The 144,179-nt window shown below is 49.3% G+C and overlaps 1 protein-coding gene and 1 long non-coding RNA gene across 4 annotated transcripts; one reads left to right on the forward strand and one right to left on the reverse strand.

Annotated features, from left to right (window-relative positions):
• Window positions 1-7,103: 7,103 nt before the first annotated feature.
• Adgrd1 (adhesion G protein-coupled receptor D1) lies at window positions 7,104-120,041 on the reverse strand. 3 transcript variants are annotated; one of them, XM_021639838.2, is made up of 26 exons: window positions 119,499-120,041; window positions 119,378-119,414; window positions 108,545-108,628; window positions 105,894-105,989; window positions 103,967-104,089; window positions 96,767-96,946; window positions 91,631-91,885; window positions 89,018-89,073; window positions 87,767-87,922; window positions 81,902-81,961; window positions 79,107-79,224; window positions 78,145-78,255; window positions 76,649-76,724; window positions 75,024-75,165; window positions 46,853-46,926; window positions 38,367-38,490; window positions 32,200-32,303; window positions 31,071-31,182; window positions 30,621-30,774; window positions 22,633-22,699; window positions 21,900-21,966; window positions 13,388-13,479; window positions 10,995-11,121; window positions 10,645-10,686; window positions 10,060-10,152; window positions 7,104-9,148 (listed from the first exon to the last, which is right to left on the reverse strand). In XM_021639838.2, the coding sequence occupies exons 1-26, from the start codon at window positions 119,562-119,564 to the stop codon at window positions 9,053-9,055; spliced, it is 2,712 nt and encodes a 903-aa protein (XP_021495513.2). In that variant the 5' UTR covers window positions 119,565-120,041; the 3' UTR covers window positions 7,104-9,052. The 3 variants fall into 3 exon arrangements, with proteins under 3 accessions (XP_021495513.2, XP_021495515.2, XP_021495516.2); XM_021639840.2 differs by lacking the exon at window positions 105,894-105,989 and having other exon boundaries at window positions 119,499-120,040; XM_021639841.2 differs by lacking the exons at window positions 105,894-105,989; window positions 108,545-108,628 and having other exon boundaries at window positions 119,499-120,040.
• Window positions 30,696-38,373, forward strand: LOC132653675 (uncharacterized). The gene is made up of 3 exons (XR_009591461.1): window positions 30,696-30,797; window positions 31,034-31,202; window positions 37,699-38,373. It is a non-coding gene; the product is annotated as an uncharacterized LOC132653675 (long non-coding RNA).
• Window positions 120,042-144,179: the final 24,138 nt, after the last annotated feature.

Consider the following 144,179-nt stretch of genomic DNA (forward strand, 5'->3'; position numbering starts at 1 on the left):
GGATGCTGCCGGTGAGCCGTGGGAGTGATGCTGCTCCGGTTGTCCATCTTTGCATCTTTCCCAGTGAAGTGATGCAGCTGTGCTATCTCCCAGCACTCCCACGAGGAGGCCAGGGAGGCCGTGGACCATGGATAGTCAAGGTCCCTGAAGGGAGCACAGAAAGGCATGATGCAAGTGGATTTGGAGTCCTTGGCTTCCTGGGTGTGTAACTAACTAATTAAATTCCTTGTCTATAAAGTGGGGTGTAAAGGATAAATGAGCAAATGGGATCCTGCCATCGGAACTGCCCAGAGTCCCAGTCTGCTGCTTGGGACCCAGGAACCGGGATACAGTCCTAGCAGAAGTGGTGGCCTGTGGGGACAGCACAGCCTGGGTTTTGGATTCCCTGGATGCAAACGCTGCTGCCCAGGCTCTGGCACCCCACTCTGCACATGTGGATTTCAGGCACCCCATGGCCATGCTCTGTGGGAGAGGACTGGGAGTTAGACCATCCCTTATAGTGACTCTGACTGAGCTGTTCCTCGGTTCTCCTCCCAGTGTGTTGCCTGTCCCTGGTGCTCTCTCTTTGGAGAGCTAAGAAAGGGTGCGGGGTTACTGTGTGAGTTAAAAAGGCACTAAAGCTCTCAAAGGACATCAGAGTCAATTTCGGTTCTCTAGAACAAAGTGCATGCTTCAGAGATGAGTTGCAGTTCCCAGCACTAAGCATGTTCCCCTCCAGCGTCAGCTGTGTCGCTCACCTCCCGTGAGTGGTCTGTGCAGTGACGCTCATCATTGTTTTAATTATGAGCCCATAATGCACAAATGTAGTTAGGAGGAAAAGGGACGCAGGCCCCTTGGAGGGTAATTATGTGCTGGTTACAGCTCATTTGCTGGATCTTATGGAGTATGTAACTCACCCTAGGAGCCCAGCAAGGACCTGGGTGGAGCGGTGCCTTGTGTCATGTGACACATACTTCGAAGTTTCTACCGCTTCCAGGCTCCATCTGTGCTGCTGTAGATGTAAAGTCTGCAGGACAGAGCCACCCTGGCCTGGCCCCTGAGGAGCTTCCTGCCCACTGGAGATTGCTGAAGGAAGCCGGAGACTTCCCCATCAAGCCAAAAGTTAAGCCAGCAGGCCTTACAAAGGAAGAGCATGGCAGGCTCTGAAGATTTGACACGGAGGTCCAGGGAAGGTGTCTCCAGGAAGTGACATTTGAGCTGAAAACTTTGAGCCAGGTAGGTGAGAGACTGAAAAAAATAAATAAATAAATAAATAAATAAATAAATGCAGAGCCTCGGGTTTACCATGAGGTCGTGCAATCTCTGAGTATTCAAAGTTGTGTCCCTATCTACCCTCCTGGCGGAAGCTCCCAGCCTCCCCGCCTGTGGTATGTTTCATACCCCTGGGGGCCTTGTTAGGGTGCCATGAGGCCCAATTAGGAGCCTGCAGAGAACTGAGCCACAAACAGTTGGAAAAGGCAAAGAAAAGCCATGGCTCAGTGGAAAACCAGAAGTGTGTCTCAGGGGACACTGCCATGACGCCTTTGCCATTAAGCTTTGAGGGGAATGGATGCCTCCATACCGAGTCAGCACCCTGATAGGCAGGTGAGGAAGAGCGTAGACAGACTGCCAGTGGCCCTGCTGGCACATTCTGCCATCACCCACTGTTGTCCAGCTGCCTCTGTCAGGCAGTTGTACCCTGGGAGGAAGCTCATGGGGCACCAGATGACTGCAGGTGACTCTCTAGCTCTACCTTGAGGCTGAAGAGGGCTGGGGAAGCCCTTGTTCCCTAGAGACTCTCTGTATCTACAACCCAACTGCCAAGGGTTGTTTGGATGTCCTGGGTAGGCACACAACACACCCAAGTCGTTCTAGAGGCGGGAGCGCTCTGCGCACTGCTGCCCAAGAGTTGGGGCTCCGCGCCACGGTGTACCCCACTACCTTCAGAACTGCAGAGACCAGAGATGAGCATCTGCTCCTGGGACACAGTGGGGACCGCAGGGGACTATGGGATGTACTGCACAGTGAAGGAATGGACACATAGGACCCCAGGTACATCGCACGCTTAGGGGAGGGCCACAGGAGGCTTGCGTGTGAAGAGAGAGCCATAAGGGGACTGTGGGCATGGCGCACACTGAGGGGTGCGGCTGAGCATCAGCTGCAGGGAGCTGCTCTCTGCAGCCAGCCCACATATAGCCAGAAAGCCCTCCTCAAGTGACAGTTGAGTCAGAACAAAAATGAGCCAGCTGTGAGTGGCTGAGAACCCCAGGCCATAGGCGCTGAGACAGGACAAAGACTTGCTTCCCTAACACACTGAAGCAGAGAACACAATTCAGGACCAGCCTTCTGCTTACCGCTGAGCAGCCTTCTGCTCTGTCTTGCACCCCCTATGTTTCATGGCTATTGGTGCTCACCCTCTATGTTAACATTTCATCAGCCTAAGGCAGGAAAGCCGCCATGCCACACCTGACTCTAGTCTGACTGTCCCCTCCCAGCTTGGACACCAGCCTCACACTCAATCACAGTAGCCACAGCTTGTACCCTGGGGTGGGTGCACTCTAGGAGAGGCAAAGATGCTCTCCCAGCATGGCCAGAGGAGAGAAAGGACGTTGTGTGCACCAGCCCCAGCCCATGTGGAAGGAGCCTGCCCAATGTCCATCCATGGCACACAGCAAGAGCAGGGGACTGCTGTTCCCTTAGATTTAACACAAGGAAACTTGGAGAGCTGCAAATGCAGGCGAGCACAGAGCAGAAGGCCACACACAGCGTAGGTGAGCTTAGAGCGCAAGCCCAAAGGATGCGGAAGGGGCTGTGGAGCCAATTACAGAACAGCTGAGCTGGGGGCGGGAGGCGCCAGGATTCTCGTTTCCTGAACACACTCCATTAGGCCCATCTTTTCTTCCTGATTAAATCTCCTCTAAGTGCAGCCTTCCTGAGAGAGAGAGAGAGAAAGAGGAAGAAGAAGGGGAGAAGGAAGAGGAAGAGGAGGAGGATGGCTCCTAACTTGCAAAGGCCACAGGTGGTATCCTGGGAACACTGCCTCAGCTCCAAGCCAGAGATGGTGTATATGGCAGTCCTTCCTGTCATAGTGCTATTTTCAGGCCCCAGCAGTGACCCACCATGGGCCCTGTTCTCTCTCAGCAGTGCCCCCCACGGGGCTTCATGGTGCATCCAAGTAAGTGCAGCTGTGCCCCAGTCAGGGACCTGGACTTCTCCCAGCCATCCTCACTGGAAACTTCTCTGTACCACCCATGGCCTCTGGGACTGACAAGAAGGTGTCCCTGGGAAACAGGGACAGCCACCCCTGTACCTCAGAAGCTGAAGAGCTGCTATGCCAGTCCCTAGAAAGGATGAAACAACAGAGGGCACTTCAGGTTTTTATTACTTTCCCTGGAGTGTGTGAACAGGGGCACACGTGTGGTCGGAGGCCTTTTTTTAGAAGTCAGTTCTCTTTTTCACTATGGATTCTGGGGGTCAAACTCAGGTCATCAAGGTTGTGTAGCAAGCGTTTTAACCACTAACCCATCTCACTGACCAGAGCAAGGACATTTTAGACTAACAAGGGTATTCCTCCAAACTGGCCAGGTCTCCTGTCCTGAGTCACATGGCGAGGAGGAGGGGACAGGTGGCATTCAGGGAAGCTCAGTGTCAGCTATACAGGGCGCTGCACTGGGAATGGAGTTGGCAGTGGCCACAGCTAACTCTTGTTTATGAAGTAAACCTCGGCAGAAGTTCAGCCTGTGCTGGCGGGAACCCAGGAGCCGTTTCTGTTTCAAACACCATTCTGCCAGGCTGGCATCTGACCTCGGGTGGCTTGGGGATTCTAGACTCGTGCCCACCCATTGCTCTAGGGCTGAATCCTCGAGCGCTCTGAACACATGCAGCACTGAGTGTTGGGGACAGCCGGTCGCCAGGTTAGCTGGCGGGTCGCTCTTACGCCCCACCCCCACCCCACATCCCAGCGAACAGTAAGAAAACACCAAGAGTGGGAGGAGGAGTTCTCCCCTGGGTGGTTAAATTGCGCTGTGGCCGTGCAGTGCGAGGAACAGGCAGCGGGAGGACTGTGAACTACAGGTGATTGCTACCACAGGCAGGCGTGCTGCCAGGAGCAATGTGCTTACTGGGAAAGTGCTTCATATAGCCACACCCTGCCAGGGGACTCGCTTACACTTGAGGATTGACACACTAGGTCAGTGGTTCTCAACCTTCCTAAAGCCGAGACCCCTTAGTGCACTTCCCCATGTTGTGATGACCCCAACCATAAAATTAATTTGGTGCTACTCCATAACTGTAATTTTGCTACTGTTGTGAATTGTTATGTAAATATCTGTTATACAGGGTATCTGATATTCGAGCCCCCCCATGGGGTCACGACCCACAGGTTGAGAACCACTGCACTAAACAGAGACCCACAGAATGACTGGGTCACAGGTCATTTCCTCCACCCTCATGAGCTAAAGATTCAGATTGGGGGAGTGGGGTAGGAATTATGCAGGAAACATCTGAAGTATCAGGCAAAACCATAAACCTGGACTAGAGGAGTCTGCTACAGCTACAGCTACAAGAAGGTCAGGCTGCTCACCAGAATGATGTGCAACCTCACATTCTCTCTAAGCCTCACTCACCTTCCCCAAACCAGAACAAACGTGGCCAGATTCAACACTGAGAATGTGGAGGTGTCCTGAGGGCAAGAAAACAACAGGGCTGTCAGAAACAGATTTAGAGAAACAGTACAGTTGAAATCACCAGATGGAGCCCAAAAAGTGTTGGCATTCGCCTTTAATCCCAGCAATCAGGAGGGAGAGGCAAGAAGATCTCTGAGTTCCAGGCCAGCCTGGTCTATAGAGTTCCAGAACAGCCAGGGCTACACAGAGAAACCCTGCCTTTTAAAATCAAATAAATAAACAAGCTCCTGTGATTAGTATGTTTAGCGCCATCGAGGAAAAAAAAAAACAAAGTATGCAAGGCAGATGGAGAGGTCTATAGGCAAACATGAAAGTGACTATCAAGATGAAATGCCCCAAGTTAAAATTCCACAGCGGTGCAGAGGCCTCTGAGAGCCACTGAGACTCCAGGCAGCCAGGGAAGCAGTGGGTAGCTCCTGCTTGGAAGCTGACTGAAACAAAGAGAAGAGAAGATGCTACAAGAGCACCCAGGAGTGGGCGCTGTAAGGCAGTTATGAAAGAGGACGCAGTGTGAACTTGGGAAGAGGCTGCAAAATGCGTGCGTGCGTGCATGTGTGTGTTCCTGTGTGTGTGTGCCTGTGTCTGTCTGTTTGTGTGTGTGTCTGTGTGTGTCTATGTGTGTGTGCGTGCACCTATGTCTGTCTGTCTACGTGCCTGTTGTGTCTGTGTGTCTGTATGTCTGTATGTGTGTGTATGTGTGTGTCTGTGTGTGCGCCTGTGTGTGTGTGTTTCTGTGTGTGTCTGTGTGTCTGTCTGTGTGTCTGTCTGTGTGTCTGTCTGTCCGTCTATGTGTCTCTGTGTGTGTGTGTGTGTGTGTGTATGTAAAAACAATAAGGGATGAGTGGGCCAGTGAGCAGCTCAACTGGTAGACCCTTGAAGCCTGAGGACCTGAACTGATCTCCAGAACGGGCACTGTGGAAGAGAAAAACGATTCCTGCGAGTTGTCCTCTGATTCTACAATAAGCTCCAGCATGGGCTCTGCGTCTTTGTCTCTCTCAACGTAATTTTTAAAATAAACATAGGAGCTAGAGAGATGGCTCAGTGCTTAAAGGCACTTTCTGCCTTTGCAGAGGACTGGTGTTGGATTCCTAGCACCCACATGGTGTCCTACAACCATTTATAACTCCAGTTCCAGGAGAGCAATGCCCTCTTCTGGCCTTCTTGGGTACTGAACATACATGGTGCACAGACATACATGCAAACCAAAAACCTATATACATAAAAAAATTAAATAATATCTTTTAAATTAAAATGGGTGAAATAAATGGAAATGATCAAGAACTTCCCAACATATCAACCACAGATACAGGAAACCTGAATAGAACAATACACACACACACTCAGAAAGTCAAACAAGACATGTCATTCGAATTGTACAAATCCCAAGTAAACTCCTTAAGCCAGAAGGCAGGGGAGCCCAGCTTACCCACAAGGCATCAGGAATAGCATCACAGAGAGACTCTTCCAACTCTGCCCAGAAAGATGGGGGTGGGTGATATTTGAGCAATTGAAAGATGAAAACACACAGGTGTTTGTTTATAAGATTCTAGCAAAAGCATCCTAGGAAGAAAAAGAGAATAAAGTCTGTCACAGACAAGCTGACTGGGGAACCCACACTCAGCATGCCTTCCTCGCAGGAAATGGTGAGTTTCTTCAGAAATAAGAAAGTACACAGATCAGATAGACCCATTAGTGCCCAGCATCTGTGCTTATGTGTTTCCTGCCCACAGGAAGTCTTGCATCCACATTGTATATGTCCCCTACTTTTTGGTCTGTCACACCCATTGCATAAATGTTTCCCCCTGCCAGTCACTCAGCAGCCTTGATCATGAGCATTCAGAGAATGCTCGTCTAGGAGGCTAATGCCATGTTAGGATGCCCAGGTCATCAACAGGCTTCATTTGGTCTCACAGCCATTTTGTCACCTCACACCCTCCCAGGAAAAAAACACAGACATAGTGCATTAAGAGACAGATCAGAGTCACACCTCTTCTGACGTTGTTATGGTTGTTTGATCATTGCTGCTGCCATTAATCTCTTACCGTGACTGTAACTCACAACCCATTGGCCGATGAGTGACTACAGTTCAGCAGGCTGGACCTACAGTAGAGAGAGGCTGGTGGAATCAAACATCCGCTAGGTTGCACATCAGCCAAACCCTCAGGTATTAACTCAACACGAGTCTGCCACCGAGAGCTAATTTTAGCAGAATAAAGCAGCCCTGTGCTGCAGCCAATGAGGAAATGCATTTGGAAGGACTGTTTGACTGCAGCAAACAGCCTAGGAGGACCCAAGCCAGAGATTCCCCTCTGTCGTCCCCTTCCTTCCCAAGCTGGCTGTTTGCCCCGGAATGCTCACACCCACCCCTGTGCTGAAACTTTAGTGACACCACCCTGCTCAGGTGCCACCAACCACAGATTGTGAAGCGCGACACTCTAGTTAAGGACATTAAGAGTTTATTTCATCAAAATCACAACATGTCTTCACTATAGCAGCAACTCATCATGTTCCCTCTGCTGTAAACTACTCACACACACCATTATTTCTAATTTATGTGGGGCCAAATTACACAGAGATAATAAACGATTGTGGGAGCAAAGTAGGTAGCCTATAAATAAACCACACACTTTCACTCACTGGAAATGGGAAGCCGAGATAGGTTTTGCTCTTGACTTTTCTTAGTATGTCAGCTACATAAGAGTGAGTATTACAAAAAGCCAGCAACTGAATCCCATCTGGAACGAAGACACTCCTGGCATGCCTTGCCTTAGTGGGAGCCCAGCATACATGGGAGGGATACAGTGTTCTCACTACTGGGAGCTCAGCAGAGCAGGTCTGACCCTGGGTCACTGGTGTCTGGCTTGAGGAATGGTGAGATGCTGAGCAGTGACCACGCACATTCTATAGACAGGACTTGTCACCAAACAGAGTCTCAGCATGGCCTCACCCTGCATTGGCCAAAGCGGCTGCAGGAGGGTGAGTCACAGGGGCCCATTTGGCTGATAAGATTTAAGTCCTGGCTTGGACAGAACAAAGTCTGTTCCTATGCCCTGGAAGAGATGCATGCAAGGGCCTGTCACTTAGGGGCTGGGATGTGGCTCAGTGTGGAGTGCTTGCCTACCTGTGCCAGGCCCTGGCTCTATTTCATTACAGTGGAGAAAAGAAAAGACAGAAAAATAAAGCCAAAAAGATCCATAGAACTGAATGGAAACATATCCTAAAGCCAAGTAAGTGTGGCTAAGAAGGGGCTCAAGAATGTCATGGGGAGTGAGGGGTTTCCAGTATCTGGGCTACACATGTCACAGGCACAGGTTCCTGCACACTGGTTGGCTCTTCACAGCCTGCTCCATAACTCTCTTGATCCCTACTCACATGAGGACCTTGTTCACAAGCGGTTGTCACGGTGCCTGCACTTCCCAGGGCTGAGTCTGATTCTGTCCATTCACACCAACCCAAGAGCCTCCAGTGGCCACCCTGCCCAGCACCGGGGACTTGCCTCCACAGTGTGGTTGGTCTGGTGTGACACGGGACGAGGGACATCAGATGTCTAAGCTGTCTGGTGCCTCATTGGCTCTTACACTGAGGTGGCACATCTAAGCAATGCGAGAGCAGATCCTAGGGGTAGCTACACCCCCAGAAAACCAGGAGATGCAGGAGAAGGGGGTACCCATCAGGGGAGTGCAGCCCCGGAGGAGGCAGCAATGGACAGTAGAGACGCTCATGTTTGAAAAGGGCATTCTAAGGCTGACTTCAGGTCCAGTGAGGCTCAGCTTACAAGGAACAGACTGAGTCAGTTCCCATGCAGTGGCTCCTTTAGGCTGTCTTCACAAAGCTCCATCTACGAGTTAGTGGGTGACTCCAGACAGGCAAAGGCAGAGACCCCAGAACTGGTTGTACAGCTAGGGGATGTGGTGTCTCAATCAGTGTCCCCTTACAGAGACGACGTGCATTCCAGCTGATGCTGGCCTCATTCTCCCCACATAACTCAGCTTCTTCCATTGACCTTGAGCATCTCTCAAGACTCCAAGTTTCCATCAAGGCTGAGGCTACGCCCTCTTGTATCTGCATCCTTACATCTCATTTACCACAGCCTAGCTGGTACGGTGCTCTGTGCACTGGAAACAAGGGAGGTTCACACTTAGTGTTACCATAAGCTACATTGTGCCCTGGTGCCCACCATGCCAGGGAAGGAGAGCCACGCCATCGCTGGCCACACAACCCTGAGTCAACTTGCAGTGCGAGGCAGGACATTCTACGCAGTCATTGGTAGGGGCTGTTATCCCATGTTGAGGCAGCAGGGAGGAGAGGAACCCATGATGGAGGCAGGGTGTACATTTTTCTTTCTCTGCTTCAGGGAAGGCACTTGTTTTGAATGGCAGCCTCCCTGGTCACACGGCGGATAGGTCCACACGGTGGGCAGAATGGCTGCTCTTATCCCATGGGCTTAACTTGGTAGATACGGTGCCTGGCCGGGTCCCATTGACCTACAAAACATAAAGTGAGGTGTGAAGACAGTTTCGAGGGGTAGAACTCATTTCATGTGAGTGCTTTGGGCCTGGGCCATGTGAGGATCCAGGACCCCACATCTGAGACAGAAGGCTCTGGACACCCAGAGTCCACACCAGAGAGCCCTGTGCAGGTTCCTACTCAACCAAGCCCAGGCTCTTAGCTCATCACCAGTCAGGTGAGCACTCTTCATGGAACATGCCACGTACCAGGGACTTACGGGGCTGTTAGACAAAGCCAGGCTTCATTTTTGTTCTCATGAGCTGTTTATCCCCACAAAGGGGACAGGCAATAGCCATTAGGCAAACAGCTGAGGTGGCAGTTTGACCATGAATCAGTGACATTGGGAAAAAAACAAAAAACAAAAACAAAACAAAACAAAAAAAACCCCACTGGAGCAGTGGTTCTCAACCTGTGGGTCACGACCCCTTTGAGGATCACACATCAGATAGGCTGGATATCAGATATTTACACCATGATTCATAACAGTAGCAAAATTACAGTTATGGAGTAACAATAAGAATAACTTTATGGTTGGGTCACCACAACATGAGAAACTGTATTAAAGGGTCACAGCATTGGGAAGGTTGGGGACCACTGCTCTAGAGCAAGGGGTTAGCAGATACGTAGCCTACGTCACATGCTAGGCCCTTCCAGCAGCCTGGAGAAGAGGGAGCTGTGGGGGCTCTGTGTTTAAACAATGGCTTGCAGTAGCATGCATCCTCTATCAATCAGAAGCTATGTCTACCTGAGAAGCAGGCTTGTAGCCAGGTTGATGGCCATAGTAACCAGATCCTCGAGGATGGTGAGGGGAAGGAGGAAGGCATTTGGAACTGGTTTAGTGAAGCAAAGGCAAGGGCCTCAGGAAGACATGTCATACTGTACTCACGGTGTCTGAACTGAAGGGCTTTGTGTTTGCAGTACGGGCAGAGCTGCTCGTGAGGGACCAGACCTTGGTCTTGTGCTTGAAGGCAGCTCTCACCTTCAAAGGCAAAAGAAAGAGCCTTAGAGGGAACTCCAGAAGTTGACAGAGCAAACTCTCAGGGGTCACTGCCAATACCCTCTAGACCAGTGGTTCTCAACCTTTCCAGCGCTGCCACCCTTTAATACAGTTCTTCATGTTGTGGTGATCCCAACCATAAAATTATCATTGCTACTTCATACCTATAATTTTGCTACCATTATGAATAATAACATAAATATCTAGTTTCCTGATGGTCTCAGGGACCCCTTTGAAAGGCTCATTTTACTCCCAAAGGGGTCATGATCCACAGGTTGAGAACCGCTGTTCTAGAGGCTTGCTATGATGTGAGCCTCAAGCACACAAAGTAAGGGCAGGGCATGAAAGCTGGTACCAATATCCACATCAGAGTGGCTCTTAAACAAAGCCTGACAAGGGATGTATGACCCTGGACAATGCCACCCTTCTCTCTGTGCCCTTATGGAAGTAAAAAGCTACTTGGAATGGACATACCTCTGAGTTCAGGAGACAGTGAAAGAGGAAGATGAAGAGGCCCTGGGAAGGAAGAGAGAGAGCATATCAAAGCCGCACATTGATACAGAGTCCCTCCATCACACATGCACAGTGTGGGCACAGCTCACTGTGGGGAGTTTGCTGTGATCTGGAGCCTGAGGTCCACAGCCCCACTGAAGGGGGATTTTGAGAAGGCTCAATTCAAGGAAGGGCAAAGACCATAACCATCACCACAACTTCTAAGCAGAGGACACCAGGCTCCATCTTAACTGGGCTTTGGTGTTCTTACCCAGCAGGGATGGCGGGAGCCGACAGTGTTGCCTACCTATTGGCCTGCAGGTTCTTCTTACCTGCAAGGAGTTGAGTACAGCAAACATGTACTGAAAGACCAAGGCCCGGTCACTGACAGCAAGCACCCCAAACACCCATGAGGTTCCCAGGATGGGTAGCAACACAGCAACAGCCTTGGCTGTCAACCTGGAACAGAGACAGTGATACTCATGTTGGCAGTGGGCAGGAAAACCAGACCAGGGTGGACACTTGAGGGCATAGAGGACAGTGCCTCCCATGGTGGATCTGCTGGCATCAACCTGCTATTCTAGGGTACACTTATCTCTGAGGCCCCACAGAGGCCAGACAGGGCCAGCACTTGGTAGCATTTCTGCAGGAAGAGGTGGGGGATGAAGGCTCCTCCTGGCTGGGCTCTGGGAGAGGTGGTGGGTAGAAGGTGGTGGTAGGAGTATAGATATGGTGGGCACAGTGGCAGCCTTGGTTCTGCAGATGCCAAGAGATAGGATAGTGAGATAGGAGCGAAAGCCTTGGCTGGGTATGAGAGCTGGAGATGGACCAGTGACCATGACCACTGAAGACTGTAAGTCTGAGGGTAGAGTGAAGAAGAAAAGGCCCCTCGTGGTCTGAGCAGGGGACAGACTTAGGCTCCCCCACCCCTCAGATGGAAGATGAATGGAAATGCCCCTGACCCCCATGAGCCTACTTCCTCACCCAGGTACAGCCTAGAAGGTTCCAGGGGCAGAAAAAGCTCAAGTGAGCTGCCTCTGCTTGTCAAGTTAATTTACAGGGTTTAGAATAATTATCTCATCGATTTGCTGTTGCTTGTTCATAGTTTTTGCTTGACACTCTATTTTTAAAGTCACTTTCAGGTTGCCAGCAGCCCTGACATCCTAACTGTTTCTACAAGGGCCCCCAAGTCACCTGTGTGGGAGTCCTCAGCCTTGATCCTTAGGGTGCAGCCTGCTTACCATTCTCTATGGTCAAGGAGGGCTATGAGTCTTGGGTGCACGAGTCTCAAGAGCAAATCCCACTCTGTTAGGCATAAGGCCTACCCCATAGTCCTACCCCGACCCTCCTGTACAGGAAGAAAAAAGTTCTCTCAGCAAGGACTTTGGCCACTGCTGTTCTGCCTCCAGGAGGGCAGTGTGGATTTGGGCATGAAGCCTATGCAGAGGAGGGGACTACAATATGGGAACTGAGTCCAGGAGACTGTATCTTCATGTATGGGGTATCTTCCAGGCTCAGGACTTCATGGTCACTGTTGCCTCCTTCTGCCATATCCATTTGCCATTGGCAGGCCCCAAAAGATAAACACCAGGAACCCAGGAAGCCTCAAGTGGCATGCCAGCCCCATAGAGTGTGGAGTTCTTCCAAAGACCCCTTCTCCCAAGTGGCAGCCCAGCATGGAACACTCTACTTGCTAGGAAGTTCCCTCACACGACATCCTGTAAGGATCCTGTTACCCCCTTTGCACTGGGGAGGAAGTAAAGGGCAGAGGAGCCCATTGCTGCAGGAACTAGAAGTCATATCTTCCTGTATGGAGACTTCATCACCTTTCCCTCCACCTGTCTCTGTTACTTTGAGAGAAGGGAAAGGGGAGAGGAGTCAGGGCCTGGAGAGGGGACAGAGGATGATTAAACATGTAGACAAGCAGGCAGAAGGATGGGGACAGCGTCATGAGGGCAGAGAAGGACAGAGAGAGGCAGAGAGAAAGAGAGCTCTAGAGAGAGAGGAGTAAGAGAAAGAGTGGGATGGTGGGCAGGTTCTCTTTATCTGGCACACACCTGGTGAGCACCTACTGATGGCAAACTTGAAGCAAGCTATTGGAATTACATTCTTCCCTTTTTCTTTGATTAAAAAATGAGGAGCTAGGAAGGGGTCTCGAGGTGGGGATGAGGGCGTTGGACTGCTTCTCGTGTAAGACAAGTTAAAGTATATAAATGCAGGTTCATTGGAAGCAGCTCTTGGCCACATGCAAGGGGAGATAGATAGATAGATAGATAGATAGATAGATAGATAGATAGATAGATAGATAGATAGATAGAGTGAGTGAGTGAGTGAGTGAGTGAGTGAGTGAGTGAGTGAGTGGGGAATCCCCCACCCTGAAAAGTTCAGGGTAGAGGGCGGAGTATGCCAGCCATGCCCTGCAGCAGGTAGGGACCGAGAGCAAGGAGCTGTTGTTCTAGGTCTGAAGCACAACAGCTGATTCTGGCTACAGAAGTCCCAGGCAGCATCTTCATATGGCCTCCAAGGTTGCATTGAGACCTCAGATTGGATCATCAGGAGTGAGTAATGGAATAAACGAAAGGCTGTCCATGTAGGCTTTGAGGGTGCAGAGCCCGCTGAAGACTCGGGGGCTTCCCATGGGAAGCGCCATTATCTGATTCTCCTGAAGCCTTCAGCAGTATCCATGGGCAGTGCAGTGGGATATGGCCAGCTGGGGTCAACTCACTTGAAGGCACTGGGGTCCCCATGTATCTTGTAGTTCTCGGTGCTGATGTGGGAAATAACCCTTGTCACAGCAACCAGGATAACAATGTTGACCTGCAAGGGAGGAGAAGGAGGGAGGCAATGAGGAGCCAGGCCTACCCACAGGACACCGGGATCTGCCCCACGGTAGCTACTTCTCGTCCAGCAGGAAACAAAGCTGGGGCAGATTCAAGGCAGGGCTCCGGGCTTTGAGCAGTAAGCCTGAGAGACAAGGCAGGGACTCAGTTCTCATTCCACAAGCATCATGGCATGAAGAATGAGTGTGACCTTTGGGGTCAGATGAACCAGCTCAAAGCTCATCTCATGCTTGCTCACTCCGTTTGACCCCAGACACCTCTGTGGGTCCTGGGAATCTCTGCTTCCCACTGAGTGAGAAGGATTGGCTGATGCAAACTAACCAGGGAAAAAGGAGTGAAAAAAAAAAAAAAAAAAAAAACAGCGAAAAAGTCCCATTTGTCCAGTCCACATACAGCAGCTGGCTCTCATCACCCACACACCCGTATGATGTTTGAAAGACATAACAGTGTGTGTAGGAGGGTGTTATCTGTGCCCAGCATTGCCTGTACTCCTAAGTGAGGACCTGCTAGGTAGTTCCCATGCTAGGCCAGCACTCAGGAGACTCAGGCTCTAGCCCAGCTCCTCCTTTACCTAGCAGCTCTCCTGAATCCTAAATATTAAGGGGCAAGGTGGGACTAGCAGGGGGAATGACCCCTCCCCCAGTCTCTTTCTTCTTGAGGGGTCCCCAGTGGGTTGTAAGAGCTATGCTGTGGCCAGAGCCTATTCCCTTAAGTGTTAAAATCTTCAAGATTATCACGAGGCCAGCTACAAGCTTGTGACCTTAGTACTGACTGAGGCTTCACCATCAGTCCTCACAGGGAGGCTGCTGGCCCATCCACCCTGTATACAATCAGACCTGGCAATACTAGAGAGGCCTGCAGCTGAGACCTCCAACACCACAGCTTTCAACAACATGGCTGCATCAGTAGTCCAGGTGGCTGAGCCTCAGGCATCCTGAGACACCGCCCCCCTTCATAGAATGCCTGATTTGGACCCACCCCCTACGTAGAATACCTGATTTGGGGGGGACTTGAGATACTTTCCCCTCTCTGGTTCCAGCTGGTATTTTTCCACTCCAGCCCTCTCCCTCTGCCTCCTCCCGGCTCCCATCAGTCATCCAGAGCCTTTTGTTAAAGGTTTTCAGCTAAGACAATTCTGGGTCTGTGCTACACGGCTCCCAGGAAAACGAGGCACTGTGGGTACCTCGCTTGTTCTGTCTAGACTCGTTTATGCTACCATCAGACATGAACAAAGGCTCAACCGTCACTTTCCCTCGGTGCCTTGTTGCCCTGGGTAACAACAGGGTCTCCCAAGGTCAGAGATGATGGAAGAGGTTAATGCATAACCAGCTAGCAGAGTGTCACGCCGTGTCCAGTAATTCAGCTGCCCTCCAGCCTTCCTACAACTGATGACAGCGGCCGGAAAACCGCATATGACAGGAGCAAGAGGCAGTGGGAGTGGTGGGCCACCGGCTTTCAGACTTAGTTATACTCCAACTTGGACAGCGACAGATGGCAGAGCATTTTGTGTGGTGACCGATTCAAGGAGTGGGGGGGTGTCACCTCTGAACACCGTGGCCACACCTGAGAGCATCCTGCTGTCAGTCATGGAACCCCGGGCTGTGTGCCCCACATCCTACAGAGCACCCACTGTGCCACCGAGAGAGAATGGAGACAGAGCAGCCCTAGGTTACAATGTTACAGACCCTCCTGCCCTCCTGAGATTTAGTAGATTTTCTTGGGGGGGGGGAATGCTTTATCATTTGTATGCCTTTGGTTCGTTTCCAGAGCGCTGGAGTTTTAACAATACAATTCCTCTTGAAATTACCCTGATTTGGCGGGGGTGGGGGGGACGTTTAGAGCGATCCACTTTTCCACTGGCATGCCGCCAGCCTGCCCCTTTTCACTTTGGGAATTTACAGCTTAGCTACCTCATACACCTGCAAAAGCTGTTGGCTGATGATTAGAAGCAAATTGGTTATGCACCGGGGGACTACAGATGTGGACTCTGTAGGTCATACCTATGACACAGCCATGGTCTTCTCGGGGCCTAAAGCCCCGAGGCCCTGTGTCCCCTGGAGGAGACACTACTGGACAATTGGAGGTGTCCAATCTGTAGAAAACGCATGGTGTGGGGAAGAGAGTACCAAGCCTGCCGCTCCCTTGGGGAGTCTTGACACTGGGGGACAGAGTAACAGATGCATGCAAAAACTGTTCATATATTCGGATTTTTTTTCATACATTTCTAAGATTTTTCTCTCAACCATGTCCATTACAAATTTAAAAACCAAATCGCCTAACTACTTTTTAGTTTGGAGTAATTATAAATTAAAAGGAAAATTACTTGAAACTCATTTTCAGTGAACGTGTCAACAGTGCCCTTGGAGGGGTCACAAAGATATTTAACTAGGCTAGGTTAATGACTCAGGGACAGTGACGGGCCTGAGGGAGGGCCAGTGGGCTGCTACCTGTGGAAGAGATTCTGATCTTGTGTGGGGTCAGAGGTCACACTACCCTGCTCCTCATGTGAGCATAGAGGTTATACCATGGTGAGCAGGCCACATGAGCTCATGGTCCCAGCACCTCCTCTGGAAACCATAAAACGTGATTCCATCCCATGCCTCCTCAGATCAAAGACCAGAGACCTAGCCCTGTATTCCCTGGCTTCCTAAACCAAGCTACCAACAGGGCAATGAACTCTTGCTGGAGTGTTTCACAAACATAAAAAATGTGACAGGCAATCACCTCGGGATTTTTTTAAACTGATCTAGTCAGGAAACACAGTGTCCCAACAGCAGCAAAGCTGCTCATATTTCTATCTGTCCCGGCTTGTCACTGTTTTTCTTTTTATAGGTTCTTCTGGGTTTGAAGTATGTCTGGTTTCATTTGGAGGCTTAGGACCAGTCCAACACATCTGTAGCAACTTATCCACATGTCTGTGCTTTTGGATCTGATGCTGCACCAGGACTGTCTGGTAGGCGGTGGCACCGGGAGAGAGTGATCTGGAATCTGTGTACTGAGTCAGGAGCCAGTGGCTTATAAACCACCTAATCTAGAAATTCACAGAAATGCGAAGCAGAGTGTGCCTGGCCCCTTGGCTCCGCGCCGCTGCTCACTCTGCCCACATTCCGGCAGACCTGAAAAGGCCTGGTTTGGTCGTGATGCTATGTGAGGTGACTGTCAGGGGCTTGCATCACTTTGCAGGGTGGGGACAAGCTCCTAAGGGCAAACATCAAAGAGACAATTCCAAGCTGCGTTTCAGAAGAGAAGAATAGAGCTGCACACCAGGCGGCCAACAATAAAGCCCAGAACAGGCCAAAATGACCCAGGAAAAGGTCATGGTGACTTCTCTAGGAGGAAGGAGAGATGGTAGGTGAGGCCTCTGGGGATGGGCCAGGCTCTGCCGCTCTGTCATCTAGGAGTTTATGAAAAAAAAAAAAAAAAGAAATATACACAAGTGTTTTACAAGGAGAAAATTTCTACATCTGCATACACAGGATATATATATATATATATATATATATATATATATATATATATAATCCCCAGTAGTATGTATCTGTGTCCTGTGCCTGTAGCTCTGTATAGGTGTGAATCTCTGGGTCTACAGCTCCATGTAGCATGGATCTATATGCCTAAAGCTCTGTTTATAATGTGTCTATATACCTGTACCTCTATGTAGCCATGAGTCTATGTGCCCATATCTCTGTATATTTGTGACTCTATGTGCCTGTAATTCTGTGTCTGTAGCTACAAATCTATGGGCTCTGTGTCTATATTTGTGGATCTGTGCGTGTAGTTCTGTGTACCTACATATGTATGGACCTCTAGCTCTGTGATCTGTGGACCTATGGTCCTATAGCCTTGTGGATCTGTAGATCTGTGGCATGTCGGTCTACATACCTATATCTCTGTGTAGAGCTTTGTGGATCTGTAGGCCTGCAGCTCTGCCTCTGCATCTACATATTCATGTGTCTATACCTGGCTTCTCAGGGAAGACAAGGATTTTTCAGTACCCAGAGTCTCCTCTGTTTCTCAGACCTGGAGGCACTGTCCTCCTTCTCTGGCTGGGACAGGCACAGACCAAGCCACTGTGGGGCACAGGCTGTAGGATCTCTTTTTTCCTGAACTCTTTCTTCCTGGTTGCATGTACCCGTGTCCAGGCTCTTTGGGCTGACCTGCATTCCCTTGAGATCAAGCTTCCACGGCATAGCCTCATAACATCACTGCATGTTGAGGTGGGGCATCAGAAAAGTGATATAATTAAACTGAGGTCATTTGTATAGTCTGCAATCAAGGAGAGATATGGTCTCACATGGGCAGATGGCAAAGGAAAGAGGAGACCAGGAGAACTGACCTGCTGAGCCTCTGATTTTGGATGTCTGGCTTCTGTGACAATAAGAGAATAGCTTCCTTCATTCAAGCCCCTAGTCTATGTATGGTATTTTCTTGCAAGATCTTGAGCTGACAAAGCCCCAGGGACCTGCTTGTCCATTGGACAGGGCTACATTTAGCACCATTAAGTTGGATGGTGGGTCCTGATGCTGACTGGCTTGGTTCTGGTTTTCTCTTTAGCTCTAGAAAGCCCACCATGGCCTGTTACTGCCATAACCTCCTTCATCTTCAGACCAACCCTTACACGTTCTGACACACACATTCCGCTTTCTAGAATGGCTTTACATGAAAATTGTGCAAGTCAGCTGGGCATGGTGGTGCACACCTTTAATCCCAGCACTCAGGAGGCAGAGGAAGGTGGATCTCTGAGTTCGAGGCCAGTCTAGTCTACAGAGTGAGCTTCAGGACAACCAGAGCGACACAGAGAAACCCTATCTCCAAAAACTGGACTTGGGAAGCAGTTTGCCAGTTAAGGGAATACACTGCTCCTGGAAAGAACCTGAGGCCAGTTCCCAGAACCTACAGCGGGTACCTCATAACTGCCTGAAACTCCACCTCCAGAGAATCCAATGCCTTTAGCCTCCCTGGGCACCTACACTCACACTCACGCGCATAAACCCACGCAGAGACACACACATACCCAGAATGAAAAATCATGAAGATAAAGCTTTAAAACTCCACTAGCCTCACGGAGTGCTCTTAGATGCAGATAGTGTCTTAAGCATGGGGCCGCAATCCCACACTGCCCCCCAGGGAGCCGCCATTCAGGAGTATCCACCCACATTTTCTCATCCATTTCCCACTTGCACGAGAATAAGTGCCCACAGAGAGCTTTTACACAAATGGGGTCAGGCCACGCTTGACATCCAAAACTTGCTTCCTTCATTTGGAAGTAAGCGGGAGAACTCCTGGGTGAATGAGGGCATGGCTCAGGAGGGTACAAACCCCTCCATCGTCTGAGGTGGGGGCCACAAAATGTCTCCCCATGTCTCCCCAGCACCCAGCCTGAGGCCTGGCAGTCAGTAGGACTGGCTACAGCATGCCTTGCAGCTGGGATTGGCCAATTTCTTTTCTTCTTTCTTCTTCTTCTTCTTCTTCTTCTTCTTCTTTTTTTTTTTTTTTTTTTTTTTTTTTTTTTTTTTTTTTTGCCAAGGGCTGGGTAGTAAATACTTTCAGCTCTGAAGGCCGTAGTGTCTGCTGCAGAATATCTTGGAACTGCAGCCTGAACAGCTGCAGACACGTTGTAAATCAGCGGGTGTGGCTGTGGCCCAAACCCCAACCTCAGAGTACGAGTGGTCATGTCTGCAGCACTAGGCCACGCCTGCCCTTTACTGGTGAAGCCTTTAGAGCAGCGGTTCTCAACCTTGCTGACGCTGCGACCCTTTCGTACAGTTCCTCGTGTTGTGGTGACCCCCAACCATAAAATCATTTTTGTTGTTACTTCATAACTAATTTTGCTACTGTTATGAATCGTTGACGTAAATATTCCCATTTTCCAATGTTTTTTGGGGGGACCCTTGTGAAAGGGTCATCAAACCTCAAGGGGTCACAACCCATAGGTTGAGAACCACTGCCGTAGAGGCTGCCCACATCTCCCTCTCAGCTTCTGCCGTACCCTACTTTACAGGAAGGCACCAATGACCCAACATTGTGAGCAACCTGGGAGGGTGTGCAGGCTGTGAGCTTTAACCCTCTGCAGGTGAAGCCGACAGGGGAAGTTATGAGCATCACACGCTGTGGCCAAGGACTTCCGTTCCTGAGGTTAAGAATGCCTGACACGCCGGGAAGGGTGTCAGTGTACTTTAGGTAGCACAACCCCTGGGAATCACACCCAGGGCTACATGAGCCTGGGGCACACAAGGGTGTTGGGTTCTGAAGCCGGAAAGAGAAGGATCTGGGCCTAGCCACCTCCAAACCTGGCTGCCTCTGGCTAGAGTTATGCACAGAACATCTGTACACAGGGGTTCTTCCTGGCCCAAAAGATCCAAAGGGAACAGACCTCCAACACAATCACTTTCCTTCTCAGTGCTGCTGCCCCACAGCCTTCATGCTGATGGCGCCCCCTGAGTCAGGAGGGACTATGGAGGAGTGGGCATCTTTACTGAGAATGTATCCACAGTTTGGCTGGCAAGATGAAGGGTCCTACTAGACCCCAGACAGCAGGAAGACAGCACAAATCTCTTGCCCAAGCCTCTGTGAGGCCCTGAAAACAACGTGTAATGGCAAATGATCCTCCTGTAGGCCTGGGCACAGCACAGCTCTGGCATGGGAAGCTCACAGTACTGCAATATGTTTCAGACTCTACACCTAGAGCTGCTAAGGGGAAGAAAACCAGTGGAGCCCAGACATCCCTCTTTGCAGACATCTCTGGATGGAGCTTGGCTCCACCTCGTCCCTAGTCTAGACCTTATAGACCTCCTTAAAGGTGATTCCCACACTGAATGGGACCCTCTCTAGATACCGTGATTCCCTCCTTGCTGGGTCACAGCTTCCAATTTTTTTGAGGCTCCTTTTTCTCAGGAGGCTATGCAAGTTTGCCCAGGATAGCTGTGGAGCCCTGGGAGCCACAGGCCACCATATTAGGGCACTGACATGTAAACATGGATCCTGGGCTAAGCCTCAGCCAGGACCCCACCCAGCTAGTGACCGAAAAGCTAGCGTGGTTCCCCAGCCCCGCCCTGCCCCTGGGCTTATGGACCCTGCAGAGCATGTTTCCAGTGTGGAAAGGTCCAGCAAGCTCATCACAGTGCAGCTGGGACTACAATGGTCATGCGTATAGCAGGAGCCACATATATAGTGACAGTGCCTGGCCTTCCCGCCCCAAAGGACACTGTGATGACAGTTCACTCTCTGCCCTCAGCAGAGAAGGCACCATTATGCCCATTAGCATGAGGACATCAGAGGAATTTCTATTAAACACAATTAGCAGTTCGGCATCTTCCTCAGTTTCCTTTTTAACTAATTACCAGGGTCTTGCCTTAACCAGCAGTCAATGAATGAGGGTGGTCACACAGATGAGGAAAAGGAGAGGGGAGGGATGGGGCTGTAATCTTTTTGAAGTGCATGTATACATGGAGGGAAAGGGTGGCCCTCAGATATGGTCCAAGACTTCCCAGAGGTCACTCCATCTGGTGAAAGGTGAAGTCTGACATCACCTGAGATGTGAGGACAGTTTTCTCCCTGCTATCAAGGTGGGGCTGGGACACCCCATCTTGGGAGTAGCAAACCAGCCTACTGAAGACCCATGCATAAGGGGTAACCCTTGGGATTGGTCACCAGTGGCCCCCAGGGACCTATGAAGAACCCAACACCCTGCAAAGGTAGTAGAGAAAAGGGTAGGATCCCCAGAACTTCAGTTATGACTCAGTCTAGACAAGAAGTCCTGCCAGGGTGTTGTAGTGGAGGTGGGGGTGGTTCTGGCCCCAATGACTACACAAGTTTGCTCTGTGAACTCCCACATGCCCGCAGCCATGAACATCAACATACAGGCACTGAGGTCATCAGGAGGATGTAGCCATGGTTACGAGAATGCTGTATGGGTCTGGCTGCTTGCTAACCCTGGGTACCTGCCGCAGAGAACAGCCGCAGTGAAGACAGAGTTCCTCAGCCATAGGCAGGTGCCTCACTGAGAGCTGTGTGGCTGATACGTGTAGCTACGCCCCTGACTGTCCTCTCTGTCGCTTGTCTTCACTTTGCCAGACGAATAGTCACTTGCATACGAGGTTTGCAGGAATCCCTCTAATGTGCCAGCCTTGGAGTGCTGGGACTTTCTGAGAATTCTGTACATGTCTCTTGGCCTGAGCTCGGTGGAGGTCCAGGGATACTCCGGACTCAGGGACTTCCTGAGGCTATGGACAACCAAGGCTCAGGACCACTCACCCCCCCCCCCTGGAGGGAAGAGCAAGAATAAAAAATGGACAACAGCATGACGAGGTATCTTGGGGTGTGTCTTCAGGAAGCCTGGCACAGTCCAAACAGCCCGCCCTGACCTATCTGACTCTGCCAATGAATGGGGAGACTTACCACAATCACCAGCAGAGCAGGGCCCACAAAGGCCCAGATGGCACCACTGCCCAGTGACAACCAGCAGCTGGAGAGAGAAAAGCATCACTTGAGCAGCCTTGTCCACCCTCTGCAGAGTGACTTGCCACCCCACAGCCATAATAATGGCAGGGCCCCACCCAGAGGAAGGACTCGTCGGCTCTGGGGGCTGCTATAATACCACTCTTCATCCTGAAGTCATCTCCAGGGAGATCCCGTGACTCTCTTACTTGGAGGGGATTTTCCAGAATTGATGCCCAGGTCAGCCACCTCTGACGAGTCCATAGCCAAAGCCCAGAGTAGGTTTCCACTTTGTTACCAGAATAAACAAAAATCCACACCAGGAACTAGCTTTGGGTCTTTGCAGAGCAAGTTAAATTCTGGCCAGGAAGATGCCTTCAGTGGGGCTTAGAGAGTTGGCTCGCTACCTGCCTGTCTTCTCCGAGCCTGCTGGTCACTATATTCCCCATGAATAAACAGCCCATTGTCTCCTAGCCATCACTCTAACACACCGCCCAGTTTACATTGCTGGTTCTAAGAGCTTAAAGGGATTGCTCTAGCTCCCACTGCCCAGTTCTGGGGGAGCTAGCTGGTGCCCATGCTGTCCTGAGGTGAAAGTGGACATCTGAGATCAACACTGAGGCATCTTTAGTGACCTTCTCTACAGGAGACCTACCAATCACAAGGCATTCTCAGAGGACGCAAGGTCACTCACCTGTCACTTGTCCCGTAGCTGTCCATGGAGGATGACATGGAGATGATGCAGATGAGGAGAGGACACCCTGTGAAGAGAAGGAGATGTCACATGACCTGCCCCATCCCCTCCTGTCCACAAATGGGTGTGTTCAGCTCCTGGTTGGCAATGTACTGGGAACTATGGCTGAACACTGGGCCCAGAGCTAGGCACAAGACCTCACACACGCTCACACTCACACAGCACCTTCTTTTGGTTCTACATAGGAGCTTAGGAGTCGGTCCTAGCCCAGGGCTTAGGGCAGGGTGGCCCATGGTGACAAGGAGGGAGCTTGTTCTCTAGGAGGGCCCTGATTCCTAGCTAGGTGAAGCTGGCCCACGAGAAGCATGTGCGCGCGGTTGAGAACATTTTGTGTGTGTTGATGGGGACGTGCATCCTGGACATTCAGTAGGCAGAGACCCAGGCCTCTGCTGACACCCCACACTCCACAGACTGGCTCCCTAAGAGAGTCCACAGCCACAGCAGAAGGGGACATTCTAGGACCAGCTGTGCTAGACTATCAAATGTGCAATCCCATGCTGCCAGTGTTGCAGCCAGCTTCTCCACGTCTATGGGGCCCGGAAGCTGGCTCCTTTCTGGCTCTCAGGCATGTGACCCATGACTGGCTCAGCAGACCACCAACCCCGACCTCTCAACACCCCCTGGCCAAAGCAATTGATTTAAAGACAGACATGTGACCTGAATGAACCAATAAGACTCCAGCAGGGACTGCTGGTTGACATTGGGAGGAAAAAGGAAATCTCTCCCCATGGGGTTGCAGAGAGGGCAAGGGCATTGGTGGGACAAATGGGGCTTGTGCAGCCACTTTGGCACCACATGGAGTTAAGAAAAGCTCAGGGCACTGCCAGTGAGGACATTTGAAAAAAGGCAAATTTGTTGTGGCCATGGATCAAGGCCTGAATTCTACCACCATCTTTTTGGCTATATGAACCATTAAGCTCCCATAATGTCTAAGCCAGTTTGAGCTGCACTTGTTTTACAAAGCCTCATCGGACTTCTGGAGAAGTGGTGGAAGTGAGGTCTAAGAACAAACTAGAAAAACATTTAGACCAGCAATTCCCACAGCATTCTGTCTCCCTGCCAAGAAAGAACTCCGGGTCAAACTGCTCTTAGAGCCAAGCAGCCCAGAGCAAGCTGACCGCTCTCTGCACTTTAAAAGTTCAGAGGGTTTGTATATATTCAGATGGAAGGCTCCGTAAGGAGGAAGCTGCTGCTGTTCCTTAGCTCAGCTGTGGCATGGGGGTTTCACTCTGAAAACATGGCTGTGCTTCACCCAAACACACCTGAGCTTTCAGGCTGACCCCTCTCAAAGTCTGCGTCTGGCCGCTTAGAATCTTCCACAGGGATCTGGGGACCCTTTGTCTTCTCCACAGAGGGCAAAGAGCCAAAAGAACTGGCTCCATACTCTACCATGAGATCTCTCCAAGGAAGATGTTCGAGAGAAAGGGCTCTAGAGCAGCAGTTCTCAACCTGTGGGTTGTGACCCCTCTAGGGTCACAGGGGTGGCACAGCGGATATCCTGCATGTCAGATATTTACATTATGTTCCTAACAGTAGCAAAATTACAGTTATGAAGTAGCAACAAAATAATTTTATGGATGGGAGGGGTCAGGACAACACGAGGAAATGATTAAAGGGTTGCAGAGTTGGGAAGGCTGAGGACCACCGCTCTAGAAGAAACTATTTCTCAGCTTCCACTAGCTTATGTGAGAGGGCAGCTTAGCTCCACCCTGCGGCTCTGTAGTGCCCCCTAAGGACCGAGAGCTCCATGCCTCCACGTTCTCTCCCGGGATTGTGGTTCACGGGCCTAGCTTCATCTTTTTAAGAAATTCCCCACACAGCCTTGCCTCTGAGGCAGGGACCAGTTTAAAGCCAGATACAGAGGACATCAGGGAGTCTCTGGAGGTGGATGGCCAGCACGGGGAAACGGGAAACAACCCTTGCCATGGACCTGGATCACCCTCAGCCTCCCCTGCAAGTGCCGCTGGACTAGGACAGCTGCTTCTTCATGGTGATTGATTGGTGGGGAAATTAGCAAGGACCCTCTGTTCCCTCCCGGATGCAGTCAGAGCTCAAGCATCAAGAAGACGGGAAGGCATATGGTGGCACACAGTCCCCAGGCTCTGGAAGGCACATCTTTTACGTCAAGCTCTCGCAGTCCACTCAAGATGGAAACACTGCCTCCATCACTTTTGGATGATGGAAGTGAGGGCTGGTCCCAGGTCGTGGCTTTATGCCATCACATAATGACTGATGAGCAGCCGGGAGGACTGCAAGAGGGTAGACAGGCTGTTCAGAAGACAGTGCAGAGCAGAGAGGTAGAATGCCTGAGACACAAGGACACATCAGACCTGCTGTGTAGCCTCAGGGAGCTGGCTGAACCTCTCTGAGCCTCCATGATCTCATTTACAAAATGGAGCCTGTGGAGCGCTCAGCTGGGGCTATTGCAAGGACCACACAGGAGAGGCAGATGAACAGCAAAGCCCTCAGTGTTTGATGCTGATCACTGTCATAACCAGCATCTGGACGCTCAGATTCCCACCTATTCCCAGCAATGTCTCATCTGAAACTGCCTTTCCCGAACCCCAGCACACTGTAGCAATCTCCTGTGGGCCATCTGGAGTCCTTCTGGCCCCGTCACCCATCACATATTCTCTCTGGGTCAAACGCATTCCTCTTAGGGACACGGTGACCTTTCGGAGAGGGTCCAGCCTATCGCTATCCTATAGCTTTGGCCTCGTGAGATCCTGGTGGGGGCCACAGACATATTTGGGGATCTACTTCTGGGGAGTGCTGGCCAGAACCAACAGAGGACCTGGGCATCTCCCATGGAAGTCACTGAGGTCACCTTCCAATGTTTGCTCTTGGTCTGCCTGTGGCAAGTGTGCAGTGTGTACCTCAAGCCTCTTGGGACTTTGTTCTGAGTGGTAGGCGGGGTCTGGTGTGTGCTTTTTATGGACTTGGTACTAAATTCCCAGCACTGGCTCCAGGTGGTGATTTCTCCGCTCTGGGCTCTGGGCTCTTAACCTTTCATCAGCACTGTTCCATAGTGGACAGGTCTTACAAACATGAAATCAGTACTTGTCATTTGTCCTGGCTGGTTTTATGTCAATTTGAGGCAAGCTAGAATCATCAGAGAGGAGGGGAAACTTAGTTAACAAATGTCTCCCTAAGATCTGGCTGTATGGCATTTTCTTAATTAGTGACTGATGAGGGGGGAGGCACAGGCCATTGTGGGTGATGCCATTGCTTAAGCTGGTGGTCCTGGGTTCTTTCTATAAGAAAGCAGGCTGAGCAAGCCATGGGGAGCAAGCCAGTAAGCAGCATCCTCCATGGCTTCTGTCTCAGCTTCTGCCTCCAGGTCCCTGTCCTGTGTGAGTTTCTCCCCTCACAGCTTTTAACGATGAACTGTTATATGGAATTGTGAGGAAAATAAACCCTTTCCTCTCCAAGTTGCTCTCTGGTGTTCAGTCACAGAAATAATAACAATAACTAGAACAGCATCTAACTCTGACCAAAGGTAGGGAGCTGGTTACCACGGCAGCCCTGCCTCGCTGACCCTGACTAGACCGCCCACCGCCCCTCAGAGGCTGAGCTGGCTTCCTCTCAAATGAAAACTAAGAGGAAGGCGGACCTGGAACGGGCTTCAGTGGGGTCTCCCCCCAGATGATGGGGCTTCACAGAAGACATCAAGTTCAACAGACAACACCAAACCTTGTGACATATGTCCTCCATGAGCCGGTGATAAAAATGCAGGCACCGCATTCCCTCCTCTCCCCAGGGACACAACCTGTTTCCCTCACTTCCACAAACCTCTGTACCCAGCTCAGGACGCAGCCGCCAACAAACCTGTAACTGACTCCACGGCTCCCCCAACCCCCACCTCAGCTTCCGAACAGCATTAGATTTCTAAAAGCTTCGATTATGATTAGTGTAGGCTGAAACACTGGCAGCAGGGGGGAGGGGATGTTAGGGGGGCTATGCTTCCCGTGCTCTCTGCTTGCAGCGGGGTCTCCTGTGTCAGCTCCAGCTCCTTCTTCATTAGGGACTGGGGGGTTAAAAACCCCGCTGCCTGCAGACTCTCTTTACTTAGGCCGGAAGCCAACCCTGCCCTGGCTAGATGAAGGACACAGTTCACGGGCTCCTGACGAAATTAATTAAGGGCAGTCTGACGGGAAGATGGATGGAGGCTGCAGGGTCAGAGCTGCCTGGTGTTCTATTTGTAGAGAGCTTGTGTCAGGGCTGCAGACTGAGTTCTGTGAGGACCACGTATGTGGACATCAGAAGACACCTATTGCTGCCACACTGGGAAGCAGGATGCCTCCTCCTTTCGAAAAGGGACTTCTGAATCGTAGGCGATGTCCCTCAGTGTTTTAACACTGCAAATAGCTCATTCTTCAACACTGGCAGATCAAGTACAGTATCCAAGTTTGGAGAGAGTGGATTCTCTGTGTGTGTGTATGTGTGTGCGTGTCTCACACATACACACACACTTCCATCACACACACATTCACAATCCACCACACCCTCACTCACACACTTATCACAAACTCACTCACACAGCCATCCCACACTCACTCACAGCCATCATCACACACTCACTCACATACCCTTCACACCCCCACCTACGCATTCACACACCCATCAACTCAGCCCTGGTCACCTGCCCCCCTCTCTCCGTCTCCATGAAGAGTCTAGAAAGCTGCAGGTAGTCATCTGTGTCGATTTCTAGATCTTTCCTCACAGAGGTCAGAAGTCACGGGAAAGAGCCCTCCTCCAACCTGGGCACTCAGGTGGACATAAGGAGCAGGTCACCCTTGACTGACCCCACTGGAGAGCAGTGGCCCCTCCAGCCTTGTGCCTGCCACACATACATGAAAGCACCCATGTGATGGCCCAGCCTAAGTGGTGAGGCAGACAGGAGCCGTGGGGCCAAGCTGCCAGGCCTGCAGCAGCTGGAGGTAGCCGCCTACCAGCATCCCCGGCTCCACAGGGAATCCCGAGGAAGGTGTCAAGTGTCAACGCCTCCACTTCAGCCTCCAATAAATGGCATTTGCCAACTCCAAGCACACAGTAAACACAGTTAATCTGATGTTTGTATAATGAGGGCTGAGAAAATTAAACCTATTTGAAGGAAGGAGGAAACAAGCAGCAGGTCTTTGATGCCTGGGCCATGGTTTATGACAGTTGTGAAAATGGCGGGTGCCCATTGCAGGAAGTGGGTCCACTGTGCTCACGGAGATTCCTTGGGATGGGTGAGGGTTGACACGGCCAACAAGCCAGAGCAGGACACTGCACAGGTCATGTGCAGGGAGACTATGGATGATGATAAGGATCCAGTTTTTGAAACTTTTGAAGTCCCTGTGAACTTTCCTCAGTGTGAGCAGCAGACTGAGAGAAATGAATTCAAGAGCCTCGTTGAAACCACGGACACGTGAACGGCTTACCTCTTCCTGGCTGGTGACTCGAGTGAGGCTTAGGTATTCCCAGGCCTCAGCTCGGCAGTGGAGAGCTCCGTTCTAACAGCTGTTGACACCTGTGCCGCCTTCCGCCCGCCAACCCCAGTCTCTCTATTCAGGCATGGCAGCCCTCTGGGCCATACCTCAGCTGACTCTAGTAGAAAGGAGCTCTGCAGATCAGAGGCTGCTATCCCTTCCCAGGGCCCTATGAAGAACAGCGTGACACCAGGCGGCTACTGGCTTCTCTCTGCTCCTCCACTCTTTACACTCTGATAGAAAGGGTCAGCCCAGGGCCAGCTTCAAGAAATCCAGACAGTGATGGAAGAATAGGCTGGTGGACAGGTAGCCGAGGGAGGAGGCTCAGAGCCCTGAAGTATCTCATCCTAGACATCAAATCCTCAGCAAAGTTTCCAAGTCACACAAGATAATGTGTGGCCCACACATACACACACACACAAAGCAGCTGAAACACTGCCTAGGAGGGGCCGACGTCATTGATGACCCTGAGAGAACTGAGGCAACCAGCAGAGTGTATCAGTTAGCAGATGAGATTTTTTTTTTTAAAGGAGAAACGGGCACTCTGGAACTGAAAACTAGAGGAGCCAGCAGGGCCCAGGCAGCAGCAGGAGGAGCCGGGAGACTCAAATGCCATGCAGGCTGTGCTTCATGAAGATCAGCGGAAACCGGGGGCAACAAAGTCCCCAGAGAAATGCAGATACCGTAGGACTTCTGGTAGGTACCGGGGAGTGTTAGAGAGGAGGGCAGAGCAGCAAAGCAGGTGTCTGAAGACACCACGGCTGCTTCACCAGTTGATGAGGGCTAGGAAGAATGCCAGGGAATGCAGGAGGGAGGCAGCTGGACATGACTGAGTGCAAAGCCTCAAAGGAAGCGAAAATGCTGAATAACGGGAGGAGAGCAGCCCTTCCCTCCAGGACCTGACAGACTTTGGGGTCAACCGTGGACACAGAGGTAATAAGGGGACACAGAGTACCCCTAGGAAATGCCTCAGAGTCCAGCAGAAATGAAGCCCCTCAGAAATGAAGCAGGGAGGCATTGCTGGGTGAACAACCGACTGAGTATGTGGTCAGAAGGCCAGCTTCACCCGACACAGAAATGGCAGAGAACGCCCCAGGGCGAAAGCTAGGGGCACCAATAGCAAGGACACGCACAGACATGCACATCAGGGCAGGCACAAAGACACATGTACGCACACATACAAAACCACAGAGACACGCCCACACACACATACAGAAATACACACACAGAGATGCATAGACACACAGAAACCCGGATCTACACACGCAACACCGATAAATTATGCAATTATAAGCAGCGGTAGAGTTGAATGCCCCCTCTTTTCTCTCTCTCTCTCAATTGAGTTAAAAAGCAATAATATCAAATGACATTTATAGAGCTGCATTATTAGCCCCATAACAAATAGAAATGTAATAAGCTTCTGAGGCACACAGGAAAGGGAGAGTGACGAGGATGTGTGGGACCATGGTGACAAGGCTGGGTGGCAATTCAGACCCACAGGGACAAACACAGAGGACCAGACAAGGTGTGTCTGACGGATAATGAGAGAGACTCTGCAGATACACACCCCCTCGGGCTTTTTTTAGAAAGGTGGGTTGAAAAAGTAATACTGTAGCCTGTGGCCCCCCACGTGGATGTGATATGTGTAGCAATAACCTCAGAAAGAGGAATAAAGTAATAGAACCACTTAAAAGCAACGTTTCCGTGTTGCACTGTAATTTAGTAAGAACATAAAATAGATTTTAATATGCTGAAATGCGTACAGTAAGCACAGGAGCAACCACTAAGAAAACAACCCAGAAAATACAGTGAAAACTCATTAAGAGAATTAAAGTGCTGCACAAGAAAATACCCACTTAATTCAAAAGAAGGCAAAGAGGAAGAGGCAGGAACTGACCAGGTGACGTCAATACCTTACTTCAAATAATGGGCAGAGCAAATACAGGAAAGATCTAGGCCAACACAGAGAACTTGAATGTCACCTTGAACTAGCTAGGCCTGACGCCGAGAGAACACACCATCCACCAGCAGAGCACACATTCTTCCCAAGACCATGGGACACTGATATGGCATGAGACCAACTTGATATGTTCAAAAGTGAAATCACACTGACCATTCCCAGACTCGCCAATGACACACCACAGCCTGATCACCCTATCCCGTCTCCACCTGAACCCATCCCGTCTCCACCTGATCCCATCCCTATCATCACCTGAATCCATCTCATCTCCACCTGAACCCATTCAAGCTCCATCAGACCCCATCTCATCTCTCCCAAACTCACCTACTCTACTTTGCTGCCACCAAGACCCACGCCATCACATCTGCCCCACCTCTCGCTGGCCCACCTCATCCCTCCCAATCGATCTTAATTGGCTCTACTTCTGCCCTCTGCCCCAACCTTACCACATACCCCAGCCTATCCCTGCCCTCTGCCCCACCCCTACTACATACCCCAGCCTATCCCATAATAGTAGAGGTGCTTGCTGTCCTCTGACCCGAAGACCTTTATCACCATGCTGTAGAGATGCAGTCCCTCCACCAGCATCCAGGCAAAGGCACTCAGAAAGAAGTAGTGTAGCAGGACAGCCAGAACCTGGCACGGAACCTGGGAGCCAAGCAAAGACGCGGGTGAGACCAAGGGGTGCACAGTGGCCGTGGTGAATTCTTGCTAACTCTTATTTATTTCCTGGGCACCTCTAACCACATGACCTCATTTTTCATCCTGGGAGCCAAGGCTCCATTTCTCAGTCCAAAGTTCTTCTACAGCCTGCAACTCTGCCATCCCCCACCCACGCCCACTCCCAGCACTGTGACACAAGGAAAGGACGCCAACAAATCTCCACCCCTGTCTCTCCTGGACACAGAGGGACATCTGCAGGGTGAGGATCGGCACCTACTCACCGTGCCGGGCTCCACACGGAAGCTGATGAGCAGCAGGACCTGGGCCACCAGGACAGCGAAGGACAGGTTGGCGTGGATGTGGTAACGCTGGTTCCGAATGGTGCTGACGGAACTGAAGACAGAGAGGCGAGCGTGAGTCCAGTTCAGCCTCGACATCCTGTCCCCATTCTGGTCCCTTAGCTACTTCTCTTTGAGGAACCATGGCTATCTTTACAGATCCTACCTGCCTCCCAACCCATGCTGTCGTTCCCCGATTGAACCCTCAGCAGCTCCCTATCACCTTTAGTTAGCGTGCCAGCTCCCTTTAAAGCCCCAACCGCCCTGCCCAGCCTGAGCCCTTCCTGGCATTTCGAGGGCTCTTTTGACTTCCCTGGGCCCTCTTCTGTTTCTCACCTTCCACCCAGGGGGCCGGTGGGTAAGGGGGTGGAGGATACTAATTGGAATTCTGAATTAGAACGTGCAGAAGATGCGCCCCCTGACATCACGGACATTATCTGGGGCAGCAGGGAGGTAGGGGCCACTTGGATACAGGAGGGTGGCTTCAGGACCTGCCAGTCCTTTACAGTCATTCCTGGCAGGGCCCTGTCTATAAGCCTGGATGGCAACCAACATGGAGAGTTTCCTGGTCTCCCATGCCAAGATGCTCACCTCTGCACCATCTCCTTGTGCATGACAGACTGCTCAAGAAAGCACCTATTTATTCTCTGGCTTTCCTGGTTATTGATAGGCCCCATCCAAAGGTATTTATGCCTGATGTGTCCTCAAAACCAGGCATCATAACTGCCTGATGAGGGCACAGTCAAGGATGCCTGTGCTAACTCTTCCCTGGCTCAGATCACCCCAGAACTCCTCAAGTGTTGAGGTGGGGCTTTCCAGACCCTTCTGGCATGTCTAAAACCTGATGACCCCACTCTACAGGCCCTGATATTTCTCTCTATCTTCCCTGCACCTCAGACATCAAAGTGAAAGTCACTGGAGAACAGTCACATCTTGTACCCCCACTTGCAGGACTGGGATGCTCCCGCAGGGTCTTTAGATCCAGAGAGAGGTATGGCTAGGGTGACAGGATGCATAGACATTTCCAGTAAATTGCTAGACCTCCCTGGGACTCAAGGAGCGGGTGACTCACGACAGTACTGCAAAGGTGACCAGCGTAGCAGCCAGGCAGAGAACTGACAGAGAGCAGCCAACGTAACTGATGGACGACAGCGCCACCTGGTGTCCCTGTGTGAGCTGTGGGAACAGAAGGAGGTGTGGGAGGCTGGCCTTCGCCCCCATCCCATGGCTGGGAGGGTGCCCTAGTGGACACACAGCTGATGCCACAGTGCTGACCCTGTGATGCCGACTCCTAATACCTGCCTCACAGGCAGAGGGTGACACCAAACTGGACTTCAGGGTTGGCGGTTGCCATGCTCCAGGTTGCTACACCATATCCCCTGGCTTTCCCACGTAAGCGACCCGACCTGTTTCACCACCACACTCCCAGCTCAAGTCCATTCAGCCATGTCTGAATGGGTGACCTAGGGTGCCCAGAGACATATGCCTCTTCGGGCTATGAAATGCAGAAAGTAACAGCTAGAGCTTGTGGGGGTGGGGGACAGCCAGGGGGTTCACAGACATAAAGGACTCAAGCTAGAGAGATCACACAAACATGTTGGGTGACAGACTATACTGAGCCCTAGAAGATCAGTGCCCTCTCCAGTCTTCAGTATAAGAGCATCACCAGTCCCCAAACCGACAGTCACTCATGTGCTCCCCTTCATGGTAGGCATACACAAGTCCTTGGGACCTTCTCTTAAATGGATACCCAGGTACCTAGACTGACATCTGCTGTGACAGACCATCCCTCATGGTAAAACAAGACATCTGTAAACAGTACGCGTCCCACCAGAGCCCAGCATCCTGTACTTGGCTGTTCTATCCGTGCCCCAGTATCTGGTACACATCCTTGTTCTGTTGAGGCTGGTTCCCTCCTGTCTTCAGCTCTAAGGGATGATGTATCAGCTCTGGTGGAGGCCAAATTTCCTTCATGCAGCTCTCTGGCTCTGGACAGGGTCCAGGTGCAGCCAGGCCTTGAGAGAGACCACGGTTCACTGGGCAGCTCTAGCTTGGCGACTATCCCTCGTCTTAATCAGCTCTAGCATTTGCTGACCACAGGCAGGAGCCTTGCTGGGGCTGAGCATAGGCTGTCGGCATTCTTTGTCCCATCAGATGTATACACAGAGCAGGCACAGGTGGGCATGAGCCACGGAGCTGCTGTGGCAGGATGGAGAGTCCCTTACCTCTTGTGGGGTTAATCAGACATGGAGACTAGGCCCTCTCCAACTCAGATCACCTCATAAGAGACTCAACTAAGGACTCCGGGACTCAGACACTTCCCACCAGAACCCAGGCACATCTCTGCTTCCCATCAGCCACCTGGCTTACCAGGAAAACAAAGCATACCTGCCCTTCACAGTGAACAAAATTCAGGATTTTCATCAAAAGCCAAGAGGCTCCTCGGGGCTGATGAAGTGACTAAGATGCCAATCACAACAGGGAGCTGCCTCCCTGGCTATAGGGTGGGACCTGGAGGCCCCATGGGAGCCAGAGCCACAGCAGGACACAGGCACTCTCCCAAGACCCACCTGTAGCCCACAGAGGAAAAAAAAAAAAAAAAAAAACAAAAAACCTACTGGGCTCTTTCCTCATCATCTGCACTGGCTGTCTGGAACTAAGGTCAGCTTGTGATGCAAAGCCAGGCAAGGATGGAGGAGGGCACCCCAAGAACCAAAGACCCAGGGCAAGACATGACAGGTTCTCAGAAATGACTCCTGTACAAACACCAGCCACCAGGAGATAAGGACCCTCTCTTTGGGCTGGCAGGTGCTGACCCCAAAGTTCTGGGGGCAGCTGTAACTGCTGGCAAAGGTCTCCCTGTTCCTCAGCTCGTCTCAGAGGCATGGCCAGACACCTGGAAACAGTGGGGTGGGTTTTAACATTGAACCTCCTGGGCTTCAGGTCCAGCAGAGGACTTAGCCCACGGCAGTCAAGGGGGGTGATGTGTGAAGGGGTGTGTGGCATCTCTCCCTTGTCTGAAATGGCCACTGAAGTGTGCCCCCATGAGGGTCAGAATCCTGGGGTGACACAGCGTGGATCACATGAACTTGACCAGTTTGTATGCACCCAGTTAGAGAATCCAGGATATGCAGATTCATTTGTAAGAAGGGAGCAATCTTCACCCTTTGTTCAGAGAACAAAGAGGGGCTTGTTGCAGGCTCAGAAGGCATGTCAGTGATGATGGAAACGCCTGCCTGCGTGCGTGCAGGACCCAGGAGGCAGGAGAAGGGTGGGAGGTGGGGATGTTGGTTTGTTCTCTGTCCTGTGTGTATAATCTCTACAGAATCCATGAAGAATTCCTTCACTTCCTATGCCTCTTCCATATGGTCCTTGGATTCCTCTGGGGCTCCCTGTCCATAAGGAGCCAGAATCCAGGCTGCAGTACACTTCAACCTTCCAGCCAGAGCTGCCCGTGCTGGCCATCCTCAGCCCGTTGCTTCGTTTTCGGACACTCTAAGATGGAGACTCCCCCCCACCCCCGCCTCATCTGTCCCGAACCTGCACCTAACCACCAAACCTACCCCTGCCCCACAGAACGAGATCCCTCAAGTCTAAAGGCAGCCTTGTCCTGATAGGACCCCTAGAGGAGTCAGATAGCCTCCCTCCACAGAGAGCTCCTGCCCACTCCCTCCCCTACACAGCTTCAGGGCAGCTGATGCTTAAAGCAGATTCTAGAATAAGATAGGCAACATTGGTGTCTATTCCAAGTGGGTCTGGCTGGAGGGGCTGATGTTGGGGAATCATAAGATGGACCCCAGAGTGAGGAGCCATGGTGGGGTTCCCCAGAGGTTACCTGACAGCCTTTGAACCTTTTCCTTTCATTTCCTCTGTCCCAGATTCCCTCCTCTCTCTCTCTCTCTCTCTCTCTCTCTCTCTCTCTCTCTCTCTCTCTCTCTCTCTCTCTCTCCTTCCCTTTCTGACCTTCCTAGGAGCAGTTTGCACCGTTACCTCTGACGTTACCTCCTAGGCTCACTTCCATGGCTCAGGTGGCCCAGGGGCCTCCCTAGAGCCTGAAAGAAAAGATGCCTGCCTGGCAGGAGCAACCGACAGGGAGGCTGCCACGGGGAGAGAAGGAGACAAAAGGAGACAGGAGGGGGACCAGGAGTGAACTTGAAGGGGGAGTCAATGGGAGGGGACAGGACAGGGAGACCCTGCTCTGAGGCCTCTAGCCCTTCCACAGGTGACGATGACATCCAGTATCTTCCTCGGTCACTTTCCCTTTATTACCAGGGCAAGGTCTCTTGCTGAAACCGGAGCCAGTTGGGTTAGCCTGACTTAGCCAGCTTGTGCCAGGGATCCCCCATGCCCATTCAGCCTTTCCATGGGTGGCGAGGGACCCAAACTCTAGTCCCCAATTGTATGGTAAATGCTTTGTTCACGGAGCCACCTCCAACGCTGACATTTAAATGTAAGATGTCCATAGCCCCAGAGGGACTGGCTAGGCCTGCCCCCTCACCCTCCTCTCTCTGCCCCAATCTGACATGAGCCCTTACAACCAGAACATCCCTAAGGCCTTCATACTCAAAGCTCCGGGACAGGGACTCGGGGTGAGGTGCTGAGGCCGGGTTCTCGGGCTAAATGGTGTCCACTCCTTCCCTTGCTGATATGTGCCATGGGCCTCCGGGAGCTAGCTCCAACCTGTGCCACAGATGGTAGAGCCAAGGCTTAGCAGGCCCACACAACACCCGGAAGGGAAGAACCCTGTGTGTCCCAGTACCTGGCTCAGTTGCATGGAGAGGGTTGAGCACTACAGGTATTTACTGAAGGTTGTCTGACATTCGTAGGCCAAACGGCCTGCAGGAGCCAGTCTATGCCCAGTCGCCACCTACTCCAACCCTTTGTGGCCCTGGCTATGCCATTCTCCTGGGACCACAAAAACAGCTCCCGCAGCAATTCCACCAGCCTCCTTGCTCCTCGCTTTCCCACCTATACACAAGCCCCCTTCAGGGCTGTACCTGTTACTGTCTTGGATCCAGGCCACAGAGGGTATAATAGCAGTGAGTAGGAGAAAGGGCTTCCATGACAGCTCCCACACACAACACACCCAACGCCAGCCTTGGAATGGCATCGGGCCCTTTCTTTCCCACCATGGCCAGATTTAGAAAAAAAGAAAAACAAAACAAAAACCCTAGCATTTGGCTTCAGGACTGTATCCCTCTGAGTCAGCGACCACAAACCCAATGCCCTTGAAGTGCCTGGAAAGACTGCAGGAGGTCAGCTGAGGTTCCTGCTCAGGGAAGATGATGATGATAAGAGTGATCTGGGCCCATGAGCCCTTTTCCTGAAGGGGCCAGGTCATCTCCATTCCCTCCAATATTGTTTCTGGTCAAATCCAGCTCGTTATGGCTGGGCCTTCTGCTTTTTAATTAAATTTAATTAGCTAAATTTTTATGTGCATCTGTACACACATGTGCTGTGTATACATGGTTTTTGGGCATGTGTGCACAGGCATGTGGAGGCATGAGAATGATGTCAGAAATCATCCTCTATCCCTCTCCCACCTTATTCATCGAGGCAGGGTTTGTCAATAAAACCCAGAGCCCTCCCCTACGGCTAGTCTAGCTAGCCATCTCACTCTGGATATCCACCTTCCAATATCTGAATTACAGGTGGGCTGCCACCCCCACGTCACATTTCTGTGTGCTTCTGGGAAACAAACTCTGGTCCTCATGCTTGCAAGTGCTTAATCACTAACTCATCTTCCTAGCCCTGTTTTATCTTTTTAAAAACAACAGAAATTGAGACTTTCAGATAAGGTGTCTAAGCAAGCCTTTCCACATTTAAAATTCATGGTTATGAACGGAACCTGCTGTGTGGCCAAGACCAACCTTAAACCACATCCTAGGCTCTCCTGGGACATCATCCTAGAGTCTCCCAGGGAATCATCCTGGGGTCTCTTGGGGCATCATCCTAGAACATCCCACCTGGCCTTGGTCTACCAGTCAAAGTTGCTACTCAGGCGTGCCTCACTGTCTGTTGAGATTGTACGGACAGGCCCCATTCACTCAACCAGGAAGAGAGAAGCCTCCAAAAGTGAGCCCCACGGAAGAAACCAGGAGTGGAGAAGGCCAGGAGGGATCTCAAAGAGTAAAAGAGATGGGAACACAAAAGAGCAGGAATGCCCAAGGGCAGGCTTAAACCACAAACTCAAAGACCATGAGGGCAAATGTAGGGGTCCAGGAAGAATCTGGCCAGCTGTCAGGGAGATGAGGTCATTCATACCACCTTATAAATTCTATAAGTGTGCCCCGGGCTTAGCCTCACTTCAGAGATCTACCTTAATTTCGTTAATGTTCATGAGACTGTTCCTTTTAAACAGGGATAATTTTAAACCATTTTCAAATCAACCTTTCCCAGCAATGAATAGATGTGATTTTCTCCCACGAAGACACCCACAGGCTGTCTAAATTTGGTGTCACCAATACTGACTGGTGACAGATTTATGTTATAAATGAATCTGGATTTCCTTCTTCTGTTTTTTATTTCTTTTTTTTTTTTTTTTTTTTTTTTTTTTTTTTTTACTTTGTAGATTGGACCTCTATTGGGACAAATGCCAGGCATGAGTGGCTGCTCTCTGGAGAGTATGTACCTCGTTGTACTGCCCAGCAGACCCTCCCGGGTAGACCAAAGGAAAAACAGAATATCCCTCAGTTCAGTGATCCAGCATGTGGAGGACCCAGAGGAGGAAGATCTCCCCTGGTGTCATTTGAAATGTTCCTCAATGAGACATGGAGTGCACCTTCGCCATCTCTCTGAGTGGCCTTTGTGATGCTCAGGTTCCCAGCTAGCACCTTGGATGCTCACTCGCTCAACTGCCCACCAAGAAGTTACCTCCAATGACAACACCATTGGCCAAGGTACCTTCTCTGCTGGCTCTTGGTGTGTGCTTGTCAAAAGCCATTGGTTCATTCCCTGCAACTCTCGAGCATCTTCCCAGGGCAGCTCACAGCTTCCTGCTGATCTCACCTCCAGGCCTGTGGTCTGTGTCCTATGTCCCTTTATGCTCCCTTACCTAGCGTAGATTTCTATGTGAACCATCTCAAGTCATACTCCCCAGCTTGCCCTTCAAAGATGTTAGCAATGTGTGCAGCCATCCCCCAGATATGAGACAACTTTGTAGATAGTCGAGATCTGTTTAGGGGAGGCGATTGATGGCTGCTATGATCTGAGGACAGTAGCTGTCTATGTAGCACTCACCTGCAGCGGGACCACTTGCATGAGGATAGCAAAGTTGGTGAGATGTGTGCAGTGGCACACTGAATAGTTGAGGTTTCCTTCTGTGAGTGCACAGCCCTGGCTCGACCAGACACCTTCCCCGGAGCTGAGGACACAATGAACAGGCATGATCAGTGGAAAAAATGGCACCCCACAGCCCCACGGGCTCAACAACTCACTGGCTAACCCTAATATCAGGGCACAAGTCATCCTTGGGTGTTAAAACTGGGGAGTGATCTCCTCTGGGACACAGAGAGGCTTGGTCCCCTGGGAAAGCACCTGGACCCCTCCCAGCCTGGGAAGAAATGTGTGTGGTCCAGAGTCCAGCGTGGGAGACCGAATACTCAGGGAATCAGGAGCGACCGGAGAGAAGGAATTATAGTTCTTAAGCACGCGTCTGGGGGACAGACATGTAAAATACAAGGTGTGCAAATAAACAAGAAAAACATGACCAGAATGCAGTGCACACAAATACGCTATCACGTGATATGTGTTAATGTGAAACTCTTGCATAACACGTTAAAAAACCTCTGGGCTGGAAAGATGTCTCCGTGGTTAGCGTTACTTTCTGTGCAACTCTGAAGACCTGCCTTAGGCTCCCAGCTCCCACGTAAGAAGCTGGGTACCGTCCTAAGTGTTCCTGAAACACAGTGCTACGGGCAAGTGGAGGCAAAGGGACTGCTAGGGACTGTGGGTTGCCAGTGCGGCCCACAAGAGTGCAAGCTCAAGATTCAAGGACAGACCCTGACTCCAGGAGATAAAGGCAGAGAAGGACAGGACACACCATGCTCTCTTCCAACCATGGCATGTACATGGGCATGTGCCCCCCCACCACAAATTCACGTGCACACACTATACGCATGCATACACTGTTTTCACTTAAATTTTTATCTGAAAGATTTTATTTTTATCCTATTTTGTGTGCCTGGTGGGGGGTAGGAATATCTGCATATGGATACAGGTGTCTGCAGAGGCCAGAAGAGGGCATCCGGGCTCCTGCAGCTGTGCTTACAGGTGGTTGGGAGCCACTGTGTGGGGCTGGGAATGGAACTCAGGCCCTCTGCAAAATCAGAACGTGCTCTTTACTTCTGAGCCACCTCTCCACCCCCCCCACTACCACTGTCATAAATTTATTTTAAAAATCAGCCTCTGCCAATGTGTATCATTACATATAATACACACACACACAACACATGGCATCATAACGGTCTGCAAGAGGCAAAGACTACCCACGTGGTTCCCATGAATGCACACATAATGAATACAAACCACTGAGGAAACCGACAACCCCCTTCTCGGTGGCCCCCAAAATCTGGGGGAGGTGGTCAGGGGAGGAGGCTGTGTCAAATGGAGTGTTTGCTTTTCTGTAATGTTCTCATCTCTAATTGCCGCTATAGCCATGATTCCTCACAGTGGCACACAGGGCCAAAATGCTCTGATGCCAGCTGGTTAAGCTTCGCAGCGAGTGTGTCGGCCAGTGTCGTTTTCTTCCACGCACTTCTCTGTCCTTTCAAATACCATCTTTGTATCTCTGTCAGCAAAACTTGAGAAATGAGGCCCAGTCTACAGAGCTGAAGGAGCCGTAAGGCTCTGCCGGTCTCTGGTTTGTGTTCTGCTGTAGTTCCCATTTCTACCCTGTGGGGGGTGGGGATGACTGGAGGGAGGTAACCTAGACCACCATCTTGCACCCCTGACAATATCCAGAGACGAGCTACCCAGCTATAACAGTATTATATTCTGTAGCCATTGCAATAGTATCCCTGCAGTGGGCAAGGGAGGCTGCTGAGAGTGTGGCAAAGGGGCCATGCTGTGGGCACCGCACCTAGTAAGTGAAATGCAGGCAACAGTGGGCTTTCTGGGTGGTTTTCCTGATGAATGAGCCACCTCCTGGGAGGTCAGAAGCACCCAGCAGGAAGCAAAGCCTGGACCAATGGAATCATGTGTAGGGGAACCAGACCCCATCAAGAGCTACAGAATACAAAGACGTTGGGTGCCCCTTCCCCACCCCACATTTGGATCTAACTTTCCCAGGACCTGGGGAGGGATAGCCACAAAGGTGATTGTGTTTTACAGAGACGTTGTATGCCTACCTAATGCAAGGATGCCACGTTTCCAATTTGAGGTTACCCTGAGGATTAACAGGGCTGGACACAGTCAGGAGGAGTGGACCTGCCCTTCGGCTCCAGCGAAGGGTGTGCGGACAAACCTTGAAGGTCAAGCTCCAAAACAGAACCCTGAAGGTGCGACTCTTCCCTATTGGCCAGGGGAGCTGAATTCTGAGTGGTGTCACTCCGTATGGAATGGAAATCTGCTCCCAAGGGAGGCGGTGGGGACAAGAAGGCAGCTTCCCAGCTGTGCCCAAATAAATCTGCACAGAAGACAGCTGAGCAGCGTCAGATAGCATCAAAAATATGCACAGCCTGTGACCCAGGACGCTCACGTCCAGGCAGAAATACGGTCACTCGGGTACATAAATACAACGTGATGTATATAAATACAGTCAAAGAAAGAGGTATCAATAGAGGCAGAACCAGAAGAAACTGCTGTGGAATGATGCAGAAAAATGTCAGACTAAACACTTTCCTGTGTTTCCTATGAGTGTAAATGTATGTGATACATAAATTACTTCAAAACATGCACGAACTCAAGATAACATGTAAAAAAGTAAAAAGGTGTTTGCTTTTAAAAACAATGTTTTGCCTTTAAAAATAAAAAGAATAGTATTTTGAAGGTGAGATGTGGTGGTGCACACCTGTAATCTTAACACTGGGGAGGCTGAGGCAGGAGCTTGGCTGTGAGTTTAAAGTTGGCCTAGGTTGCACAGTGAATTTTAAGCTGGCCTCTAAATTGAGACCCGCCTCAAACAAACAAAAAAGAGAAATGTGAATATATTGGAGGGTGGGGTGAGGATGCAGTTCGGTGGCAGAGCACTGCCAAGCATAAACAGCTCTGGGTCCCGCCCTCAGTCCCACAAAAGTAAATAAATAAACAACATATGCATGCATAAATATTAACAAGAAAGTAATTTCAGAATTTCTTAGTGTATTAATCTTTTCCAGAAAGTGATCTGTGTCCCTTGGCAAGATGGCTGCTCAGCCAGTAAAAGCCTCTCCTGTCAGGCCTGAGGACGTGAGTTCAGTCCATCTCAGAGGCACATGGGATGGGATGGGAGAGCAGAATTGAGCTTCAGGTTGACTTTCTGGTCACTCCACACACAGTCCACAGCACTTGCAAGTACACCTAATTTACACGTGTTTGCATAGAAATCTTTTTTTTTTTTTTAAAGAATAAAAACAAAGTTAGAAAGAGAGGCCCAGAACCCTAAGCCCAGTGAAAGTACCTTTCAAAAATGAAAGAAATGGAGGCAGAGGCAGGCAGATCTCTGTGAATTTGAGGCTAGCCCAGTCTCAGAGAGTCCAAGACAGCTAGGGCTACAAAGAGAAACCCTCTCAGAGAGTGACAAAGACAGACAGACAGAAAGAGAGACAGAGAGAGAGAACTTGTGCTCAGATGAACAATAACTGAATTTACTTCTGCAGGCTTACAGTATAAGAAAGGTTAAAGGAACATTACACCAGATGGAAACGTGGCTCTGCATAAAGACATAAAAACAGCTGGAGATGAGATAAGTGTAGCTGTGCGTGGCCCTGGCCTTGTCTGTAACTGCTCTACAAGATAGCTAATTGTCTGGGACAGAAACAAAAGGCCTGTAGAGATCTACTGAAGACAGTGACATCCTTACAAGCAACGGGCAGGAGGAACCAGATGTATTAATTACATCTTAGAATGCTTTTAAGGAGATATGGTATCTGTTGCAGGTGGACACTGATGAACTGAACATGCTGTGAGCATAGGGCAATCACTACAGAAAAAAGAAGACTAACAGCTACACATTAAAAATGAGAAGCGGGAATAATAGAACAGTGAGAAAGAACCCTCAGGATCCAAATGAAGTCAGAAAACAATACTGTGAGAAACAGAAACACACACACACTCAGAGACACCTGTAGACACACACAGAGACAGGCAGACACACAGAGACAAACACACACACACACACACACACAGAGCAAATGAGAAGATGTCAAGGAAGATATGGACTCTTACCCAGTTGTGTCAACAAGGGCATGAAGTGTACATTGTCTGAACAAGCAAATGAAAGATGGACTTAAAGTAAAATAGGGTGAAAGACAAAGAATGGATGAAGACACAGAACCAAAAGATTCTAATCCAAAGGGTAGAGGAGAACCTGGGGACATAGCTTACTGCTCTTCCAGAGCACCCCAGTTTTGTTACCAGAACCCACATGGGGAATCTCACAACCTCCTCTAGCTCCTGCTCCAGGAGATCAGTATCTCTGGCTTCTGTGGGCAGCTGCTCTTGTGTACACACACCCGCAGATACACATCCATACACCTAATTAAACATAATTTTAAAAAACTAATTTAAAAGGGGCAGAGGAGTTGCATCTAAATGACAAGGTGTGGACATAAGAATAGCATCCATCTTCCGGGGCGAAGAAGGATGTAACAAGACACGAGCAGTTATCCCAGGCCACCATCACAGTGGAGCGTCCACACACCTCCTCTCACTTGACGACCCCCTTTTTAGGCCTTGTTCACTCTAGCTCTCAGACAGAACCCAGGGACTCATGCACACCCTGCAGGTTCTCTACCGCCAGGCCACGCCCCCATCTCCCTTTTCACTTTTTATTCTGAGACAGGGTCTCCCTGAGCTGCCTGGGCTAGCCTTGAACTCACTCTGTAGCCTTGGCTGGCTTTGATCTTGCTATCTTCCTGTCTTACTGGCTTGTGACGCAGAGCCCAGCTTCTTCTCACTCTTGGAATTACTTTCAGGATACACACCCACACCCACACACACACACACACACACCACAGACACTAAACTCCATAGGATATTTAAAGTGGTCCAGAGCTTGCACAGAGCCCCTTCAGACATCATCTCCAGATGACGGGTAATACTGAATGCGATGAGTGGCGTGTGGACAGATTGTGGACGGAATGTCGACAGGAAAGAAGTCTGCGTGCGCATGCTCATTACAGGCGTAATTCCCTCCTACTCGAACATTTCAGGTTCACGGTTGGCTGAATATCTACCACAAAACCCCTGGGCGATGAGGGGTGAGTGTGATTGACACGGCAAGTTGACAGGACAAGTAGCAGGGTTCCAGGAGACGTGTGCATGGCTGCCACTTAATGTGGCCTCGTTGACATTTATAGAACTCCCACCACACAAGCATTGTTCCCCAAGAGCACTGTATTCTGGGTTGTATAAACAATCTTAAGCACATTAAAAAAAAAAAAAACAAAAAAAAAAAACTGAGGCTGTAGCTGTAGAAAGTATTGTTTTAGATCATAAAATATTTAATTATAAATCAAGAGCAGAAAGGTCTCTAGAAATTTTCCAACTGTTTGGAAATTAAGCAGCTCCCTTCAAAATGACTAAAATGGCTGGTGAGAGATGGCTCATCAGGTAAAGGCTGTCAAGCCGGATCCATCCCCAGGACTCACATAGAAGAAAGAGAGAACTGACTCCCCAGAGGCCTTTGACCTCCAGGTGCACGGGGGGCTGGGGGTGGGGGAGGTTGCCTTTGAAGATGATGGCATTAGCCTGGATCTCGGTCAGGTGATTCCACAGCTGTGTTCACTTATCAAAACTAAGAGACTTATGGTATCTAGCTGGATTTTCCTGAATATTTAATAAGTAACCATTTGAATCCAGCTGGATGCCTGTGGTGTGGCTGTCTGGAGTTGGGACTAAAGAAAATCCGGCTGTGATGCGTATGTACCAACGTAGGTTGATACCATATCTCGGCTACTGTGTGCAGGGCTAAGAGAGCATTCTCTCTGACATACTGAGTCCACTTCCTTTGGAAGTGTGCCAGCAGTGGGTCTGGCTTCTTTTCATGAGGAACCTTCATACTGGTTTCCACAATGGCTGTGCTAACCCACACTCCCCCTTTTCTCCACAGCCTGGCCAGCATTGCTCACTGTTGTACTTAGTTTCGGCTGTCAGCCTGACACAACCCAGAGGCATCTGGGAAGAGGGGACCTCAGCTGAAGAACTGCCTCCGTCAGATTGGCCTGTGGCCACATTTGTGAGGCATTCCCTTATTACTAATTGATGTCGGAGGGCCAGTCCCACTGTGGGTGGTACCATCCCCTAGTCAGGTATAAAGTAGCTGAGCAAGCCACGGGGAGTAAGTGGTGCTCCTCCATAGTGCCTGCTTCAGTTCCTAATCTTGGCTTCCCTCCATGATGGACTCTAACATGTAAGCCAAGTGAAGCCCCGTGTTGCTTTTGGTCAGTGTTTTGTCACAGCAACAGGAATCTAACCTGAATGCTGTCTTTTTTTTTTTTTTTTTTTTTTTTTCTGAGTCAAATAGCTCATTTGGTAACAAGGACTGATAAGAAATCCGTGTGTGTGTGTGTGTGTGTTGTACAGACACATACCTGCATGTGAGGAGGCCAGAGGTCAGCCTTAGGTGCCCTTCCTCAGGTATCATCCACCTTTTATTTTTTAACAGGGGCTCCCATTGGCCTGGAGCTCCCCAATTAGGCTAGACTGGCTGCCAGCCAGCCCCCGTGCATCCTCCTCTCTCTGATTCCCATAACTAGTTCTACAATCACATTGCCCCATGTCTAGTTTTTTACATGGGTTCAGGAGAATCAAACTCAAATCCTTATGCTAGCATGGCAAATATTTAATGGACTGAGCCATCTCTCCTGCGCCAAAAAGAAACTCATAAATCTTCTTTCTTCTTGTGGCTGACTGAACTGTGGCGGTCAAAAAAAGGTCAGCGACACAAGAATTCCCTCTCAGGCTTGCTCTTTTGCAGAAATGAGAAGAGGCCAGAGTTACTCGACTTGTAATTATCCTCCAGACAAGAGTCCCGACCGCTGGGCACCCAGCATCACAGTGGCTGTTACAATCTCCTTCTAGTGTTATTGGAATCTGTGGGAAGATTCCACTAATGTATTCAATGCCTGTACCCCAGCCAGCTGCCAGCCTGCGTTCCAGGGCTGTGACCATGGCACCCTGAACACTGGTTCATCCTTCTGGCTTTCCCAGAATTCCGTTGAACTCTACTAACATCTTTTCATGGCAGTTTGCTATCAAGACCAACAAATCCTCCTCTGATTTATAATTTCTAGAGCCAGCCCTGCTTGTCACCTGGTCCTTTCTGAAGGTCATAGAAAATGAGCTTGGGCCCAGACACTCTCTTGACACTCTCTTGATCCTCCATGTTGTGTTAGGTGTCCGTGAGGTGTTTCCCCAGGCTGCGGGTGGCTGTTTTCTTGGATGAAGTGATGGAGGTATGTTTATAAGGAACTCGTGGGTACAGGTTCCCCTCTGATGGCTTTCACCTGGTGAATGGCTTCACTATGGCTTCTGGAACACTGACTTGGGTGTGGGCTCTCAGCAGCCACTCTGTTGCCGGTAGTCTGGCTTAAATGTTTTTCACTGTGCTCTTTCTGTCTAGCCTCGTTCCCATCAGCCTTCGGGAGTTGCTGTAATTCATTCTTGCTCAGTTTGAGCTCATCACCGACTCTGACCTTCGCTTTTTGCACTATGCCCATCAGCCCTGAGAGTCCCACCCACCAATCTCATCGTGTTTATAACTGCTTTTCCCACTTCGATGGAGAGCTGTCTGGCCATGATCTGTTTGTATTTTCCTGAGAATTGGGATATTGATCTGCTTTGCTTTGTTTTCTGGGATCCACTGGCCATTTTTACTTCTTCTTTTGGCAAATGACAGACCTAAGCCTGTCAACTGTGACTGAATCGGGCTATTTGGGTCTCTGGTAACTGCGCTGTTTGTGTTTCTGGAAACCGTTTCTGGACATTAACCCCAACACTAAACATCAAATAGAGAGATGTTTTTATTGCCTTTATTTATTTGTTTACTTATTTGGCAGTTAGTGTGTGTGTGTGTGTGTGTGTGTGTGTGCATGCTGGAATGTATATGTGGAGGTTGTAGGAGTCTGTTCTTTCCTTCCACTCTGTGGGTTTTCTGGGGCTCAAAGTTGGACAATGAGACTTGGTGATGGATACCTTTACCCACCAAGCCTTCTCGCTGGCCCCAATACAAAGATTTTGATATGCTAGGCAGTGAATGCTGTTTCCCAAAGCCCCAAGTCCTGGCCCTCCCTCAAGACCCTCAGATAGAAGGCAGAGGGGCAGTATTCCCATGTGGCCTCACAGTGCCCACGAAGGACTGCGCCTAAGGACTTTGAAAAGCTGTTAAATCCATTCGAGCTCCAGGCACACCCAGTGAGGTCCTTCCTGCCTCATGCATGTTCATGCAAACAAGTGGCTCCCTAAACAGATGACCCTGCCCCTGCCCTGTGTGATGGGAGACTGGGGTGGGGTGGGTACCTTGTTGTCTTCTCACCTCCCCCTTCTCCCCCCTTTCATCCACCAGGTAGCCCCCACACTGACAGTACCTGAAGTTAAGGAAGGCACAATACAGGAAGAAGCGGTTGCTCTCATTGGTGGCATCGGCGTACTGCTTATGCATCTGAAACGAAAGGAAATGGAATGTATCTGTGACACAGCAGGCAAGGCCAAGCATATGTCCTGGAGTGAGGACAGAATTCCCCACAGGGGCTAAGATGATGGCTCAATTGGTAAAAGCACTTGCCGTGCAGGACCTGATGTCTTGAGTTCAATCCCTAAACCCAAATAAAAAACCAAATGGGATGGTGCACGTAAGTAATCCCAGGGCCCCGATGGCAAGATGAGGGAAGAAAAGTGGGCCAGCTAGCCTGGGTATGCTAAATAGCCTTAAAAGAAAAGTGAGCCTTCTGCAGCAAGGTAGAAGGCATGATCTGACTCCTGGAAGCTGCCTCTGACCTTCACACACATGCCAGGGGCACTCACATGCCTGCATCCATACACACACATTTTAAAGTGTTCTAATTAATTAAATTTTAAAAGACTTTTTTAACTTTCACATGTATGTATATCTGTGTATCCAGGCATGTGCATACAGTGTCCCCAGAGATCAGAAGTGGCCACTGGATTCCCCTGGAGCTAATTACAGGTGGCTGTGAGCCACCTGAAATGGGTGCTGGAAAGTAAACTTGGGTCTTCTGCAAGAACAGCACACACTCTAAACCGTGGGGCCATCCGTTCAACCCCATTTAAAAAAAAATATATATATATATACACATATTCATATACATATACTTCCTCCCCCCCAAGACCTCTCACATCCTGAACATCCAGGGTGCCTATGACAAAGCTGGAGCAGCAAAGCAACCAGCCTGAGCTAAATTCTAAATCAGGTCCCCCCAGGGTTTCCCAAGGTAGGCACCTGCAGACTTCCAGTTCTCTTATCAGCTCAAGCAGCCTGCACGGGTGACTGAGGCAGTCACAGAGGGCTTTTGAGTCTGAGTATGAAGAAGAAAGAACTCTGGGGAACGGTATGGGGACCTGGAATTAGAACCACTTGCCTCAGAATGGAACGGAAAGGGTTTTCATATCACCCGTCTGCCCAGGTACCACACGGCTACAAGGCACTAAGGCGAAAGGTCTAAAAGAACTCAGAGTACTCCATGCCTGAACCCACACTTGGCATTAAACAGCTGTTGGGGACTCAGTGATGGAGATGTACGGGGAGGCAGAGCCCGTGGAGGGTGGTCAGCATGACACTGAACTAGAGTTAGATGGACAACCCCGGTGACAGGTGAACCAGATGAGAGGGGCTTCTCTACCAGAACAGGAGCCCTGGGTTTGATATCTCCTCTGGGCCCAAATGTCACAGAAGTGTCTAAGAGGTACATCTCTGTGTCACCCAGGTCCCTTAGAAGTATTTTAGGCAAACCAGCTCCAGCCCCACCATGCTACAAGAGGCACAGGCTCCAGAGAGGTGGTTGAAAGACTGTCTTCTCCCGGGTGGCTTACTTCTGCCCTTTCCACTCCCAGACACCAGAGTCAAATCATCCTTCAAAGAAAAAGCACAGCAGGCCAGTGTGCAAAAAGGCCGAGTGTGTGTGGTCCATAAGGAAGAGGTAGAAGGGCTAGCTTGAGTCTGGGGCCAAGGTCACAGGCCTGGCCGGGAATTCCCTGCCCAGCTGTTCCTTAGACCCTGTCCCAAGCTCAGATCTTTGGCTGGGAAAATCAAGTTGCTAAAAGAAAGAAAAAGAGAGAGAGAGGGAGGGAAGGAAGGAAGGAAGGAAGGAAGGAAGGAAGGAAGGAAGGAGAAAAGAAAAAAGAAAGAAAGGAAAGAAAGAAAGAAAGAAAGAAAGAAAGAAAGAAAGAAAGAAAGAAAGAAAGAAAAAGAAAGGAAGGAAGGAAGAAAGAAAGAAAGAAAGAAAGAAAGAAAGAAAGAAAGAAAGAAAGAAAAGAAGGAAAAGGAAAAAGAAGCCTTGAAGATTCCAGACAGATTTAACATATGGGAACGTGGCTGTGCCAAAGAAAAGGTGAGTCACCTCACACAGCCCACGTAACACTTGCCAAGGACTGTGGGAGGCCAACAGCTCATCCAACTCCCAGCTTCCTGGGCTGGAGAGAAAAACCATTTCCACAGATCAGCAGGGTGCTGGGCATCCGGAAGGACCTGACGGGGTCTGTAGCAGAGTACCCCACTACCATCCCACGCAAAACTGATTATTCCCCCCAGATGCCTGCTGGGTGCTCAGTGCTTCAGAGACTAAGGAATAGCTCCCATGATTCTTTGGGTTCCCTCCACCTCTGGAATGAGCTTCCAGATGGGATTAACCAGCCAATTACTTGTCACCACTGCTGCTTAGAGCAAAGTGCGGGCTTCTGAACATGAAAGGGAAGGAAATATATCTGAGAAGTTCCCCTGACACCCCTTGTTCAGATCCGTGTTTGCTTTGTGTTTTAGGATGTGGCCTTGCTGATAAGGAAATTGGGAGAGACTTCTTCATCGCTGTCCCCAAGCAGAAGGCAGATGGCACCATGGTCCTTAATTCTGACCCTTGGCATGGCAGCATCACAGACCAAAATAGCCACATCCCCAGCGTAGCACCAGACACGGGCAGAGCCTAGCTGAGGTCCGAAGCCAGCCTTGCTGCTTCTTTCTCTCCCACCGGCTTCTTCCTAGAAGCCCAGACCCAGCTTTGAATGACAAAGGGTCCCCATAAGACAGACTCTGGTTTCAGAGAATCTTTGCAGAGTCCTTCATAACCCAGGAAAGCCTGAGCATGGAAGACTGCTGGGGCCTCTGAGTCAGCACCAGGAACAGTTGGGTGGCTTCCCATCACAGGAGCTGAAGGCAGACCAGTGGGGTGGGCCACCCTGGGGCTGGAGAGAAAGGTCAAGCTAGGCAACACCCTGTCTGTGTCTTGTAACTCTACTGTTCTGCTTTCCCAAACCCCCATCAACATGTTTGCTGCCTGACTTTTCGCTCTTTTGTCCTGCTGACCTCAAGTGCACTTACACTCTGGGACATCAACTTTGTCCAGGCTCTGAACTAACCAGAGTACACATACAGCCCCACATACCTTGTGCTGGCCTGCACCTCTCCTTAGCAACAGGTTGCATGTGGCCTCAGACCACCCTCACCTCTTGGCACAACATCATTACTGCCATGGGACCACTGCCACAGGAAATGCACCAGGGTTGGAGAGGAACACCGCCAACCTGGGGTCCGGATGTCCTAGAAATGATGTCTGCCTGACACAGAATTCAGGTTTCAATCTGTCCATGGCCACTGTGAGCCTTTAGAGTCTGGAGACGGGACCATGCCTTCAGCCTGAGCTAAATTCTAAATCAGTTCCCTCCAGGGTTTCCCAAGGTAGGCATCTGCAGACTTCCAGTTCTCTTATCAGCTCAAGCAGCCTGCACGGGTGACTGAGGCAGTCACAGAGGGCTTTTGAGTCTGAGTATGAAGAAGAAAGAACTCTGGGGAACGGTATGGGGACCTGGAATTAGAACCACTTGCCTCAGAATGGAACGGAAAGGGTTTTCATATCACCCGTCTGCCCAGGTACCACACGGCTACAAGGCACTAAGACGAAAGGTCTAAAAGAACTCAGAGTACTCCATGCCTGAACCCACACTTGGCATTAAACAGCTGCTGGGGACCCAGGTGATGGAGGTGTAGGGGGAGGCAGAACCCGTGGAGAGTGGTCAGGATGACACTGAGGCAGAAGCTAAGCAGGATAACCCTAGTGACAGCTGGGCCAAGTGAGAGTGCGTCTCTAGTTCTGACCCTCGGCATAGCAGCACCACAGACCAAAACAGCTGCAACCCCAGCATAGAGCAAACACAGGCAGAGCCTGGCTGTGGTCCCAAGCCATCCTTGCTGCTGCTTTCTCTCCCATCGGCTTCTTCTAGCAACTCAAGCCCAGCTCTGAACAACAAAGGGTCTGGAGCCCTGTCCTTGAACTCTCCTCTGGACCCTAACTAACATTCCACCATCCTGAACAGCCCAGACCTGCAGTCTGGTCTGGGACACACGGAGGGGGTCCTGCCACTGGTAGAGACATCTGAAGATGCCTCTGGTGATCAGTGGCACCCTTGACAGTGACCTCATCCCATCTTCCTCAGTCCTGCCTCCTTTTCTAGCTACCCCTCCCGCTTTACAATGGCCTAGCTCCCTTTATATTGACCACACCCCTTCTCACCTGATCTACAAGGGTGGCACCGGAAGAAGACCAGTCTTTGTGGATGCTTCCTTGGCCATGCTACCACATGGCCACCTCAGTGCAGCAGCTCAGGCAGCTGCCCACTGAGCTCCCACAGCCAACTCCTGCTGCTCTCGCCTCTTGTCCCCCCAGCTTCAGCTTTAGCTGTTCTTTTCACCATACAAATCCAGTCCTACCACACACTTAAGACTGTCATGGGGAAGACGGAACATAGACACCAGAGGGATGAAGGTCACCCTTCATTTGCAGTGCTGCCCTCTGCTTGAGTGGGGCCTACCCTGTCCACCTGTCCCACCTACCTACCTGTCCATCCACCCATCCACCAAGCACGATGTGAGGCACCCAGGTCAGAGACAAACACCGCCAACCTGTGGTCCGGAGGTCCTAGAAATGATGTCTACCTGAGACAGAATTCAGGTGTCAATCCATCCGTGGCCAGTGTGGGCCTTTGGGGTCTGGACACAGGCCCATCTATGACCTTCTCACCCATTCTCCTGTTCATCTATCAGCCTACTACCTTCTCATTGCCAGTCCTTCACCCCATCTACTCACCTCCTGCCGTCCCCTCCTGACCATCTCCCCACCTAACCACACTGTCTGTCCATTCCAGCCTTCCATCTAACTCCCTTCAACTCACTCACTTGTTCATTCATCCACGCACCCATCCCTCCTGTTCACCCCACCACCACCTCATTCCTACTCCCCAGTCCTACCACATCCCCCTCATCTGCCCATCCACCCACCCATCAACCACACTGGCCATTCACACACACACTTTGCCTCACCCCCATGCAGCTACCCCTTCCGACCTCCTGCAGAGCTAATCCTCCCAGAAGCCCCAAGCTCCCCCAGGGTGTCATCCACTGTTGTGCTTCCCCTCCCTCTAATCTCTGCATGCTCCCACCCTTCCCCAAGGTTGCAAAGCTGCAGGGCAAGCCCCACCCACACAACCATCCCGTTACCAGATTTTACCAGATCGGTGAACTGTATCACAGAGCCTCATGGGAACCAGAGAGTCGCCTTACTCTCCATGGGCTCCCATGGGGGAGCCCAGCCATGCGCTTGATCTGTCTTTAACAGTTACGGAGCTATAGAATAGGAAGGGGACTTAAGATACGGATTGGGAGAGTGGAATGAAGAGGGAGTCCCCGAAGGGAGGGGTCACCTTCTCCTCAGGTGACTCTAACAAACCTGGTGATTTCTGTCGGTATTCGTTTCCTAGTTCTTGCTCACAGGGTGACAGTGTGGCCCTAAGTCTGTCTATCTAGCACTTGTCACCTCTTCCTATATTTCTGAGGACAGAAAGACAGTCTTCCCCAATTCACCAACGAACACTAACACTCACTCGTGTGCTCCTACTATGTCCACACCTCATCTTGCTGGAGTTTCTGTACACTCTGACCTGCCCCTTCCTCCTCACAGATGCCAGCCTGGGCTCCTAAGGGACAGAGACAAATGTAGGTCGGGCCCATAGAATGGGGCTGGCTGGGCTATTTTCTCTCCCAAAGGCTTTTGTTCAAGGCCTATGTATATTGATGGTTACTGTTCTCAAGATGCCTTGCCAGAATTTCCCAAGATGCGCAGCCCTCTTTCTGACGTCACTCTGCTGCAATACATGGTGAGACACAATGGAGCCTGGACCACTCACCTCACCTGCCCTACCCGCCTCTCTATTTTGTCCTCCTCATCTTCCTGCCCCTGGATTCTGCTGTGATGAGCATCATGAAGATGGTCTTGATTAGACCTGAGCCACTGAAACCGTGCTGGATGTTTCCCCCCTCTCACTCCAACCTCCCTCCTCCTCCTCTCCCCCTCCACCTTCTCTGTGTATGAGCATGTGTGTGCGTGCATGCATAGAGAAGACTGAAGTCAACCTCAAGCATCACTTCTCAAGAGCGATCGTCTTGTCATGGTCCTTCACTGGCTGGAGGCTCACCACTCCAGCTAGGCTGGTTAATGAGCCTCGGGGATTTGACGGACCCCTCCTGTCTATGGAAATGATGGTGCTTGCTTACCGGACTGTGAAAGCCCCGCCTCTCCTGCAGCTGACTCTGTGGCTGTTGATGGTGGGTCTCTGTGATTGTGCACACTCGAATATGCCCCATAAAAACGCACAAGAGAGGAGCTGCTGTACTTTTATTTAGTGGGCTGTGGTGGTACCTATTTCTGTGCATTGTGTGTGTGCGTATGTGTGTCTGTCTGTCTGTCTGTCTGTGTCTGTGTATGTATGTGTCTGTGTGTGTGTTCATATGGGTGTGCCTGTGCAGATAGCTATAGAGGCCAGAAGCCAACCTTGGCTGTCACTCCTGAGCTGTCATCTACCTTGTTCCTTTGAGATAAGGACTCTCACTGGCCTGGAGCTCGCTGAGTAGGTCAGGCTGTCTGGCCAGGGTGCATCAGGGACCTGCCTGTTTCTACTGGAATGACAGGTAAGTGCCATTGTGCCATTTTGAAGTGGGTGCTGGGAATTGAACTCATTCTCCTCCTTGCTCAGCAAGCACTTTCCCCACCGAGGTACCTCCCAGCTCTGTCCTTGTTTCTTATTTCCCATCTGCTACTCTATTTTATAAGCTTGTGAACATTACAGCTCAATCCCAATTTCCCTGGGCCCCAAACACACACATACAGAGAGAGCGTTTTAAAAAATAGACAGCTTGCTTCTGAGACCTTCCCCCTGACGAAAGGCTAACAGTTAAAAGGGTGCCTTACAGATACAAGTAGGAAGGTATAATATCACTCGCTAATTAACAAGGGACCAGCAGATCTGACCAGCCCTTCCAGGGACCTGTCTTATGTGGGTGAGGCTATCCTAACTACTGAAACAAACTTGCCTAATAGCCACAAAATCTTCAGAACGAGCCGACATCCGTGGGGAGGGAATCAGGCGTCCGCGCCAGACAACATTTACACTTCAGTGCGAAGAATGAGGGCTTGAAGCCTTGTCAATATTCAAGTTGCAGCGCTATGCAGGAATGAAGGGCCGGGGGACAGAGCCTGGAGGAGCCAGACAGCCCAGGGAAGGCCCAGATGAACACACGGTGCTTCCTTCTGTTTCTAAGTCCTCCAGCCATTTCCTCCACAAATTAATTATTCATGCACACGCACACACTCATACACACACCCATATACACACATCCACACACTAATCACACACACTCACATACACACACTCATTCATATTCACTCATACACACACACACACACACACATCCATACACTCACACACGCTCATACATACAAATGCACACTCACACATGCACACACACGCATACTTTCAGACATCAAATGAAATCCTGGTGGGTCAGAAATGAGATAGGAACCACTGAAGAGGGAGTTAAAGGTGTCAGAAAGCAGTTACCCAGGCTGTCAAGGCAGTTTGTGAATCTTGCTCCCAGAACATCAAGATGGTGGACTTCCCTGAGGAGCAGCAGCAGGTGGAGAAGGGAGGTTGCTGCGGAGGGGGCTCACTGACGCCCCAGTTTTAGCAGAGACAATTTCCAGGCGGTAGAAATGGAGGAAGGACATGGCAGAGTCGCCGGTGCAGGGAATCGAAAGAGGAGCTGCCCAGAGGGCGTGGCCCAGAGACCCCACATAGCGATCTACCTGTTCTCAGTGCAGCGCGATCACCAAGTGCCCAGTGGACAGTTGAGAAAGCTACAGTGGGCTGGAAGAACTGCCCACCGGGCAGCACAGCCTGCAGAACACCAGCCAGAAAAGCACAGACCCAAAGTGTGGTGGGTGGGATGTTTTGGAGATGCTGGTCTCCCCCGATAGGCAAAGCTAACTTAGCTGGCAGCAGGTAGCACAACAAAGCAATGCCCAGCCAGACCACAGCAGTTCAACCCCAGAACGCTCTAGAAAATCGCTTATGGCAGGAGTGCAGAGGCCGAGGGCCACTTTAGGAACTGGAGCTGGGGCTGGTTGAAAAGGTGGGGCTGCGGGATTCTGGGTAAGAGGCCCAGTCCTAGTCTTCCTAGCAAGCCGTATCTGTGGCCCAGATGCAACAGACTTTAAATGTGTGCGGTTTCTGTCTGTTGTCTGTCTTTGGGTTTACATCTTTGGGGGTGCAGGTCAGCACAGAGGAGGGGGCTGTCCTAGTGAGGGGCATCAGGAACAAATGGTGCATGGAGATCCGAGTGCAGAAGCACCAAGCTCGTAGGAAATCGAAGAGGCACAAAGTGTTTACACCAGCACAGACCACTACAACTGGGGGGACGAGGAGTGAGCAAGCACAAACGCTCTGCAGAGCAGCCTGAGGCGTTCCATCGAAACTAAACCTAGGTGCAATTGCCGTGGCCCCAGACCCAGATCCATGAATGGCGGAGAGTGCGCACTCACGGCCATCCAAGATGCTCAGAGTGAGTGAAGTTGAGGGACAGGCAACGTTGCAGAAGAGTGCCAGAAGACAGGGTGCGGCTGCAAAATGACACCCTCCAGATCTGACATTGTAGGCTCATGAATTCACAACTACAGGCATCAGGGCTGGGCCAGCACTGGGCAACACAGAGCAGCCCAGTCTGCAATCAGTCAGGGATGGGAACGGAGCTCCTGGGACCTTACCTCTTGCTGCTCAACTATTGTCTATTGACGTATTCTGGAAAGTGTGGAGAGGGAGGGGGGTCACCATGTTCACTTATGTGTCTGCTACCTCGGCCCACTAAACTCCAATAGATGCCTCCAAGTCATGGTGACAAAACAGTCAGTGGGTCACAAAACAAAAAATATAAAAGTGAGAAAAATTTGTGGGGACTAAGGCAGGTAGAATTAACGGTGGGGATTTGGGAGAAGGTAAGGGAGTCAGAGTGGCCAATATGAATTATATACATATATTATATACATATATTTAATATACTGTCATATATATATAATATATAGAATAGATAACACACATATATCTATATGTGCATGTGCATTGTATGCATAACTGTCAATGGACAGATTCAAGTTGTAGGAAAAAAACCTGTCAAAAACTGAACCCGCTCCTACTTGTGACCTGTACTCTACCTCCCCCAAACCAAGTGCCATGAATCAGAGAGACCCACTGTGGGCAGCACACGGATACTCGCCTCCCACTGCGGGTGGGTCTCCATGTCCCCGGAAAAAGGTGATGTTCTATTTATTCACTTTAACGATCACTAACATTCAGAAAAACAGCCATATTTATGGGGTTACCACGGGGTTATGGCTGATTGCTTCTGGGGCATCACCTGTCACTCCCAGGGCACAAAACCCACTTCAGGTCCTCTCCAAAGCACGGGGGTGTTCGGCAAAAAGGCTTTTACTTGAGAGGCATATTTCCCTGCTCAGCAGAGCACTTTAGCAGAATTAAACAGCCCGAACAAAGAAATACATCCAAGAAAAAAAGAAAAACACTTATTGCTGGCAATGACCCAGATGGTGGAGTGCTCAAATAGCAGGTGAAGGGGCAAGACCGTCCGGGTTCCCTGGGCTCAGTCAACATTCGCCACCCACCTCGCCTCCTGGCAGAGCAGGTGCAATTCCAAAGAAAGCTACTAGAAAGGGGTAAACGACTGGGGGGCTATCACCCAGATCTAACAGAGCATAGCCATGGCATTGTTTGTTGGCCACAGAGACGTCAGCTCCAGCCTCCAGCATTGCATGGCGGGGTATCAACCTCAGGATCCTAACCGTGACCTGAGCTGAACTCTGGGGCAGGTGTCTCAGAGCCTGCCCTGCTATATAAGGCAAGTCAGCCCCACCCACTGCCACCTAGACATCAGACAGCTTCCTGTCCAGACACACAACTAGACAGGAAGGTGGTAAGGGAGGGATGGAAATGACCGATGTCAACATGGCCAAGTGAAGAACAAAGAGCCTGCAAGCTTCCAAGGACACGGCTAACCACACCTCCTAGCTACAGCTGCCCCGAGGAGCGGCTGTGCAGATGATAGGGGTGACTTCCATTGAGAAGATGGGGACATCTGCTCTCTAAGAGCCACCAGCGGGCAGCAAGCCCACTGTTCTGGCTGGGACATGCCAAATCCCCAGCTTCCTGCACACAATTCTGGAACCCCGCGTCTCCGGCACACACTCTGCAGATGGAACACGTTTGTTCAGTTCCACAGGGACAAAGCCAGCTGAGGTGGAGCAGAGGCCATTTCCTTGACCACCCAGGGTGACACTCAGTCACCCTACTATTCGGGCTGAGTGCCCAGATCTGCACCTGGTAACAGCCCCACCCCCCACCCCCAGGCTCCGATCACAGACCTAGCTGTATGTGCCTTTGGGACCGGCCCTCCCAACAGGATGGCCAGTCCTGCCGGGTGGTTTGATTCTTTGTCCTTCTGTCCCAGGATCAACACCCCCATGCCTACCTCATCCTTGCAGCTACCCCGATGCCTCTGTCACAGCCAGGCGAACAGCACACAGCCATCATGCTCGTGATGGCTAGCCAGAGATACCTGCGGCCCTGTAAACCGCCCTATGTGGTGAGGGGTAGGGGAAGAGGGCACTTCTGATCTACAAGGTCAGTGTATGGCCTCGAGACAGGCCAGAACACTATTCTAAGCACATCATGGTGGGCACGCTGTGCCGACATTGCTAAAATGAGAAGGAAGCAGGCATCTGGGGCATTTGGGTTTGCCCATGTGAAGCAAACATGGGCACTGCACATCTGAAAGAAGAGAGACCAGGTAGGTGAGACACAACGGAGGAGCCCACAGCAGGCACAAGGTCACATCTGACATCAGGACCCCCATGATCTACTCCCTCTTAAAAGCCAGCCACACAGACCAAGCCTTGCTGGTCACAGTCCTAGGCTCAAGCAGCACTAAAGGCCCCACTCAACAATAAGGGAAACTGAGGCCAGAGACCAAGGCACTTGACCACTGTCTGACAGAAGATCTAACTAAGGCGCCATGGCCTGGTAAGTTCCTGTGCCATTGGCTCCCTCTTCATCCCTCACTTGTCCCTTATGTCTGGTCTGGCCTCTTGTTCCCTTCCTTCTCCCTTCTTCCCCACTTTCCCCCCTGAGCATGAGGAAAAGCCAGACCTGTAAAGCTGACACCGGGGACTGCTGCTGTAGAAGACACAGAGAGGGCTGGTCCTGCCCTCAAACAAGGGGCAGTCTCTCAGCAGACAAGTTCTTTTGGGGAACTATAAAAAGCAGCTGGTTTCACAACCTATGATCATCATGGGACAAACTGCAGATCGCAATGTTGGCCGAGATGGAGCCCCGTGGGCCCCCGCCCTGTCCATCTGAGGAACCTCAAGGTACAGCCAGGCCTGCACATCACTTGCCCATCCAGTTCTCCCCCAAAACCATGTGTGCATGCCAGAGAGGTGGGCAGCCCTGATGTGCATCTGCAGCCCCAGCGTGCAGGACCCACAGAAGATGCCCAGCACTGTCACCAGCTACAGCGTGGGCTGGGCAGACATGAACTCTAAGGGAGGGGAATTAGGACCCAGGCCTGCCAGCCACCACACCTGGCTGAGCAGTAACCCCACACCGAGTGAGCAGGCCTTCTGGGTAACAGGCAGACACCTGTCCTCTCATGACCCAAACTAAGATGTCACGCCATGCCACCTCAGCAACTAAACGGTGCAGTCTACACGCTCTAGGTAGGGCCCCATCGTGTGGGAGGCCCAGGAACCTTATTCAGCAAGACTGCAGGAGAAGCTTGTGGGAGTCTAATCACCAATCCCACCATGCTTTGCTTTCTGAAAGAAAAAAAAAAAAAACAAACTTGTCCCAGGGGTCAAGTCCATGTAAGTTTCCATTCTGTTGTTAAGCAAACAAGCCAGTCTAGAGGAGAGCTAGTCTATAAACCTCAAGGCCAGTCAAACACTTTACGGTTGAATGACTTCTTGTCCCTTCTTGTCCCCCTGCCTGTCCCAGTGGCTCTTCTTGTTCACTTCATCCTGAGTCCACCTTTGTGTCCATGTGATGTCCTCCTGTAGGGCAGAGCTAATGTGGGTCACACATAGCTGACCTTAGCTGCCCAGTATCAAAGCCCTGACCTCAGGGCAATATTCTCTCACTCTCTTGGGGTGATAGAGGCCAACAGACCATTATTTCTTTAGTGTGCTGGGCAGAGGGATGCTCACGTTCTATGAGAAAGCTTGCTGCATTTAGCTGGGCCGTGAGAGCATGATAAGACAGCGCAGTGCCCACGTGCTGCTGGCAAGCAGATTTCTGCTTCCCCAGGGACCTAGAGCCTGGCTTCTACTCCTACTTCTGAGTTTCTCGGCCAAGACAGAGTCCCAGCAAATTCCATTCCTCCTCTGCCATGAGGCTCTCACAGCCCTCCCTATGCTCCCTGTAGGGCTGCAGGAGCGGGTTGTGGGTCTAGGTGGCAATGTTTTGTTAAATATTACAGAGTTAACTTTGCAAGGGCTCTCGATGTTCCTGGGACAGCAGGGACATATATCAGCCTGTCTCTGCACCAAGAGTGTCCTCCTGCCCCTCACCCTCCCTTCCCTCCAGGCCAGCTGAGGCTCCAGCGGAGAGAGGAGCCCTGAATGATCAGGGTACTGACAGGGTTCTGAGCAGTGGGTGAGAGAAGGCCATGCTCTGCTCAGACCCCCTGGGGAATGGAGGGTTGAACACAGTGGCTAGCTTGGCCCACTGTCTATTCCCGAGTGAAGCTTTGTGTGAATCAACACAGCCTGAGCTCATCAGTGGGATGGACTGAGGATCTACTCCCTTAAATCCAGGCTATAGGACCCCAGAACAAAAAGCCTTTCCCGAGCATGTGCACATGGGCGACCACTCCAGTCCTAGGGCTACCACCTGTGGGCTCACATGGATCCCACATATAGGTCCACCCTAGCAGACCCATGGAAGACAGCTAGGAAGACATCACAGGGTGGGTGTGCCTGCCAGAATGGATTGAGAACACTGTAAAGTGTAGGAGTGACCTTGAGGGTGAATAGGCCAGCCCTGCATGCTGTCTGTTCTTTTCTTCCTGGTCCTTAGCGATGTGAACAAGCAGCACATTATCCTTGCTGCCACAGATCCAAGCTGCTCCCACCACCACGGTGGACTGCATACCCTGAACTATGAGTCAAAATAAACCTGCTTCCTCTAAGCTGTTTCGGCCAGGTGTCTGTTCACAGCAATGAGAAAAATAACTAACACAAAGGTAGGAATCCTCCTTAATACAGCAATGCCTTCTGAGCCAGCTGTGAGGTACCTGTGGAACTCAGTGACTTTCCCATCTATAACCCCATGAGGCTAGACTCTAATTGTCACAGCCCTGCTTAATAGCTACATGGCCTCTGAAGGGGCCAGGATCTACTCCAAACTGGAGACTTGATCCAGCTGTGCATTTGTCGGGGGGGGGGGGGTTGTACGGATTAGATCGTGACATAGCTGCTAAGAGCAGGCCACCACCAGAATGGTCACCATGTTGTCTCAGGACCCCCACAAGCATGAGAAGCATCAATGGTTTGAATAACATCACCAAGCTGATTGGACATGGGGACTGTCATCTTGTACTCTCCCCTGGTCTGAAGGAATAGTGTGTATTTACCTTGTGTGTGACCTAAGATACACAACCACACATCAAAGCTGTGACTTCAAAACGTGTTTCCGTTTGGGAGGGAGGGAGAAACGTTAGCCGGAATAAGGAGGAGGAGGAAGGAAAAGGGGAAGGGAAGGGAAAATTCAGAGCTAGTTAAAGGAGGAGGAGTGGGAGGAAAAACGACGAGGGGAAACAAGAACGGAGGGGAGAAAGAGGAGCAAGATGGCATCAGAGTAGTGGAGGCAGGTGACGGATGCACTGGGAAGCTTATGTGCCTGTCCGGTGACCCATCCCACACACCTGCTCTAGACTGCTGGGAGAGCTCAGCAGGTGGGACTCAGCCACCCCTGCAGGCATAAAAGTCTACTCACCCTTCAAGTCATGTCCGCAGATGGAGCCTGACACAGAAGACCAGTGGCTCCACGTGGACATGGTCCCTTGCCAAGCCCTCCCACATCAGTGAAATTTGCAAACCCAGATTTGCTCGTGGTGTCTTTGGGCTCTAAGCCAGGCATGGTGGTTGGCATGCACAATACTCAGAAAGCAGAGGCAGGAGGATTGCTATGAATTTTAAGACTAGCCTGGGCTAATTAGCAAGTATGAGATTTCAGATCAGCCTGGGCTATTAAATGAGAGCAAACGTCAAAACCACCAACCAAATAAAGTAATAAAATAGACATCTGTTAACAATTCAGTTTTAAAGCAGAAAGGAAGAAAGGAAGCCAGGGCCTCTGGGGCAGAACCCTGGCTTGAAGCAAGTGGTGAGGCTATTTCCAGGAGGTTCCAAAAGGGTGGCAGGGAGGGGCTTTGGGCAGGGGAGGCTTTCCTGGGCTGTCCTCACCCTGCCAGAATCACCAGGCTGGTGGCCCCTCCTCACTGTCACCCCAAGAGGAGCAGCAAGCTCCTGCCTGCCAGTTGCAGTTGCCTCTCCCTCCATGGGGGCCTATTTGGGCAAGGTGGGCCTGGCCCCATGGTCTGTGCACACAGATCACATTATACAGAACATTATAGGAATCCATCCTGTCCGGTCCTGCCATTTCCCAGGGTCTTGCATTTTTGCACAGCCTTTTCAACTTTCCTGAAGAGTCTCTGAGAAGCAGACAAACATAAACCCCAACATTCCTCACCGTGAGGCCAGTGCTCGCCCGCAAGTGTCAGCCTGAGCCTCGACCCCTGTGTATGTGTGTGCATGCGCGTGATATATTTAAACATCAGTCACTGTTACACGCACAGTCAGCAATCAGAAGATGGTGTAGGTACTCCCCGAGCTGGGGGTGCAGCTCAGACTTGTTTTCTTCTAATCCCACTGTCAAGGCCAGTAAACCTTTCACCCTCAGCTCTCAGGTCTATTCTTGACTTAGGAAAATGGTCCCTCCATCACCTCTGCTTCATTAGGGGGCGCTACTTCGGTGACTGCCCCTGGGTACTGCTCCTGCCTCATCCACTCCAGAAAGCAAATATTCAATGTGTGCCCCTTGCATCTGTGTGGGAAGAAAAAGAACACAGCCTGCCTGATAGACCTGGTGTCACCAGCAGCCTAGTTCCTCTCTGGAGAAGTGGCCCCAAGCTCCAAAATGCAAGACTAGGCACCCATTGCTGGGTGACAGACAGGTGTTGAACAGGGCTGGGAGACTGGAGGAGTCCCAACAGTGTGGCACCTAAAGGATGGTTTGTCATTGTGACAATGAAGCCAGGTCATCTGCAGTGCTAGTCATTAGAACCATTGGCTGAGACTTAGCTCCATCTCCACGTGCCCTAAAAGCTGGGACAGAAACCACAGCGTGTGGCGTGGGTGGAGGCATGGAGATTCCACTCACGTAGTTACGAAACCCACAAAACCCACAGCTCCTGGGTGGCTTGTGGCTCTGGTGATCCAGGTACCTGCTGTAGCAGTCTGGCAAAAAGAGAGTGCACCTGAGCAGGGTCACACTCCAGAGATGCCAAGTCATCTTTAAAATTCAGATTTGGGGCTGGAGAGATGGCTCAGCAGGTAAAGGGAGCTTGTTGCTATGCCTGAGTTCCATCTCCAAGACCCGCTTGGTGGAAAGAAACAACACCCCCAAGTTGTCTTCTGACCTCCACAGGAACGCCATGACACATGTGCCTCCCTCCTTCCCCAAAGCTGCTTTGAGAAAAAGAAAAGTCCAGGTAAACAAGGAGCACACGGGATCCTTGACAGTACACAGCTTCCCTCTGCAGTGATTTCTGTGTGAATAAATCTCCCGGAGACCAGTTTGCTTTTGTGGAGACGATGAAAATAATTAGGCAAGGAAACAGATCTCATCTACATTGTGATTCCCACCACGTAAGCCTCTGTGCGCATTAGACATCTGTGGAGCTAGACCCAGACCTAGGGAAGTGGGCGGATTTTTCTCCTTTTGTTTTGACCCCCATTAGCATGGTTATAATACAGTTTTCTCTGGGACTTAACAATAGCGCTGTCTCAGTCTCTGCCTCCTGCTGCTCCCCCATTGTCCAGTCTTAGAACAAGTAAGTGGGCCTCCTCTGTGGGGCTGGTGACTGCCCCAGAGCAATCATCCAGGCACCGTGGAGAGAATCTTGTTCAGTGGGGAAGTGGCGGGGGGCTTAGGCTGCGGCTGAGTGTGAGTTTACCTACCAAGACCAGAGCTGCGTTTGAGCGCAGTGCTGTGTCTCAAGGGCTGAACTCCATGCTTTGGGTCTGATTACCTGCCCCCAGCTGACTAGATATCAGGAATAGGGGATTTCCTTTACAGTGGCAGCTCCTACTATGAGCCACATGCCATGCCTGATATGACACACATGTACAAGTGAACACATTAGGACTCACAGGAACATCAGTGTCCACACGGAGAACACAGGTGCCCAAGGTAGGGACATGGCGGGCAAGCCTCCCCAGCTACATGAGGGTGATGAGAGTCAGAGGAACTGGACACCAAGAGGGCAGGAAAGGGCCTCGTGTGTAAAAGCCCCCATGGCCAGAGAAGAAGGGTGGGACGGGAGGGCTAAATGAGAGCTGTCCATGCTACATATGGGCTCCTGAGGGGGCTTGTCCTCACCACACCTGGATCTTAGGGGAGCTGAGGAGGGTTCGCAGCAGACAGAGAGGTGACTGAATCTATCTCTTCCAGGACCCTGTTCTATCATGGAAGAGAGGGTGACAAAGCTGTAGTGTCTCGAGGCCAATGAGGAGGACCCAGAGCACACAGGCAAAGAACACCTCTGTGTTTAGTCATGGGGAGGCCTGGAAGTAGGAACATGGAGGCCCAGGCACAGTTTAGGTTTGTCAAGGCCAGTTAGTGAAGGACGAGCCTCAGGTAAGAGTCACTGTCCACGTTGCTCAGGTGGTGTGGCCTGGCTCACCCTGGACCGGTGTGGCTCGGGTCAGAGAGCTACGTCTAAAGTCTTCTTTCATTCATTTATTCAGTTAACAAACATTGGAAGGGACCCTAGAGGTTGTATTCTTCCTCTCACCATTTCCTCCTCCCCCCTGCCTGTCTCATAGAAGCTGTTTTTTACCAGAGAAAACAGATGAAAACAACAACAAAAAAAGTCACGCAAGTAGGATTGCATGAAGGGAATAAAGGTAGCAAGCATGATATGGTGTGGTTGGGGTGTGTGGCTGGTTCTTGGAGGATGGTTGGGCTGTGGGACAGAATCTGGGAAGGTGGTAGCTATGTGGGGGCCTAGGGAAGAGCATTCCATTCTGGAGGAAGAATGCAAGCAAAGATCCTGATTTGCTCGAGGAAGAGCCAGGAGGAGGCTGTGGTGGTTTGAGGGTGGGAATGTAGAAGCCATAGGGAAAGGTTTTACACACATGGGTGGCATATGTCTCTCTCTCTGTGTGTGTGTGTGTGTGTGTGTGTGTGTGTGTGTGTGTGTGTATGAGTGGTTTTGCCTGAATGTGTGCCACATGCATGCAGTGCCTTACAGAGGCCAGAAGAGGGTGTCAGAGCCCCTGGAACTCAATGGTTGATAGATGCCATGTGGGTACTGGAAACTGACCCCCGATCCTCTACAAGAGCACCAAGTGTTCTAAACCACTAAGCTGCCTCTCCAGCCACATTTTGAAAAGTCCTCTGGGTACTGAGTTAAAAGTGGGGGCAAGTCTGGAAGAGGGGGGCAGCTAGCAGGCTGTGGCTGTCTTATCAGCGTGATGGCAGAGACCAAGCCAAGGATAAAAGATGGGGTCACAGGACTTAGATAGAGCTGGAACTTGGGCCGTTTTCTCCTATGCAGCACTGTTGGCAGAGGGCAGGCTGCCCCACCTGGGAGGCAGAGCAAGCCACACACACTGATGCCCAGGCACACCCTGTGCCTGGCTTCCTACCTCACCCAGCACTCCAGTGACACAGCAGCTGTGGAAATGGGCCCAGGGAAGTTGCAGCTAAATAGCTCTGGCCGGACACTCCCTGTTCACAATCCCAGAGACCACTGTGTGTCCCCACCCTGCGATTAGCCTCTGCGGTCGCCAGTCAACTCTGGCAGAAGGGATGTGCGAGAGCTGCCCGTCCACACACCCATCAGGAATAAGGAGTCAGTGAGCCCTGACTGACAGCCAAAGAAAAAAGATATGAACAGCCCTACCCCGAGCCTCAGCACACCCTGCCTGCCCCCACCTTTATAAAAGTGGGAAGCCAGGTGCACACAGGTCTGCCTCGTAGAGGAATTTTATTTCAGAACCTCACTGTTCTGGCATTCCAAGATCTTCAAGGTCTGTGTGACCCAGCTGGAATACAAACACACCTTTAATCCAGGAGACAGAAGCAAGCAAATCTGAGTTCAAGGCCAGCCTGGCTTAGGGCAAGTTTCAGGTAAAGAAAAGCTTAGGTCCAGGCGTTTTTAATCCCACACTTTAATCCCATGCTTTTAATCCCACACAAGGAAGGTAAAGTTAGTTTGTAGAAGGAAGCACCCATGTTTGAAAGTGATGCCTAGTTGAGTGCAGAAAATGTGATGAATCAGAGAAATACTTGATAGAATAGGATACGCCCAACTCTCACGAGGAGAGAGAGGTAAGCGAAGCTACTTAAGGAGCATCACAGAGAATGAGAGAGAAGAGGCAGTTTTACCAGGACAGTAACAGAGAGATGAATTGCAGAGAACTCAGATCAAGACAGAGCCAGAGAATAAGGAGCCAGAAGATAAGAACAGATTGCTGGAGTTAGTTTGAGGCCAAGCAGAACAATTCAGAGGCTGAGAGAGAAGCCAGATTGAATAAGTCAGCTGGGAGAGGAGTTTGAGCCAGAATAGCTGAGTTGAACCAGCCAGCTCAGAGCTTAGTAAGAACAAGAAAGAGTGAGCTTATTTAGCAGTCAGTCTCAAAGGCTGAAAACATTCTAGGGCTAGGTTAGATGGTACAGAGACCAGAAGCTTCCAGGACTAGGCCTAGGTTAGCAGACAGAGGCACCATTTGAAACAGGCAAATAAAAGTTACTTTTACACCACCATAGCTCATTCTATGGCACACTCAAGCCACACAAGACAAAAGGCAGGCCATGCAGTGATGCCTCCTAATGACTTGCCCACTGAAGGCCGCAGACATCCGCTCAAGCAGTAATGAACTTCAGAGCATCCTCAGAGCTCTCTGACCCTATGGAGGCTTGGGGATTGGTGCTGGTGATGTTTCAGTTTAGCAGAGGTGGACAGATATGAGTTGCTAAAATAAGAAACTTTGGTGAATTCGTGGTCTCTCAGCTAGAGTCAGAGTTGGGGGAGGCCCTGGAGCCCTGTCAGTACAAAGCATTTATAAGCTCCAACTGTGCTCACTGCTGCCCCCAGGTCGCGTGTTCAGTTTGGGGAAAAAAGGGGGGCTGTTTGCAAAGTTCCTAGTTTTCTAGATGCCTGCCCACTAGTGGGGGAGTCCCCGTTTGCTTTGGGCTATGTTGAGGTGCCGAGACAGTAACAAGGAATGCATAGCAAAGCAAAACTGCTTACCTCGTGGCCAGAAACCAAAAGAGAGACAGAGGAGGTGAATAGGGTCCTATTATCTCCTTCAGGGGCAAGGCCCCAATGACCTAAAGACCCTAGTCCTACCATTGCCCACCATCTCCCACCATGCAGGAGAGCAAACTTACAATGGACCTCAAAAGATTCACATGAGAGTCAGGTGCAACAAAAATACCCTTTTTGGAGAACACAAGCAACCACAAATGAGGAATGGCCCTGTGTGGAGAAACACAGGCTGCTTTCCACATATCATGGTGGGAGGTTTGAACGAGAACACTAGAATGAGCTACAAAATCCACCGGCATGCAGAATTTCCAAAGTTGGTGTTAGAATGCACCAGTGACACACTCGGAGAACTTGGAAGAACACACACTACCCAGGGAGGGGGAGGCTGGGAATTTCTTTGCAAAGCTGCAAGAAGTTCCCAAGCCCAGCTGGCACTGGGCAGGGTGGTGTCTGCCTCCACCGTTTGGGGGCTTCAGTGGGGCCCTGAGCATCTGTGTCTAACTCTTCAGGGAGCTTCAAAGGACACCTGGGTGGGGAGCAGCCCCTTTCTGTGAGTCATTATTGCCAGGGTCCTGGGAGACACTCAGCCAGGGCTGAAAGCAGGAGAGGGCAACTGTGCCTTTTGAGGCATGCCTAGAGTTGCCCCGCTGTGCGGTCCCCAGAGCTGGGCCCTAAAGGAAGCCAAATGGTTTTTGTTTCTTCAGCTATTGACCAACATCCCTCAGTGCCCTGATGCACAGTGAGGAAAACCCTACACTGGCCTTAATCTGTGGAGGATGGGAGTGACACCCGTGACATTCCTCTGACCCTCTGAGGATCTTGTCACCTTAAGAAAAAAGGTTTGAACACACATACACACACACACACACACACACACACACACACACACACAATCTCAGCCACCAAATGGAGGAGAAAATAGGAAGACTGTCAGCCCATGCAGTCCTTTTCTCTGTGAAGGACTATGACTGTCTGCCTAAGGTGTCCGCACCCCGATCCTGAGGTAGGAGCAGCTGTCTCCAAAGGGCAAAGGCTCTATGCCAATGACCTTCAAGTGAGGGCTTGAGATAGGAGCGCACCCCTGGATTACTCAGGTGGTCCCAAGTCCTCATGAAGTTCTTGGGAGAGAGAGGTAGCAGGGTCAGAACGGAAGAGGGGGGAGAAGGAGAGACAGGGATGGAATGACTGGTCTGTAAATGGTTCAAAGGAAGCGGTAGAGCGGAGGGTGTCTGTAGAAGCTGGGAAGGCAAGAAGGGAAGTTGCCCTTCTGGGCCTCTCACACCTAGAGTTTAACACAAGGAAACTGATTTTGTACATCAGGCCGCCAGGACTCACGGATAATAAAGCCGTGTTGTTCCAAGCCACTGGGTTTATGTGGATTTGTCACAGCGGCTATGGAGAGCTGGGACGTCTTTCTAGAGGAAACAGTTGACACCCTTGACGATATAGAACTCTTTCACTTGCACAAGGCAAAAAACTGTCAAGATAAAACAGAGCTATGGTGGATTGCAGCAGGCAACGAGCTCTCTGTGAGATGAGGAGGGATCTCAGAAGCCAGTAATGAAGCGAAAAGCATATCACACCCCCCCCCCAAAAAAAAAGAAAATCAAGGCAAGAGTTCATGATCTGAGAGAAGAATGCAGATGGTGGACGCACTCAGGGAAGGGCGCTCGGCGTTGCCAGCAATCAAAGGAACTCAAACAGAAACAAGCAGATGTAAGCCTTTGCCCATCAGACTTTAGAGCTAAGTGGGAAACAGGCTAACGAGCCCCGGTGGTGACAGCGCTGATCTTGGAATCCTTCTGAAGGTACTTCTGCAGCGAACATCAGTCGTTAAGATGTAGATCCCGAAATCAACAGCCCAGGCAAAGCGTGAGGGCTAGCACGGCTTTAGCATAAAGTCACTGAAGTTAGGGAGGTAGAAACGGTCGCTGTGATGGATGGGGAAGGGCAGCACAGCAGCCTAAGGTAGAGGTTTGTCTTGCCAACAGGTGGAGCCCGGTAAATCGGGCATGCATGTAGGGGAGCTCATCACACAGAGACAGCGATTAGACAGCGATTGCAGAGCTTAATGGAAGCGAGCAGGGAGTGCTTCAGACAGCAGCAGAGTTTCTCGGTGACCTCCAGTCAGATGAGATTTCTTGCCCAGGACACCAAAGGGGCACAAAGCCCAAGTCAGGAGTTTGATAAATGGGCTTGCATGAAAATTTAAAGCCAGCCACTCATCAACAGACACCCTGAGAGCAAAAAGGCCAGGCGCAGCAACAGAAGGAGATTGCAATACAAATGCCTCACATCCAGGAAGGGCCAAGAACTGAAAATCAATAAGAAACAAAAGCAGCGACTAGATGGGAAAATAGGGTAGATTCTGTATATATATATACACACACACAGAATATGAGGATGCCTGATAAACACATAAAAAGGTCGCTGGTGTCATAGAGAAAAATAAATGGAAACCAAAATGAGGCAACACAAGCCCCCAGATGGCCAGCCTGGAGAAAATAGTTCCAAATATGATTGACAGGTTCACATGCTCATGGGGGTGCGGGATGGTACCTACTTTGGGAAATGTGATGAATCATTGGTGCTGTTCCTCCATGACACACACATACACACTTGCCCCCGGACCAACAACTAGACTCCCAGGCTCATGCCTAACATGAGTGAACACACACCAGATAGGTCTGGAATGTCCTAGTATGCCCCTACACAGCTCACAGTGGGAGGGGACTGCATGTGGAGTGGGCATTCAGACAGTGGCTGTGTTCTGCCACTCGTGCTGGGGTGAGCTCATTTGGGCATGTCTACTCCATGAGGAATAAGGCACCTGTGGGGACAGGTGGCTTCCTGAGAGGGTGCCACCTGCCCTGACACGTGCTCTTTAGATGGGAGTGAGAGTTCAGTCTGAATTATCTTAACCCCCACAGCTCACATTCTGAGCCCAAGTTCACTGATCTGCTGTCTGTCTCCCTCTGAACATAAACACATACTTGGCTTAAACATCACAAGCAAACTGGAAATGACACAAAATCTGTGGCCATTTAACCAAACAGTTCCACTTCTAAGATGCTGTCCTACAGAGAGACCTGAGTGGGCACACAGCAGTTAATCAGAGCATTGTCTGTTAGGCTGAAGGCTGGGGAAAGCCAGACGCAACAGTGGGGGAGGCAGGGTGTGGGCTATGACACAGCCATGGAAATGACTAGGGCGTTTATGGCAATTGGCCTGGATATTCAGACAGATTGAACCAGAAACTGGGAAAGACAGCATGGCTGGCCTTGCTTCATTTACACAAGTAGGTGTATGTGCCCTGGTCTCCAAAGAGCCCCGTTGGGAGCCCATCAGAGCTCAACGTTCATCATAGATGGATTTTTTTTTAAAGAGCCACATCACAGCACAGTCTGCAAGAGGGGCTACCGGTCCCCAGAGCACCACAGCAGGAGAAGAAAAGGCTTTATTTACATTAGAACAAGACTTCTCACGGAGCCAATAAGATGGCTTAGAGGGCAAAGGTGCTTGCCGCGCAAAACCTGTTGACCCAAATTGGAAACTAACATGTTAGAAGGAGAAAACCGACTCCTGCAGTTTGTCCTCTGGCCTCTGTACACATGGTATGGCACATGAACACATACATACACACAAATAAATAAAATAAATTTAGTTTGTAAAAAGACTTCCTGGAAAAGATCATCCTGAGTGAGGTATCCCAGAAGCAGAAAGACACACAGGGTATATGCTCACTCATAAGTGGATATTAGACATAAAATATAGGATAAACATACTAAAATCTGTATACCTAAGGAAGCTAATCAAGAAGGAGGACTCTGGTTAAGATGCTCAGTTCCCATTCAGGAAGGCAAAGAGGATGGACATGGGAGGAGGGAGAAAACAGGGAACAGGACAGGAATCTACCACAGAGGGCCTCTGAAAGGCTCTACCCTGCAGTGTATCAAGGCAGATGCTGAGACTCATAGCCAAACTTTGGGCAGAGTGCAGGGAATCTTATGAAAGAAGTGGGAGATAGTAAGACCTGGAGGATACAGGAGCTCCACAAGGACAGCAACAGATCCAAAAAGTCTGGGCACAGGGGTCTTTCCTGAGACTGATACTCCAGCCAAGGACCACTCATGGAGATGGCCTGGAACCCCTGCACAGAGGTAGCCCATGGGAACTCAGTGTCCAGGTGGGTTCATAGTAATGGGGACAGGGACTGTCTCTGACAGGAACTAATTTGCCTGCTCTTTGATCGCCTCCCCCTGAGGGGGGAACAGCTTTACCAGGCCACAGAGGAAGACAATACAGCCAGTCCTGATGAGACCTGATAGACTAGGATCAGAGGGAAGGGGAGGAGGACCTCCCTTATCAGTGGACTGGGGGAGGGGCACAAGTGAGGAAAAGGGAGGACAGTGGGATTGGGAAGGGAGGAAGAAGGGAGCTACAGGGGGGGAAACAAAGTGAATAAACTGTAATTAATAAAAGATAAAAATTATTTTAAAAAAGACTTTTCTCTTCCACAACAGATCATAAGGAAATAATAGCTGTAAAACCATTGGTTTTAAATGTTATCCTTTAAGAAACAGAAAAGTGACTGTGCTTAATGATATAAAGCCAGAAAACAACCCAAGCACACCCCAGCAGTTAAAGAATAGGGTGCCCACACAATGGAATGTTACATAGCAATAGCAGCAATCTAGCTGCTTCTACTGCAATGACAGATGGGATTCTCACTTGGGAATCTCCCAAGGCATGCATGGCAGTGTCTGGAGTTGTATTTGGTTGTCATGGCTGGGGACTCAGCTCCAGGCATTGAATGAACAGAGGCTACAGATGTCACAGAATGCCCTACGGCTAGCTTATCAACAGTGTCCACAAATCCCCACATCTCGACAGCATCTTGCTGAGTCAAGAGGCCACAGCTGTTGTAGCAAAGAGGTCTGGTGCTATGGAAATAGGCAACATCTGGATCCCATGCCTGAGGATGCCATGCAGGCCTATTTTCCAGCTCTGAGGGGACACTAGACTGGAGTACTGTCACATGATCCACTAGCCTTTGGCATCTGCTTTCTACACAGTATCCTAGAATACTGGGTAGATGTGTGCTACTTTGCATGGAGACGAACTCCCAGGACCAAAATAGCACTCCAAGAGAAGGTCTGGCTTCCGGCACACTTAGAGGGGACCATGGAATAAAACAGCCAGCCTTGGGGATGGAGTCAAGAAAGATGGTGCAGTGGACTGAGATATAGCATGGCAGATGTCCCTGCAGTCTGGGCGATCCATAGATACACCAAGCCTGGGCAGGCCGTCCATCTACAGAGGGGCAACTCCAAACACTGGCCTCACTCAGTTCATTTATCCTCTGCAGCCTGAGCATCCAGGGTGGCTGACAGGACCCAGTACATTCAGAGTGACACAGGTTTAGGTCATGGGCCCTTTGAGCAGGTTTGCTATGGTATGGGCTGGGGGCCTATCCTGTACCCACCCGCCACCCCTAGAATCCACCAGGTACCTGCTCAGCTGAAAAAATGCCTCTGTCAGAGTGGCCTGTAGGCAAGTCTGTACGAAATTTTCTTGATTAATGATGGGGGAGGGGACTGTGGGTGGTGCCACCCCCGGGACAGAGAGTCCAGGGAGAGAGAAGAAAGTTAACTGACCATGAGAGCTTGAGCACCAAGCTAGGAAGCAGTGTTCCTGTGTGGCCTATGCCCTCAGTTACTGCCCTGGCTTCCCTTCATGATGGGTTGTGATCGGGACTCCAAAGAAACCCTTTCCTCCCCAGCTTGCTTACGGTTGTGGTGTTTATCACCGCAATAGAAAGCAGACCTGCACAGGTACCCCCACCCTCAAGATCCTGGAGAGCCCACACCAACCATACTCCATGACAATAAAAGAGAGCCCCTCTGCCTGGAACCCCAACCTCACCCTGGATGTGCTTGGACATGTTAGAAGATGGAGCTGTGACCCCTGACCCATACTTTATGGACACAGCTGGGGGAGACAAGTGCTGAAGCCTTCCCCTTCCCTTCCCCCCTCCCCAGCTCCCTCTGTTCTTTCCCATCAGCCCCCAAAGAGGACACAATATAAATTGCTCCATGAAGCTGCAGCAGCCCTTCTACGCATCCTCTGGAGGCCAGCCTTAACCTTCAACCAAACCAACAAACAAAAACAAACAAACAACAACCAAAATCCACACAAAACAAAACAAAAACCAAACTCTTAAGACTGTCTTTAATTACTGTTCTCTTCTGATAGGATATAAATTCCCTACAGTCTCTCTTTAAGGCACAATCCCTCATTCAAGCTCTTTGTTAAAAATAACTCCAGCAACCGACCATTAAGCCGGGAATGTGTCTTAGCCTACCCTTCTGGGTTCCCCCCGCCTCTGGTTTGCAAATTGGCACCTCCCCAGAACTTCACAGAAGAGCAGAGTCTTCCACAAGACTAACACCAACAGCACTGGGAGGGCCAGACCTGTAATAATCTTACTGCAGTGGAAGGCCATCCCCTCCTGTCAGGCTGGCTCCCTGGGATGGGAGGTTGGGGGATGGAGAGGGCAATGGCAGAGAGCCCATCATTATTGCCTTCTTTTCTAAAATTACATTTTTTTACTTACTTATTTAGTGTGTGTGTAGTGGGGAGTGGGGGGGGGGTTTAAAGGATACCTTACAGGAGTCAGCTCTGTCTTTCCACCATGTGAGTCCCAGGCATCAAATTCAGGTTGTCAGGTCTGGTGGCAGTGCCCCTATCTGCTGAGGAGACTCCCTGACCCCACCACTACCTTAAGTAGATTCAACACTTGAGACAGTCCAGACTTCTCCTACTTTTGAGAGAGAAGCGCGTACGTCCCCTGAACAGACAGCCCACTCAGGTCAGTCTGCAGCTCTTCACCAGCTCCTTGGAAGCCTTGGTCTTCTGAGCTGTCGTGCCACGCCCCCTCCCTGAGCACACCCCACCTCCCACCCCTCACCTCTTCACCTGTTCGCCATCATCTCCTTTCCAACAGGACCAGTCAGTGCCCGTGCCACCCTCACCCCCCTGTGAAGGTGTGGGCCCGTCTGCTGCCTCCCTCTGAGCATTCCAGTGAGTAGGACAGCCCTCTTAAACCTGCTTCCTTCGCCTACATTCAAGTCAGCGTGTGCTGGGCAGGGCAAACATCTGGGTTCAGAACTCTTGTTTTTTAGTGCTGCTGAAGTGCCTCGTAAGACCCTAGTGACCTTAGTGGGATAATCAGTCTTCGAGACTCTGTGTTAGTCTGTCCTTGACCACTTATTAAACTTCATCTGAAGCGAGTCACACGTACACACACACACACACACACACACACCCTCAAGAGAAATGGAGTGAAGCTATCGTCTGTCACTGCTACCCTCCCGGGATGACAACCTGAGAGACTTCTCCTGTCCTCTCTCTCTGTCTCTCTGTCTCTGTCTCTCTGTTCTGTCTTTTTGCAGATGGGTACAGTGTTTCCAGAGCACTGGGCGGATCTTTACATGGCAAACCCAAAATTCTCAGAGGAGGCTGTTGAATCCTGGGAGCCCCGTAATCGGGTTAGGGAGCAGGACCAGGCAGGACCCCGAGGAGAACAGACCAGCCTTGCAGACACTTTCAAAACAAACAAGAGGGAGAAGAGCAGGAACTGCTCCCTAACAAAAGGGGAGAGGAAATGACACCAGAGCAAACATGGAAACAAACTCTTGTGTTTAAACATCTTGGATTTCTCAGCTCGAGCCAGGCTGAGTGCATGCAGGCCCACGTGCACACATAAGCAGACGCACAAACGGGTGTGCCCTCCTTGGTGCATGGATACCAGGAAGCCCTGGTTCTGAGCCTTGTTGTCTGCCCTCTGCTCTCAGGGGCTCTTATCCCACCCTCCTGTTCCTCTTTCTCCTGTCAGCAGAGAGCATCCCTGACCGTTTCCCAGCATGCCTCCTCTTGCCCTTGTGATATCTGCTTTCACCTATGGGTTCCCTCTCCAGAAGCTTCACCTAGGACAGTGAGATTCCCAAGACCTCAGGGATGCCCTACTGTGTGTGCTCTGCATCACCCTCAAGATGCTAGGTGCCGGCTGCAAGTATAAGAAGACATTGTGTGAGTTGAGTGTGCACACACATCCACATGGGCATATTAGGAACCTCACATCCCATCTCTGCCATTCTCACCCACAGGCAGAGCCACATAAAGATGAGAGAACCTCAGTGCGAGTAAATGCATGGGGGCAAACAGCTCATCCCTCCAAACCCAAAGCACAGAGGCGTCGCTCTCAAACTCTGCAGCAGCGCATGGCAGAGCTCAGCTCTGCATCTTGCCTACACCCTCATGCCTGCTAAGTGACATGCCACCTAGCCCAGCTGTCCCTCTACTCTGAGCAAAATGTTTCCACAAGCCAGGGGTATACCCATAAGAGCTGCACTCTCCTTGGAGAGCCACAGCGAGGACCCCAGAGGCCACTTCACTCAATGTCAGCCCACGTGTCATTGGCAAGGCTCAGCTGTGGTCCAAGAACAAAATTGTAAGGAGATGGACTCTAGGGAGCAAAACCATAACCAGAGCCAGTGAGGGGGATGCCTTCCACTCACCAGTTTGTGCCTGAGATGGACAGTGATCAGAGGCGAGCCGGATAGGTTCTGGGACAGAGTTGGGGGTGGGGTCACCTCCAGGGAGATCAGGCGGCTGGCGACGGACAGCAGGCAGTCTCTGCAGTTCACAGCCTCGGGAATCCTTGGGAGTCAGTGGAAATGGGTCACAAATGGGGACTGAGGGAGGGGCACAGCTAGACCCTGCCCTTGAAGGCAAGTATTCTGCAGTCAACAGTTAACCCTACATCTGGAACTAGCCTCTGGCTAAGCATGTTAATTCTGTGCCTCGGTTCTACCCTCTAGGAAGTGTGACAGCCTCTCGGGAGATGAGACTGGGAAAGACCTCAAAATATAGCAGGGAATGCAGAAGACCAGGTCTGTGCCCCCAGGCTTGGCGTCTCAGGACATTTACTGCCAGACTACGTAACCTCAGGCCCTTACTTGTCCCATCTGAACCTAACTTTCCCCGTTTACACAAACGCACGGTCATCACACAAACATGCTTCTGGGTAAGTCTACTGTCTCGTTGCCTCCTGCCCATCACTTTCCTCACGAAGGCGTCTTGGTTCCCTCAGTTTATTCGGCTGGTCCCTCTTCCTCCCCTCGGCCACACACTCAGAGCTGAGTCCACGGCGCTGGAGCAAGCCCTGCCATCTAGAACTGTGCTGGGCAGCACAGCACATGGCTCGACTACGTGACAGTCGAGGATGAGGTCACACCCAAGAACCTTTCCACGGAATGGAGAGACTAAGGAAGGGAGTGCTGGGACAGAGTGTCACTCCTCTCTGCTGGATGTCAGCCCTGCAGGACAAGCTCTCTCTGACTTAAAACTGTAAGGAGACTGACTGCGTGCCGGAGAAGGAAGACCAGCCTGGAAAGAGCCTAGAGACGGGATCTGTCAGTTGGGCAGCTGGACCACGGTGCTCCTGAAGCTCAGAGTATCTGACAAGTTTCCCGTTTGCTTAAAACTTCTCAGACTAGATTTCTCCGCCTCACTCTGCTCTGCCACAGCCCTATTCCTGACGTGGAGTTCTGAGGTTGAAATGCTGTTCATGGCCAAGGTCAGGGATGGAAGACACAGTGAGAAACCTGTATGAATCACTGTGCACAAGTTTGGCTTGGGGCGGGGCCTGGTAAGCTTGATATGTGAATGACCCCGGGGGAGTTTAATTATGTGCATGAGCTTCCTGCTCTCCTCATACCAACTGTATGAGGAAGGAATGGGGAGAGAGAGGGAGACAAGAAATCTTCCCAAGGGAGATATCATAAAGGCAGGTCAGCTACCTTCCCATTCTAGAGATGTGCAAATTGAGGCTCAGAGAGCTTCATTCATCATGGGTCCCAGGTGATTGTTAGCCCAGGGGGTGTTGATGAGGTCTCTTGCCTGTGTCTGAATATAGCTGACCTGGCTGCCCCAGAGCCTGCTGGATCCTACTTGACAGAGTTCCCTAGTTTTCTCCAAAGGGCCAGAAGCCCAGCCTGGCTTGAATAGTGAGGCAGCAGGTGCTAAAATTTTCTAACAAAAAGACACGCTTGTGTGTGGCAGTGTGGGTGTCACCTCCTTTGGCCATCCAGGAAACATCCACACCTCTCCCTGTCCCCCGACATCACTGTACAGCACTCACCTTGTGCTGGCTGGGGGAATGTTGTTCAGGTAATAGTGCATGGAGTGGTAGAGAAGGCCGACGATGGTGGTCCAGGCTGGGGACAGAGCACAGATCAGATGCCCGTCAACACTCACTCCAGTTACGAACAGGGCATGTGCAGAACCACACACACAGTGGGGGATGGAGGCAGTGATGACTCGGGGTGGGGGTGGGGAGGAAGGGAGGGCCACAGAACAAGGACAAAGCAGCATGGAAGCTGTGCTGGTCCACTGTGCTCGGCTGCCATGATGACCTCCTGCCTTGTCCCTGATGCCCTTTCTAGACACAGGTGCTGAAACCCGCCCAGGACACCATAGACCCTCAGGGGCAGAGGACTCTTCATGGGCTGCCAGCCCAGCAATGAGTGTGTCTCGGTCAGTCTGCTCACACTCAAGGGAGGGTTGAAGGCTGTAGCAGACCCAGATGGCTGCAATGTGTCCCTTGCCCCTTATTACAATCAGAACCAAATACTCAGCTTTTCTTTCACTCCACGGGTGTTGAGAACACTCAGCCATGAGTGGCTGATTTTGTGAGCTCTTCCTACTGTCGACTCAGGACTCGTTACACATCCTGCACAGTGATTCATACACCATTTGCCTTGTAAGCTCAGAAAGCAGGCATTGTAATTGCCTGGCACAGATAAGGTCAGCAGCGTGCCCCAGGCCACACAGCCAGCAGTGGGCTAGGTTGGGGTTCTAAACAGGGTTTGGGCTGGTTGACAGCAAGTGTTGAGAACACGGCCTCTGGCCATCCTGGAAACCCGGTTACTTCTGATGCAGCCTGCAGTGGAGGCTGGAAGTATAAGACCCTATGCAAGGCTGCTGGGTGGCACATGTCTCCTGAGAGCAGGATACACTGAGTCTTTGCCAGGAGAAGATGGCAGTCTCGGGTACCTGTCCTCCAGCCCAAAAGATAGGTCCTTGTAAGGAGAGGGGTTGTGGGGCAGGGCTGGACCTCTGTCCGGGCCCTCTAGCGGGAGGAAGTACAGCAATCCTCAACTGTGAGTGAACCCAAGAAGAAAGGATCTACATAGAAGATGCCAGCCAGATTTGGCCAGAGTTGCCCAGGCTCTGGAGTGCCCCGGCCTACACCAGATACCCTTGGTTACCCACTCATAATGAGACTTGATTTGGGCCTCTCCTGGAACAGTTTCTGGCTCCCCTATACAGACATACCTAATCCGTGGCTACCTTGAACCAGGAGGGAAGGTGCCCCATCTACTCATTGTAAACTAACCAGGAGCTGAGCAGATCTGGAGACACGCAGTACTCTGTGTGGTGGGCCGGACTCATAGGATCATAAATTTCCAGGGCTCCACTCCAAGTCCCAGCTCAGTCGACAGGGTGTCGTGGAATAATGGTAAGGTGTGCTTTGCAGCAGAGCCTTCTCTGGGAGCAGCCAACCCCACCCTCCTGTGGGAGACACTCCATCGGGGAAGACACCACCGGAGGGCCTGAGAAACCACATCCACTCACCTTGGCTGTGAAGGGCCTCTCTTGGAATCTCAATGTAGCTGTGCCCATGGGCTGGGAATCTATAGTGGGGGGCACTCAGCGCTGGCGGAAGGACCTTAGCTATGGAGAAATCTGAAGGAGAAGTGGACACAGAGAACAGGGTGAGCAGGCCTCTGGCGGGAGAGATCCTGGCCTTCTGCAGCCCTCTAGCTCTAAGCACTCAGCCTCCTAGTAGCCGTGATGCCAGAACCCATGAGGGTGAGGGAGACTGTGGTTATCTAAGCCTCTGGGGCACCCTGTCAGAAAAGGAAGAATAAAAACACGTGTGTGTGTGTGTGTGTGTGTGTGTGTGTGTGTGTGTGTGTGTGTGGTGGGAGTGGCTTGGCAGACAGGCAGCCCCAAAAGCTGCCTCTGGCGGCAGATGAGCTCCTAGACCATGATAGCATGCTGTGTGATGCCACCGCTCTGAAGTGTCCTCAGAGACTCAAAGCAAAGAACGCATGCTTGTCTGTGGGGACCTGACACATCCTGGGAAAGCCAGGCTGCTTCCTCTGAGATGCCCCATTCTGGCATTCACCCAGACTCACATTCTGGCCTCCTTGGCTCCTCCTCCAATGACCCTCTTCACCCACACCAAGGCAGAGAGCATCCCACTGAGATGTTTAAGGACCCAGGGGCTCAAGGTAGTTGAAGTCCCCCTTCCGTTTGAGCCCGGATGACTCTCATGAGACACCTACAGCTCCCACGTTATCGTGACTGCTTACACAGTCCTGTGTGGTGGGCCCTGTGGACCAGCACTTCTAATCTAATTCTAACACGTTTTCCTTCAAAAATGGGATTTTGCACAAGGCGCCGGCGCCCAGAGAAATAGTGGTTTATCACAGCTGCTATGTGAGCCTCAGGCAGTGTGAAGGCCAGTGGCCTGCGCAGCTGACACTCTTTCTCCAAAAACCTCCACTCCTCCCCAATCTGATAATGGCTACCTGCCATGGAGGAAGAGCCTGTGAGGGTGACGTGGGTTTCTCTGGGCTGCAGATTGGATGATATGTGGCCCATGACGGTGTCAATGGTGTCGACCAGGCCCAGCACCATGCTGTTGTCCTGCAAGCAACACAGACATGAAACTCTGAGGACTGCCACCCTCAGCATCGCTTGAGATGGGCACATCAAGATCCCAGGGCTTCACTTTCCCATGATGCTTATAAGAGAGAGAAAATCGCCTAACTTCCCCACTACGGAGCCTGGGCAGTGTCCATGTACCTGATGAGTTCACGGAGCATGGACACAAGTCAAAGCGGGCCCAAGGTCGTGACGTTAGCTCCTGAGTGATCAGAGAGCCCAGGCTCCTGTGTGTAGCTCTCCTGTGAAGCCTCCAAAGACCTGGACAAGCCTTCTGTCTGCCCATGCTTTGGTCTTACAGATGATGGCCCTGAGTCCCCTGAGGCAAGAGGACACCAGCGATTCTTTTCCACCCTGAATGAGGTGGCAGCCTGTTGGGAGGTACCAGCCCCCAAATCCCTGCTGGCCTCCTTGACTTCCCATCCAATAGCCCTCTTTACCTATTCTGCATCTTTAAGGCAGAAAGGACACCACTGGATTCTATCCACAGGGAGACAGGTCCCTCCTTGATTCACAGCCTCTGCTGCCAAATCTGGGATCTGTGTTCACGTCAGGGTTCATGTCCACCTTGGTCTGATGTCTTGGACCTCAGACACCATGGCAAGCAAGAACAGTTGTCTCAGCCCCCTGCCCCATCCTGCCTGGCCCAGTTCTGTCTACCCCCCCCCATCTTCTCCCACCCTTTCTTAGACAGCATCTGTCACTGCTGAGCTCTCAGCACCCTCTCACAAACACTCCAGGAGGGCCTACTGAGGCGGAACCAGACGCACAGGCCAATTTTAGACATTGTCTCTTAGGCCCGTGGTCTGATTCCAATCAGCACGTCTGTGTCTTTGGCACACAGTTCTACAGGGAGCAGCGATTCATGCATGCCCTTCTTGTCAATGCTCATAAGCTTGCCTAAGCCTGGATTGTTTCATAATTATTCATATTTTGCAGCAGATTTGCATATTTTACATTCAAAGAAATTTCATTTAAATCAATGAAGAAAATCTATCGGTCCGAGGTCTCCACTGGCTGCCGTCCCTCTATTGGCTGTCCCCACTGGCTATCTTCCCTTTCTGACTGCAGTTTGTACACAAAGTGCCTTAGAAACCTATCCCTGGAGGTCTACACTTCTTGAAAAGGAATGTGTTTCTATGTAAGCCTGTGTCGCTCTCGCATTCTTGACCCCCTTCCCTTCCCATTTGCCAGTGTTATGCAATCTCATTTCACACGAAACTGTCTAATAGAGGGCTCACAGCGTGCAAACCCTCATGCCATCTTACTAATAAGGTGAGAATTGCCTGTCCCTTCTGCCTCTCAACCATGCAAAAACCTTTAAATGTTTGAAATGAGAAGGGTTCAAGAGAGTGAGCCCTCCCGCATACTGATATAATCAGGGCCCCTTCTGGTGCTTGGGAGCCTTCATCTTCTGCTCTCATTGCACCGCTGGAAGCCATGTGTGGCAAGGAGCTGGCCGGAACTGAGATCCCTGAGCCACTGCATAGACTCTGACTGTCTGAGAGGTGAATGCCCACTATGCTAAGTCACTCTGAGGTGGGGGCTTTTGTTGCTGTAGCATGGTCTGTACTGACCTGACTAACAGAATAAAGAGCTCCTTGGCCAATGTTCTTTTTCCCCCTTTTCCCCATTTTTGCGTGGATATGTGGTATGCATGTGTGTACATGTTTTTGCCTATGTGTAGGTATATATGCGCACATGTTCTTATGTGCCTGTAGGGCCTAAGGTTCATGTTGAGAATCAGCCTAAATAACTCTTCCACCTTGCTCATTGAGAGAGGGTCTCTCAGTCAAACTCAGAGCTCACCAATACAGCTAGCCGTCTCGCTCTGGGGATGCCCTGTCCCTGCCCTCCCAGGTTGGAGTTAAGGGGAGCTGCCATGCCCGCCCAGCATTGGTATGGATGCTTGGAAGCTGAGCCCCGGTCTGCATGCTTGTGAGCTCTCCCTTCAACACTCCATCTTGGTAAAAGCTCTTGATAGAATTAAGGACAAGCACATCCACCAGATGTCTGTAGAAATGTATGTGCGTGAGTGGGCTGTGGACCAGACTCTGGGGTTATATGAGGTTGCTCTGCTTGAAGGTCCCGGGTGATTCTTATCTTAGATATTTTTATCATCTGCCGTCGCCACAACTGTTCATCGCCTCTTCTCATGTTTTTAAAGAAGTGGTATCAATAAGATGGTTGGAAATCAAAGGCAAGCACTCCGTTCTGCTTCCTGAATTTTGAGCACAGGGGGACAAAAGCCTTTCATTTTCTCTTTAATCATGAAGCACACTTTTGTACTCTGCCATCTCACACTCGATCTGCTGATCTTCAAATGCCAAATATGGCTCTTATGACTATTCAAGAATGCAAAACAAAAAAAAATACATTGTGTGAAATGACAAGGAAAAGGTCAGCCTTCTGGAAGAGCTGTTCCCTTTCCCAGAGGCGGTGGCATAGAACTGAGGGTCCCAGGGTCCCCAGCAGACCAGAAGACACAATACCTTGGGTGCATTTCATGTCCAAGGGAAACAAACTTCAGTGTCTCAGACATCAGGACCAAGAGAGGCTTCATTCCTCTTAGAGACAGTTAGGGCCTGGGATGCCACTTCAGGAAGACAGCCATAACCCAGTACACACATGCTAAAGGTCAAAGCATCCTTCCTCTTACCTCTGACACATGGATCCAGCTGGGCAGCAGAAGCACCTCGCCCACAGTTCTTAAGAAGGTCTGAAGATAAACAGAAGAGCACTGCTTAGCATAGGTCCTTGAGACTCGCATCTGAACCTATCAGTCTCCTCCTGAATCTTCACACATCCCCTCAGCCTGTAACTGGTGTGGCGCACCATGGCAGGCAATAATAGCTTATCACTGTATGTATGTTTACATGTATGTGGGCACATGTATGTGGGCACACCTCTGTGTTGGTGCACATGGGACTGCATGTGTGTTCAGCCCAAGGCTGATGTGCATAATCATCCTCAATTGCTCATCCACCTTATCCAATGAGGTAGGAGCTCTCAACCAATCCCAGAGCTGACCAATATGCCTAAATCTCACTAGCTAGCTTATTCCAGGGAGCTCCCGTCCCTGCCTTATGAGGAATTATAGGCTGTTCACCATGCCCACTCAACATTATATGGATTCTGGGTATCTGAACTCAGGTCTTCAGGCTCATGGGTCAAATGTTTGAATCACTGAGCCATCTCCCCAGCCTCAAGCTGTATCTTACAGATGCTGTCTCATTTGTTTCTTGTGACAACCTTGTATTGCCAGTGATCAGAATGTGGACATTACAAATGCCCGGGACACATGACAGGCCTCAGCATGTCTCATCAATGGATGGATGGATGGATGGATGGATGGATGGATGGATGGGTAGGTAGATGGATGCATGGATGAGTGAAGGGATGAACGGGTGAACTAATGGATGGATAGGTAGATGTATAAATGGATAGATGGATGAATGAGTGAATGATTACAACTCATGAAACCTGACATTAAGCCACGTAAGCCAGCTGGAAATCACCTCTACAAAGCAGGAGCTACTTATGACTCTCAGTCAGTCACCTTAAAACTTGGTTTGGCTCATTCTTGTTCCAAAACAATAAAATTAAATTTTAGCACCTTCGAATAGGGAAAGTTAAAGAAAAACTGGTCTTTCTGCTTCCTTTGAAAAAGGCATCAGTTTGCACACCACATAGACTGCCAGTGACCCATGTAACCATAGAGCAAAACTGAGCAGGGCAGCTGCTTCGACGAAGTTTGCCCCACTCCCTGCCCTTCCCTACTGCATAACACTTCATTTATCCCATTTTGTCTGCTGCCACAGATACCAGACTCAAACTCGGAGGCTGACTCACTCTTCTGTTCCTTCCCTTCAGCGGTTCTCAACCTTCCTGACGTTGGGACCCTTTAATACAGTTCCTAATGTTGTGGTGACCCCCAACCATGAAATTATTTTTTTGTTGCTATTTCAAAACTGCGATTTTGCTACGGTTATGAATTGTAGTGTTACTATTTCTTGGAAATAGAAGTTTGTCAGAGGGGGTCTTGACCCACAGGTTGAGAAATATGTAGCATCTACAAAGTTGCCAAAATCCTGTCCCCCTTTGCTAAAGACACTAAGTATGTTCAGAACGCACTGTCAAAGCTTCCTTCTCCCATTCATCTTCATTCCATAACTGTTTATTAATACTCTAAAGCACAAGGGCTTAACTAACGGAGGCAAAATGTTCCTGTTTTCTCTCCTTAAACAGAGGATTGGCAAGCATTTTCTTTTATTCCTTGGGTTTTTTTTTTTTCTTTCTCCTCTCCCTCCCCTCCCGTTCCTCCTCCCCTTTCTTTTCCTCCTCCTCCCAGACCCTCTCTTCCTCTCCTTCCTTCTCCCTACCTCTTTTCCTTCTCCTCTTCCTCCTCATACAGCCCAGCTTGGCCTCAAATTCACTGTACATGGAATGACCCAGGCCCAGGATGACCTTGAACTTCTGGTCCTGTTCCCTCGACCTTCTCCCAAGTGCTGGGGTTACAGGTGTGCACCACCACTGTTGGTTTGTACAGTGCTGGGGATCAAACCCAGGACTTCATGCCTGTTGGGTGAGCACTCTTCCAACTGGGCTAGATTCACAGCCCCTAAGATTTTTTTTTTAAGCCACAAATTAAGGACTGCAAGTTGTCAGGTTAGACCCTCAACTCTGCCATGGAGTACAGAAGCAGGCTAGATTGTGCATAAGTGAGTGGCCATATGTCCCTAAAATTATACTACAGAAACAGGCCATGCATGGATCACAGTTGGCCTGAGAAACATAGGGCAGTTCTGAGAGCAGAAATGAACCAACCACAGCAATTCACCTTTTCTTTTCTTTTCTTTTCTTTTCTTTTCTTTTCTTTCTTTCTTTCTTTCTTTCTTTTCTTATTTTATTTTTTTTACAGGATCTCATGATGTAGACTCAAAATCTCCTGCCTCAGTTTCCAGGTACTGAGATTATAGGTGTGTATATTCATACAGCTATATATTTCCAACCAGCTGCTTGTATGAGGAACGGGGTTAAGTCAATTGAATAGTATATTTTAATTACTTAATTCAACACATAAAAATATTTTTTCAACCTGCAGCACATATAAAGTTTTTTGTTGCTGTTGACTGTTATTTTACAGTTCTTATGTTCGAGGCTGAAGACTTCAGTGAGAATCTTGGACATGGGTCACTAGTCCCTGTACACAAACTACAGATCTACGCTCAAGAGCACACATGACTGATAGCTATCACTTGCACAGTCTAGGAAGTGGCCTCTGGCTACTCTACTGGGCTATAGCCAATGATTAAGAGCCAGGACACTACGAAAAGCTACATAATGCCTGCCTAGAAATGCTATTTCCTGTTGAATGGGAGCTGAGAAGTGCTGGGAGCCATTCTGTATAATTTATCCCCAGAGCACCAGGGTCGGCATAGGCCATGCAGAAGCCTCAAATGGATGACCACTGGGATCAGACAGTCTTGGAATGGCTTTCATTTGATCTATACACATTTCCTTTTAAAATTCCATTTGTGTTTTCAAGGATTAGTGCTCTCCTTGCTAAATCAGAAGAGATGAAGCTGAAGGTTGAAATCAAGAGGCTCTGAGTAGCTGGCTGCTGCTCTCCACAGGTCAACTGTCTACCTGGTGGTCCCGCCTGTTGCATCCATTACGTGGATTGTCAACCCCCAAAGGCAGCTAGATTTGCAATCTCTAACTCTGTAAGGTTTTACAGAGATAAAGAGGAAGTAACAGGCAAAGAATAAAGCCGCAAAGCCTATGAAATGTTACCCATGTGACCTGTATTGAAGCCTGTGTTTCAGTACGTCAGCTTACAAAGGAGATGGAACCACTTTGGCCAGCTGTACCTGTTTCACTTCATTCCTACCGGGCATCTTGTAGCTCCACACTGGGCCCACTGATCTCACCTAAACCGATGATGAGCCTAGGAGAGCAGAATTGGCATGGCAGGCTGGCCAACCATAAAAGAAAACTTGGTTGGGCAGAATTGCCTGTTTGGCCTGGGGCTGATCTTTAGCTACTTGGTGGGTTCTTTTTGATTCCATCCTTTCCCACCTTTCTACCCCCTAACACTCGATAGGAGATAAAAGGGTAGAGAGGAGAGAAGAAAGGAAAGAAAACCCTGGATGAAGTCAGGGTTCAGAAAGAGGGTGATATTATCACTAGACTATTTCCTGCTGATTAGGGGCATAGAGGGCATAGACTTGGGGCAAGTCTGATCTTTGCCATCCAGATATCTAATTTCTTCTTGTTGTTTCTTCTTTGTACACGACTACTTAACAAACCACGACCAACAGCAATCAACAACCAATCAACAACCCAAGCCACCCTCAGGGCTCCAGCATTTCTATACCATCTGAAAAGTCCCCAGAACTTCAAGCATTATATAATTGCAAACTATCTGCAGCTGGCAAAACAAAAAAACAAAAACAAAAAAAAAAAGAAACAAAAACAAAAACAAAAGCAAAAATACATGCCCCAGCCAGAGCATGAGGGAAATCATACTCAGCTGCCTTGAGCAATCTAAAGCAGCCCCATATCCCACACCTGGAATTAAAACAAAAACATATTCTTATAATATTTCTGTTTGTTTTTTAAAGAAACCAAAGTTTCAAAATTGTCACTACAGTGTCACACTTCCCATTTCTACAGGAAGAGAGGCTGGGATTAGGTGGGAAATCCCTAAACTTGGTCAGCCTTGTAGGTCACCAGTGGGGGATGGTATACGATGCACAGGAGCAAGATTTGGCCTGCGGTGAGTGCTTCGTCAAATCTCTCTTTTGCTCCTGTGGCAGCCACCCACCCTCCCCATCCCCAATACTTCCAGACACACAGGCGAAGGGCTGGGTGTGGTTGAATGGACACAGGGACTGGGACCATCAGACACTATGGTCCCAGGACACAGTACCCTCACACTAATAGATCAGTGGTCAGCGTGCATAACGGCGGGTCACATAGCAGACCCACCCAGCCACTGTCAGTGCCAAGGACTCAGGCACCATGGTCCACACCTGCTCTAGGGTGAAGCTGTATTTGCCGCCATGCAGATACCAGCTAAGGACCCAGGCAGCACGACTTCTCCACATCTCCAGCGAAAGTGAGTTCTGCACGGTTGAACAGTGTGCCTACCAGACTACTAAGAGCACAGGGCTTGGGGCCACACCAAGCTTGTCCCACTCCAGGGCCTGGAGCCTGAGCTCAGCTACCCAAGCCCATCCTCCCTTAATACTTTTCAGAACCTGGATCTATGTTGGTCCCTCAACCTCTTGAAAAGCGTAGTTACTGGTGATGTGGAATTCTGGAACCTATGTGTTCTGAGAGATGATGAAATCTCAGACATCCAACTTGCTTCTCCCACCATAATCAAGAAAGCTACTGGCTACCTCCAGCCCCCCCGCCCCAGGGAGCCTCTGGACGCTACACCCCAGGTTTATGTGCTTTCCCTGGGTGTGCCTTCAGCACTAGAACCCCAAGAAACTAGAACTATTGCACCAGACACCAAAGTGTACAGAGACCCACTTGGCCCCTGTGACTATTGCCTGCGTGTGTCAGAATAGCCTGGAAGCCAGCAACATTAGTTCACTAACCAGGAGTACACAGTTATAACCTGCAGCACAAAGCTAGGCCTAGTGTCCAGACTCCACACTCCCCAATCATAGCCTTGGGCTATATTCTCAAGAATGGGCCACCTCAAACATCCCTTCGCCTTTCATACCAGCCAAGAACCCTGGCTCAAGAGGATAATACAGCCATGAGCTATCCCAAACTCCTTCCTCTACCTGGAACCGTTAGGAGAAGCGAAGGAAGGGAGCATCTTGACTTTAATAACCCAAGTCACACTCGCAGAGTATTGTGGGTGACTTCAGGAAGTCACACTGTGCATAGTCATCTGTGACCTCTAACTACATCTGCCACCATACCCCACTCTACCTCTTCCTTATTGCCAAGGAGGCATCAGACTTGAGACCATGAGTTGCAAACCCAATTGGCTCTAGAGGCCAGGGCGGGTGTCTAGATAGACCAGAGAGGTTAGATGCTGGAGAGGTGAAATGAAGATCCAATTTCTAGATCAAGGAGGCCTCACTGAGTAGCACGGAGCTGGCCAGAACAGCTCTACCTGTTTACAAGAAGCCCTAACTCCCTAACTCGGTTAGGCAAGGCTCTTGAGTCTTTTTGTTTTTGTTTTTTGTTTTAGATTTGTGTGTGTGTGTGTGTGTGTGTGTGTGTGTGTGTGTGTGTGTGTGTGTAAATGTATGCCAGATGTTTGCAGGTGCCTATGGAAGCCAGAAGAGGGTGTTAGAGCCTATGGATCTGGAACTATGGATGGCTGTGAGCCAGCTAACCTGGGTACTAGGAACTGAATTCCAATCCGCTGTAAGTGCAAGTGTTCTTGACTGTTGTGTCACCTCGCTCAGCATGGAGCTAGATCTTTCTGACTCTAACCGTGGTCCAGCCATGCGTCAGCCAATCCGCCAGTCAATGGCACCAGGAGCTTTACCTCTGTGAGGTTCCATGCAGTGTCCTCTGAGAGAGATTTATTGGGCAAGCTGAGAGACACATTTTGAAGATATTGCAACACAGTCCCAGGTCTCTGGAACCATTTCCTCTTCTCAGTCAGGTTGGCAATGATGGGGTGGTAGGCATCCATGGGCATCTGAAAGATAGTGGCCATATGGCTTCCTGCTAGGAACTAAAGCCAGGGCATTCTATAGAAGCTCAGGATGAACTCTGGCTCTGGACCCATAAGGACAGTGCCAAGATTGACTTGTCCCACATATGGGTACTTCTGTGGAGAGCCTGCATAAGACAATATCTCATCCTCACAGCCACCTTGTGAAACAAGGAACATAAAAGACAAAATTAGCCACAGAGAGGCATATAGAGTCAATGAGTGGTAAACTAGGATCTGAACCCAAGTAGATTAGAAAGTCCAGGCACTCTCTGTCAAAGTCCCTGAGCAAGGGACGTTTAGACACTAAAGAAAAATCGAAGCACCCACATTCTGTATGAATTGACCCATTCCTCTGATATCAGAAGAAAAGGCACCGAAGGAAGCTAAGAAGAGATGGGTCTCACCTGCCCAGGAAATCATTTCAGGGATCACTGGCTCCTCAAAATTTCCTTTCTTCCTAGCATTCCAAGGAACCAAGGGGAGTCTTTTTTCCAACCACACTCGGCACCAAAAATCACCCCAAAATTGTCTTCCCTCCCTCTATTTTATTCTGAACATGACTCTGGCCCCACTGGCACAAGCCAATACCGCAACAAGTGAGTGGGGTTACGATTTGAATGTGAAATGCCGTTCACAGAGCCTTCTGTGTAAGCTTTGGCTTCTAGCTGGTGGCACTGTTAAGAGGTAATTGGGTCATGGCAGGGTACTAACTTCATCAATGGATTAAACCCACTGATGAGTTTGTCTGCTATAGTACGGAAAATAGACCATGGGATCTGGGTGGAGAAAGGAGGATGTGCCATTGAGGAATATTCTACCCTCAGACTCTCATCCTCCTCCCCCACTCTCCTCTTCCCACCCTCACCCCCACTTCCTAGCTGCTATAGAACATGAAGGCAGCACCCTTTCTCCACTTGGCTTTCTGCCATGATTCTGCCTTGTCTTGGGCCGTCAGCAATGCATCCAGCACACAATGGACTGGAAAACCCTCCTCCCTTGGGTTGTCTTTTCAGATATTTTGTCCCAGCTATGAAAAGTGACTCACGCATGGGGCAAAGGGTAAAGGCCCCTGCTCACCACAGTATGTGCTGTGGGCATCGCTGGTGGTGTTGAAGACAGCAGAGAGTGTTTACCTGAAAAAAAAAAAAAAATGAATGCTTCAGTGAGGGCTAAGTCACCCTTTGGCATCCCCAGGGAGGTCTGTCCTTATTCAGAATTTGCCAGCTTGAAGCGCCCCACAGAGGCACAGGATGTTTTGAGTATGGATGTTGCTGGGAAGATAAAGGGCTCATAAATCAGCCTAAAATGTAGATTATATGGATTTTCCCAGCAGAAATTATTTTTCCATTTATATTGTAAATTGCTTCTGAACACCGTTCATGCAAGCCATCACATAAAAGGATGATTTTATGCAAGGTCTCACGAATCTCAAACAAAGAAAGAATGAGAAATAGCCTTCATTGGCACCCAGACTCATTACAGATAAAACACAGGATTGTTAATCACTGGACGTTATGGTTTGAATCAGAAGCCTCTCCCATACTCAAGCATTGGGTCCCCAGCTGGTGGCACTATTTTTGGAAGGCTTTGGAAACTCCGGGAGGCAGAGCCTAGCTGGAGAAACTAGGGCCACTAGGGACCGGTCCCTAAGATTATATATATATATATATATATATATATATATATATATATATCCCTAAGGGTATATTTATATTTATCCCTAAGGGTATATTTAGTCCACTTCCTGGATTGGGGCCAGATCTCCTCTTCTGCTATGATGCCCCACTCAAATGGAGAGAGCCCATTGGCCAACCGGTGAGCCCTCCGAAATCAGGAGCCAAAATGAATGGACCCTACTTAAGGCAGTGGTTTTGTGTGGTGACTTGTTACAACATAAAAGAAACTGATACACTAGGCTAAGGTAGACTGGACACCACCCCAAAAGTGGTGGAGATGGAACTTCTGCTGTAAGAAGTCTCTTTACTCTCTCTATTGAAGATCATGGTTAATTATGAGCCATTTCCCAAGATAAGATGTTCAAGGTCAAAGATGAAGCCTCCACTAGCCGTTTTCTTCACCAACTATTTCTATTTCTATTGTTTTCTGATGAGAACACAGACTTCACTTTGATACTTGACCTCATTTTGGGGAAATGTTTCCAAGTTGTTTTGGGTGACCTGAGGAAATGACATCATTACCCTGGCTGCCTTGAGAGCGATGGGCCCCTTGGGACTTGGTGGGGTAAAGTGGCAGATGAGGTAAAGCTGAACCCCAAACACTTTGTTCTCCAAGACTGAATGACATTCCTTGCTCAGGTGCCAAGAGTTAGAGGGCAGCCATGCCATGTGTTTGTGTCATGTCTTGTCAAACTCCTGTTGACTCGTGCACAGCCCAGAGATCAAGGCAGTGGAAATGAAGGCTTCCCCGAATACCATGGGAGCGGTCATGGGAGATTGAGATGAGAAATGAGACTCTGCCATGCCGTTGGTCTGGCTCAGTTCCCGTGTGATTCTGCAAGGGGTTGTCTGGCAAACGGTACCTATTTCTGGATTTCAAAGATGTATGCACTAATCTCACAATCCGGAACTGGCCCTCTTTCCTCTGCCTCTGCATGGGAGCTGCTCCAGCTTTGAGTGGCAGGGCCTGGGAACCTTGCTGGAGCAATACTCTGTCTTTCTGTGAGTCAATAAGTAATAGTGTTTGTGTGGGATCTCTAGAACATGTGAACCATGGGAAAAAGACGTAGATCGGTGGGTGCAGAAGGCTGGCAGAAGTAGGGAGAGGCAGCAGCATGAGCGCCGCTTAAGGATGATAAACTATTTGAGAACGATATAGAGACTGTGGTTGCATGCCTGTGAATTTGCTAAATACTATCAAATTGTTTACCTTATTTTTTTATTTTTGTGTGTGCATGTAAAAGCAGGGGTCAACTGCGGTGTCATTCCCAAGAAGCTCTCTACCTACCTTTTTGTTTGTTTGTTTGTTTGTTTGTTTGTTTTAACTAGGACCTGGGGCTCACTGGTGAGATGAGGCTGGCTATACAGTGAGGTCCAAGAGATTCAAGAGAGCTTTCTGTCTCCATCTCCCCCGTGCTGGGATTATAAGCACACACCGCTACACCCTGCTTTTTTTAATGTGGGTCCCAGTATTTGAACTCAGGTCTTCATGCTTGAGAGGCAAGCACTTTACCTACTAAGCTATCATTCCAGCCCTATTTTTAAAACAAAATGCTCACTTTAAATGGTTACACAGATGTCATACAAAGTTTATGAAAGCTTTTTAAAAGTCCCATGGCAAAGTGAAAAATAGAAGCATGTCCACCTGCCTAGAGGCCCCTACTCTGAGAAACCACCTATACCCGAGGAGGGAGAAGGTACTTTGGGGTCTGAGGGCCCAGAGGAGGATGTATACATGGTGGAAATTTGTTAAGGACCTGAATGTTTGCGACCAAAACCTCTGTAATCAGCTTTCACATACCCTGTGGAGCCTGCAAGGATTGGGGAATATTAATCTCAGCGTGTCTCCTGTGAACTGTTTGCTCGTTTATCTCGGGGAACAGGTGTTCAGAGACATGACTATGCTTCTATGCTTCATTAGGACACATCTCACATCTGCCATGACAGGAACTTGGGAGCTGAAGGGTGGTGAGGAGCCCCGTGCTGAGTCCACCACAGCCACCCATGCACTGACCGATGGCAGCCGTGAAGTACATCTTGATCTCGTCGGGAGTCAGCGCTCGCTCCCAGATGATGAACTCGTCGAAAGCTCCATTCTCGTAACGCTTGGTCTGGTCCTGCTCAGACCCAATGACCAGGTTGACATGGGGGTCCCCATAGGCGTGGGACACTTTCCCACTCGGGTCTGAGGTGCTCAGGGTCCCGTTGACGTAGACTTTCAGGCCCTCCTTGGATTTCCATGTGAACAGGACGTGAGTCCAGTAAGGACCTGGAAGACAGTGAAGACACCCTGAGCATAGCAGATGAGTCCTGCACAAGCTTCCCTCGTCCCTAAGCACCTCCCTCTTTCATGTGCTGCTTGGTCACCCTTGACCTTAGTGAATCCAACTGTGGAGCATAGCAACCCGACTCCCCTTAGTCCTTTGGAGCACATGAGCGTTGCTCAGGCCCCCAAATTCCAAAAGCAACCTTGAGAAGACCCTTTATTATTTTAACACAAGAGCCACAAATGTAAACACCTAAAATCATGGGCAACAAAAGGCTTGCTTAAAAGGCCAGGCCCAAACACCAACCCATCAGACCATAGTCCTAGTTGAAAATCTCAGTATAGTCAGGAACAAGACGAGGGCATCCCCTGTCACAACTCTTGGCAGTCCCCACTATTACAGTAAACAGGGAAAGAGGCACACAGATTGGGATGGACGAACTAAACTTATCTATTTTATCAATAATAAAAGCAATGTCTAGAAAGATACCCCACGTTTATAGACAGGAAAACTTACTATTGTTAAGGTGCCTCTCCATCCCAGTCTGACCTGTAGACTCAATGCAATTCAAATCAACTCAAATTCTAGAACATTATCCTTTGGAGAGCCACCATTTGAGTCTAATGTCTACACAGAGATACAAATACCAAGGAAAGTCACATATTAAAGGAAAAAATAAATAAAAAACAGAGTTGGAGGACCGGCTTGGCCTCTCTTTGAGACTAAAAGTGGCCTGCCCAACTGTGGCCTGTAGGATACATGCATTCACTTGCAACTGAAAATAGCCATGAATGTGGAGCAGTGCAAAATTGTAAATATACTTAAGACATTGTGAGGTCCTTTTTTGCAATTCAATGGCACAGTTCTCAAGCGTGAACTTGGCAGGTAGTAAAGTTGTTTCACAGTAACCAGAGTCACTTCATAGTTTGGATCAGTAAGCGAAACCTTACTGTGGTGTTAAAGGGACAAACAGATAGATCAGAGGGACAGAACAGAGAGCCCAAAGGTGAGAAATGCAGACATCATCTACTGGTAGCTGACAGGAGCAAAGCCAACACGGTGGAACAAATACAGTCTCTACCTCCAAAGATGCCCAGAAGCCCAGATGCAAAAACAACAAAAAATAAACCCAGACCTCATCCCTATTCGTCAACCTAATTCAAAGTGGATGGTTAATGGAAATACCAAATGTAGATCTGTACCACTTCCAGTATATAAAAGGAGGAATCTAGAATAACCCCGAGCTTAACCCTGAGTTTGTCTGTCTGGGTCTGTCTGTCTGTCTGTTTGCTTGTTTTATTCTATGTGTATGGGTGTTGTCTTAGTTAGGGTCACTATTGCTGTGATGAAATACCATGACCAAGCCAGGCAGGCTACAGCCCCAGCATTCAGGAAGACAGTGGCAGGCAGATCTCTGTGAGTTTGAGGCTAGCTTGGTCTACAAAGAGGGTCCAGGACAGCTAAGGCTACACAGAGAAACCCTATCTCGAATAACAATCAAAACAAAACCAAAAAATAAATACCATGACCAAAGCAAATTGGGGAGAACAGGGTTTGCTTGGCTTGTGTTTCCACACCACTGTTTATCATCAAAGGAAGTCAAGGAAGGAACTCAAGCATGGCAGGAACCTGGAGGCGGGAGCTGATGCAGAGGTCATGGAGGGGTGCTGCTTACTGGTTTGCTCCTCATGGCTTGCTCAGCTTGCTTTTTACAGAACCCAGGATCACCAGTCTAGGGATGGCACCACCCACAATGAGCTAGGCCCTCCCCATCAATCACTAAGAAAATGCGCTACAGGCTTTCCTACAGCCTGACCTTATGGAGGCATTTTCTCAATGGAGGCTCCCTCCTCTCTAGCACGTCATCCTCTGATGACTCTAGCTTTTGCCAAGTTGACATAAAACTAGCCAATACAGATATCTTGCCTGCAGTTATGTCTGTGCACCATATGTAGATGGTTCCATAGAAGCCAGAGAGAGGGTCAGAACCCCTGAAACTAAACTTACAAACAGTCATGAACTGCCATGTAGGTACTGGGAATTGAACCAGGTCCTCTGGGAGAGCAGCAAGTGCTCTTAACAACTGAGCCATCTCTCCAGCCTATTGATGCTACGTGTGTGTGTGTGTGTGTGTGTGTGTGTGTGTGTGTGTGTGATCAAAAGTGTGATCCAGGATAAAACACCTGATAAACCGTTCTCCATTAAAATGAAAACTTCTGCCCCATGAAAGAACTTGTCCATACTTTGAAAGGGTCAGCCACACACTAGGGAAACTATCTGTGATGGATGCTTTTACACTAACTATGCAAAGAGCTCTCAAAGCTCACAACGAGCAAGCGAACACACCCGCTTAAAGAGAGGTAAGAGGTCAAAGCTCAGAACAGACTCCTCCTCAGCATTCAAAATGTATAGCATCAGGAATGGACCCTGACATCCCCCCCAAGATAAGCACACATTAGTGTAGTTCATCCCTGAAGCACAGTGCAAGGATAGGGCACTGCTTAGGGGGAGGTTGGCCATGCAGCAGTGTGGTTTATAGTGCAGGGATGGAGTGCTGCTCGGCGGAGGTTGGCCATGTGGAGAGGGGGGAAGGCCCTGGAAGCCCTGTTCATTGCACTCAGTTTTACTGTGGGTTTTTTAATGCTTTTGTTTTTAAAATGGAGGCTGTTGAGGACCATAGTGCAGTTATGCCACACTAACGTCCACATGCCTGGTCTGCAGAGCCAAAGGTGAAAAACTTGGTTTCACCGAGGACAGGCCTCCATGCTGACTAGGCTGTACAGGAAGGTGGCTGCCCCACCTAAGAGGCAGCTTCCCTTCCCTCTCCTGCCACTAAAAATTGAAGCTGGGGCCACCATTCTCTTTTGTTTCCAAGTAAGTTGGAAGATCTGAATTTTGACATGAAATCACAACTGCTGGTCACAACTCATTCAAAACATCATTGAACATCTAAACAGTCACAGGGCAGGCACCACCGAACCAACCACGGGCCTATGTGACATTAACCAACATGGGATGGCGAAATGGTTATGGCCAGCCTCCTGGCTCCATCAGAATCCTCCTTAGGAAGATTCTAGGTCCCTCCTCTTGTCAGGGGAAAGACTGGAGCACAAAGGGACTCTTGTTTTACAAGCCTTGGAGTAAGACATCCTCAGGGGGTTGACAAAGAAGGAACGGGGCATCCCCCACTAAACGACACACAGTGACCCTGCCCACCAGTGACTGTGGACAGCCAATGGTTACATCAGAGCTTCCTGCTGGGGATTGCGTAACACTTTAGTAATTTTGACGCTCTGAAGAACACTTGGATCCTACTCGGGGCCAAAGCATGATTGCACTTGACTTTGAAAGTGAGAATAACAAAGCTTTCCAGTGAACAAATGAGGAGCAGATGACAAGGGGATGTTTACAAGTCTCTCGGCATCCCTGGGTTGGAAAAACAGCACGTGTTTAGTTTCAAAGAACCTGCTGGATGCCACAGGCCCAAGGCCCTTGGGGGAATGAGCTGTTACCTAGGAAACCTTGACCGCAAGTGGTCCTCACTCAGAGCCATCAGAGAGGCTCAGAGGGAGCCTTGTAAAGCAGGAAGGGCAAAAGTGTTTCCGGCCTTGAGGGTGGGAAAGAATCCAGAAATTCAATATCTTTCCTCGCTATGGCATTTCTCCACCTATGAGTTCAGCTTATGCAAGTTCAACACCACAGAGCAAACCCAGATCTCCCAGGATTCTGCAGCACATTGCTCAAGGCCCCTTTGATCCATCAGTTGTCTGTATCCCAGTGAAATAATAACTGCTACTCTTCCCATGCTTCAAACAAAGAATCTGAAGAAGCACCAAGTAATAGAATATGATCCCAGGTCCATAAAGCTACAAGGCACAGAGTTAGGACCTGGCCTGAAAACGTCACAGTTAAGCTGGGTCACCTCCTTCAACTGGGCCAGAAATGAACCTATTTGCTTCTAGACCAATGGTTCTCTACCTTTTTAATGTTGTAACTCTTTAATACAGTTCCTCATGTTGTGGTGACCTATCCACACACACAATTAATTCTTTGCTACTTTATAACTGTAATTTTGCTACTGTTATGAATCACAATGTACATATCTGATAAGCAGGATATCTGATATGCTACCCCAAAGGGGATCTCAACCCATAGGTTGAAAATGGGCTGTTCTAGAGGCTTAAAATGGAGAACCCCTGCCTCTGACCTGGCTAGTTTCTATCCAGGTCCTCCCTGCATGTCACAGGAAACCCCTCTGCAACCATGGTTACCTTCCACCTCTGGTTTCTTGTACTACCCTCTGTGGCCACTGGTTTCAGGTGCCCAGCCTCCAGCTCAGTTAATGAACTCCATACCACAGATCATCGGAGCTTCTCCACCTACTCTGAAACTCAGCCCCTTGGCACCCCTGTCCGCTCCCGCTGGTTCTAAAGGTGCATCCTTAATCAAGGCCACACAGGACCCCACTCTCCCCCTGCCTTACAGCCTGCTTCCTGATTGATAGCCTGTCTTCTTCAGAACTTTTTGTACTATGCTGTGAGCAGCTTCAAGGCCACATTGCCAAATGGTATGGGGACAGGATGACTTAAGCATGGTCTGCCTTCAGCACATAGCTTCCACTTCAGCCAATGACCGGGCATCTTCTGTGTCACCTCCATTATGCAGAAAACCAACCCCACACAGCCACCACACACTGTGAGCTCACAGTCAGTCTACCACCTAGCATTTGACCTTGGCAAGAGGTCACTGTATGACAGGCACTCTTCTTGCTTTCCTGGTACCTTCTCAAGCTGCTGGCAGGAAGGAGCCCTGTGCCACAAAGACTCTTTTAGTATCCCATCATTCCCAAAGGGAATGGAAACTCCAGTTGGTGCTACACTCACCTGGAGGGTTGAAGGTGGCCTTCCATGTCATGGAATTATCCCGAGTGTACAGCTCCACCGAGCCCTTTCCACCGCTAGAGCAGACTTTGAACCCATCAGAGACAACCTGTCCCCCGTAAGCATAGGGGGCTGGTCGGGACTGCTCTCCTTGAGTCTTCCAGAAAAACGAAAATGTCACTCCTGAAGAGAGAAGCATGCATTCATCATCTAGTGCTTCAGAGACATGAAATGCCACGGGAATATCCCATGAGAGCCAGGTACCTTCCCAAGAGTGTGACCCGAGCCATCATTTCCTTTCAAATAGTGCAAAGCCTTGCTCCCATTTCCAGGACACAGAAGAGGTGACTGAGGCCACTGGGTTAGTGACTGACGGAGGTTAGGTACCGACCCAAGCTGGCTGACTGCGTGTGCAAATGTGAACCCCATCGCCACAGTCTCCAGCCCTACCTACTCAGCCAGATCCTGACAATGATTTTACAAAGGAAGGAACTGCTTCATTCATTCCGGTTACACACGGCATCCTCTTAAAGATTGACTGCCTCCGGAATGTCCTCCCACATCCGTAAATACACTTTTACACTGTCATTTTTATGTCTGCCTGGCGTCACATCCTAAACAACCCCCTGTTTCTGAGTCATATGGTTTGCTTCAAAGTTTTGAAGGAACATTCCAAACAGAACTTGCAGCTAATTTTTTTTGACATATCTTAAATTGTATATATTTCAGAATATGTTCCGGGGAGGCAAGGGGGGGAGGCTGTTCCTGTGAAAAAAGAAGCTGATTTTCAAGGTCCATAAGGCGTCGGCTGTTAACTGCCTGTGGATGAAGGTGTGAGGTAGGCAGAGAAAAGAGCAGCTAATATGTTTTGCAGGGGCCCAGTATGGGTACAGGTGATGGCTAGTTTCACCCAGCAGTTTGATACAACTTATAATCAGCTAGGAAAAGTGTCTTGATACAGGGATGTCTAGAAGAGGTTGGGCTGTGGACACGCCTGTGGTGGATTGTCTTGCTTGCTCTGATTGGTGTGAGAAGACCCAGCCAGCCCACTGTGGGCAACACCATTCCCTAGGTTTGGGTCCTGGAATGCATCAAAGAAAACCGGCTGAGAACAGCACATGTTCATTCTCTCCCTGCTCCTCACTGTGGATGTGATGTGAGGGGTAGTTTTACAAGTTCCTTCTGCTTTGACTTCCTTACAATGATGGGTTACAGCATGAAATTTTGAGCTAAAATTTAAAAAAAAATAAATTTCCCTGAATTGCTTTTTGTCATAATAAGTGTGAAACCCAGACCCCATGATGGGGTGAGGGTGTTTCTACCATGTGGGACTGTGTGACCTCTGCTACAAACATCACTGTGAATGAGTCAGGTCACAGATGCAGAGAAAATATAACCAGTCAGCTAGGCAAGAGTGTCTGGCATGCACACAGGCGGGTCTGGGCCCACCTTTCAGGTCCATCAAGGCACAGACCTGGATGGAGGTCCCCACGGGTTACAAGCCTCCCTGAGATGACACTGTAGCTTTTCTGCTTTGAGTAACCCCTGCCTATTTCCCTCCCCAGATGTGCGCACTGTACGTGTGTGTTTGTATGTGCATGTGTATGTTAAGCTAGGCACCTGTTGAACTCTGTTTGTGAGAGATAGAAATAAAGCAATTGCCTGGTTCTGCCCACCTGGCCAGGGATGTGAGAGTTCCAGTGAGCCAAGCTGTCCTCCCTGCAGGACTAATCACAACAGGCAACCATGAATCAGGGTTCAAGGGGGAAGAAGGAGAGAGGTACTGGAACATTTGCCCTGGCCTTATTTATAGAAATGACACCAAATTCACTTTAGATGTTATCACCAAATGCGGTCACATACAGAGGCTTAGAAGGCACCTGTCTCTGGCGTGTAAATTGGTGTCTCATCACCAGCCATCTTTGCTGCAAGGCCTTATGGGTTGGTTTGTTAGAGTCTTTTGAAGGTCTTGTGACAATCGTTCTGCCTCATGCCTTCCAGTATTGAAGTCTCCATATGACAAACACGAGCATAGGGAATGTAGCACATGTTTTCTAGCCTTGGCTTGAAATTTCTCCATTTTATTTTATTTTTTCTATCCAAGAGGAGACTGAAGACTTTTGAATGCTCCCACAAAGTGACAAGTGAAAGACAAATGTTTGGGATGACAGATTTGGAATTGCCCTGCTCTGGTTAGCTGTCACCATATACGTGTTGTGACATGCAGTACCCGCAAGAATGCCTAAGTGCTCTGTGTGGATCAGAAATGAAGACGAAGAGCCAGGAGATGGCTCGGTCCTTAAAGCATTTGCCAGGCAAGCGTGACTTCTGGAATATGGATCCCTATTAGCCCACATAAATGCCTGGCCGTGGCAGCCAGCTCATCCCTTCCTCAGAGCACCGAGGCGGAGAGTCCCCAAGAGCAAGCTGACTAGCAAGACAAACCCTATCCTTAAGCTCTGGGTTTGACTGAGACCTCGCCTCAAGAAATAAAGTGGAAGAGTCACTGAAGAAGATTCCTGATACCAACCTCCACATGCCCACACACATACGTGTAAACATACATGCATACATACATGCACATAAAAAATGGAAAAATTAAATAAAAGCCAGTCAAGCATGGTGGGGCAGATCTGTCCTCTCAGGTACTTGGGAGGCTGAATCAGGAGGATCATGAGCTCAAGGCTAACCTGAGCTACATAGTGAGTTCAAGACAATCCTAGGCAATGTAGTGGGAATCCCATCTCTCAATAAAAAGTAAAGAGAAAGTTAAAGGTGTAAATTAGTAACACAACACTTGCCCAGTGACACTAATCCCCAAAACTGAAAATAAAAAACAATTAAATATCTATCTCTCTGCCTAGTACATCTAGATCTATAGATATATTAGATAGAGAGATAGATATAGATAGCTCTATCTATATAGATATTAGATATATAGGTAGTTACAAATAGACAGATATAGGTAGATTAGGTATATTATCTCTAAATAGATATACATAGAGAGAGAGATAAGGGTGTTTGTTTGTTTGTTTGTTTGTTTGTTGAGACCAGGTCCCTCTTTGTAGCTCTGGCTGTTCTGGAACTTGCTATGTAGACCAGGCTGGCCTCAAACTCAGAGATCCACCTGCCTCTGCCTCCCAAGTGCCGTAATTAAAGATATATGTCACTATGCCTGGCTCAAAACTATGTTTGTTTTTTTTTTTTTTTTAAGAAGAACCTCCAAACACTAGGAGGGTCCCTGATCTCTCTAGGTCTCTGGGAGCTCTGGGTAGAATCCAGGTCTGAGGGGCATCCTTTGGCTGCTGAGGAAAGCAAAGGTCCTGGGAGACCTCAGCCATCAGGATAGGATGATGCTGAGAGGCAGGCACAGAGCCTGGAGGGTGTGACTGAGGTCCAGGTCATCCCAGCTACGTGTGGAGGAGGGGACTTAGATCTCTCCCCCCATCCTTTCTCTATCAGGCTCAGCTGGCACTCTGCCCCTGCCCCGCCCCCGTCCACCTCACTGCACTCAGAAACAACCAGTTTCATATGGAAAAGAAGACGGGCACATTGTGAAATTTTTGTTGTGAAATGTATCCCCAGCAGGATTCATGAAAGTCATTTCTCCGCTCCGCCCCCATCCCCCACCCCACCCCTCCCTGCAAAAAAAAAAAAAAAAAAAAAAAATGCTGCTTTAAAAAAAAATCCTTTCACTCAACTAAAAATGATGCTGTCTCTGCCAAATGTGCCTCTGCCCAGGAAGAGAAATAAAAATAAAAAATTCAATAAGGTGTTAGGTAATAAAAATAAAAATTAAAAATTCAGTAAAGTGTTGAACCGGGACAAGGAGAAAGTGGGCCATGAACTCTGCCAGAAAAGCCACTCATTTTAGCTCAGTCAGCCTGCAAAGTAATGACTCCTGTCTGTAGAAACCGTCACCGAAGTATCATTTTGTGTCTCCACGGTGTGGAAAGATTCACAATGTGCCCACAAGAGCACCTGTCAAAAGCTCCTATCAACACAGAGAAGGAAGTCTGAAGGGGAGAGAAATGAGCACAACCCAGCACATTGGTTCCACATTTTGCTCCTGTTAGCACTGGGAGATCCTAATCTTTCTACAGCCCCTGGTCGGAGATGCTCTGAGTTAGAAGCATCACTGAGGTGGCCAGACAAGCTGCACCTGCTCAGTAAATGTTCTGTCGATGCTGTCCTGTGCTGAACACTGTAAAGGTCTCAGAGAGCCAGGGGTGGTCCAAACAGAGCCCCCCACAGTGCCAGACACTAGAGGTGACAATAATCTACCATCAATCACCAAGTCCTATGGAGGAGCTGCCACACAGGAACAGGAGATCTGAGGCAGAGGCACTTACCAAACAAAGTGAGTGTGGAGCACAGGCCCGGGTCTCCAGGTAGATAGATGCCCAGATCCCCTGAGAGGCCCTTCTTACTCTGAGCCTCCCCATGTGGGCGCTCCATGAAGTGAAGCAGACGTGACCAGAAGCAGCACAGCCTGAGGCCGATACTCCCAGTTCAGTATGTGCCTCAGTTGGAAGAATGTCAGCCTAGCACGCATGAAGCCCTGAGTTTGATCTTAGCACTGCATAAAATCAGGTGTGGGATGCATTCCTGTCTTGTCTTGAAAGAAAGGGACAGAGAGCCCAGCCTAATGTGTTTTGATGGTCATGTGAACTGAGAACCAGCTCAAACTGTACGTTAGCAAACACCAAGACTTTAAAGTTGTTCCACAGTTTCTCACAAAGCTAAAAATAGGACTACCGTGTGACCTAATTATACAGCCCCTAGGCATATACTCAATAGGACTCCACGTCCTATCACAAGACACTTGCACATCCATGTTCCTGGCTTCTCTGTATACAATATCCAGAAAACAGAGCCATTCTAGATGTCCATCACCTGCTGAATGGATGATGGATAGGTGGCACCTTGATGCAACTGGATTTTATTCTGCTTTACAAAAGGATGAAATCATGAAATTTACAAGAGAATTGTGGAACTGGAAAATATTACACTAAGCGAGGTCACCCCAGTATAGAAAGACATAATGCCTCATGTTCTTTCTCATATGCAGATCCTAGCTTTGAATTTTTAGATTTGTGTCTTTAATTTGGAGTGTCTGTAGAGAAGCCAGAAAGGACCCATGAGAAGGAGAGGGAAAGAGGCCTGAAGGTACAAGAGAGGATGGTAGAACACGTGGGCAATGAGAGCAGAGATGGGGAATACTGGGTGGGGGAGGGGAGTTAGAGGTCAAGCAGGAATTGTGTTCAGGAGCAATGGGAGAAGATAAAATTGGGAACGAGTTAACAGAAAATAAAAATATGTGAATACTTCTGGAAAGCAACTATTTCGTACGCTAATTGAAATAGATAATTTTTAAAGAGGATTTGAACAGAAGCGCCCTGAATAGGTGAACAGTGAAACTCTCAGAAGAGGTGATTCTTGAATGAAAATCTCAGTGTCAGACATGGACACCCCCACACACACACACAAGTTATGCATTGGTTAGGAAGGCCCCAGAGACTACTAAAGCAACACAGGTTCTTGCTGTTGCTCTTGGCTTTCCACCATAACCGGATGGGAAGACCCTATTGCTGAAGGCACTACATATGTTGGTTGCAGGACAGAAAGAAATCAAGCTAGGACCTTCCTGGAAACTTTTCTATTGGTTAGTAGCTGGAAAGTGTTAGGCAGCCCATTGAGGAAGAAAAATAACCACCGGTCTTACTCATTGCTCGATCTTGCATGACACAATACTGGCCTGCCATGCAAAATGTGCCCAGTGCAGCAACAGTGGCACGACTATTATGACGTAACCACTCAGCTTCTAACTGGATTTGAGGCCTGCTCCCGGAAAAGAATGTATGCCTGGTACCGTAAACTTGATCAAGGCCTGTGGCTGGGAAGGTCGTAGTCCTTACAGGGGGACCTACTATTTTGGCTTTGATAAATGGACATGTGATCAAACTACCTTCCAAATATTTATCTTTATAGCCACAGATCAGTGCTACTGCCAACCTTGGTCAGAGAAGCTTCTTTTTGCAGTGGGCAGTGGTTAATGTAGAGATTCACAACTGTGCGAAGACTATGCGGCTATCGAGTGTTCATCTCTAAAGAGGACACCTGTATCAACCCTCCCGAGGCATAGGGCACATCACAGAAGAGGGGACAGAAAGTATCCAAAAGCTGGAGGATGGGAGAGGAGTGCCGGGAAATGCTGTTTTCAGTCAAACATTCCAGCACAAATTGGAGGGGAAGGGGCTCATAAGGTCATAAGGTGCTATGGACAGTTAATGACTACTGAGAGAGGAGTCTGTTTTCTTCTGGGGTGTGTCCACTGGCACGTTGTCCATGTTCTGATGGATGGCCCCATAGCCACGCACTTGCAGACAGCACCGACTGGATGAATAGGTTACAAAGAGACGAAGAGGCAAAGGACATGAAGCTGGCAGAGGACAATGTCCCCCAAAGGATTCAAATGCACCCTAAATACATCTTTATGAAGCCGGGACTCCAAGGGGAGAGGTGGGATCTGCCTTCTCTTTTGACACACCTGTCATGAGTTCCAGCCACAGGTCACAGGCTGGAGCAGGTCCATCTACCATCCGGCCACCTTCAGTGGACACATAAGAAGTGAACCCGGTTTGAGGGTTAACAGGCACACCCTGCTTTGCCAGGCCTGACCTGTCATCAACATCCCAGAACCAGAAATAACGCTGTGAGAGCCACACCATCAATTTCCTTCCCACAACCGCCGGGCCCCATCCCAACCCAAGTGACATATATGTCAGCAGCTATGTTTTAAAGTGGGATGCTCCCCGTTCTTCTACAAGGTTAAATATTTTAATCTCTTGGCTCTGTAAGGCAATGTCCTATCTTTCAGTCTCCAAGACAGGCCCGCACTCGAGCGGCTCCTCCTTTGCTCCAGCTTGTATGTGACATTTTCACTCACACTGCAGTTAATAAGAACTCTGTGCTCTTGGGCTGGGGACATAATTCAGCAGGCAGTGGTTTTCACTGAGCAAGCACAGGACTTGAGTTCAAATGTCTGAGACTCCACCTCAGGGGAGTAAGGCAAAGAGTGATAGAACAAGACCGCCACCTCTCCCCCCAACCCACCCCATGTCTTCCCTGGAGCATAAGCACATTTACTGGTCACACACACACACACACACACACACACAGATTCTATTCACCCCAACTCACCCTCAGGTCCACACTGGGCAGGGTTGCTAATGCAGGATGATTTGTAGCTGCCATAGTAAAGGAATGTCACACCCTTTTCCTCCTTGAGGTAAATGCCTTTGTTGACCTTCCCTTCCATGATATCTAGGAAAGGAAAAGGACATGGCAGTCAACCTATTGTCCCCAGAAGACTAGAGACGCGTCAGACTTACAAGCAACTTACAGGGAGTGCCAGACGTTATCCTCCTCTGCAGTACATTTTTAATGTCACACACTATTCCCTGATAGTAATCACATTCACTAATATTTAATTATTGATAGTGGGAGTGTGAATGATTCATAAGTTTAAGTGTTAGGGAATAAATTATTACCTTCTATTAATGTCAGGTCAGCGTAACCTATATTTTAACATAACAATATTGTAACTGACATATTTGCTCAACTGTTGAACTCTAAATGCCACTCACACTCCTGCTCTTAGGGTCCCTCCCACTAGGAACACTCTCGCTGGTTAAGTGTGAGGTCATTGTTACGGGCTGGTCCTACCAGGTACTCACTGAAGCATCCTGGTCCTCCATGTGTGCAGCCTCAGCGTTTAGAGCCATGTCCAGCCCCATTAGGAAAGCCCCGAAGGACCTGCCAACAGCGCTCCTGGAGAGCCACAAACCCCCGCCTCCAGCAGAGCTCATTCAACTATCTTTTTTTTTTGTCATGTGTTGTGACTGGTGTGTCCCACGGCAAAAGTAAGTTGTGTGCTTTACAGGTCGGGAAGTGAGGGCTATGAAAACTATTAGTGATGGGCCCTTGCCATGCACTGGAATGAGCATGCGCAAAGATTGCCACAACCTGTGTGAGAACAGAGAGGGAATGGTGCATGTCCTCTGGCTGCTGGCCAAGTACGCATTCAGGATCTGGGAACTCTGCTCACACCTGTCACTGACTAGATGCAACACTCCCTGTCCTGTGGACCTCTTCCCAAGGGCCCCAGTGTTTAAACTCTGGTTCTACTTATCCCACTGGTTGCCATGAGAGAGCTATATATCACTTCACTAAGTGGATAACTAGCCACGAGGTAATTGAATCAGACTGCACAGGCCCAAGAACCAGACGGCGTGCTTAGTAAAAGCATTTAGAAATGCCAAACAGCCCACTGTGGAGAGAGAAATCGGGTGACGAGCTGAGGAAAGGTACAGAGGTATGCACAGCCTGAACACCCATCAGACGCTCGCCTCCGCCGATGCTGTCCCTTCAGCTCTGAGCTCAAGGGACTCCCAGGCTCTGGGTGTAACCAACAATCATCTGACTCAAGTGGGCGTGTCCTCTAAAACAGCTCCTAATGAGTTTTCAGCATGCAGCTGCAGAAATGCTGATGGGATATTTGCAAGACCAGTTTTTGGATGAGTTTTAAAATCAACCTGCAGTTTCCATGAACTGGGCAGAGTTAACAGCGCCTCCCCCAGCCCCACTCCACAAAGAACACAATCTGTGCCAAAACCCAGTTTCTGCCAAGCGTGGTGGCGTACACCTGGAATCCTGGCGCTGGGGAGGCAGGAGCAGTAGTTTAGGTTCATCCTTGACTACACAAAGAATTTGAGGCAAGCATGGGCTCGATATAACTTGTCTCCAAAAAGGAAAAAAAAATCCATTTTCAATGTTTAGAAACGATCTGGGCCGTGTTTGTTTTTGTTCTGAGATCAAGGAACTGATTCAGAAGAACCTGGCAAAGCGGAAGAGCCTCCACCCCTTCCAGACATGGCTATCTGGAGGCTCTCTAAGCCAGAAGCCTGAATGAGTGGCTTTTCCCAGCATCCTGGCTCTCTCTTCATTTCCTCCACTTGCACCTAGCCACTCACTTCTTTACCAGCCAAGAAAGTTCTACAGAACCAGATTACACCAGCCTTTAGCTTCACTGGGATCCAAATGTGCAGGACCAAGCCCTGGTGCTCACCTACGGTTGCAGAGAAGTTGGAGTAGGCAGAGTCATTGGTAAAGACAAAGGTAGCATTGTGGAAGGGAGGCACAGTGAGGTTGAGGGTTCGCAGCGCTGGGTGAAATGACAAAAGAGAGGACAACACATGAGTGACATGAGACACAAATGGAAACAGCACATCTCTCACCCCAGCACGCGGGGGAAGAGCTCCTCCTCCTCCGGGCCCTCCTCCCCTTCCCATATCCTCTTCTTCCCACAGGTTTCTTCAACAGACTCCACAGCCAGCTCCGACGGCTCCCTGAGTCTGGTCACCGCTGACTTTGGGCACTATCTAGTAGATAAAGCTCTCAATTTGCTGGCTCCCACTCCCAGACGGATGCTCAGTTGAGAGATGTAGAGTTGAACTCAGCCATTTATGAAGCGGTGAAAACAAAAAGAGCAATGCTTGTGATGTGAAGAAACAATGAGTGAGGAACACTGTGAAAAACAGCTCTGTGAGATGGCAACAGACAAGACAACAGAGGGGTCGGCCACAGACAAAAGGGCTGCATATCCAGGAGGTGGCACCCAGAGCCATGCAGCTGTCCCTAGGCTTGAGAGGTGCTGAGAGATCCCCAGACTGTCTCTCCATCCTGGGGAGCTGCTCTCAGGACGACACAGCCCTGGTCAGCAACACACACTGCAGCGAGGCTCCCACAGGAAGCCACAGCGCCAGCGCCACACGGCACAGTGTAGGGACAGACAAGGAAGAGTTGAATATTTCAGCATATCTCCTGCTGTTTCTGAGTGATTATGGGACTTCAGAACACCCAGGATCTACTGCTTAATCAGCAGCAGTGAGCTCAGATGGGGAAAGGGAGTGAAAAAAAAAAAAACAAAAACAAACAAACACCTGGACCCAAGGCCATGGGTTCCCAAACACTGGTCTTCCACTTGGTCAGGTGACTGCCTCTCGGGGGCTTCAAAGTCAAGACTTCCAGAGAAGAGATGTAGATTTTGACAAAGGCCGATGGGCTGTTTCCCCCTGAGCCAACACTTCAGCTGGGCACCGGGTACTGTCACCAGCAGCAGAGCAAAGCAGAGAAAATTCTTGGCTGCCATACAGTCTGTAGGGGCCTGGAGCCCCCTACCGCTTTGGAGGGCCCTCGAAGGAGGGGGGAGCAGCCTATCAGACTGAGCCCTTCTCAGAGGCCCCGCCCACGACCAGCTCGAAGCCGAATGGAGAGATTTTTTTGTTTGTTTGAGTTTACTTTCAACTTTTAAAAATATTTTTATTTCTTTTATTTTGTCTTTTTTAAATATACACTTATCTAGTGTACGCGTGCACGGACGCGCACGCGCATTTGTATGGCACAGTGGGCATGCAGAGGTCAGAGGAGAACTTAGAGAGAGTGTGTCATCCTCTTTCATCCTGTGGGTCCTGGAGATTGAACTACTCTGGCTGTGGAGCTCAACAAGTACCTTTATCCACTGGACTGTATCGCCAGCTCTTTTTTATTTTCGAGAATGGGGCTTGTGTGTGCCATAGGGCATGAGTTATGGTAAGAGGATAATCTGCGGGGTTTGCTTCTTTTACCATGTAGGTCCTGGGAATTGAACTCAAATCTTGAAAATTGGAAGCAGGTACCTCTATTCTCTGGGCTCTCTCACCAGCCTCTGGGCTCCAAAGTTTTAGGAAGACATTTTCGAATCTTCTGCCAAGGTTTCCCATTTTAAGTCATATCAGTGAGGAGAGGTATCAGGGATCTGAGGTGGACAGCATGACCACCATCAGGGATTTGAATGCATTACGTGGGAACCTGTATATAGAGAGCAATGACATTGTGTGTGTGCGTGTATATGTGTGGGCGTGTGCATGTGTGTGTCTGTATTTGACATTCTTAAGAGCATCACATATCTAAAAATAAAGCGGAAGACTTCTCAAAATCATTCTGAATCGATGCTTTTTAAGGGAGTCCTTTCTAGAATGGACACGCTCACAACTGTCATGCGCTTCTCCAATGTCAACATCTAAGTTCAGTGGCACTGAGACCCTGGTGCCTCCTGTGGACGTGGCACCAGGAAGATCACCTTAGGGGGTGCTGGCTGGTGTGTGGGTAAGTGGTTGGTAGACAGAGGACCATTTGCTCTGTGCCCTTAAAGCAAGAGAGTGTGTCACAGTTCATCGTGATCCAAAGCACCCACCTCACGTCGCCTTGTTGTGGCAAGTCAGCTCTGTCTACCCACAAACATGTCTACCCAGACTCACACCCTAGCAGAAGGTTCTACATTAATTCAGGTTTAGGAAACACTGCCCTTCTATCATAACGTTCTTATAAAAACACTTTGTAAGCCAGTAGTGGCACACGCCTTTAATCCTAGCACTTGGGAGGCAAAGGCAGGAGGATCTCTGTGAGTTCGAGGCTAGCCTGGTCTACAGAGTGAGTCCAGTACAGCTAGGCTACACAGAGAAACCTTATCTCAAAAAAAAAAAAAAAACCAAACCAAACAAACACAAAAACCACTTTTGCAGTGACCATCAGTGAACCACGGAGTGCCCCCTCATCTCCATCACCCCATCTCCAATGTGTCCTGGGGCACCTAGAGACTCTTTCTCCCTCTCCAGGTGCCCCAGGCCCTGTGGAAGAGCTATCCCCCTGCCAACGGACATCCTCACCACCCTCGTCTACCTCCAGTTGTGTCCTGAAGCTCAAGGATCCCGTCCACATTTTCCAGCGGCCAGTAATGAGAAGCAGAAGCCAAGACTGCAAAGCCTGCAGAGAGAGGACCAAAAGAGTTCAAATCACAATCAGGGAGGAGGGAATTGAAGACAGGAGCTGTGACCTGAGTGCTCGGAGATTGAAGAAGAGTGAAACTGTCATGATGACCATGGAGCTGGCTGAAAAGGTATTAAGAAAATTCGATACACTCTCCCAGTTAAACAAAAAACACCACTTTAAATTAGAAATCAATGGCTAGTTTCTTAATTGGGTAGAGCAGGACAAATAGGAAGGGACACCTCCCTAATTCAAGAAAACAAAGGCCCTGTGTCTGTCGGTACAGGGCTAGGAGCTGCCCATTACTGTAGAGGAAAGGTAGAAATGCCTATTATCTTGCTGTTACCTGGAGTGGCTTTACAGGCAACATTTGATATAATTGGACCACTGAAGGAAATAAGGTTTAAAATGGCTTTCAGGGGGTAGCCGCTAACCCCGGTGTCATGCCGGGCATCACAGAGGCGCCTAACAAACACTCCCTATGTCTTCTAACAGTAACCTGCAAGCTAGCGCACCCTTCCCCTGTTTGTAAGGAGAAGCGAAATTCCTGCTGGAGACTTGGAGAGATGGCTCTGTTGGCACACACGTGTGAGGACCTGAGCTCTACTCCCTAGACCCACATAAAACCAGGTGTGGTAGTAATGCTCGGTAAGTTGGGGAGACAGAGATGGGATCGTGGGAGCTCACAGGCCAAGCAGTTAGCCAAAACATGAGCTTCAAGGTACAAGTGAGCGACCCTGTCTCAAAAAATAAAGAAGACACCCAAAGTTCTCCATGAGAGCATACATTCCTCCCAATGCATAAATAGAAAAATTAAAAATAAGCAAAAATAGCCATAGCCAAGAATAAATAAGAGGGACTGGAGAGGGCATGGGTTGGGGGCTGGGCAGAGTGCTAGGCAGTGCTGCCCAGCTACAGAGCTGAGGATGGCAAAGGCTTGAGGGGAGCTGGGGACAAGCATGGAGGATTCAGCCGATGTTCACGTGGGAGAGGCTATATGGCTCCACTGCATATAGACAGTGGCTTACGATAGAGGTGGCATTTTAGATCAGAGATTTATTCACCACAGGTCTGGAAGTCAGTTAGGTGTCTGAGAAAAAATAAGATCCTACCTCACAGGTATGTTCAGATGGTTCAAAATGAGAGCGTAACACAAAAGCTGAGCTAAAGGCTGGGTCGGCTGGTTCATGGCTTTACTCTCAGTTTGGGAGGCAGAGACAAGGGATCTCTGTGTCCAAGGCCAGCCTGGGCTACATAGTAAAGAAGAAGAAGCCAAGAAGAAGAAGGAGAAGGAGGAGGAGGAGGAGGAGGAGGAGGAGGAGGAGGAGGAGGAGGAGGAGGAGGAGGAGGAGGAGGAGAAGCATCCTGTTGTGGTGGCACACCCCCTTAATCCCAGCATTCAGGAGGAAGAGACAGGAGGATCTCTGTAAGTTCCAGGCCAGCCCAATCTACAGAGGGAGTTCCAGGACAGCCATGGAGAGTTACACAGAAGAGCCCTGTCTAGAAAAACAAAAAAGCAAAACAACCAAAAAAAGGTGAGCCGGTACAGTGACCTGTGCCTAGTGCCTGCATATAATTAAGGTTTAGAGAACTCTCTCTGCCCTTCAATCATAACATTTTAGGTAGGCATCCTTGAACCACACAGTGTTCCCTTGTCTTCATCACCCTAGGTCTGACATCTTCTTCCTTTCATTTTGGGAAGTGGAACTATTAGAATTTTAGAACCAGCCTCCATGACATGATGAGTACAAGGTTTTACATTTAGCCAGTTTTATAAATTTCTGTACAGGAAATAAACCAAATCAAACTATGAGGCAATGTTCACCAAGTATATATGACAGAAAATCATTGATTCCTTTTTTTTTAGGAATTTGCTGTATTAATGAAATTCTTAGGCAGATGGTTCAGTGGTAGAGTGTTCAGCTAACCATATGCCTAGGATATGCATGAAGACCTGGATTCAATCCTCAGACAGCATAGGAAGGAAGGAAGGAAGGAAGGAAGGAAGGAAGGAAGGAAGGAAGGAAGGAAGGAAGGAAGGAGAAAGAGAGAAAACCTGTTAAGGAAAAGGAAATCAACAGAAAGCTTAGGCACAGTGAAACATTTGAAGGAAAAATAAATGCAAATTGTTTTTTAATTATACAGCAACCCACTCTCCCAACGTTGTTCATGCTTCTCAGGCCTTTAAAGATTACAGTGGACAGTCCGCCAAACTTCTCCTGTTGGAATGGCAACCACAAGGCCAGATGTGTAAAGCCGGTCCATTCTGACAGAGGTTCAGAAGGAGTGAGCAACATCCAGCCTTTCCAGAGGACAACTTGGCTAAGTCTCTGCAGAGGATAAGGGCATTTACTCTCTGGTGAGGTAACTCCACTCCTAGGAATTTATCCCCAAGAGATTCTCAAAGGCTGATCAAAGACCTGTCTACAAAAGTATTTGTTATGGAATGTTCCCACGGGATCAAAACACCAGAGAACAGCCCGGACGTTCATTCATGGAGAGATGGCCAAACAATCAGAGTGAATGTGAAGTGGACTGGTGTACAGCCTACACAGTGAGGAAGAATGACATGCATGGAGCGACACAGCGTGGTGTTTAAAAGAGCTTGCTGGTAGAACACATGTCTAGCATTCAAAAACCCTGGGCTCCATGCCCAGCAACACACACACACAGACACACACAGACACACTCACACACACACTTGTGGCTTTGTTTGTTGACAATGGGTAGGCTCACTTACTAGTCCAAGCTGTCCTCAAACCTGTCGTCCTCCTGTCTCTACCTCCCAAGGACTAGAATTACTGATGTGTGCAATAATTGCACACATCTGATCAGACATTTGAGATCATACATTTGAGAGCCTCTTGAGGATAAATTTGTAGGAGTGGCGTTACTTCACCAGGGAGAAAGTGCCCCTAACCTCTCCAGAGACTGAGCCAAATTGTCCTCTGGGAAGGCCAAACTGATGCTGACTTCTCTGAACCTCTGTCAGGCTTCACACATCTGGCCTTGTGGGTGCCTTTCCAACGGAAGTCTGGCTGACTGTCCACTGTACTCTGTAAAGGCCTGGGAAGTGTGAGCAAGGCTGGGTGAATGAAATGCTCTCTGCTGGGCTTATAATGTTCTTTCATTGGCATCATTAGGGAGAAACAACCACACCAAAAAGCACACTATGTTGGCAAGATGGGTCAGCAGGTAAATTGGGTCATTGAGATGGCTCAGTGAGCAAATTGTGCCACCGAGACTACGTTTTGCGTGCTGTAGTCACAAGTGGAAGGAGAGGACCAACTCCTGCAAGTTGTCCTCTGACCTCCACCTACCCACTGTGGTATGTCCATGCATACACACAAGTAAATAAACATAAAGAAAAGAGTTACAAACAATAAATAATAAAAAGTAATAATAATTTAGCCAGGTATAGTAGAACAGATCTTTAATCCCGCCACTAGGGAAGATGGAACAGGAGAACAGTGAGTTTAAGGCCAGAGTAAGAATCGGTCTCAAAACACTAAAATAAATAAATTTTTAAAAATCAAGGTGAGACAGTTAGGCATGGTGGCACACACGTTTAATATTTGGGAGGCAGAGGCTGGTGGATCTCTGTGAGTTTGAGGCCAGCCTGGTCTACAGAGCAAGTTTCAGGACAGTCAGGGCTATATCTCAAAAAAAGGAGGAGGAGGAGAAGGAAGGAAGAAAGAAAGAGAGAGAGAGAGAGAGAGAGAGAGAGAGAGAGAGAGAGAAAGAAAGAAAGAAAGAAAGAAAGAAAGAAAGAAAGAAAGAGAAGGAAGAGTCATACTGCCAGCACTTCCTGTTCTCCAAACATCTGACCTGCTTCCTTGGCAAAAACACTGTTAGGTCCAGCCTTCAAAATCACAGTGGCCTTGGTCATAGTCTTGGGGCCGCATTCAAATTACACTCCTGGGTGACAGCTAAAGTACTCCACCTTGATGGGTACCAAACACCTCATCTCTTGAAGTTTAGATGGCTGGCTCCCCTTGCCAGTTTCTGCCTTAATTACTTTACACACTGCTGTGATAAAATGCCCTGACAGAAGCAATTCCAGGAAGAGTTTCTTTTGACTCAGTTTAAGACTGCACTTCATCAGGTGGAGCATGAGGCAGCTGGCCTGATTTTTGTCCCCAGTCAGAAAGTAGCGAGAAGTGAATGCTGGTGCTCCGTTCACTTTCACTGAGGATCCCAACCCATAGGACGGTGCTGCCCATCTTTAGGGTGAATGCTCCAGTTAGCTCTATCAGCTTGACGCAGCCTAGGGCCAGTGGTTAAGGGCACTGTCTGCTCTTCCCAAGGACCCCAGTTCAATTCCCAGCAACCACATGGCAGCTTATATCTGTCTGTAATGCCAGTTCCAAAGGATCTGCTAGCTGAGCATGAGATGAAGAAAAAGCCAGTAACCAGTGTCCTCATGGTTTCTGCTTTAGTCCCTGCTTAAGTTCTGCCTGACTTTCCTCAGTGATGAACTCTGACCTGGAAGTGTAAGCCAGATAAATCCTTTCATTCCTTACATTGCTTTTGGTCAGGGTGATTTATCCCAGCAGTGGAGATCAAACTACAACATCGAGTTTTCCTACCACAATTAATCTAATCCTGATAGTTCTGCACATGCATACCCAGCTTGCTTCCTGGATGATTCTGAATCCTGTCAAGTCAGTGATATTAACCTTCACGGTTTTCTCCTGTCCCTCTCTTGGTGCTACACAACTCCCAAATGTAAGCCAAGAACAGGAAAAGTCCTCCACCAGGGCCTGAGGAAACTAACCGAGGCCTAACTCCCACAAGCAGCCAGGAAGCAATGCCAGGCAGTCTCCAACTGTGAGATGCCGGAGCTCAAAAAGGCAGAAAGGCAAAAATCCAAAGTCTTCATTTTTCAAACTTTTTTGTTTTGTTTTGTTTTGTTTTAATTTTTTTTGCCCCAGGAACTGAGGATATTCAGTTTTAAAAACCTTCCTGCACTTGTTATTTAATTCATGTGGGAAAAAATCGGAAGCAGCAAGAAAGTCTTTACACAAAAAGCAGTTGCTGGGTCTTCAGAATCCACCTCTGCATGGTCCCTTCCACCATCTCTAATGAGCGAGGCTATGGCCAGTTCCGGGCCAGTTCAATTATTATGACCAGTGAGGGTAAGTAGTCCTCCCCCAAAACAAGCCCATGGGAAGGAAAGGTCTCAAGCTGCACGCAGACACCGTAATGTTGACGTGAACCCCGACACAGAACGAAGCACCCTCACTTTTCCCAGTGTCCTTTGACTACAACAGGAATCCACCCTCCCGTGGAAGTCCGGGACAGGGCTGCTCCAATGGGAAGCAGCGTGGGGCCAGGGAAGTGTGCGAGTCCTGAGAAGGATGACATTGTGGGTGGTTAACAAGCCAGATGGCTAGACGCAGGAGCCAGGACAGAGACCAAATCAGTCTACCCCGAGGGGTGCCCAGTCTCAGAGCAGGAGAGCGCAAGCAGGCATTGACAGCCAGCCTCTCTGGCCCCAGACTAGTGTCACACTGTGAAGGTTCATCTGGAATCACCAGGTCTCCCGTTTTTTGTTGTTATTTTGGTTTGGTTTGGTTTTGATACAGTGTAACTCTCAGCAGTCTTTAAAGGCATCTCTGTACAGCAGGTGGAGATCATTATAGACAACCACAGCTAGTTACAAGGCGGGGAACAAATCATGGGGTGCCTGGCTGGTCTATCTACGACACTACTCCTGCACGTAAGGCTCAGGGAACATCTCAGAAGAGAAAGATGGGAAATTTCTACGAGCCAGAGGACCAGCAAATCTGCTGTGAGACTGTGTCCCCTAGAAATGGATGACAGGAAAGCTTCAACCATGATTCCTTAACAATATGGCTGCCTAAAGAAGACCTGAAGAGGGACAACAGTTCCCTCTTCAGTTCAGGAAAAACATCAGTGTGGAAGGGGGAAATCTCACAGGCCCCACCCCTAGACAAAGAACTACAGTCAACCAAGAAAAGCCGAGAGTGGAAGAATTATTCCTTTCCAGCAATGAGCTTCCTAGTTCATTTTTGTTTTATTAAAACAAGGCGTCTGTCCTTTTGGGGAGCAGGCTGACTGTGGACTCAAAAATCCTCTTACCTCCGCCTTCGCCTCTGAGTGCAGTTATGATAGGCCATTACCATTGTGCTGACTCAGGTGTCCCGCTTTTGAAAGATAAGTCAGAAATACAGATGTTTTAAATTGGATTTTGAAATTTCCTCCAAATGCTAATATTGCCGGGTTTGTTTTTTTTTTTTAATTAAAATTGTGTGTTGTTAATAAGATGGGCTAGACTCAACCCACAGGTCCCTTAACACCCTACAGGGTGGGACAACACATGCCCCCACCCCTAACGTTTTGTAAGAGCAAGACAGTCTCATTCCTCTGTGAAAAAAAGACCATTCATGGCTGTTTTCAAATCACAAAGGTGACAAGCATACAGAACTTAGTCACATAGCCGCCTTGAGCTCCCGCAGGGATGGCAGGCAGGTCAGGAAGGAACAGGACGGGAAGTCAGAGACTGAAAATAATGGAGTGGGGAAGGCCGAGATAAGAGAAGGAGGAGACAGGAAAAAGAAAGAGGAACAAAGACAGGGAGAGGGGAAAGAGAGAGGGGGGAGACAGAAGTATAGAAAGGGCGAGAGAACAGAAAAAAAGGAAGGAATAGGAGATAGGCTTTTGGTCTAGGCCATAATTATAAGCCAGCTCTTCAGAATTCATTTTCCATGTGCATTCAACGTCCCGTCAACCCCGGGAGAGAAGATGAGTACCAGCGTTCAAATCCTCCGTGTCTCTGATCTTTTCCCTTCCCAGCCTGGCTCCTATGTGGTCAGGGGCCTCCCTTGGAGGATACTCCTCCAGGACACCACTGAAACCTCTCTCCTGGGAAAAGTCGGTGTCTCTCTGCCATCTGCCACTGGCCTCGGCCCCACAAAGCCCGTTTCCCTGAAGGATGCTGCCTGCTGTCCCCCCTGTCTGGAATACCCTTCCCTATGTTGTTCATAGCTGCCTCTTTCTACTCTGGATCTCTGTTCCCCTTCCAGAGTTTCCTGACTCCAACATCTTGCTCCATTTTCTCATGGTGGTGACCCACAGCCATTATCAGCCTGATCTTTGTAGGTGGGGGGGGGAGAGGGAGTCCATCTCTTTCATGTTTTGTGTCTGCTGGGTCAGATTACAACCCTTCTGCAAGGGTGCATGCACGCATGTGCAAGGGTGCATGCACGCATGTGCAAGTGTGAAATCCAGGTTTTCGCATTTGCAGCCTCCCATTTTAAATGTTAGTAATTAAGAACATAACTACATAGGTAGAATAAATGACAGAGTACAAGTACAACTAAACAGAGTATAATTAAACATAAACATAGAATGACCACAGAGTATAATTATACACATCAAATATATTTATAAATCTAGCATCTCCCAGAAAATCTCCACTTGCTGTATTTCCATGTATTTGATATGGAATATACATTGTTTTTTGTTTTTTAAATCCATTATGGGAGCTGAAGAGAGAGCACCGTGGTTACAACACTGCACGCTCTTGCAAAAGACATGGATTTGATTCCCAGCACACACATGGTAGTTCACAACCATCTGTAGCTCCATTCCCAGGAGATGGGATGCCCTCTTCTGACCTCCACAGGATTCAAGCATGTACATGGTGCACAGACACACATGTAGGCATAACATGCATGCACATAAAATCTTTTTAAAACATTGTGAATACACACTCTTTTTAACTGAAAAGATGGAGAACGGCTTCCCTGCTGTGACCCAGTAGTTTCAGAAGTCCTTCAAAGGCTGCTGTGTGAATACATGGAATTATAATGACTGTCACTGCCTGCTTTTCACGCTGAGTAGGGCCTTGAAGCCCGGGCTAGACTGGAGTCAGCAGTCCCAATGGCCTGGAAGGGAACTGGGTAACGACACAGCTTGCTGTTTTTCTCAAGTTCCCAGTCTCTCCGTTACAAACATCCTCTATAAAAGGGCATGTTTATAAACTTTTACAAAGTGGCCTGCAATCTTGTCGAATGCCATTTATGGGGTTGGATCCACCAACCTCAGAGCTTTCTAGGTCGTCCTGGGGAGCAGAGGGTTGTGAATCGGGACCTGAGGTGTGAGAGTGGCTCAGATAAGTGGGGAGGGTGGTTAGTCCTCTCTGGATCCTCCCTTCCACTTCTGGCTTCCCAGTCAAGTGGGAACTTGAACTAAATAGTCTCTAAGGTCCCTTCCAACTGCAGCTTTTACAGTTCTGCTGCGGTGACCTCCCACAGTCACAGTCAGAGGGAAACTCAGAAGGTGTCAGCACTGCATAGGGCCTCATACCATTTTGAGATTTCTAAAGCAGTGAGCTCACACCATAAGTACAAGAATCCAGAAGTTATGTGGTGACCTGGCTCAGTGTAGACACCTAAGCCTAGAGAGCTGAGAATGCAGGTGACCTCGACCCGGATGACAGCCCTGCGTTCTCACAGACAGGGCACAGAAGGTGGTTGGTGACTGCTCTGAGCCCTGCCTTGTGCTGCAGGCACAGCGTTGGAGCCAGGGTGAGACAATGCAATAGCTTACCAGTCCTGTCAGCCCCTCACACACCCGTGGGCAGATGTTTCCTGTGTTGCTTCTTAGTGACCTCTAGGTATCAGTTCCCCTAAATCCCTCCAGGTGGTATTATCTCGCTCCTGTGAGTTTGAACTAACCCCTCTAGCTACAGGCTTGCCACCGACTGGCTGCTGTGCCAGTGAGTGTGGACAGGTGACACTGAGGAAGAGAACCAGGGGGCTGCCTCTATGTGCTCCTTAAGCTACTTTAGGCAACCCAAGGCCACTCCCTTTCTTGGCAAGTGACAACCAGCCCTGACTCCCACCCTCCATGTCCAGACAGTCCCTTGGCTCATATGTCCAACTCTGTACCCATCTAGGACTCTCATGCGGCCCCTGTCAGAGATCAGGTTTTTCTAAAGTCTCCTCAGAGGTTTCTTGGGCTTTGGTCATAGGAGGAGAAAATCCAAGGAGGCCTTGCAGAGAGGGCTGAATACTATAGAAAACAAGTGTAGACAAAAAATGGGTCAGAGTTGGGGGGGGGGGGTGAGGACATATAATGAAGGGGGTGAAAAAACAAAGGACAGAAATAGAAGGGAGGAAGGGAAAATGAAAAAAAAGAAAGAAAAGGTGAGGGAGGAGGCAGAAGGGGAAGAGGGGAGAGGGAGAAGGAAGCCTTTTGGTTTTGCCTTGCAACAGAGGAAGCAGGCGTGAGAAGGGACCTGAATGAAGCCATCTAGGGCTAAACAGGATGTTGAAAGGCACCTAGGCTCCCTGGACACCCTGAGGCTTCCCCTTCTTCACCTTCTTTTTCCGTAGTGCACATGAGCTGCCCCAGTGACTGTCGGTCCTCCAGTGAGGGACTTTGTTCTACCCGACATCAGGTCAGGAACAAGGAGGCGTCTACACAGAACAAAGCACAGAAGTTTATAAAGTCCAGGACGCTAGCTCATGTGTGCAGTGTGGCTGTGAGAGTGTGTAAGTATGCGCAGACATGTATGGGTATGTGCAGACATGTGTGGATGTAGAAAAGGCCCTTGAAGCCTGGTATGATTGGCGCCACACCTGTAATCCCAGCACTCAGGAGGCAAAGGCAGACGGATCTGTTAGTTCGAGGCCAGCCTGGTCTACAGAGCAAGTCCAGAACAGCCAAGGCTACACAGAGAAACCCTGTCTCAAAAAATCAACGAAAAAGGAAGAAAGAAAAAGGCTTTGAAGCTTTCTTTTCTCAGACCAGCTGTATACACGGTTCTAGGTCTGACTGACTGATGATGCTATTGGTATGAGCAGCCCCAGTCTTGGGGGGGGGGGGGGGGCGCGAGGCTCTTTTCCCTTTCAGGTATGTTCTCCAGATCATCTCCCTCTGCTGCCCTTCACCATGCCTGCCGTGTTGGCTTGGGAGCACTAAGGGGCAGGGCCCCCATTTAGAGGCAGGCTGGTCCAATTGATCTGCTGGGAACCCCAGTCTCCCTGAGCTCTGAGTCACTGGCTTCTCTACCCTGACCCACCAGGCTTTCCCAGAAATGGGCCACACATTCTTGTCCTTTGACTCGAACCTTCAGCAAGAACCCCAGCCCCAGAGGACCTGCCACAAGGAGGCAGCAAGCCCCTTCCCATCCACCCCCACTGTGGAGGTGGCAGCCCTCTTCTCCTAACAGGGCTGTTAGGAGAAGATCTGTGATCTGTCCTTCCAACAAACATCACCCTTGCGCTTCTGGAAAGGGAGTCACACAGGCAAAGACAAATGTCCCAATAGTGAGCCCCTACCCCTGACACACACTGCATGTCCAGCGCAAGTGCAAGGCACTAGCTGGTGATGTCCGGGGCACTTAGGAAGGCAGCCCACAGCACCATGAGGCTGGAGACAGCAGGGAGAGTACCCATGGTGGTGGCCATAAGTAGGCACAAGTGTAAAGTTGAAAGAGCCAGAGTCATTTTGCCAGAAGGGCATACCTCCTTAGTTAGACAACAACACCTGGGGCAAGAGGGAGCTGGCTCAGAGATCGGCTTCCTCATCACCTACCTAAAGACACTGGTCACACCGGGACTGTGGTCTCAAAAGGATGTGCTGGGAATGAGGATCCCAACAGGGGTTAAACAGATAGTTTCTGTTTACCCCCGCCACCACCACCACCACCACACACACACCAAAGGCAAAGAGAAAAGCAGACAGCCATCAGAAAAGAGGGTCAGGGCTTACCTGGATGTTCCTGGGCTCTGGGATGAGTGCCACACACCTGCAAGGAAAAATCAAAGGGTGAGTGCGGGGTCTCATTCGCCAGCAGGTGTGTATCCTGGCTGCACTGGGGGCCTGGTGTTACCTGGAAGCTGCAGAAAGAGCAGAGCAGCCAGACCCAACGGCAAGGCGGTGCTGGTAGATCCTTCATGGTGGGAACCAGGAGGTGGGATTCCCCCACAGCCTCCCGGGAGCCTCTCTACCTCCTGCTTCCTGGGGACAGAGACATCTTCATCGAAGGATTCTGGCCACAAAGTCTGTCCCCTAAAGTTTGTGGTGTAGAGCGCCTGAAAGCAGTTGGGGCGATTGTCCTCTCCAAACTGGAGTCTTTAGAGACCCGAAGGCTAGCTGCTGCGCTGTGCAGGGGAAGCAGTCCTCCTTGGCTCCACCACTGTCCAGCCTCTGGCTACCGCTGGACAAGGCAGAGCCTCTGGAGCCTGCGGGCTCGGGAGTCTGTGTCCCGGGCCTGGGACTGGGACTGGTGAGCACCTCCCTCCAGTCTCAAGTCTCAAGTCGGAGCTCAGAGCTCAGCCCAGAGCTTGGAGCTTAGTGATGTCTGTGCTGCCTCTCTCTGCAGCTGAGCTCCGCCACACCTCGTTGGCCCAGAGTCCAGCCCGTGGCTTTGGGTGGAGAGCCAGAGTGATGTCAGCGGGCCTCAAACTTTGTTCTCCTCTATTTATATCCACCCCATTCTGGCCTTTCCTGGGTCCTAACACTAGCCTGTTAGGAACTGCTGAGTCTTTTCCAGGACTTTCCCATCAAAAGGTGGCCTAGATTGGCCCCGGGGCTGTATGGGGGGGGAGTGAGAGTGTGAGGGAGGGTGGCTGTAAGAGAGTATGTGTGCAAGCACAGGGGAAGTTGTGAGGGTGAGTGTGTGGGGTGAGAAAGTATGTGTAAGTGTACGTGTGAGAGTCTTGGGTGTTCAAGTATGTGTGAGTACTGAGGGATAGTGTGTGGGGTTATGGGAAGTAAAAGTAGGTGTGAGTAAAGAATGAAGAACGGGGTGAAAGTGGGTGGCTTGACAGGGTGTGGGTAGATGTGAGCAAGTGTGTGAGGGTGTGAATGTGGGGAGATGCGGGTAGCAGGACTATATAAGGGCTGTAGGTGAGTGTGGGTCTGCGTACGCTAAGGCATCTTCTGCTCTGTGCTTTCATAGTCAGCATGTGCGTGTGAGCGCGGGTGTGCACAAGTGTGTGTGTCTATCTGAGCATGGCCCCGTAGATGTGAGAGGGGTGTGCGAGTGTATGCACGTGATGTGTGATTAGTCTCTGGATGTGTAAGAATGCAGCCATGTACGCGTTCAAGGTGTTCGGGATGTGGGTGTCATGTGTGTTTTTTGTGAGTGTGGGTATGGATGGGTGTGAGTGGGTGTGAGGGTATGAGTGTAGATGAGTGTGGATGTGAGTGGGTGCGAGGGTGTACGTAATAAGGGTATATTCTCAGCACCCTCAAAGTCTCATCAGCATTAATAAGTACGTGGGGCCCGAGGGCTGGTTACCTCGGAGGACCTGGGTTCGGTTCCCAGCATCGCAACAGGCCGCTCACAGCCGGGCGGAACTCCCGTTCCAGGAGATCCAACACCTTCTTTCAGCCTACTTGGGTACCTGTGCACAGTGGTGGACATGAACTCACGCAGCCTCACAGACACACACACACACATAAATGAAAATAACCTTTAGGAGAGAAATATTAAGAAGCACACGTTTAGGTGTGGACGGCTGTGTGAGACTGGGTGCGACTCAGTGCCACTGTGAATAGCTGTGTATTACAGGCTCCTTCCCATTGGCACCCTCAAAATCTGTGTCAGTGTTAGTAAGCACAGGTGTGGATCCAACAGGAACTCTGCTGAGAGCTGGGCCTCGTTGGAGCACAGGAAAACAGTGGTTATGAGCACACAAGAAAAGAAACGCCTCCCCCTGCCCCGTCCAGAGCTGCCCATGCTTTCTCTTCAACCTACCCCTGCCCCATCCAGAGCTGCCCATGCTTTCTCTTCAACCTACCCCTGCAGAATTCGAGGACACCCTCGATTTTGACACCACCCATTATCAGACTGGCCCATCTTACCACCCCCCAGCACCCAACCAAGTCAGACTTCCTGTTAGCTCTGCCTCAGATTGGCAAAGGCCAAGACTTGATCCACCTTGCTCCAAACATTCAAACACTCGCACACTCACACACACACACACATACATGCACAATTGCCATCCTGTAGCAAGGCCACAGGACACACAGCTGCCTCGCCCCAGCTCTCTCCACTTGAGTGCTCTTAGGCAGATATCTGCCTCTCGAACTCCTCCTCTGCAGACTGGAAGGCAGCACTGAGCATCCAGAAGACAAAGACTAACATATAAGGCCCTTAGCTCGAGGCTTAGAAGAGTAGTAACACATTCAATAAATGTTCCGATTACTATGATAAAGTGGAAAATAACACCCAATAAACTTGGGCTATCATTATCATCTCAATTGTCCTGACTTTAAATGGGAATTAAGAGTCCTGAGTCCAGCTCGCTTCCTAAAGAGGATGAGAAGAGGGCTTCCAGGCCTTGGGAGGGAGGGAGAAAGGACGTCAAAATGTAAGGTGATTGCAGTAACTCTTGCCTGCTCTGACAACTTCTCCTATTAACTGGTCACCTCACTATGGAAGGTTCCAGATGGTTCTGTGGATAGCCCTCTTCCCAGAGCCAGAGAAACTGGACTCTGACCTCCAGGCTGTTGGTAATAATGACTTTTAGCCTGGTGCCTAGGTGCTGCTCGGGGAGAAAGGGGATTTATAACTTTCTTCTCCTTTCAGTCTTCTTTGCCTTCCCCCAGAACGAGAGTGGAGGGAGGGGCCTCAGCCCCGTCTGAACCCAAGGATTAAACAGATTGCTAGCACAGACCTTTGTTTCCAAAGCTGAGAGCAAAACCAGGAGTTTCTTTTGGTGTAAGTTGGTCATTGGATAAAGGGAGACACATGATTCAATGACAATAGCAAAAACTGGATGGAAAATACATTTAGCGGGACCATCTGCCTGGTGCTGGAGCCCAGCTACTAGGTCCTAGCCCATAGGGTACCCACCTGTCACTGGACTTTAGCACCCTAGAAGGAGGGGGTAGAGACACCCCCCACCTCCTCCCATGCTTCCTCAATGCTAGGTTTGAAATGTCAACTAGAAAAATTTCCAAAGGTAACTTGGCAAATAAAAGGTGGGATCTTGCCTGATACGGTAGCCATGCAGCTCTATTCCCAGTACCCGAGAGGCAGAAGCAGGCTGATCTCTGGGAACCTGAGGCCAGCCTGGTCTACACAGAGTTCTCGGTGACTCAGGGCAACAGACTGAGATCTGATCTCAAAAAGGAGGAAGGAGAAAAAGCGGGTGTCACAAACTGCAGTTCTCCCTAGGGACAGTCTATCCGCGCTAATCCATGAACATCTGTCCAGACTGTTGGGTGGTGTTTCAATTGTATACACATCATAGAAAGATGAAATCAAGCTAATTCATCCATCCATCACTATACCATTTTCTATCATTATTTCTATGGTGAAAATTTGGAAGGGCATGTTGCACTTGTGTGTGTGTGTGTGTGTGTGTGTGAGTGTGTAAGAGAAAAAGATAGAGGTGAAAGAGAAAGTGGGGATATCAAATGACAACTTGTAAGACTCAGTTCTCTTCTATTCAGTGGATCCTGGACATGAAACTCAGGTTGTCGGGCTTGGTTGCAAGCACGTTCACCCACTAGGCCATCTCACTTACCCAGCATGTCATTCACTATGGTCAGAGTACAGTGTATACATGGCTAAAGGCTCCACCCCCAGCCTCATGTGACTTTGTACCCGGGACCAACATGTCCCTTCCCAGACTTGCCACCTCTGACCTCCACTCACTATACTGTTCTTATGGAACTGACGTCCTGAGGCACCATACGCAAGCGGTCACACCGTGCTTGTCTGTGATTTGCTTTATTCACTTAACATGGTTTTGGATATGGATCTGGGGTGGCGCCTTGTCCTGCCAGCCAATAACCAAGTCTTTTTGTGAGCCTGACTCCATCACTCCCTTGGGTGGCTCCCAAGTGTCCTCCCAACAGGTGGCCTTCAGCCCTCCCCTGCTGCTGTTCTCTCATGGACATTAGTCACCACCTGACATACATTTTATCTACGACATTCATTCCAGTGACTGCCATACTCTTCCAGATGAAATGGGTGTGCAGCAGAGCTAGGTGCCTCGCCCTGGGGCAAGGCCACGTATCAGACACCCAGTATTCAAACAGTACCTTTTGAATGAATGCATGACCAGTTAACTTAAAGTATGTGTGGGGAAATGTTGTGGTTTAGTAAAAAAATCCATCAGATTTTATTGAGTGGATGCTGATTAAATATTTAAAATGAGCTTTGATAAGGCCCTACTCAATAAATGTTTACAGGATTGCTGCAAAGGTGGAGAGGGCTTGCTGGTGACAGGGGATAAGTGAATTACACTGGGGCCTGCCTGGGCAGGCAGAGTGCATCCTACAGCGGATGTCTGGAATGGCCGAGGAACTCAGCAGAGAAGTTTCTTTGCTGAGCTCTGTACCCCAAAGTGCACAACCCACCCTCTGTCACACACCTTCTACCAGCAGCTAGCTTGTGTGTTTCATCATACACACTCTCTGCAGATGGACAGACAGAACAATGGCATCAGACACACATGGTTGCATGCCATACATACATAGGAACAGAATGGACAGAGCTAGGAGAATTGAGAGGTGGAGTCATAAGGAAAATGATGTGAAGGGGTTAGAGAATGGAAAAATTATATATATCTATATATATATTATGTATAATGTATAATATATAATATATGTGTGTGCACACATGAGAGGGACACAGAGAGCACACACACAGACACACAGACATGGACACACATACAGGCCGGGGGGGGGAGGGAAACTCAGCTGTAGACTGTCTTCCATACCTAGGACCCTTGGTTTCATCCCCAGCAACTTCCCAGAAGAGAATAAAAGTAATGATTCATCTTCATTGGCAACTTGATTAGATTTGGGAATCACCTAGGAGACACACTTTTTGCGTTTGACTACATTCAGAGGCATCCAGAGAGGTGTGGCTGTGAAGACCCAGCCTGAATGTGGGCAGCCATATTCCAAGGGCTGAGGTTCTGGACTGAATAGAAGAGAGTGGGCAAAGGAGCCAGCTGGATACCAGCATTGATTGCTCTTTGCCTCCTGGCTACAGGCAGAGTGTGGCCAGCTGCTCCATGTCCTTGCTGCCACAGCTTGACCCCATGCCTACATTGCCATGAATTCTTCCCTCAAGCTGTGAGCCAATACAGACCCTATGATCCTTAAGTCACTTACATCAAGTATTTTGTCACAGTAGTGAGAAAGGTGACTAATACACTCTCCTTTCAGGATGTGGTGACCACTGGCCCATGGACAATAAGACATGGACAGAAGTTTCTGAGGAAAAGACCCCAATGGCATACATACATCTTCTTAGAACCTCTAGACTAGCTTATTTCCCGGCTCGAAGGTGGAGGCTGTGAGCAGATATGGAACAGTGTTCTGCAGGTTTGGTGATGACAGAAGCTCTCTCTTCTGGGATGGAGGAAATCATAAAGATCCCAGCAAGAGAGTCCCAGCCCATGTCCAAAGTCTTCTTGGCTCTTCTTGACCTTACTAGAGAGAGGAGAGGAGGAAACACCCAACCTGTCAGCCAAAGTCAGACAGACAGACCGCGACAGGAGAGATGGGACCTGAGCGGTAGCTCAGAAAAAGCCGAGCTTGGGATGAGCAGAGAACTCTGCAGAGACCCCTAAGCGTTTCTTCACAAGGAACCCAGATTCATTCCAACGCCATGCACAAGGTGTTCGCCCCATGTTCACTCTCTTTTCCAAGGACTCTAGCAGATGTCCACAAGGGTGGTTGACCATAGGCAGGTGACAGAAAAAGTCACAGCACACACCCAGCAAAGCGAATACCATTAACAGATGAACAGGTTGCCAGCCCTGCCTAGACCTTTCTTCATCGGACCAAAGCTCTTACCTTCCCAGGAGTTGGACAGCCAACCTACACCAGGTGACAGGAGAGCTTCGCAGGAGAGCAAGGAAGGCCAGAAACAGAACTAAGAGCATCTGGGCTCTCTTTCTGCTGAAGACAGGCAGAGTGGCTGAGAAAATTACCACTAGCACAAGGACGCAGGGAAACTGAGGCAGGACTCACACTGTCCCCTACCACCAGGACCATGGGAGGCAGCATTCTGGGGCTAGACTAGGAAGACCCAGCGAGATGATGGTGCATAGGGGGTCTGGACACTGGAAGTGCAGCAAGACATGAAGAGGAACTGGAGGGCCAGCCAGCCAGCCCTACCCCAGGCCAGACGAGTATGGAGTAGGAGCAATGTGGGGCATGCAGTGTTGGGGATCCCATAGCAATTAGACTCAAGGCAATACCCATTGGGCTAGATGGACTTAATGCCCATGAGAGTGCATGCTTGGGCATATACAGACACACACGTGCACACTGTAGGGTTCAGCAGAAACCTGACCCACGTCTGGCACAAATACTGCTTGTCAATCTCTGCAGTCTTCCCAAGCTGCCCAGAACCATTCTAACATTATGACCCAAGCAAAGGCAAGAAAAAATGAAGAAGGAAAAAAAAAAGCCTGTTGTCAAGAAATAAGACAACCAAAACTGAAAGACAGAAAACACTTGAGTGATGGGAATGGAGACACTAAACACTGACCATATTCACCACCTAGCCAGACTTCTACAGAGCTGGAGATGATGCCAAGAACCACATGAAGTGCTGGCCCCCAGACTGGATGAACCACAGAGCTCATGGCAGACTTAGCTCAGGCAATGGAAGGGCCATGACCTTGACAGAGGTCTATTAACATCAGACACACCAAAGCACAAAATGAAAGAGTCTCTCTTCAAATAGCATGAAAGAGAAGAAGCACACATCAGCTCCTCTAATGGGGGCAGGACTGGAGTTTTAGAACTGAACAAAGAGAGACCAGAGGAAGCTGGGAAAGAGAATAGAAGAAGTAAATGAAAGATAGCCAGCCAGGATCAGGAAATGCAGACAAGGTGAATAAGAGAGAGGGGGAGGGCAGAGATAGAGACAAAGAACAGAGAGACAGAGGTATTATGGAGGCAGCAAGAAGAAAAGTATGCAATAGAATACAGAGGAAGGACACAGAGAAGCATTATAAAAAAATGATATCAGCTAAAGGACAATGTAGTGAAATAAGTAAATACTGAGGGCTGAGGGTATAGCACAATGGTAGAGCCCTTGCCTAGCATACCCTGGATTCCATTTCTGTGCCCAAAGTGGAAAAAAGGAGGGCAGAGGAGAGGAAGTAAAAGGGGAGAGAAAGGGGGAAGGGAGGAAGGGAAGAAAAATAGAGAAGGAAGGGGACAGAAGGGGAAATCGATGTATACTTTAAAAGAAAAAGAGTGAGATGCTTTTCAGGACGGAGGTGCCTGGCATGGGGGAGAACGGGAGCCTGAGGTGTGCACTGGATTTCTTTGGGTGATGAATTGTTCTGAAGGCAGAGGAGGGTGCTGATAACGGCTTACTACCGTGACCAGCCTGCAAGCTGGATTTCACACCTTAAAATAGTGGATTTTATTGTATGTGAATTATGCCTCCATAAAGCAGAAAGAGAAATAAACACCTCAAACAGAAACGGAAAGAATTCAGTAGGAGACCAGAACAGGAAGAAATGTAACCCGTTCTCTTTATCGGAACCACGGGATACCAGACAGAAACTCCATCCATGCCGAGAAAGGAAATGGTTCAAATGGTTCAAGTAAGTGGAAGAGATACCCCCCACCCTTTTCATATTTAAGTGGGGTTGTTTTGTTTGTTTTTGGAGACAGGGTTTCTTTGTGTAGCCCTGGCAGTCCTGGCCCTCTTCATAGACCAGGCTGGCTTCTAACTCACAGAGAACCACCTGCCTCTACCTCCCAGTTGCCAGGCTCAAAGGCATGCATCACCATCACCCAACATTTAAGTGGGATTTTTGCGCATGTTATTTTTTGCTTTTGGTTTCCTTCAGCTAGAGTCTCATGTAGCCCAGGCTGATAACTCTGTGCAGCCAAGAATGACCTTGAACTTATCATCCTCCTCCTGCGTTCGCCTCCGGAGTGCTGGGATTGCAAGCATGTGCCACCAGTCCAGGTTATTCCGTGCTGGGGATTAAACCTGGGGCTTTGTGCATGCTAGCCAAGCACTCTACAAACTGAGCCTCGATCCCAGACCTTGTCTGACCATTACAGAAAGAAACTGACTGGGTGATGAGGAGAGGGTAGATTGCTATGGGCTGGAGTGTGTAAAGAAAGATCCAGGAAGCACAGTCTAATGTAAGACAGTGGGGGGAGATGAGTGGACAGTGGTGAGGGGTTCATCTCTCTGTCCTGTTTTTGGAAAGTGTCCTGGGAGTAATTAGAGAGATACCTTCGGTGGCCACTGCTGAGAGAAGCATCTGATAGGTCTTAGGACAGCCACCGGGGGGCGGATAAAGTTAGAGACAATAAGTCAGTAAGAGCAAGTCACAAATCCTGAATTAAGCCAAGAACAGATGGAGAAAGGGCCGAGGGAGGAGAGAACAGAAGACAGATGGGATGGAAGATAACTGCCAAAGGGCAGGTTTTTATCCCTGCCATAGCAGGAGTGAGACAAATCCCCATAGTGGGGAAGACAGGAAGCGCTGACTGCTGGCCATCTGTGAGAAACAGGTGAGCCTGGACTGAGGTTACAGGAGGAGGGTGAGAAAAGACACACCACTCAGATACTAAACGGGAGAAACTGGTGGACGGACAGGGTCTGGAGAGAGGGCTCAGAGGGTGAAGAACACATACTGAACCAACAGAGGGCCAGAGTTTGGTTACCAGCACCCACATCTGGAGGTGTGGGGATCAAACACACACACGCACAAACACACTGCCATGATAGATAGATAGATAGATAGATAGATAGATAGATAGATAGATAGATAGAAGACAGATGAATACATAGGTAGGTAAGTAGATAGATACAAACATACATACATACATATATACATACATACATACATACATACATACATACATACATGATAGATAAAAAAGACAGATACATAGATAGGTAGATATATAGGTAGGTAGGTAGATACATGATAGATTGATAGATAGATGATAGGCAGATAGATGACAGATAGACAGACAGACAGAGATATATGCAGCCACAGGACTGTAAAGTAGACACACAATGATGACAGTTCATAAATTGTAGAATGGACTGGTGGCTTCAGCAAGATCAACAGGAAAAACTAAATGTTTTGATATGCTTGAAATTCAGGATTGGGAATTAAAATTTATTTATATTTATTGAGACGAGGTCTCATGCAGCCCAGATTAGCTTTGAATTCACTAGATGGCTACAGATGACCTTGAACTTCTGATTCTCCTGCCTCCAATTCCTAAGTGCTGAGATGGCAGGCATGTGCTGCGGTGCTTGATTTACGTGGTGCGGAGGGTGGAAGCCAGGGCCGTGCCCTCGCTAGGCAAGTGCTCTACAAACAGAGCTGCATTCCCAGTCCCCAAATTCAAATATTAAAAAGAAAAAAAAACATTTATAAGAGAGCTGAAAAAATACAATTATTTATTTCATTTTTTACAAATGAGTGTTTTGCCTCTGTGATTGTGTGAGTGTGTCTGTGTGTGCGTGCATGCAGGCATGTGTATGTCATACCCAGTGCCCAGGAAGGCCGTAAGAGGGCATCAGATCCCCTAGAGTCGAGGATGGTTGTGAGCCACCATGTGGGTGCTAGAAATTGAGCCTCAGTCCTCTGCAAAAGCAGCAGTGACCTTAACCACTGAGCCATTTCTCCAGCTCCTATTCAGAAATATTTCTGGAGTGTTGCGCTTATTCTGTCTCTTGTGATGTTGGTGGCACCATAGGAGAGTCTCGTAGCCACTTTCTGGAGAAGAGGTATATTTATTTCTTTATTTGTTTGTTTGCATGTTGCTTTGTTTTGTTTTATTGAGACAGAGCCTTACCACATAGCCCAGATTGACCTCAAAATCATTATATAGCCCAGGTGAGGCTAGTACCTGAAATTCTCCTGCATCACCTCCTGAAGTGCTGGGATCACAGACAAGTGTGTGCCTCCTAAGTGCAAGGGTGATTTTTATTATTGTACTATGCCTAAATAAACCTAGGTAAAACAAAAATCTTATAAGGTAGGAATGTCACGAGCAAAGGCAAAGGGAGTGTAGGTGTTTGGTGCTCCCGGACTAGAAGACTGCCTGTTTCTCCATGTGGCAGAGCCTGTGGTGTGGCTCTATTAGGTGGGTTTGGAGATGACCTCCAACCGAGTGGGACAGGCTGAGCCGGCCTTCCACAGATCACGCCATCTTTATCTCAGCGGCTTCTTTCTCTGCAGAAACTGGGCTTCCGAACTCATGGATTACACACCTTTTCTTTCACCTATTTGTGGCTGAGAACTAAACACTCAAGATGCTAAAAGATGGGTCCCTGAGGTACTAAGGACACAGCACCTCAGTTACCTCAGTTATACAAGTAGCTCATCAGTCATGAGCCATGTGCATGGCATTTGGAGAAAGGGGAGGTGATAATCAATTATCTTGCACCTTTGGAAAACCACGCCTGTACAGAGAGCAATGACTAATTAACACCTTGGAGGCATCTCTGACTGACAAGGCCAGGCTAGGTGCAAACCTTCAAAGGCAGAAGGGCACATCAGGGGGTTTATTCAGCAGAGAGACTATACCAGCGTGAGCTCTAACATGGAAACGCATGAAGCCGGCAGCCAGAAATGAAAGAAAGATATCAGCTTTGAAAATCAATCTCACGATTCTGCGATGCATGAGCTATCATCACTTAAAACGGTGACAGCAAAAAGAATCTTTTTTACAGTTTTTCGTTCACCCTCCTCCTCCTTGAAGACTGACAGCCAGGAGCCAGAGAGATGGCTCAGCAGTTAAAGGTACCTGCTGCCAAGCTTGATGGCCAACATTTGATACCCAGGACCCACACGCACACGGTAGACAGAGAGAAGCGACTCCCACAAGTTGTCCTCTGACTTCTGTGTGTGCGTCATGGCATACACACACACACACACTAAATAAATGTAGTTTTTAAAAACATTTTGAAGATAAGATAGAGCTCTGAAACCAGCCTATTTAAAAGGGAGCAAAATAAGTATTTAGTCCAGTAATAGGAAGTCTCAAGAACAAAATGGCCCCCATTTTCTATTGAGCGAGTACCTTGCCATCATAAGATGGCTGCAGACGTGCCTGTCTATCCCTTTACATCAGCAGCAAGTGTCCATTGGCTCCCACTGGGCCGTACGTCCACCTCTGAACCAACCTCTGTGGTTGGAGAGTGTGGTGAGCTGACTAATGAAAACAGTGAGATGGATTCTGTGTTCAAGATCTGAGTCCTGGGCAGATCAGCAGGTAGACTCCAGGGGCTGAAAGAAGCTGTGGGTAGGACTGGTGAGACCCCAGTATTCCCACTTAGATCCTTATTTCTCACCCATCTGGTATTTGTGGCACAGAGCACCTGGCTTTGGCTAGTGAAACATGATATGGCATGTTACTTTCATGTAGAGGCGCATGTTGAAGATTCCGGTTACAAATTGTCCCATTACTTGTCACCACCTCTGTTCATGAAGAACCGAGAAGGTAAAACCTTCCTCATGGTGACTACGAGGAGCCAGACTCCTCCAGGCACTGAGCTACACATGAAATGTGAACCAAGGCCAAGACGACATCTTACTGCCCCTAAGAGGAGGGGCCGTGCTGTCTTGGAAGGTGGCTTGCCAACTAGGACAGAAATCAAAGCCTGGATTCGCGGAATGTAAGGAGCGGCCAGGCTCCACTCGTAGGTGCTAAGCTGTGGCTTCTACTTCTCAGCTTAGCCCGCCATACCTCTGTTCTTCCAGCCCCTGGACTCAAGACATTGGAATCACATTTACAGACTGACCTCTCAGAAAACCTCCAGCTGCACCAAGCCCACCTTCATCTTTCCCTCTCCCTTTCCTCCCACTCACATACCCCATGACACAGATACCATAATGCCACTTACCTCTTCTACCTATCTGAAAAAAAAAAATGTAGGACTTTCTTTTTTAGGCTCTTGTTCTACCTCTATAGCTGCCTGGGGCCTTTGGTAAGAATTTAACTCCCCTGGGCCTCAGTGTCTCTATCCACAACACAATGGTGATAGCAGTACTTATCGCATATAGCCAGAATAAATGTTAATACTGCATCAAGTCTCACCAACAGTGCCTAGCACATGAAGTGCTGCACAGTTTCAGGATCATGACGATGGTGGTGATAATGGCCATGATGACAGTGATGATGGTGATGAAGAGGGGACTGGAGAGATGGTTCAGAGGTTAAGAGCGCTGATTGCTCTTCCAGGGGGCACAGATTCGATTCCCAGCACCCACATGGTGGCTCATTAACCATATATAACTCTAGTTCAAGGGGATCCAGTGCCCTCTTCTGATTCTTTGGGCAGTAGGCAATCATGTGACACATAAACATACCTGCAGGCAAGACACTCATACACATAAAATAAAAATAATTTAAAAAAATCTAATGATCTTGGGGCTGGCGAGATGGCTCACAGGTTAAGAGCACTTGCTGTTCTTCCAAAGGTCCTGAGTTCTATTCCCAGCAACCACATGGTGGCTCGCAACCATTTGTAATAAGATCTGGTGCCCTCTTCTGACATGCAGGCAGAATACTGTATAAATAATAAATAAATAAATCTTTAAAATAAATAATAATCTTGATGATGGTAATAATTATGGTGAGAGTGATGAAAGCAATGGCGATAATGAGGGCAATGACAATGGGATGAAGATGGTGGTGATAGTGATGAAGATGACAATGATGCTGCTAATAATAATGCCAGTGATAATGGTGATGGCAATAATGATGGTGCTGGTGGTGGTGGTGGTGATGGCTGTGATGGTGATGATGGCAATGGTGGTGGCAGTGATACTGACTACAGTGATAATGATGGAGATAGCCGTGATGGCGTTCGGGATGCTTATGAACCTATGGCCTACTAAGCATTCATTTTCCTTCCCATTGTAAATAGAGCCTTATTTAAAGGTCTCCTATCCCTCTATCATTCTTCAGCTTTCAGAAAATGTTTATTGAGTGCCTCCTATGTATCAGATAATGACCTCCATGCCAGCTGTCCATATTTATAACAGGAAATGACTTCTGTCTTTCAAGCTTGGATTCATAATTATTAAGACTCAACAAGGAAACTAAACAAGACAACAAGCAATCCATCTATAGACAATGGAAACCAAGTAGTGTTGTGCAAGAAATAAAAAGCAGTGTGGCACTGGAGAAAGGCAGAGAGTATTCTCAAAGCATGTCACAGGCCCAGATGGAGCCATGCCTCCTCCTAGCCTGTTCAAGTCACAGGAGGTACGAGGAGCCAGGGGCAGTGCTGGCCTCTTCCTCAGACACTTTGCATTCAAAGGGGATAGCCTCTTGTCCTGCTCATCTCACTAACCTGGGAGGCTGTAATACTCACACAGTTGTGGTACCCTGAACCTCTTGGAATGGGAGGAACCTGATTCTAAACCGAGCCTGAGGAAAAAGCATTGCACAAACAGCATTGAGAGACCAGCATTGATGACCCAGCTTGTATCCCTGGACTGAGTAGCTCTAAAGCCCACTATTTCTACACCAGTAAATAAGTTTCTTCTTTTCTGTCCAAGTCCATTTGAATGTAATTGTTTTCGAAATTAGTTACTCTGCCTTCCAGGAGGATGCTTTGAATGAACTGGTACTAGCAGGCCCTGTACTTCCATGCTTTTGCTCTCAGCCCATCCTCCACACACAGAACTGGCCACCTACCCTCCGTACACCATACTCCACCCAAACGGGGCTCTGTGTCACCCTCTGTGCTGAGATTCTAAGGATAGGCGTCTACACTGGACAGAGTGGCTTCCGACGCTCTACCTCTGACGGTTCAGCCTTCTCCCCGCTGTGTAGGAAAGAAAGCACCATCCACCAAAGCTTGCCTTATATAGAGGTGCTCCGGGCAGCATGTATAAATATAACTACAAATTAGACCTTTCACGTTAATAATTGCCTGTTTCCATCCCCATCAACATCTACATGCCAGCACCCACGAGCAAACCGTTCTGCACTTCCACTGGACAGCCTCCCAGACCTCTCTCTTGCCCCACTGCCCACCTTCCAGACTCCAGCCTGGGAGACGTGGCAGAATTTACATCCTATCTCTTCACTTTTCTCTTTACCCCATGGTTTATGTCACGTCTTCAGTGCTGTCTGTCCCCTTCCTATGACCCAAGCAGTCCCCATCTTACCACTCCCAGTTCGTGCCTACAGACTGAACACTGTGTGACCCACCTTGCTGATTCCTAAATGAAAACCCTAGACCTTAGTGTGGTGACTGTAGTGGGTAGGGCTATGTCCTAAGGATGAAACCCTTGTTAACAGCGTCCGTGTTCCTCTTGAGAAGACGCGGGAAGGAAATGTCTCCTCTCTCATAGAAAGGAGCAGTGAGACATGACAGCTATCATCTGTCAAGCAGGGCCAGAGACACCCCTGCCGGAACCAGCCATCAGTACCTCAACCTTAGGCCCCTAGCCTCCAGGACGGTGAGAAGCACATGTCCACTGTCTGAGCCTCCAGGTCACAGAGCCACAGCCTGACAGAGCCACTTGCCTGGCTCCAAAGACACCCTGGTTCCCAACTGAGGGACTCTGGACTGCCTCCTCAGAGGGAATGGTCCCCAGCTAAGAACACTCAGAGCTGTCAGAGCAGCCATGGTTGAGGGCACTCAGGTGAACAGCGTGGGTCTCCAGAGGGGTGGGGATAAACATGGAGGACACAGAAGGATCTCTGAGAGCACAGGGGGAAGCAAAGGCCTCTGGGATTTGGGTCTTGTTGGCTTGGTCCCTGTGTTTCCACAGCCGAATCCTCAGAATCTGTACAAACATTTCTCACTCTCTGCCAGGAATGCCAACAAGAAAAAGAGCTGAGAGCCCAGTGGAAAAGCCAGAATTGAAAAGGACTCTGAGTGAAACTTTGAAGAATGTCTCCTTTGCTTGCAGATACACGAAGCAATCTGAACAGCAGAGAGAACTGAGGACACCACCAGAAGAGCTCCTCAGGCCTGCAGACATGAGGGCTAGAGTGTAAGGTTGACATCATCACTGCTCCAAAATAGGGGAGGAACTCAGATCTGCGGGGGTTAAAATGTAAGGTTGATGTCATCATCACTGTCCTGAAGTAGGGGAAGAGCAACGCACCAAACAGCATCTTTGAAAAAAAAAATACATGTGTGAGAGATGATTCATATATGAATCTGTCAAGAAGAGCTGCTTTTCCAGGCAAACCCATCAGCTGAGAAAGCCAAGCAAAGCAGGGAAGGGCTTTATTTCCTCTGTCTTTTTTTTTTTTTAAGACAGGGTTTCTCTGTGTAGCCCTGGCTGTCCTGGAATTCACTCTGTAGACCAGGCTGGCCTTGAGCTCAGAGTTCTACCTGCCTCTGCTTCCTGAGTACTCGAACTAAAGGTGTGAACCATCATGTCTAGCAATTTCTTCTGTTTTCTTTTGTCTCTCTCTTATTCTCTTCCTTCCCTCTCCTTTTTTTCTTCCCTCCTTCTCCTTTTTCTCCTTCTCTCTCCCTTTGCTTCCCCCTCTTCTTCTCGTCCTTTTTCCTTCCCTCTCCCTTTCTCTTCCACACTCCTCTTTAAACCTCTCTCTTCCCCATCCTCCTGTCACCTTCCTTCCCTCCCCATTAATTCCCACCCTCTCCCTATCCCTCTCTCTTTCTCTTTCTCATTCCTCCTCCCTATCTTCCAACCCCTCTCTCCTGCTTTCACCCCCACAAAAGCTGAGATCTCTCCATCTTCTCCTGTCCTTAAACATCAGAGCTGCTGGCTCTTGGGCTTCAGACTGCAATCACAGGTCCCCAGCTTGTGGGCAAACAAGGACAGCACAATGGATGACAAGTCAGGCTCAGTGACCAAGGAGCCAGTTTCCCATGTCATTCTCTAGAGGAAGGGAGATGACATATGACCAATCAATGGGAGGAGGATATTCTACTGGCTTTGTTCCTCTGCAGAATGCTGACTAACACAGCCTCAGATAGGACCAGGAGGAAGAAAATTAACCAGGGACTTAGCAGAAAGCAACAACGCAAGCAGCCATCTGGATCTAATTGACATTTATGGAGCGCCTCACCCAACAACAACATGGTCCTCGTCCTTCTCAAATGCGTAGGAAACAGCCACCAAGATAGAACGTTATCTCACACCATAAGATAAAATCTAATCGATATTAAAGAAGTGAAACCATATCAAACATGCCCTCTGGACACTGAACTTGAACCATAAATCAAAACAGGAAAAATAACAGGTGAGTCTCCACTCTTTCTAGACAATTAAAACAAATATTTTTATGAGACCTGTGAGCTCAGAGGTGACCCTGAGGAGATATTAGAAAATATTTTGAACTGAACAAAATGGAAATATATTATATCACCCTGTGTGGGGAGCAGCCAAAGACATGAGCAGAGGAAAATATATAGCATTGAATGCTTTTGTTACAAAGGAAGAAACTTCCCAAATCAGTCACCTAGACTTCTGTGACAAACTAGAAAAAAGAACAAATATGCTTAATAAGTAGCTATATTTCAGGCCAGAGGTGTTCTATAAATCAGGGCCTCTCTACAGCTTCCCTGCTTAGAAATTTCCAGAGACAGCTAATTACTCACAGATAAGATAGCCACTGACATTTCCCATTATAGACCCAAGCACTTCCATCTTCCTATTTTCCAATCAAATTGTGTTACCTTAGTTGCCACCCACCACACACATACCTGCCCCTCATTGCCCTTCACCAGACTCTAGTTGGAGGTTTCCTAATCAACTTCTTCTTTTTGAATGGGGAGGGGGGGCGGGATTAAGATAAAGTCTCACATAGCCCAGGATGGCCTTGAAGTCACTATGAATTTGGGACCGGCCTTGAACTAATGATCTTCCTGCTTCTGCCTCCAAAGTGCTTCGGTAACAGGCGCATGAGCTTTCTGTTAAAGTCATATTCTAACCAACTTAGGCTGGAATGCCTTCTTCCTAAATATAGACTACTATCTAATACTGTCTTAGTTAGGATTTCTTATCACTATGATGAAACACCATGTCCAAAAAGCAAGTTGAGGAGAAAAGGGTTTACTCTTCTTGCGGTTCTTATTATCCAAGCTCCTACAGAACAGCCCACTGAGCTCACAACGCTCAATGGCTTTTCTAGCCCAAAATTCCAAAGCCTGGACAGGCACTCAAGCAGGTCAGAAACCTGCTGCAGAGGCCATGGAGGATGCTGCCCGCTAGCTTGCTTCATGTGGCCTGATTTCTTGTAGAACCCGGGATTAGCAGCCCAGGGGATGACACTACCCACAATGGGCTGGGCCCTCCCCCATTGATCACTAACTGAGAAGATGCCCTAAAGCTGCATCCGGAGGAGGCATTTCCTCAACTGAGGCTCTTTGCTCTCTGATGACTCTAGCCTGTGTCAAGTTGGCACACAAAACCAGCCAGTACAACAACATACTGTTTGCTGCGTCTCCCGGGAATTGCTCTACCCTGGTGATTCCGAGGCAGGCACTGATGTCCAAAGTGCGGCTCATTTTGTCTCCCACGGCTCCTGGAGCCTCAAGAGTGAAAATAACTTCTTCAGAGCTAGAGAGCTGGCTCGGAGATTAAGAGCCCTGGCTGCTGTTCTTCCAGAGGACCCAGGTTCAATTCCCAGCACCCATGTGGCAGCTCACCACTGTCTGTAAGCTTGTTGTTGTTCTAACACCGTCACACAGATGCACATGCAGCCACATAATCAATTACATCAATGCACATAAAATAAATATTTTAAATGACTCCTTCCCAAGGCTTTGTAATGCATAGGATGTATGATGCCCGCCACAGTGGCTGTCTGAGATGTTTCCACTCTTCATCAGCCAGCCTTCCCTGGCCCACAGCACACACTGCATTGATCTCCTGAAGGCCTTCTGTTGATTTGTTTTCAGATGTGGTATTTCCCAGGTGTCCCTGGAAGGTGTCCCTTTTGTCAAGTGAGCTGTACAAGAGGTGAGCAGGAAGTGGCTCATAGTAGGTCAGCCTCTGAAAAGTCAATTTTAGAAAACAAGAAGTGTCCAAGAGATGGTGGTGCCCGCTTTTAATCCCAGCACTGAGGAGGCAGAGGCAGGCAGATCTCTGAGTTTGAGGCCCGTTTGGTTTACACAGTGAGTTCTAGGACAGCCAGGGCTATACAGAGAAACCCTGTCTCAGAAAGAGAAAGGGAGAGAGAGAGAGGTGTGTGGGATGGTACATGACTACAATCCCAGGACTTCGGAGGCTGAAAGAGGAAAATAGCAAGTCCAAGGCCAGCATGGGCTATGTGGGAAGACCCTGTTTAAACACACACATATGAAAACAGAGGCCAGAGGTGGCAGAGACACACCATGAGAATGAGCTGACCGGGACACATGGGAACCTGCAGAGATCAGATCAGGGAACCTGTAGGGGTCTGACCTAGGCTCTCTGCATATATGCTGTGGCAGAGTAACTTGATGGTCTTGTGGGATTCCTAAAAGCAGGAGAGGGGGCTGTCACGGACTCTTTTGCCTACTGGGGGACCTGTCCAGCCTTGGCGCAATGGTAGTGCCTGGTTTCATTGTAGCTTGTTATGCCACGTTAGGTTGCTGTCCCTGGGAGAACTGCTCTTTTCTGAGGGAAAGCAGGGGTGGGGTGGGATAGATCTGGGGGAGAGGGAAGGTGTGGGGAAGGTAAGAAGTTGGGGCAGGGGAGGGTAGGAAAATTTCAGTCGGGATGTAATATATAAGAGAAGATATATGTAATATATAAGAAAGATATAAATAAATCAAAAATAAAAATGAAAAGGAGAGAGCTCCTTCCCAGACTCCCTCTTTCTCAATGGTCACTGCTCAGTCCAGATAAAAGGTACCTTCCTACCACTGAGTCCTCCAAACCACTGTTAACCTCCTAGTCCTCAGCAAGGCCACCTGCCACCAACCAATGGGCTACTATTTGACCAGCAGAAGAGACAAGGGAGGAAGGAAGTGAAATCCCAGAGGCCTTCCCGCCCTGGACCTGGGCACCTCATCAGACTGTGCTCTCTGCTGTTCGCTTGTTCTGAAGCCCATCACCGATGGCATCCTGTGCAAAAAGGAAAGAGGTGATTTTTTTTCCTGCAAGTTTGACTAATAATGGTGCCAGGAGATGGCCTGCCTTATGCCCTTAGCACTCAGGAAGAGGCCTTTCCAAGCTTCCAAGCCTCTGAGTGTCCTTCCCAGTTGGCTCCATCCCCTGAAAATCTGACAGCCCACTAGAACTCCCCAGGGGATCCAGGTACCTCACACCAGGCTGTTCTGGAATGGAGTGGCAGAGGCACTGCCCACCTAATGGATCTGGAGCTCATTTTAGAAACAAAGTGAAGAAAGAGGCTGTAAGCAGGAGTCTGCTGCTAGGGTTTGTCTCTGGGCATACCTACAGATTTGCGGGAGAAGGAGAAGCCGTAGCTCCTCAAAGCATAAACAATACCCATCGCTGCTTTGGAAACCCCAGCAGGGAGTCTGGAGGAAAGCATAGGAACAGGGTACATGGGGAAGCGAGGGGCTTCAGTAACTCCCCACAATAAGATCATATCTAACCACAGACACCCGGGTGCTCCGTGCTATGCCTTGCTCTCATCCTGACATTTGGATGACTTTGAGCCTCACTTCAGGAAGATCTAACTCAGGGTGAGGAATGTTGGAAACACTAAGCTGCTGCTCTGTGAACTCATCCTCCGGCCTGAATAGCAACTCCAGAGGGCTCCGTGTCACCCAAGAAAAATACACTATTTATGCAATGACCGAAGTCCATACCTCCTGGGCCAGGTCCCAGAGTAAGCTAGTTCAGCGCTGTCAATCATGTTACTAGGCGGCATCTGGGCACCCCTTTGCTGGATTGGTCCTATGGTGCTGCAAAAATGCTTTATTTCCCCTGTACACATGCTTGGAGGTTAGTATTGGAGAATGCCGAGCGAAAATTATCAATGTAGAAAACAGAAGTCTGTAATCTATCTTGGCTTGTGCATTAAACTGCGGAACGGCACAGCCCTCAGAGGGCATTTTGGCTTCTGCTCTAAATCATCTCTTGTATATAAAGTGGGGGAGACCAGCCAAAGCCTCTGTGAAGATGTGGGACCCCAATCTATGTGCCTGCAATTCCAGAAGATCTCTCTAAATCAAGAACAGAATAAAAATGATGCAGAGGAGTAGATAACATTGGGGTGGCTGGACGGTGTGTGTGTGTCTGTCTGTCTGTCTGTCTGTCTGTCTGTGTATGGGGAGTTGTCTTTGTACATGTGGTATGGCTGGTGTGTCTGTATATATGTATGTGTATATATAAAAGAATGTTACGTTTTTGTCTATGTACATGGTTGCGTGTAGGTGGGGTGTCTTTGTGTGTGTGTGTGTGGTATGTAGCTGTGTGCATGTGTGCATGTCGTCTGTGCCTGTGGGATGTGCACGTCTGTGAGTATGTGGGATGTGTGGTGCATGTGTGTGAAAAATGAGCAAGAGAGAGACAGAGGGAGAGAAGCAATGAACTATTGATCACAAGCCAGCAAAGCAAATTGGCAGGTACTGTACTGAGGGACACACACCTCATTCAGACCCGCAGAAACAGCCAATGGATAAATGGGAGAAATTGCCTTGTTTCTGGCCCTTACTCCAAAATTATTACTGTGCCCATAACCAATCTTGTTTTCCTTTCAATGGAAAAATAGCCTTGAAGCCATGTGACTGCCAAGCTGAGTGTCAGCAGAAGTCATGGGAATGATGAAGTTCTCGCTCATTTTGGAAAATAAGGCAGTAGAGTCAAAGCTGTGCCCCTTTTGAGAGTTTGAGTGGCATCCCGGGTGGATCTGGGATGTTTCATCTGTAGAGTCATGAGTAGATGCCCAATCATAAACAGTCCGCTGTTGAGAGGCGCCTCCATAGAAGAGAAGCCTGGCACCCCTCCCATGCAGCCATGTCATCTGAGACACACAACGTCCTCCTCTTTATTCTCACTGCCATTGTAGTCATCACCTCCATCTTCATTGCCAAGGATCATGTGATGGGGTGTGTACACCTTTACAGGGAGACTGAGCCCAGAGGAAGGAAATAAGGGCAGCTGCTTTGTACAAGAGTAAAATTTCAGCTCAAGGGCTGGAGAGATGGCTCAGGGGTTAAGAGCACTGTCTGCTCTTCCAGAGGTCCTGAGTTCAATTCCCAGCAACCACATGGTGGCTCACAACCGTCCATAATGAGATCTGGTGCCCTCTTCTGCCATGCAGATACATGCAGATAGAGCTCTCATATATGTAAAATTAAAAAATATATCTTAAAAAGAAAATAAATAAATTTCAGCTCAGTCTTACTTTGAGATCCTCTCCCACTCCCTTGCGGTGTGGCCTTTTTTATTTTTTATTTGAAACAGGGTGTTGTAAAATGATATTCTCTCAGCAAAACTCCTATCACATTCACCGGCTCAGCCATGCCTGCTTGCAAAAGAGCATCAGGTAGATGCTGTTGACTGTTACTGTTCCCTCAGAAAAGCAGGTTTGAAGGTCATTGGACCATCCCTTGAAGCTGCTGCTCCTCCCAGCCTTTGCGTGTAACTCTTCCCTAATTGCATGAGGCCTCAGAGTCTCAGAAGGAGTAGGGTACACAGGCTGAAAGGGGCATTAAAAGTGGTCTCCGTTTCTGTAGCTATTAGGAAGCCATTATCCATGATGGATGAAGAATTTTCAGTATGGTAGTTTTGGAGTCATCCATGATCTCACTAGTAACCATTTGCCCCTGGTCTTTGAGTAAGACCAATAGACCCCAGGGTAAACTTTGGTGGAACCACACTTTGGTTTGTTGTTGGGACCATTTTTTTTTAATTTTGGTTTTTCTAGACAGGGTTTCTCTGCGTAGCCTTGGCTGTCCCGGACTCACTTTGTAAACCAGGCTGACCTTGAATTCACAGAAATCCACCTGCCTCTGCGCCACCACACCCAGCTTGTTGTTGGGACCTTTTGGGGAAGAAGCAAACATTGTTTTTGCCCACTACTCCCACCCCAGGAAGGAATTCTTAAGACAAGATGTCACTAAGTGCCGCAGACAGGCATTGAATTTATAATCTTCCTCCCTCAGCCATCACACCCACATAGCCCGGATTACGGGCCAGCGTCCCCATGCCCAGCCTGGAAGTCAGGTCCTTGACTATGACATCATACGCTCCACACATAACCAAACATTCCAGAAAAAAGAAATTACAAAAAACAAATGTGCATTTTCAAAGCTCTCTGTTACCTTGGTATTGGAGCTGAGCAGGCAAAACACATGAAGCCACACACAGCCTGGACTCCCCTGCCGCTCTGTGCCTTGAATGTGTCTCAGAGAGACACACTCAGGCTACAGTCTCATGGATTCTTTTTTTAAGTTTTTTTTTTTTAAGTGTTTTCATGTGCAAGAATTCAAAGACACTGGAAACCTTCCCAGGTTCATAGCATCCTCCTCTCAAGAAAATGCTTGGTTCTTTAACCCATGAATGAAACCCTCATATTCCACCCTGCCTGGGCCCCCTCTACAATACCCCCGTTTCCCTGGCCACGATCCAAAGGCATGGAAATCTGCGAGGATGCACCCAGCAGTCTGTTCATTAAGGAGGGAAAAAGCATGGCTCCCATTTGCTTCACTGATAAAATTCTGAGGTGCTTTTCAAGGAATTTAAAAATGACAGTCTGAACAGAATGAAGAAAAGGAATCAATGCACAGTGGGCGTTGGAGAGGTTTGCAGGGTTTTTGACCTCTTCTCTCTCTGAGGGGAGAAGATGATGCGGTAGGGCAGCTAGCTGCATGATCCTGGCAGGAATTCAAGGACGATGAACACAGACAAGGAAACATAGATGCATCGAGGAGGCAGCCAAATGTTTCCATATGTCACTTTTCCAGTACATTTGAGTTAAAATGGCTGTAGAGTATGTGGCCAAGTAGGTTATACTAGGGCTGCACAGGAAAAGGAGGGGGGTGTTTTCTTGCATGTGACCGAAGCATGTGTGCAGGTAAGTAAGCATGGCACAAACACATAAACAGTTCACACCATGGGTGAAATGTGACTGGATTGGGTGTTTTTCAAGGCTAGAATAAGTAGTGACAAGAAGCAGAGTTGGGGGGGGGGAGAAGAAAGATGCCGAAACGAGGGTGACAGTAGCTGACACCGAGGCCCTGTTGCTGTGACTCTGTAGGACAGCAGTTCTCAACCTGTGGGTCGCAGCCTCTCTGGAGGTCGGAGGACCCTTTCACAGGGGTCACCTAAAACCATCAGAAAACACAGATGTTAACATTACGATTCATACATAACAGCAGCAATGTTTCAATTATGAAGTAGCAACAAAAATAATTTTCTGGTTGGGGTCACCACAACATGAGGACCTGTGTTAAAAGGTCGCAGCATTAGGGGGGTTGAGAGCCATAGCTGTAGGAGCAAAGGGAGATGGATGGATCCCTGGGAGAAAACAGCAGTGATAACCAGCTACGGGTTCGACTGGATCCAGGACTTGGTTGCTGTCAATGCTGCTTAGTTGAGCCTCTTTGAGAAGGGTGCCTGAAGCCCCAGGTCCATCCTTCTTCTCTGACTGACTACAATGACATTATTAGCACAACCTTCTGATAACAGCACAGAGAAAGCAAGATCGTTTTCACATCTCTTATCAAGAAATGGGGTAGCGAATAATAGCAATCAATGAACTCAAGCAAATGAATATTCAGGGAAGAGAGCCCTGGCTTGTTATAGAGAGGCAGGAAGCAGGCTTCAGTTGTGTAACTTACACTATGCTTGAGTCGCAAAGATCACTCTTACAACATCTCTGACACACACATGAAGACTTCTGGCTTCCAGGGTGGTTTGTTGTTGTTATTGTTTGGGTTTTGTTTTGTTTTGTTTTGTTTTGTTTGGGGGGCGGGGTTCTCTGTGTAACCCTGGCTGTCCTGCAACTCACGTTATAGACCAAGCTGGTCTCGAACTCAGAAATCTGTCTGCCTCTGCCTCTCGAGTGGTGGGATTATAGGCGTGCATCACCACCAACCAGCCCCAGGGTTTTTTGACTACATGGTTGACACTCATCATTTGGTTTTTAAACCTAGTACTTCACAATTTGAGCAACAGTTGTGTGGGGGTGGCAGATGCCTACACGTGCTGTGCTTCCATAAGAGCCAACACCCCCTCGCTGTTGACAACAGAAAATACAGTTCTTCCTGACCAGCTCAGAGATGGGAAGAGAGCAGCTAATGAACCCTGAGCTTGTCCCCCTCTGATCTCCGCCCTTCTATGTCTGGCTTCTGTAACTGTCACCTGTCTGGGAGGAAAGCTGCCCTCCAGAAGCATCTACCATCCCACTGAAAAGGAAATTAGCGGGGCTGGAGAGATGGCTCTGTGGTTAAGAATACAGTACTGCTGTTCCAGAGGGACCTGGGTTTGATTCCCATTACCCACCGGGTGATTCACAACCATCTGTAACTCCAGTTCCAGAAGGCTAAATGTCTCTTTCTTGGGTTCCACAGGTACTGCATGCATGTACAGACATACATGCAGGCAGAGTAATTATTTAAATAAATTTAAATAAATCAAAATCAATCAATCACTTTTTTTTTTTTTAAGGAAATGAGCCAAGGACCCCACACCAC

Source organism: Meriones unguiculatus, chromosome 4 (assembly GCF_030254825.1).
Source record: "Meriones unguiculatus strain TT.TT164.6M chromosome 4, Bangor_MerUng_6.1, whole genome shotgun sequence".
In the NCBI taxonomy this organism is placed as follows: Eukaryota; Metazoa; Chordata; class Mammalia; order Rodentia; family Muridae; genus Meriones; species Meriones unguiculatus.

What these genes read in the sequence shown, in the direction of transcription:
- Adgrd1 (XM_021639838.2), bottom strand. Translation starts at nt 119,564, where the DNA reads ATGAAGGATCTACCAGCACCGCCTTGCCGTTGGGTCTGGCTGCTCTGC. An exon ending in CTGCATGGAACCTCACAGAG is followed by an intron (nt 81,962 to 87,766) that starts GTAAAGCTCCTG and finishes GTTTATCTTCAG; the next exon opens with ACCTTCTTAAGAACTGTGGG. An exon ending in AGCCCTTCAGTTCAGACACC is followed by an intron (nt 9,149 to 10,059) that starts GTGAGTACAGTA and finishes TATGTTTTGTAG; the next exon opens with GTCAATGGGACCCGGCCAGG.